Source organism: Ruditapes philippinarum, unplaced genomic scaffold, assembly GCF_026571515.1.
Source record: "Ruditapes philippinarum isolate M1 unplaced genomic scaffold, ASM2657151v2 ctg63_1_1_1_1, whole genome shotgun sequence".
Taxonomy (NCBI): domain Eukaryota; kingdom Metazoa; phylum Mollusca; class Bivalvia; order Venerida; family Veneridae; genus Ruditapes; species Ruditapes philippinarum.
Window position 1 is genome coordinate 576 of NW_026866221.1, and position 144,179 is coordinate 144,754.

General features: G+C 33.0%; 6 protein-coding genes and 1 long non-coding RNA gene across 17 annotated transcripts; 4 read left to right on the forward strand and 3 right to left on the reverse strand.

The window, feature by feature from the left end:
• The first annotated feature begins 23,881 nt into the window (after positions 1-23,881).
• Positions 23,882-28,689, forward strand: LOC132731814 (uncharacterized). The gene is made up of 4 exons (XM_060718086.1): positions 23,882-24,025; positions 26,903-27,046; positions 27,259-27,359; positions 27,874-28,689. The coding sequence occupies exons 1-4, from the start codon at positions 23,968-23,970 to the stop codon at positions 28,018-28,020; spliced, it is 450 nt and encodes a 149-aa protein (XP_060574069.1). The 5' UTR covers positions 23,882-23,967; the 3' UTR covers positions 28,021-28,689.
• Positions 28,690-30,862: 2,173 nt separating this feature from the next.
• Positions 30,863-41,204, reverse strand: LOC132731810 (uncharacterized protein C2orf81 homolog). Of its 2 annotated transcripts, none has more exons than XM_060718076.1 (12): positions 41,066-41,204; positions 39,041-39,169; positions 37,857-38,019; positions 36,562-36,631; positions 36,089-36,230; positions 35,577-35,694; positions 34,818-35,015; positions 33,984-34,087; positions 33,260-33,402; positions 32,759-32,805; positions 32,434-32,505; positions 30,863-32,053 (listed from the first exon to the last, which is right to left on the reverse strand). In XM_060718076.1, the coding sequence occupies exons 2-12, from the start codon at positions 39,154-39,156 to the stop codon at positions 31,853-31,855; spliced, it is 1,374 nt and encodes a 457-aa protein (XP_060574059.1). In that variant the 5' UTR covers positions 39,157-39,169; positions 41,066-41,204; the 3' UTR covers positions 30,863-31,852. The 2 variants fall into 2 exon arrangements, with proteins under 2 accessions (XP_060574059.1, XP_060574060.1); XM_060718077.1 differs by having other exon boundaries at positions 41,006-41,118.
• Positions 41,205-41,315: 111 nt separating this feature from the next.
• LOC132731813 (enkurin domain-containing protein 1-like) lies at positions 41,316-51,458 on the forward strand. Of its 3 annotated transcripts, none has more exons than XM_060718083.1 (7): positions 41,316-41,400; positions 45,216-45,284; positions 45,613-45,770; positions 46,362-46,502; positions 48,095-48,255; positions 48,631-48,767; positions 49,197-51,458. In XM_060718083.1, exons 2-7 carry the CDS (start codon positions 45,221-45,223, stop codon positions 49,346-49,348), a joined length of 813 nt encoding a protein of 270 aa, XP_060574066.1. In that variant the 5' UTR covers positions 41,316-41,400; positions 45,216-45,220; the 3' UTR covers positions 49,349-51,458. The 3 variants fall into 3 exon arrangements, with proteins under 3 accessions (XP_060574066.1, XP_060574068.1, XP_060574067.1); XM_060718084.1 differs by having other exon boundaries at positions 41,326-41,428; XM_060718085.1 differs by lacking the exon at positions 46,362-46,502.
• Positions 51,459-52,811: 1,353 nt separating this feature from the next.
• On the forward strand, positions 52,812-60,296 carry LOC132731812 (EEF1A lysine methyltransferase 4-like). 4 transcript variants are annotated; one of them, XM_060718079.1, is made up of 5 exons: positions 52,838-53,029; positions 55,505-55,536; positions 57,450-57,609; positions 58,444-58,727; positions 59,966-60,296. In XM_060718079.1, the coding sequence occupies exons 3-5, from the start codon at positions 57,453-57,455 to the stop codon at positions 60,257-60,259; spliced, it is 735 nt and encodes a 244-aa protein (XP_060574062.1). In that variant the 5' UTR covers positions 52,838-53,029; positions 55,505-55,536; positions 57,450-57,452; the 3' UTR covers positions 60,260-60,296. The 4 variants fall into 4 exon arrangements, with proteins under 4 accessions (XP_060574061.1, XP_060574062.1, XP_060574063.1 ...); XM_060718078.1 differs by lacking the exon at positions 55,505-55,536 and having other exon boundaries at positions 52,812-52,949; XM_060718080.1 differs by lacking the exon at positions 52,838-53,029 and having other exon boundaries at positions 55,528-55,665.
• A 5,285-nt stretch (positions 60,297-65,581) lies between these two features.
• Positions 65,582-93,408, reverse strand: LOC132731785 (prolyl 4-hydroxylase subunit alpha-1-like). 5 transcript variants are annotated; one of them, XM_060718041.1, is made up of 12 exons: positions 92,835-93,408; positions 89,446-89,600; positions 88,892-89,053; positions 84,270-84,436; positions 81,119-81,170; positions 79,986-80,167; positions 78,982-79,155; positions 78,131-78,201; positions 75,223-75,376; positions 74,025-74,087; positions 72,647-72,715; positions 65,582-72,156 (listed from the first exon to the last, which is right to left on the reverse strand). In XM_060718041.1, the coding sequence occupies exons 1-12, from the start codon at positions 92,996-92,998 to the stop codon at positions 71,989-71,991; spliced, it is 1,581 nt and encodes a 526-aa protein (XP_060574024.1). In that variant the 5' UTR covers positions 92,999-93,408; the 3' UTR covers positions 65,582-71,988. The 5 variants fall into 5 exon arrangements, with proteins under 5 accessions (XP_060574024.1, XP_060574026.1, XP_060574023.1 ...); XM_060718043.1 differs by lacking the exons at positions 74,025-74,087; positions 78,131-78,201; positions 84,270-84,436 and adding exons at positions 74,778-74,840; positions 77,530-77,600; positions 82,668-82,828 and having other exon boundaries at positions 92,835-93,400; XM_060718040.1 differs by lacking the exons at positions 74,025-74,087; positions 78,131-78,201 and adding exons at positions 74,778-74,840; positions 77,530-77,600 and having other exon boundaries at positions 92,835-93,399.
• A 9,500-nt stretch (positions 93,409-102,908) lies between these two features.
• On the reverse strand, positions 102,909-113,032 carry LOC132731787 (uncharacterized). The gene is made up of 6 exons (XM_060718044.1): positions 112,938-113,032; positions 111,739-111,871; positions 109,377-109,442; positions 106,781-106,891; positions 106,349-106,474; positions 102,909-103,625 (listed from the first exon to the last, which is right to left on the reverse strand). The coding sequence occupies exons 4-6, from the start codon at positions 106,856-106,858 to the stop codon at positions 103,254-103,256; spliced, it is 576 nt and encodes a 191-aa protein (XP_060574027.1). The 5' UTR covers positions 106,859-106,891; positions 109,377-109,442; positions 111,739-111,871; positions 112,938-113,032; the 3' UTR covers positions 102,909-103,253.
• An 18,940-nt stretch (positions 113,033-131,972) lies between these two features.
• On the forward strand, positions 131,973-136,610 carry LOC132731797 (uncharacterized). The gene is made up of 3 exons (XR_009625933.1): positions 131,973-132,586; positions 135,647-135,729; positions 136,421-136,610. It is a non-coding gene; the product is annotated as an uncharacterized LOC132731797 (long non-coding RNA).
• Positions 136,611-144,179: the final 7,569 nt, after the last annotated feature.

The following is a 144,179-nucleotide window of genomic DNA, read 5'->3' on the forward strand; positions in this document are numbered from 1 at the left end:
GACGACCGATGGACGGACGGACGCCGGATGAAAAGCGACCACAAAAGCTCACCCTGTCACTTTGTGACAGGTGAGCTAAAAATATCAGAGAGCAATTTTTCTTGACCAGGCCAACATAAATTATGCTTACAAATAAAACATCAATCACAGGCCTTTCACCAGGAATTTTGCCAGTCACAGGGGCAAGTTTTTGTGGAAATGGAGGTGGGTGTGGGAGAATTATTATCATCACCTTCAATCTTAAAATAATCTCACTCAAAAAAAATTCAACACACAATAGTTTAATAACAGTTAAAGATCATATCTGCTCAAGCTCAATTATAGTTATTTTTTTTCTATTTCATTTGTGTAAGGTATGTGGAGGATATCATAGCTAATATACATGAGTGATTTTTATTAGAGAATATTTCTGTACTTCTATTAATAGACTGACTTTCTAAGAATAAAGGAAGTAAGAGGTAATAATATACATTTTGAACTTGAAACACCTTGAAAACTACGGGGAAAAATCTAAAAATCAACATAATATCAATAATTATTAAAATAGTCAATGTGAGGAAATAGAATTCTATTCTTCATACTATAGACTAAAATCTCAAATTCAACCTCCATCAAAATAAGACCCGCACAATAAGCATATTGCTGTTGTGTCACATGGATGCTACATGTATACAGTATGTTTGAAGTAAATCAGAATAGCACACCTAGTTGGAGAACACTGTTACTGATGCAGGAGTTTATATCAGTCTGTACTAATAGCTTTATGTAACCCTCAACCTATTTTTAGTATGAGAAGCTGAAAGTTAGGCACATAACAATATAATTTCAATGTAATTACAATCAGTCTCCTGTAAAATCTGTAGAAACAATTATCCATGTGCATGCACTTTGCCATTCTTGTCATTTCTCATATTTCCTGCTCCATAAAAACTGACAGTATACTCCCCAACACACTTGCAGGAATAGAACAATGTTACCTATTTGTATGTACTATATAGTGGTACACTCACACAGATATTTATTTTCCCTACATTAACACAAAGCAAAACTTCCTTATTACTGAACCATTCATTTTATTGAGTAATCTATTTTTACTGGTTTTTCATATAAAATTTGCCACTTTTGCTTCCAAATCAGCTCTACATGCAAACTCATATCACAGTGATTCAAAGCACAAATTCTAAAAGTTGCAAGTAACAGTTCCTCATCCTCAAATGATCAAAATGTTTGAAATTCTTAAACAGACTAAGTGTAAGATAAAAATACAGACAAATTCATTTTCTTAAAGTTTTTTATTACAACTCTGACTCTATATTCCATATCAGAGATATTTGAGTTTTCAGTGTAGAAAATAACATGATAATTCTCAGGCTTATTACAATGTATGCTAAAGGTGACATGATAAATGCAATATTTCTAAGAAATCGCTTCAAATAATCATGATAAGCTATTTTTGTGCAGATTATCTTTTGAATGTACCAAAGTATTGAACAAGTGTCACAACACCTATCTGTCATATTAGATAGTCAAACAAAATAATCACATTTTCCTTGCTGTCATGGAGATACGTAATAAGATATTGTCTAAAATGTCCAGGAATGTCAACTATAAATATTCCCACAGTGTTTTGTCAAACTTGGAGATGTAGTAAAAGTTTCCAATGCTGGGTTTGTCATAGATTATCAGGCAGATATATAAAGTGTTTCTATCCTCTGCACCAGTTTGTTTGCTATCCTCTGCACCAGTTTGTTTGGTTTTATGGGGCACCAACACAGTAAAGGTCATATGGTGCTGAAACAGCAACAGATGACTTTGGCTAACCTCCGGTGTTACAAACTTTAAAGTACAGTAGGGGTCAATAAATGAGCTACCAAACAATAAGCAGTGGTACAGGATTGAATATTTCAATTTCTTAAAATGCTAAATATTTTGGAAATTGAAAAACATTCTTGCCAACAAATGAGCGTTATCTCTCAGAAAAGAACTAAAATTTATCAACAGGTTGTTCTCTTTTTTTCTCCAATCTTAACTTTCTGTGCAGGAATGTGAACATTTTCAGTAAAATATATTTTACGATTCTACTGCAAATCACCACAGGGAAGATAAGATATGGCTCCTGAACAGTTCTCACAACATAATACAGTGTAGAGGTTCTAAATATCTTATAATTTAGATAATAATAAGTGTAACTATTTATGCTTGAAATCTATCCCTTACTCATAAACAAACATTTTGAAACTATTTGTCTAATAAGAAGCGCTCACTAACATAATTTAAGTTTTATAAAGTAAACAGTTACTAGATAGTAATTTTGGTCACTGATTATTTAAGGAGGTTAACTGACATCATAGTTGACTAAATAATTGTTGCAATTTTATATGGAACAAAAGATGCAACAATAATGTAATTCTTTATTTCATTTACTATATATTTCTCATGTAATGTTACTTTTGAAATTGATCACTGACTCAGTAAATGATTATACTGACTTGTTTTGACAACCAAAGTTTGAACATGATACACATTAACATTCAACATAATTTCATTCAAAGACTAGCACAGACCCTACTAAAACCTGGATAAAAATTTTATAATGTATTACTGAGAGACACAGGCTTTTAAATTCAATAAATCCCACATGTTGAAACTATTATTTCATGAATTGCAATACCTTTAATTATCATGGTGACTCAATATTTCTATATGGTATTATAGGATTTGTAATCTCAAACATTGATGGTAGCCACAGCAAAATTCTCAGGTGTATACAATTAACCTTTCCTGTAGTTCCTGTATCAATTTACAAAGTGAAATCAATGTGACATTTACTAGGAATACAGTCTGTTTAATGAAGCACATAAATCTCATCTATCTGTAAATTAGTCTGAAGTATAAACTTTCAGCAACAAGTATCATAATGATTCATAATCAAAATATATAAGAACCTTCCATTCAATCCTGTAAATAAACAACAAACTAAGGAAATATGGTCTTTTTTTTGGGTGGTCTCTACAAGCAGTAGCAAGATTTTTATCTGTAACTGATCGGAAGGGAGATAAAAGTAACGCCTGACCTTTATTGGAAGAATATTTATTTAAGTTTTTAACTTGGTCTTTATTTGGAAGTGGTCTTTGGCGCAGGCTGTGTTTTTTTTCTCTTTTGAAAAGATATTAAACTTATGTTTGCTTCAGTATGGGGAAATTGTGATCAACTGTTTTGTTACCCAAATAACCCTAAAAGTATGTTTACTAACTTTTGGTACTTAAAATGCTTCTTATTATCATGTGTCTGTTATTTAATTGGTAATGGCTTGAAGAGAAAATCAATTATTTTAAAATTAATTTCTCCTACAGTTAGAAATTCCAGTTATCTACAAACTTCTCAGTCATTTTCAATGTTCATAACACAACTTAATGTACAGCCACTTCTTAAAACATCCAATAAACATGTTATTTCACATGTTACTATGACACTATAATACAGGTTAAAAATCATGAATTCACTGTTAAGTATATACATGTACTACCCAAACATGACAACTTTAATGAAGTTTTATGATACAACCAACTAACTAACTAGGACAGAACATGCTAGTTAAACTCTGACTTGACAGGATCACAAAAATACAATTAATGGGTTGAGACACAATTATAATAGCTTAACTTACAAAAAAAAAAGAAAATAAATAAATAGATTTACTGGTATATAGAATGTTATGCAAACACAAAAGTATTAAATTCTTCTTCTACGAACTCTTTAGTCCCTGCACATGAAAAATGTTGAGCATTTACATCGCCTTTTTTCCTAGACTTTGAGAAGAGGCCTTAACATTCAACATTGGGAATTTGTATCACAATATTTTGTCAAATAGGAAAAAATTGTAATGATATAAATACAGCAAAGGCTATCCTCCTGTACAGCAATGGACAAAAAGATAAAATTTGAAAAAACTGTGACACTTAAATTGTAAAATGCATTGAAAAAGAATTAGATAATATTAAAGAAATATTACTAAGGTTTAATATGAAAATTTAGTTCCCTTCTTAGTCTCATTTGAAACACTTATTTTAATCTGGACAAAGGGTGACCCCTCTCAGAAGCATTAATCACAATAAAATTACATAAGAATTGCATACTTAAGTCATTTAAACAAGTAAAATATTCTGTGGTTTACAAATACACAGATATTCAAACTACCCACCTGCCTAACTTTTTATTCACTGACTATAAGAAGATATCCAACTATCACAAACACATCACATCAATCATTAATGAAGTTCGTTTTCTAATAACAGTATCTGTGACATTGTTCTATCATATAACAAGGTCTAAGACCAGTAATTATCATTAGGCTTCCTCACTACCATACCAATTCAATCAATCTTGTCATACCATGATTATAATGAACCTAAAAACCAGTTATTATACATGTAGTCACTTTTATTTCCTTAAAGCATTCCCTATCAAGAAACATATATCATTATGTGGTATGACATTTTCATTTATAAACTGTGATTTTTGTTACGGAAGTGTATTGATTAGAATTTAAGTGCTCACCATGGTTTTTAATACTTATCTTTATAGAAAGTACAAACAAGATCAATAAATAATTCTATTATATAACATGTGGAGTTCAATGTTAACTAGAAATGTATCAACAGGACACAAATGCCCCCACATTCCACTGATTTATCACAACCAAAATCTGTACAATCAATTTCTGGTGCATATGAACTTTTGGAGCTACATGATGAAAGTCCAAATATGCTCATTTTTACTAAAACAGGGCCAGTAACTTTACTAATCAACAATTTAAAAGTCATTTTTACTAAATTACTAAATCAGGGCTGATAACTTTACTAATCCAACAATTTTAAAGTTTTTTTTTCTTTCTTAATTGGGAAGAGATCTTTAATAGACTCCTGATGTTGGGAAGAATTAATGCTAAAATTTGCTGATTTAGGTAAAGTAAAAAGGAGCTAGAGATTTGATTTTATTTTTGGAAAAACTGCATAATTTTACAGAAAATTTCTATCGAGAAGAGGCCTTTTAAGGTCTCTGGTAGTAATATAAAGTTAAAAATCTCAATTAAATTTGATAAAAAAAAATACCAAGGAGCATAAATTTCCATGATGGTAGGTATCTCAGTTCTAAGGCTCTATAAGATACACTTTTTGAGAGAAAAAAAAATTGTCATTGAACAGGTTTCAATACAATCTTCTTTCAAAGACACAATTCCTTAAACAGCATTTTTATTGTTTATTTTTCTTAGAGAAAGCATGCAACATAAATTACATAGGGCTCTATCTAAAACCAAATGGTTCATTAAATTTTACTTAACATTAAAACTAAAATGTTTCATAGGAAAAGCTCTGGAAAGCTAGTATTACTGGTACTAAATTTTTCAAACTATAAAAGTTTGCTACTAACTGTAAGAAATAAGAGTGAAATTTCACAATAAACATTTTGGACTACAAGCAGAACCAGATAAAACACTATATATGTACATGTATGTCTATTACACAAGAGAATACTTAAGGGCAGAGCCTGCTTTCTCATTAGTTTCTGCTAACATTCAGATCTTAGGAAAATGTCAACAAGTATTGATTTCAACTGAAAGATAATTGGGAACATCAAGTATTGGCTGCCTTATATTTTTTGTATTGTTAGCTTGAATTTAATCACCATTTATATTTCATTAATACAAATTATAACTTATACTGTAACCTTTAGGCTTTACAATTAAAATATTACAAGCTTAAAGCCATTCATATACCTTAATATTACACATTAAAACATCACTATTATAAATGATAATGTCAAACAATAGCAGGGAGACAGTAAAACCCATCAATATAAGTCTAGTCCAGTGCCCAGAGGAATATTCCTTTTATAAGAGGAGATTTTGCAAATATTAATTGGACATGAAAATTTCCCTGACATATTGACAAATCAGATTCTTTGTCCTATACAAGTACAAGTAATAGAAATTGGTTTATAGTGCTCATGTTGATGTACAGTGCATGTATTAACAAATATGATTATCATCAGACTACTCTCCTGTAAAAACTACTGATCAGATTTTTATAACAGCTAAAAGCTTTGTTAAGCTGCAATTTTCCTCAGTAAAACTTGTTTATAGAAATAAGCACTGAAGAAGTATATTATGGCTGGCAATATTCATTAATGTTAAAACACGAAAAAGCCTTTTAAAATATGTTAAAGAAAAATTGGTGCAATAAGTCCTTTATTGATTGTTCTTGAGGTGTTTGTATAACAAATGATTATATTCAAAGACAATCTGCCAGAGCAATGGAAAAGCAAAACTTCCAATTGCAAATTTTCGGCCCTTTCGGTCAGTCTTCGGATAAAGACCTCGTCCACAACAGTATGAATACACAGAACGGATACGGTATTTCAGTCTAACCTATGCTAAGAAACTAGACATGTAAACATATAGTAATTTAATGCTGGGAGTTGTTGACAAGTTATTTCCAAGCTACCAAGTAAATGCCCACCTATAATAACTCCTAGAAAAAAAAGTTTTTGGGTTATCACGGGATCCAGTTTATGGGTTAAATTAGCCATATTTTCAGTCTATTTGCTGCCATAGCAACCAAAGTTTTCAACATAGGAAGTAGGGCTGGAAACGAATAAGGAATTTGATGTTCGAATATTCGTTTTCCATATTCAAATATATTCGAATATTCGTTTTTACAACATTTGTTCTAATATTTCTCTTTGACGTATACGTATCCGAAATTGATTGCGTCGAATACTATACTACTTTAATATGCTTGGAATAATCGACGATTAAAAATACCTATATTATTACGTAAAAGTTATTTATTTTATATATTGTAAATCGACATAAATGTTAAACTTTTGAAATAAATTCATAATTTAATTGCCTTTTGTTCAGTTAATCCGACTGCTGATCATTTGTCTTATTAACGGGAGGTAATTCACGTGACTTGATTGACAGTAATATGAATCACCGTAGCCTCTTAGCCCCAAAAACACATAATTTATATTGAAACTTAATTTGAATTAAATATTTTTTTAATTATTTATAATTTTAGATAAGGTTTAAAATATTCTTCAGATAAATTTAGCTATAACGCAGTAAATCACGGTGCATATCCATATCGGTACCCCCTTTGCGAAATCTGCTCAAACGGTACCCTCTTTGAACATGCACAGGTCATTCTCTGCTCAAAACAAACCAGCAATGGATAACAGTGCAGTAAAGTTTCATTGTAATAAGGAAAGGAGGTATGACACGTAGAAAAGATGTATACCACGGAACACTAGAATGTTTTATTTATGTGCTGATTTGTCAAGTGCGCGATTTTCATGTACTGCAACTTCACAATAAGCTACAAAAAAATCGACATGTCTTGCCACGCCCCTCGACATATGTTTCGGGCTGAAATGAACCTGTGGCTTGATTATATATGCATTATACATTTTTAATATGTTCATGTACATATGATCTTCGGACGAATGGCAGTATATTGTCAAAAATAAATGTAAAATTTATAAAAACACCCTACTTTCGGTTTTGCAGCGGCACAGGCTACCTCTCTTCATTTAAATTTTTATATCACAGGTACCCTCTCATTCTTTAACACATAGGTACCCTCAAAGCACGACATATGCTTTTTTTTGTGTTAATCGTTAAGTATGTATGTAATATTGTTACTTTTATGTAAATATTACATACTTACTAACTTAGCGAGTAATGGGCTGTGACCTTGACCTTCAAGATAGCCACCCAAATGTTGGCGCGACATATAGTCTCAATATGGTGATCATTTCTGTGAAATATTTGTAAAATGAAACTTCTAATAACGAAGTTATGGGCTGGACACAATTTTGCTGCAAAGTCATGCTGTAACCTTGACCTTCAAGGAAGCAACCCAAATGTTGCTCACAAGACATCGTCTCAATATCATGATCATTTCTGTGAAATAGTAAAATCCAACTTCAAATAACTAAGTTATGGGCCGGACACAAATTCAGGACGTATGTACGGACCTGCCACTTGAATGGGCTAAGGGGCCATTTCTTTTGCTTAATACAGGGCCATGGCCCCTTATTCGATTGTTACGGAATGAACTCTATTGTTCTCTTTTGTTCTGTTTACAGTTAGATGGCCCCCTACTTCTCTTAAATAGCCCAGACTGACAGACAGATGGACAACCCGACGACTATATGCTCCCCCGAAATTTTTCGAAGAGCATATTAAATGAAATATGTTTCCATTATTAAATAATATACACAAAATTTACACATGAGATGACCTCTGACAAATGAACGGAATCTGTCAATCTTTGATGTTTACACACCTGCCAAATCATCAAAAAAGTACCCACATTCAAAGGACTTCCAAACTTCTTTATATATCAGAAAAAACTATCATCTTTTTTTTCCAAGAAACTATTACACATTTTCCATAATTGCTCAAAAGTAAATGGATAATTATTGTGTCAATTACTGACATATTATTACGCGGAATGTCTGAGCGGGGCCAAATGCCCTGCAAGGGCTGTAGCGCTCTTAGACAACATGTATGACGCGTATCAACTCAAATGAAATCAAATTCAAACTAAATAAATTTCAAAAAATATATATCCTATATACCCAATGAGCTGTTAAAAAATCCTCAGTTAACTGGGCGCCGCCATTTTGAAATCCTTTTGAGCTAAATATAGATATCAGAGCGCTTTTAATGAGCGTCTACATAAGTCAGACTATTGCTAGCAGACGCATGCCAAGTAACACTTCCGGTGAAAGAATGATGTATAAAATCAGAAAATAAACCTGCATTTCATTGATAAGAATTATAGTAACAATTATAAATATAAAGTTACTTTCACATATCCTTTTTGATAAATTAACACATTAAAAATAATGTTAAAACAACAATCATGCGCAGAGGTCTCCCTTTACGTTCGGAGATTTTTGGAATATCCCAAGCACTCCGATGATAGGTTAAACAGCACCAATTTATTTGTTTAGTTTATGGTACGCTCTGGTTTACATGTACACTAAATATGTTATGCTAAAATCATAATTCATAAGAGCTTTTCGCGCCATAGGTAGCCCCTAATTTCATATTAACAGTGATTTTTCTCACTTAATTGGGAAGAGGCCTGAGCCTCTTGATTTTGGGAAAAATTATCGCTAAAATTGCTGATTTGGGAAGTAAAAAAGCTGGTTTAAGTTTAGATTTTTGGGAAAACTGCATGATTTTAAAGAAAATTTCAATTGGGAAGAGGCCTTTTTTCGGAGTCTATATAAGTAGGAAAATCACTGATTAATCATAAGTGTATTTAGATTTTGATATTTTTTTTAGCAAATGGAACTTCAAAACTACTGATTTTTTTAAATATAAAGATGTGTTACGGTTGTCATTAAAGGATAGATAATTGTTATGATTTTTCTCAAACAAGACTACATTGTACATATACATGAACATTTACATGGGATATTTATCACAGCAAATCTCGGTGATTTTCCACCGGGGATTGCAGGAATTATATAACCAGTCCGCGGTGATTTTCCACAGTGACTGACAATAGTATGTCCCCAGCTTTTTTCCATTTGCTGTTAAGAATGTCCATGGTGACAAAGCGGAAAGTGCAAAAATCGCTTGAGCTGTACTGACTATGTCCACTGGAATACCTGTCCACTGGAGGGATTTGGCATTAACTTTAGGTAGATAAACAGGGCTCGAGCTACTGGGCGATTCGGGCGAAATAGTCGCCGAATTCCGTCTGACTTCGCCGACATCCTACATGAAAGCGAAGATGAAGTCGCCCGATGTTATTGATCCATTATTGAAAATAACCAACAATAACTGTGAATAACATGTTGTGTGTTTGCTTTGTTTACCCTCGCCGCCGGAAAAAGGGACTTTCGTGCATCTCAATCAACGCGAAATGTCATTAATCCGTTTGTTTACCAACATGTCATAAAAGTCTAATTAACAGACGCTCGAGGAACAATTAGACTCCGCCCACGGCGAGATTACCGATACGTGCGAGAAACCAATCGTAATTCACGTTTCAATCGAGGCGACATTATTAAACCAATCATTTAATCGCTAACATACCAGTAACAATTATTTATGATGGACGGATCAAACGTCAATTAAATTTTCACTATCGAATGATTGTCAGAATTAAGAGGACCGCTCGAGATATAACTGTAACGGTAATTTTAAATGAAAGTTATGATAACCTTTTTTTGTCGACGAGTTAAATTTGATAAAATTGACGGCGTATTACACTGTATTTATTACAAATGTAGTTAAAGTAAAGACCGTTTCTTTCGTTATCTACTTTCATTTTCTTTACAACATAAGTGAATATGAATATAATGTCCGCGCAAGCTTTTTAATAGTAAATCAGAAGGGAATAACTGTTAATCCACCCATGATATGATCCATGATAGGAATCAACTATGGCTTTTTTATCTTCATTTAATGCAATGGTTGCATTACATGATACTCATTCTTATTATTACTTGTTTCAAACTACTTTTAAATTAAAATTGAATATTCTGTTGTAACACAAATCCAATTCATTTAATAAGATAAGTACAGTGAGTCAATGTAATTGCAATAACATACAACAAACATCGATAAATGAATCTCCTCACTTCTCCCTAAAGTCTCCCCACTTCTCCCTAAAGCAGCTGGAGGGAGAAGTGACTTCTCCCTAAATTTTGAACCTAGCTTGAGCCCTGATAAACTGAATTACAAAAGTGCACCAAATATATTATCTGCACCAAATATATTATCTAACTACCTGTATAAGAATAGCCTTTGTCCAGACCATGCAAATTTATTGAATTACAGCATGACATAAATTTGTCACAGTTCTGGATGACTTTCAATAGGGCCTACACTACAGGATTAAGGCTTAAGCGAACAGGTTTAGCAGTACTATAAAACCTCTTTAGCTAGACAATATACTGAGAGTATGTTGGTAATAGAGTTGCGCCAAAAAATACAGAGTTAAGTATACTAATGCAGCATCTTTCAAATAGAATTCTATTTGAAAGACCCCGACTAATGCCGTAATGGAAGCGTCTTATGCTTTAGGATTACCGATTGGTATTCATGGCACAAATGACATAATCTGTTCAGAATATTTTTTTTTTATATCAGTGTTACCATGTATTGGTTATCAATGATATTTTCGTAGTGAAATACAATGAACGCACCTAATGATAATTTTAATGTATTAAGAGGAGCTTACAAGCCATTTCTTTAAATTTAATTTTGATGAAATTTATCTTAAAATTAGAAGATGCAATAAAGAAATGAGTTGTGTTTCTTTACTTAATTGATATTTATAAAATATTTAGTCATATTTAAATTAATTATTATAATTTATTACTTAAAGATAATATTCGTTACTATGCGTTAATATTTTTACATATTATTTGACATACAAACTGTCAAAATTCCAAAAATCACCATAAATTTGTCTTAATTTGTTTAAGTGCTTATGATGTTATCACAAGATGACGTATCAAAGATATTAACATGTGATAATCATTTGCTCTAATTAGGTGTTAAGTGACTCTAATCTAGATAGATGGATAGATATGGTAATTATCTTAAATCTTTAAAGTTCTGATAAATTTCTAATTATATTTTACAAGTGAAATTGAAAAGCTAAATTATGTAGAATCAGGTACGTATACATATTTATATACGTAACTGGTAGAATTACAATACATTGATAGAATTGATAATTAAAGTAACCCATTCAATATTCAAACAACTTATCAATTTTGGGGGGTGAACTGTCTTGAGGGGTGAGTTGTCTTGGTTTTTTTGAGGGGTGAATCATCTGGGGGTGAGTTGTCTTGTTTCCCTCAGAAGAAGGAGAAGGTAAAGGTAAACTACGCCCCAGCCCCCCACCCGCTTCAACAAATATGAATAGAATCTAGATCTAATTTTCTAACGCTAGTAACTCTAATTTTACAGATATTAGTAAACAAACAACAGAAATCAATAACGTCTTAATTCGTTATTTTTTAGTCAGGAATAAAATTACCGTTTGAATCCAGTGTTTTCACAAATGAAAATTCTATATTTCAACTTTCGTCACACTTTTTGTTAATAGCCTTGAAACCCAATACAAAATAATACTGAAATGAAAAAAATATCTAAATTTTTTTATAGATTTGTCATTAAAAATATTCATGATAGATACAAAAAAAATATTACATCTTATAAAATTGATATTACTTTAAAGTGAAAACTTGCGATTTTATACTATTTAGAGACTATATTCCATGTCTTTTCTAAAATCTGTTACATCGCACCATTTACCGCATTTGGGTTGCCGACTTCCTTTATAAAATCAAAGCACAGAAGGCGCTGGATTTGTCAGAAAGGTGAATGTTGTGATTTGTTTGTTTGTTTGATTTTACGCCTTTTCCCAACAGTATTTCAGGCATATAGGCGGGTAGTTTCCTAACCATCGTTCCTGGAGAGTTACACCAGTACTAGACTACCTTCCTCCGCGCTAAACTACCAAAGCATCTCCCGGGGATCGAACCTACGCCAAAGAGGTAACTGGATTAGAAGTCATCGACTCTAACCCCTCGACCACGGAGGCGGTTATGAAGATTATAAACCGATTTGTTTTTGTATAGTGTCAGCAATGCTGTTTCGAGTGTTATAACTGTAGTAAATTGGCAATAAGGCAAATTGCAACACTGATATTCAATTAAATATTTATTTTGCTTGAACAGTTAAAAAAAAGGGTTCCCTTATATGGGATTCTAATCCCAGACCTCTCGCTTCTTAAGCGAACGTGTAACCCCTGGACCACGGGGAAGTTATAATTAGTCAGCCTGAAGCAGGTTTTGTTGTTTAACACTGATGTAAATAACCATGTCCCTGTCCTAGAGTCAAAATCCTTACTTTTTTTTAAAGAAAGTCTAAATAACAAATGGTCATTAAGGCAATCACAACAATCCGAAGCTTTACAGAAATAGCTGAGCAATTTTCATTGATTAAAATGCTATTCATCCGCGTAACAAAATTATTTGAATCTATTACCTATATTAAATTTGCGAAAATGTAAAAGAATTTGACAAAACAATCTCCACGCAGTGATCTCGGCGTTAGTGTACTTATAAAGGGAAGTAACCGTAAATTTATTGTTTGAATATTTTTGCTTGACCTAATTAATGCTGTCTGTTAAATAATTTTAGTCTTTTGTGGAATCGTATAAAAACGTGTTTGCAACATCAGAAACATGTTTTTGCAAAACAAAATTCAATTTACTAGATCTCAAATTTATTTCTCTACATAACATAAGCAAGTCATTCAAGTGAGAAGGGCTTTTTTATAGTATACTTTATTAATGTGATAAGTCTTTACTGCCTAACTCTTTGCTGACATTCGATATTTTAAGATCAGACACATTATTAAAAATTTGTTGGAAATTCCTCCGGGTATAGTCTTGTATAAAACGCACCACCTAATTTTGAGCTATTCGAAGTCTGTGCTCCAAATGTATAACAGCCGTGAGAAGTTGCCCCATACTTCACTTCAGTTTTGTTATTTCCTTTGGGATCATCGAGTCCAGCAATTTTAAGTGCAAATATTCAAGCTGGTCGAAGGGGCGTGAGGATGTTGCACTGTATCATTATCCTTCATGTACAGACTCAATCAAACCGAGTCTGCATTTTTTTATGTAATTTTGCTGGTTCTAATAGTTCCGAGGTATCACTTTTTATTCACCTTTGAAAGAATGCTCTTAATGTTCAGTGTTTTATCATGGTAGGGAAAAATTGATATACAAACTAAGATATTTAATTTCAGACAAAGATTTCATTGTTTGATAATTATACATGAAATAGAAAAAATAACTTTTGATTTAATTTATTGTCAACTAACCATTCAGAGCTTTTTGGGCTATAATTATTTGGATCCTTATGCAAAACGGTATTGTACTATCATTCTGCATTCAAAATTAGCTTGCATTAATAATCAATACTAGTAACCATATGGTATATTAAAGTAGCAGAGAAATAGAAGAGGACCCAAGATACTGCCCTGTGGGACCCCACATGTAATAGGAATTAAGTCTGAAACAGCTTTGCCGATACTCACCTTTTTATTGATACCTTCCTGAAAAGGATGATTTAAATTAAGAAATATACTTGTCACCTGATAAATCTAATTTAGCACACAAAATATTATCATTGACAAAATCAAATGTTTTGGTGTTTTTTTTTTAAAGTCCAACATTATTATACCATTGAATAACCCTTTGGAATTATTTATAGGGATCTAATCAAGTTGAAGATTATGTTTGACCTTCTATCAATAATATTACATGTACATAGCGATGTGGTAGATTCGTAGTAGATTTTTGTATTATAATAAGGTGTCCAGGGCGCTTAGGAAAAAAAAAACAACTTTTTTACGCTCATGTTGTAAAATAGGATAGAAATCAGATATCAATTGACATTTTATCGTTTAAGAAAACTATTTTGTAAAATTTTGATGTGATCCGTTTAAAATATGATAAACAAGATCAACAAGGAAGGCATGCCTACAGTAGTTTCATTGTTCACATGGTTGACAAAAGAAATTGATATTTCCTCAAGCATATAGATGGATTAGCCTAATTAATTTGGCGTGGACGGTTTGACCCATTTTACAGACTTTTTTTTCTGATTACTGGAGGTTACGTACCACGGAGGATACGTACCAGGAGGTTACGTACCATTTTTGGAGGTTACGTACCACTTATATATTTTGGAGAATACGTACCATATATATAATTTATATAAAATACAAATAATATAGAGCATAACAATTATAGAAAAGACCGAATTTTATAACTTTAATATTACTTTTTAAAAATCACATATGAGCAATTAATATAAATGCAAACGTTTTATGTATGATTATCACACATTCAGAAATGAGTAATCTAACAAATCACAAACAAATCACAAACAAATTGCGAACTATATCAGTAACGCCTAAATTCACGTGCAGGCGGGGCGCAGCTTGCATTCTACGTTCTGGTGCCTCTTCTTTATGGTGAGGCTCGATCAGTTCGTCGACTTGCAAACTCGTCTCGTCTCACAGAACATGCTGACAAGGGTACGCAGGAAACAATACAAGGCCACCCATGTGACAAGCTGTTCGACCTGTGGGACAAATATGAAGACCAATTCAACTTTTGAAAAATTCAAGTCACATCATGGGCCTAGGACCAATTCCAGCAACAATGGATGACCATTGCGACGACGAAGATCTTGAGTAGATTCTGACAAGAAGACAGTAGCATCCAGGAGCGGTTTAGTGGAGCTGAAAAATATATAAATTGACGTGTTTGTATATATGAGTCTGTAAATAAAACGTAACCTGCCTATGTACTGTTATCAATTATTTTGTCTTGTTTATTTCAGTATATTATTCAGTGCGGATAAATAAAACTCAAGAATATTTTTTAAAAATACTTGTTAATTGTGTATTGTTGTTTCATTGCAGAGCGTGTAACATAATTATTGTTATTTTCATTTTATGCACCGTTCGGTTAACGTGTAAATAAAACTTAATGTAATGTATAAATGATAAAATATGTAACGCTTGTTTTTTTCCCAAGGTAAGTAATTTTGTCCGGTATATTAACATGCATATGAAATATTATTATATACATCTTTATTGCCTCCGAATGTTCGAAGATATACATATTACATAACACAGTCAATGAAAAGAAACAACATTAAGCGAAGAAAAGCATCATAATTATACAAAAAAAAAAGAACAATTTCAAAGATGTAAAATTATATATATTACATAAGGCAATATTTGAAGAGAAGTGACGTTAATCATATCAGCACATCATATTAGTGCAAGAAGATACAAAACTACATGTAACATCTTACGCAAAAATAGCACATTCAGCTGCAAACATACATGTATTTAAAATAATACTATAAATGAAGTGTTTTTTTTTATATTTGCTGTGGTTTGTTTCATTGTACTGTTCATTTCAGTTTAGTGCGTGTAATTATATTAGTGTTATTAATTATTTTCATCGTTTGTTCGTTTCAGTTTTGTGTTGTAAATAAAACTTGTTAACTATCGTTAATTGGTTTGTTGTTTATTCTTTTATATTCATACATATATACAAAATCTCATTACAAAATACAATTAATGCGCGAATTTGAACAATAAACCTGATGGTTTCACACCTTATCCCTTATTATCACTTTATTATATATTTCTATAGTGGTATGTAACCTCCAAAAATGGTACATTTATGCAGTGGTACGTAACCTCCATGGTACGTAACCTCCAAATTCCTTTTTTTCTTACTGTCAAACCGTTGGAAAAAGACAGCGCCCGTCCAAAATTATCTCGGTGTCTCTTTGACAAGTCTAATTAGTTGGACTAATAGATGGATAACATAATAGAAATCTGGTCTTATTTTACTTGGATAATGTTGATGTTGAAGACAGTTTGTTGTCAAGGACCAACACCCTTCTTTTAATGAAAAAAAAAATCTACAAAACAACAATTTCTCTTCAAATTTATATGTTAGGCCATGTTTTAACATGAGAAAACGCGATTTAGGGTATTTTCTTCATTTTTTGTTAACCCTTTACCTCATATATACGCGAAACAACGCACTTTCGACACCCCCCCCCCCCCCCCCCCCCCCCCCCTTTAACTTATGTTTAAGTCCTCAAATAGTGAAAAAAATGTCGTATTTAAATTGGCCCCAAACACATGTTTTCGTTTGAGAAATGTTATGAAAAAAGTGACCAATTTTTCGGCGCGGTCTTCCAACCAAAAGATACATCAGGGGGTTGCCAGAAGGAGGATGTGCCCCCTTCTGTAGGGGAAGGGGGTTGAAGGGGGCGGCAGTCTCCCTCATCGCCAGAAAAAAATGGACGTGTGAAAGGCTAAAAATGACCCAGATCGATCATAAGGTAACGTGTGATCAATGCTGAAAAGTATTTGACCCTATCTCAATCCATTGAGAAGTTGCAGCAGTTTGAAATCAATTTTGATGGAAAAAATCAACGCAAAATAGTGGTTTTTGGCAATTTTGAGTGTCCCCTCGTTGCCATGGTAACAGGAAATTGTTGTTACAAAGGCAATGGTCCAGTGAACATTTATGCCAAGTTTGATTAGTATTGAAGCAGTTTTTATAGTGAACTTGTAACGGGAGACTTTTCAATAAAAACAGCCATTTTTCACAAAATGCTCATGGAGTAATGGATTAAGGAACGTGCGTCACGGCTTTTATAGTAAGACAAGAGCGATGTCTTCCTCACTAGTCAAACAAAGTTTATCCTTGTTTGAAGATGATTTGATAAGAGGTTGTGTATCACTATTAAATACATTTTGAAATTAATTGCTTTGACATGTACGTAAGCCTTTGCAGCTACTTTATGAGGTCTAAATCTAGTCTAGCAGGAGTGTCTGTAATTTAGATAGGAAGAGTACCCGGATACATGAAATGCATAAGTTTTACTATTTGTTCCTGGTGACAGTCGCTGTGTGATGATTTTGATCTACATATTAGGCCATATCATTAGGTGTGACAGTGAAGCATTATCATAGGAAATTTTGTGTTGAATGATTTAATAAAAGTTAACAATAACATGAATAAAATTAAAGTAGAAATTTTGATATTTTGCCAGATTTAGTTAGTTTATACATAATAGTTAGTTTATACATAATGCCTTTTGACTGACATAATAGTTAGTTTATACATAATGCCTTTTGACTGCATATACATTCTTTTCAAATTTGTAAGATATATTCAAAAGAGAATTGACACTAATGGTTTGCGCCAATATCCATAATCGGGTTGGGGAAGATAACATTTTTGGCTATTTAAGCCATATTTGCCTACTTTAGCCGTAAACTGTAGAACATGTGTGCTGAAGAAACATTGCAAAATGGTATATTGATTGTTTCAAAAGAAATAAGCATGTTGTTTTACAAAAGTAATAAAATCTGTCGATGCATTTGCACTTAACATGTTAAAATAACACATATTGTTTCTTCACATTTACTTACTGTTATACATTACAAAGTCTACATGTATAATCTGATATTACACTATGCTGTGCTGATTTATCAAGGTTTGATATCCAAACAAACAAAAACAGTCAATCATGTTGTAGCAAAAACAGGATGCTGAGCACTGTAAATTTACTTTGTTTATATACAGATTTGATTCTGTTATGTCTAGGGTATAGATATTATAAGAAACACATTGCTAGTAACAACGTTTATTTAGAAAGCCATGTTATATCTTGACCGAAAGTTCAGTACCATATTACCCATCATGCAATATATAGTTATAAATAGCAGACTACAGTAATGAAGGATATTACAGATTCATACTTGGACATAAAAACAAAATGTGATTTTTACAAAACATAGACATAAAGTTACCTAAGAATGACAGTGTTATTTAGGTCATTCTATTGAATTAAGCTTAAATTGTTGTATCTTTGTTGTCATTTACAAGTTTGATTTCAACACTTTTGCCCAAAATTACATTTGAAATAATTAAAATATGATATTGACATTATATAAATAATATGACTAGGGATGGGGGTAGCAGGGCAGGGGTCACTTAATTAGTTATTATAGACTTTTATAGGAAAATCTTCATTGTATATATGTTTTTATGTAGTTAGCGCCTTGTCCGTCCGTCTGTCTGTCCGTTATTTTGCTTATGGACGTTGGTCCAGGTGGTGTTTATGAGCTGATTTGCCTCATAAACATCAAATTTTGGTCCGTCCGTTGTCTTGTCCGGAGCATAACTTGAAAACCCTTGGAGATAATTTGTTTAAACTTCATACAGTGGTAGAGGGCATTGAGGGGGAGTGCAGTGTCAAAGAACAATAACTCTATTTTGCCCGGTTTTTGAATTATCTCCCCTTATAGAAAAAATCTTGTCCGGGACATTACTCTAAAACTATAAGTGATATCAACATGAAACTTTGTAGGTGAATAGATCTCAATGGGTTTATGTGCAGTGCATAAGAACAATAACTCTTTTTCTCCTTATTTTGGAGTTATTGCCCTTTGTTAATTTTAACACTTTGAACTTTGTCCGGAACATAACTCTTAAACTATAAGAGATATCAAGATGAAATATTGTAGGTAGATAGATCTCATTGAGTAGAAGTGCAGTGCAAAAGAACCATAACTCTGTTTAGCCTCATTTTTTAATTATCTCCCCTTTTAGAAACATCTTGTCCAGGACATAGCTGTAAAACTATAAGAGATATCAACATGAAACTTTGTAGGTAGATATATCTCAATGGGTAGATGTGCAGTGCACAAGAATCATAACTCTGCCTTGCCTAATTCTGGAGTTATTGCCCTTTGTAATTTTTACTTTTTGAACTTTGGGAAATTTCTCTAAAATTATAAGATATATCAACATGAAACTTTGTTGGTAGATTGATCTCATTGAGTAAAAGTGCAGTACAAAAAAAACATAACTCTGTTTTGCCCAATTTTTTAATTATCTCCCCTTTTAAAAAATCTTGTCCGGGAAATAACTCTAAAACTACAAGAGATATCAACATGAAACTTTGTAGGTAGATGGATCTCAATGGGTAGATGTGCAGTGCACAAGAACTTGAACTCCGCCTTGCCAAATTTTGTAGTAATTGCCCTTTGTTCATTTTTACATTTTGAAGTTGTCCGGGACATAACTCGGAAACCATAAGAGATATCAACAAGAAACTTTGTAGGTTGATAGATCACATTGATTAGAAGTGCAGTGCAAAGAACAGTTACTCTGCCTTGCCTAATTTTGGAATTATTGCACTTTGAACTTTTTCCAGGGACATAACTCTGAAACTACAAGAGGTGTACTTGAGAGGTGAACAAAATTCAATTTACTAGATCTCAAATTTATTTCTCTACATAACATAAGCAAGTCATTCAAGTGAGAAGGGCTTTTTTATAGTATACTTTATTAATGTGATAAGTCTTTACTGCCTAACTCTTTGCTGACATTCGATATTTTAAGATCAGACACATTATTAAAAATTTGTTGGAAATTCCTCCGGGTATAGTCTTGTATAAAACGCACCACCTAATTTTGAGCTATTCGAAGTCTGTGCTCCAAATGTATAACAGCCGTGAGAAGTTGCCCCATACTTCACTTCAGTTTTGTTATTTCCTTTGGGATCATCGAGTCCAGCAATTTTAAGTGCAAATATTCAAGCTGGTCGAAGGGGCGTGAGGATGTTGCACTGTATCATTATCCTTCATGTACAGACTCAATCAAACCGAGTCTGCATTTTTTTATGTAATTTTGCTGGTTCTAATAGTTCCGAGGTATCACTTTTTATTCACCTTTGAAAGAATGCTCTTAATGTTCAGTGTTTTATCATGGTAGGGAAAAATTGATATACAAACTAAGATATTTAATTTCAGACAAAGATTTCATTGTTTGATAATTATACATGAAATAGAAAAAAAAACTTTTGATTTAATTTATTGTCAACTAACCATTCAGAGCTTTTTGGGCTATAATTATTTGGATCCTTATGCAAAACGGTATTGTACTATCATTCTGCATTCAAAATTAGCTTGCATTAATAATCAATACTAGTAACCATATGGTATATTAAAGTAGCAGAGAAATAGAAGAGGACCCAAGATACTGCCCTGTGGGACCCCACATGTAATAGGAATTAAGTCTGAAACAGCTTTGCCGATACTCACCTTTTTATTGATACCTTCCTGAAAAGGATGATTTAAATTAAGAAATATACTTGTCACCTGATAAATCTAATTTAGCACACAAAATATTATCATTGACAAAATCAAATGTTTTGGTGTTTTTTTTTTAAAGTCCAACATTATTATACCATTGAATAACCCTTTGGAATTATTTATAGGGATCTAATCAAGTTGAAGATTATGTTTGACCTTCTATCAATAATATTACATGTACATAGCGATGTGGTAGATTCGTAGTAGATTTTACGTGTATTATTATAATAAGGTGTCCAGGGCGCTTAGGAAAAAAAAAAACAACTTTTTTACGCTCATGTTTGTAAAATAGGATAGAAATCAGATATCAATTGACATTTTATCGTTTAAGAAAACTATTTTGTAAAATTTTGATGTGATCCGTTTAAAATATTGATAAACAAGATCAACAAGGAAGGCATGCCTACAGTAGTTCATTGTTCACATGGTTGACAAAAGAAATTGATATTTCCTCAAGCATATAGATGGATTAGCCTAATTAATTTGGCGTGGACGGTTTGACCCATTTTACAGACTTTTTTTCTGATTACTGGAGGTTACGTACCACGGAGGATACGTACCAGGAGGTTACGTACCATTTTTGGAGGTTACGTACCACTTATATATTTTGGAGAATACGTACCATATATATAATTTATATAAAATACAAATAATATAGAGCATAACAATTATAGAAAAGACCGAATTTTATAACTTTAATATTACTTTTTAAAAATCACATATGAGCAATTAATATAAATGCAAACGTTTTATGTATGATTATCACACATTCAGAAATGAGTAATCTAACAAATCACAAACAAATCACAAACAAATTGCGAACTATATCAGTAACGCCTAAATTCACGTGCAGGCGGGGCGCAGCTTGCATTCTACGTTCTGGTGCCTCTTCTTTATGGTGAGGCTCGATCAGTTCGTCGACTTGCAAACTCGTCTCGTCTCACAGAACATGCTGACAAGGGTACGCAGGAAAACAATACAAGGCCACCCATGTGACAAGCTGTTCGACCTGTGGGACAAATATGAAGACCAATTCAACTTTTGAAAAATTCAAGTCACATCATGGGCCTAGGACCAATTCCAGCAACAATGGATGACCATTGCGACGACGAAGATCTTGAGTAGATTCTGACAAGAAGACAGTAGCATCCAGGAGCGGTTTAGTGGAGCTGAAAAATATATAAATTGACGTGTTTGTATATATGAGTCTGTAAATAAAACGTAACCTGCCTATGTACTGTTATCAATTATTTTGTCTTGTTTATTTCAGTATATTATTCAGTGCGGATAAATAAAACTCAAGAATATTTTTAAAAATACTTGTTAATTGTGTATTGTTGTTTCATTGCAGAGCGTGTAACATAATTATTGTTATTTTCATTTTATGCACCGTTCGGTTAACGTGTAAATAAAACTTAATGTAATGTATAAATGATAAAATATGTAACGCTTGTTTTTTTCCCAAGGTAAGTAATTTTGTCCGGTATATTAACATGCATATGAAATATTATTATATACATCTTTATTGCCTCCGAATGTTCGAAGATATACATATTACATAACACAGTCAATGAAAAGAAACAACATTAAGCGAAGAAAAGCATCATAATTATACAAAAAAAAAAGAACAATTTCAAAGATGTAAAATTATATATATTACATAAGGCAATATTTGAAGAGAAGTGACGTTAATCATATCAGCACATCATATTAGTGCAAGAAGATACAAAACTACATGTAACATCTTACGCAAAAATAGCACATTCAGCTGCAAACATACCATGTATTTAAAATAATACTATAAATGAAGTGTTTTTTTTTATATTTGCTGTGGTTTGTTTCATTGTACTGTTCATTTCAATTTAGTGCGTGTAATTATATTAGTGTTATTAATTATTTTCATCGTTTGTTCGTTTCAGTTTTGTGTTGTAAATAAAACTTGTTAACTATCGTTAATTGGTTTGTTGTTTATTCTTTATATTCATACATATATACAAAATCTCATTACAAAATACAATTAATGCGCGAATTTGAACAATAAACCTGATGGTTTCACACCTTATCCCTTATTATCACTTTATTATATATTTCTATAGTGGTATGTAACCTCCAAAAATGGTACATTTATGCAGTGGTACGTAACCTCCATGGTACGTAACCTCCAAATTCCTTTTTTTCTTACTGTCAAACCGTTTGGAAAAAAGACAGCGCCCGTCCAAAATTATCTCGGTGTCTCTTTGACAAGTCTAATTAGTTGGACTAATAGATGGATAACATAATAGAAATCTGGTCTTATTTTACTTGGATAATGTTGATGTTTGAAGACAGTTTTTGTCAAGGACCAAACACCCTTCTTTTAATGAAAAAAAAAAATCTACAAAACAACAATTTCTCTTCAAATTTATATGTTAGGCCATGTTTTAACATGAGAAAACGCGATTTAGGGTATTTTCTTCATTTTTTGTTAACCCTTTACCTCATAATATACGCGAAAACAACGCACTTTCGACACACCCCCCCCCCTACCCCCCCCCCCCCCCCTCTTTAACTTATGTTTAAGTCCTCAAATAGTGAAAAAAAATGTTGTATTTAAATTGGCCCCAAACACATGTTTTCGTTTGAGAAATGTTATGAAAAAAGTGACCAATTTTTCGGCGCGGTCTTCCAACCAAAAGATACATCAGGGGGTTGCCAGAAGGAGGATGTGCCCCCTTCTGTAGGGGAAGGGGGTTGAAGGGGCGGCAGTCTCCCTCATCGCCAGAAAAAAATGGACGTGTGAAAGGCTAAAAATGACCCAGATCGATCATAAGGTAACGTGTGATCAATGCTGAAAAGTATTTGACCCTATCTCAATCCATTGAGAAGTTGCAGCAGTTTGAAATCAATTTTGATGGAAAAAAATCAACGCAAAATAGTGGTTTTTGGCAATTTTGAGTGTCCCCTCGTTGCCATGGTAACAGGAAAATTGTTGTTACAAAGGCAATGGTCCAGTGAACATTTATGCCAAGTTTGATTAGTATTGAAGCAGTTTTTATAGTGAACTTGTAACGGGGACTTTTCAATAAAAACAGCCATTTTTCACAAAATGCTCATGGAGTAATGGATTAAGGAACGTGCGTCACGGCTTTTATAGTAAGACAAGAGCGATGTCTTCCTCACTAGTCAAACAAAGTTTATCCTTGTTTGAAGATGATTTGATAAGAGGTTGTGTATCACTATTAAATACATTTTGAAATTAATTGCTTTGACATGTACGTAAGCCTTTGCAGCTACTTTATGAGGTCTAAATCTAGTCTAGCAGGAGTGTCTGTAATTTAGATAGGAAGAGTACCCGGATACATGAAATGCATAAGTTTTACTATTTGTTCCTGGTGACAGTCGCTGTGTGATGATTTTGATCTACATATTAGGCCATATCATTAGGTGTTAAGCATTATCATAGGAAATTTTGTGTTGAATGATTTAATAAAATTTAACAATAATATGAATAAAATTAAAATAGAAATTTTGATATTTTGCCGGTACAAGTCCAAGTTAAATCTAGTTTATACATAATAGTTAGTTTATACATAATGCCTTTTGACTGCATATACATACTTTTCAAATTTGTAAGATATATTCAAAAGAGAATTGACACTAATGGTTTGCGCCAATATCCATAATCGGGTTGGGGAAGATAACATTTTTGGCTATTTAAGCCATATTTGCCTACTTTAGCCATAAACTGTAGAACATGTGTGCTGAAGAAACATTGCAAAATGATATATTGATTGTTTCATAAGAAATAAACATGTTGTTTTACAAAAGTAATAAAATCTGTCGATGCATTTGCACTTAACATGTTAAAATAACACATATTGTTTCTTCACATTTACTTACTGTTATACATTACAAAGTCTACATGTATAATCTGATATTACACTATGCTGTGCTGATTTATCAAGGTTTGATATCCAAACAAACAAAAACAGTCAATCATGTTGTAGCAAAAACAGGATGCTGAGCACTGTAAATTTACTTTGTTTATATACAGATTTGATTCTGTTATGTCTAGGGTATAGATATTATAAGAAACACATTGCTTGTAACAACGTTTATTTAGAAAGCCATGTTATATCTTGACCGGAAGTTCAGTACCGTATTACCCATCATGCAATATATAGTTATAAATAGCAGACTACAGTAATGAAGGATATTACAGATTCATACTTGGACATAAAAACAAAATGTGATTTTTACAAAACAAAGACATAAAGTTACCTAAGAATGACAGTGTTATTTAGGTCATTCTATTGAATTAAGCTTAAATTGTTGTATCTTTGTTGTCATTTACAGGTTTGATTTCAACACTTTTTTGAAATAATTAAAATATGATATTGACATTATATAAATAATATGACTAGGGATGGGGGTAGCAGGGCAGGGGTCACTTAATTAGTTATTATAGACTTTTATAGGAAAATCTACATTGTATATATGTTTTTATGTAGTTAGCGCCTTGTCCGTCCGTCTGTCCGTCCGTTATTTTGCTTATGGACGTTGGTCCAGGTGGTGTTTATGAGCTGATTTGCCTCATAAACATCAAATTTTGGTCCGTCCGTTGTCTTGTCCGGAGCATAACTTGAAAACCCTTGGAGATAATTTGTTTAAACTTCATACAGTGGTAGAGGGCATTGAGGGGGAGTGCAGTGTCAAAGAACCATAACTCTATTTTGCCCGGTTTTTGAATTATCTCCCCTTATAGAAAAATCTTGTCCGGGACATTACTCTAAAACTATAAGTGATATCAACATGAAACTTTGTAGGTGAATAGATCTCAATGGGTTTATGTGCAGTGCATAAGAACAATAACTCTTTTTTTCCTTATTTTGGAGTTATTGCCCTTTGTTAATTTTAACACTTTGAACTTTGTCCGGAACATAACTCTAAAACTATAAGAGATATCAAGATGAAACATTGTAGGTAGATAGATCTCATTGAGTAGAAGTGCAGTGCAAAAGAACCATAACTCTGTTTAGCCTCATTTTTGAATTATCTCCCCTTTTAGAAAAATCTTGTCCAGAACATAGCTGTAAAACTATAAGAGATATCAACATGAAACTTTGTAGGTAGATATATCTCAATGGGTAGATGTGCAGTGCACAAGAATCATAACTCTGCCTTGCCTAATTCTGGAGTTATTGCCCTTTGTTTATTTTTACTTTTTGAACTTTGGGAAATTACTCTAAAATTATAAGATATATCAACATGAAACTTTGTTGGTAGATTGATCTCATTGAGTAAAAGTGCAGTACAAAAAACCATAACTCTGTTTTGCCCAAATTTTTAATTATCTCCCATTTTAAAAAATCTTGTCCGGAAAAAAACTCTAAAACTACAAGAGATATCATCATGAAATATTGTAGGTAGATGGATCTCAACGGGTAGATGTGCAGTGCACAAGAACTTGAACTCCGCCTTGCAAAATTTTGTAGTAATTGCCCTTTGTTCATTTTTACATTTTGAAGTTGTCCGGGACATAACTAGGAAACCATAAGAGATATCAACAAGAAACTTTGTAGGTTGATAGATCACATTGATTAGAAGTGCAGTGCAAAGAACAGTTACTCTGCCTAGCCTAAGTTTGAAATTATTGCACTTTGAACTTTTTCCAGGGACATTACTCTGAAACTACAAGAGGTGTACTTTCCTGTGTCCAAAACCTATTCAGGGAGTATCACCCGGCTCAAACCGGGCTCTTGTTTTCTAAATTATCATTTAAAAACATTTTATTGCATGTAATTGCATACAAAAATGACACATCTAATATGATCTTATTACTTGTTTAAAAGAGAAAATGCATACCATGTGAAATTAAAGCAGCATTAACATACAAAAATGTGATGTTTATTGACAGCGTGGGAGGATATTGATAATGGCTTATAGATATGGATGTAATAATACACTGAACTTGATATGATACATTTATGTACGAACCATGATACAAAACTCACTAGCTACATGTGCAGAAAAATACACTGTCTGTTCGTATCTTTAATAGTAGTAGCTAATGCTTTATATGTAAAGTGATTTATATTGCAGAGCCAACACAGAAGAAAAAAACAAAAGATCCAATGTCATTAATAAGTACAAAGAAGAAGGGGGTGAGAAAGGAACTAAGAAAACTTCAAACACAAAAGCAAAGAATATCTGCAGCTAAAAGATCAAGTCATCTGCCAATAAATGGTAATCATTCATGTTCATGTTTTTTGAAGACAAAAAATCTCTTTGAAAAAATGCTTATAGGAAGTTTTTATTCCCTTACAATAAAATTGGAAGGGGAATGTAGCAATGTAGCACCATATTTTATGGGTAAAAGAAAAAGATAACCTGTAGTTAGATAAAAAGATGTTTGATAAGTTTCATTATTTCATTGTATTACTTCTCTGTTATTTTAGTGTCTCAAGTGCCAGAAATCCATGATTATACAGACAGTAGTATAAAGATTCTGACCCGACTTTCTCAGCTAGATTCTTCAAGCAAGAACACAGCTAAATCGGTAAATTTCTGTGACAAATTTTAATATTATTGATCATCTGATTATTTACACAGTCATGAAAGTTTTTAGAGAATGTTTGGATACCAAACAATATCACACTCACCTGATACCATAATACATTATAGTTTTGGTCCAATAAAGTGCATTGAAGTTTATTTACCTTTGTGCGTCATCAAAGCCTCAATACTTGGACATAGCATGACATGTCTACATCCCTGGACTTGTCTAAGTCCCCGCAAGGGGTTTGACAGTAACGGAAGATATATAGATAGATATATAGATAGGGGAGTTTTATTTTGATATGTTGTCATATGACATTCATCCCTAAATAGCATGTTTTTAATATGGAATTGTAAGAAACGTACCATGATTTGGTTTTTTATCAATAAATTAAGTTGAAATAAAACAGTTTAAGTAAAATTAAAAATTTCAGTCAGAGTTAAAAATTAATTTGAATTAATGAATAGTCATTTAAATCCTCTGTACTTGATCATTTGTACTGTTAACTTTCTAGATATCAGAGCATCATCGAAAGAAAAAGAGAAGAAAAACAACAGCTTCAAAAGAGACAAAAGCTGTGGAAGAAAAATCTGCATTCAGTGACAAAGACTTTGAAGCGTTTGCTAAGGATTTTGATTTTGGAAAATTGAAAAAGAAATAACACAAACTTTAATTCTATGATTTCTTCATTCTGTGTGTATGTCATTCATTTTTAGCTCGACTATTCGATAAGAATAAGTAGAGCTATTGCAGTCACCCGAGCGTCGGCGTCGGTGTCGGCGTCGGCGTAACCACTTATGTTAAAGTTTTTGTAATAGTTCAAATATTTTCAAAGTCCATAGACATATGGCTTTGAAACTTTGCACACTTGTTCACCATCATGACCCCAACCTGTAGACAGGAGGAGGTAACTCTATCAAGCATTTTGACAGAATTATGCCCCTTTTTCGACTTAGAATTTATTTTAAGTTTTTGTAATAGTTCAAATATTTTCAAAGTCCATTGACATATGGCTTTGAAACTTTGCACACTTGTTCACCATCATGACCCCAACCTGTAGACAGGAGGAGATAACTCTATCAAGCATTTTGACAGAATTATGCCCCTTTTTCAACTTAGAATTTATGTTAAAGTTTTTGTAATACCTCAAATATTTTCAAAGTTCATTGACATATGAATACATACACTTGTTCACCATCATTACCCCAACCTGTAAACAGGAGAAGGTAACTGTATCAAGCATTTTTTTTTACTATCAAGCACTTAGAATAGTCGAGCGTTGCTGTCCTACCGACAGCTCTTGTTTAATCTATTAAAAGAGACTAAAACACATTTGGTTAGTTATGATATTATTGCTTAAAAAAAACAAACATGTAAATATCTGTTTGATGTCAAAGTATTGAAACAGTTAAGCTTTCAACTTCTTTAATTATTCCAGAACTTTGACCATGCTCAAAATTACATTCAGCATATTTATGAAGGTCACACTGACATTGAAGAAAGTCTTCCATATAAGTGCAATGTTGTTTGTGTCTGTTCACTGTTCAGCCATTCTGTAGTGTTTGGATAGTTTGTGGTCAACTTTTTCTTGCACCTGGGGTCATGGGTTTTCCCTGTATGTAGTATGTAATATTAAACATATCTTTAATCTTAAAGGCTGAAGTCTAATGGTGCACTACCAAGTTTGTATCATAGCCCCTGAGTTAAAATTTGCACTGGCCCAGGGGGTCATGGATTTTCCTTATATGTAAAATATTATATAGAGAATATTTGTTTGTTTTGCATGTAAGATTGAAATATATTTCACTGAGTGAACACCATACGCAATATTTTCACAAGTGGCATAGCCACAAGTGAAAATAGAATAGCTGGTGTTCACGAATGAAATAAATTTCAATCTTTTTTTTGAAACAAATAAATTTTCTATTTATTTCATGCTTTTTTTTAAAGTGATTTTTCAATATTTTTTTTACTGATTTTGCTGCGTAACGTCTCACATTCTCCTTTATGATGTCATCACTTTATGACATCACATCATCAACTTTGAAATATAGTTATGTTAAATTTCTCTAATTTTGTTACATTCATAACATGATGTATAATGACATCGACTTTCTTTTCCTAAAGAAGCAAAATTTACGTACAACGGCATTTATTTTTGCCTGTTATTCCATTTAGTTATGATATTCTTTCAACAGCATTCAGATATATGGTCCAGCTACAGTGAAAATTATATTTTATAAATTTCACAAGTGGTTTATATCTGATATATAACAGTTAAACACCCGAAAGCATGTAAAAACTTAAATATTTGGCATATATAATGGTGTAGTGGTCAATTAATTGTCATCAACTAGTTAATTCTGTAGAAACCATTGACTTTTATTAGCAACCAGTGTCTTCCATAGTATCTATTGACTGTCTATATAGCACTAGGTCACTATAACATCCATTGATTTTCCTTAACAGCCAATGACATCAATTGCAACCATTGAAGAAACTTCTTAAGTAACAATTGACTTCCTTAGCAACCACTGACTTTCCATAGCAACAGTTGACTTTACACAGCAACCATTGACCTTCCTTCCAAAACAGCCCTTGTCTCTCCATAGCAACCAGTGACATCCATAGCAACAACTGACTTCCATAGCAACCATTGATATAGTGAAGAAGGTCATCGATTAACACAATAATTTAAAATTTCAAAACATAGTTTGCTTAAGTTAGCTTCTTCAGTTGTCATATAACACAAAGGCTAAAAGAGGAATCAACATAAAAGTTTGCTTTGTTTGATACATCTTATTTAAGAAAAGTGATGTACCAAAAGCTGTAATTTCCTTTTTGAACTTGCCCTTATTATCTTTCAACATGAAACTTGATAAGTGGATGGATCTTGTGGAGAATGCAGGGTCCAAGAACTGTAAATTTCTTTTGGACAATTATGATTCTTCGTAGCTTTTAATGTTTTATTTTTGTCTGGAGTATTATTTAAAGACTGCTAGAGTTAAAATAAATTGACACATGTGAATAAATAATTCTCATTTTAGATAAGTGCAGTGATTAAAAGCCATAAATATTTTTTGCATAATTTTGAAGTTATTGTCATTAACAATTTGTCATAGCTAATGTTTGCTCTGAGAAAAAACAAACAACTTTAAGACTATTGGAGAAGCCAATATGAAACAATAAATTTTATTGAGAAGGGCAGTGCCAAAGACATGTAACTTTCTATTGCATAATTTTAAGTTAATGCCCTTTGTAATGTATACTTGTTTGTCCTGACAACAGTTTGTATACCCTTACTGCTATCAGCATGAAACTTTATTTGTGGATGGATCTCATTTAGGAGAACATTGCACAAAAACTGGAACTCTGTGCTTCATAATCTGTCAGATACATTGTAAGTTATTTTCCATATTTCCATACTTTTTATAACCTGTATATCCTTTTATGAACAAAGTCATTATAACAAACAATGGGAAACTAAAAAATAAGGAAATCAGTTTTTCAGTTTACAAAAGAACAATGTATTTAAAATATAATACATATTACAATACACTATCACAGATGACACTTCACAAACCAACAATATGTTTTGTGAATAACCATTATAAATAAAGTTTGTACATAACATGCTTTGGAAATGGTTTTTTTTTAAATGTTAAAGATTCAACAAACTATACAAAAACTGACATCCATATTCAAATCTTCTATACAAATGGTGAATACAATTTACATCTGTATTTGATTCATCTTGAGTATGTATTACACAAAATGAAGAAAATGCATTTCTATTAATAAAAGCCATATGACAGTCTTGGAAAATCCAGGTCATATATTCAGCATGATAAGCTGTGAACCTATACATAAATTTATCAATTTTCAGTGGCTCATCCTCTAAGAATTTTTCTTTGAAGAAAGAAAATGAAGATTTCTTTATTACTTCATGATGCAAGTTACAAGAATAGCTCGGAATGTAGCGGGATATTGACAGCAGATCCAGTGACAAGAAAATATGTCTATAATTATAGCATCATATAAACATGAACAACTGATCTGAACATCATACCCTATTAGAGGGCAATGAAATCATAACATGCAACTATTTGTTGCTTATCAATGTAACTACATTTATGTTCAATGAAAAAAGGGTTTGGTGCAAATTTTTCACAGGAAATTTAATCAGAAATTGGAAAGTTAATATACATCTTGAACGTTTTTATGAACTAAAAGTTCTAAATTGCATAGTAAATTTCTATATAATCAATAATATACCAAAAATATTAAACATATTTCGAAGTAATTGCTTTTCTTTTGCTTTCCAATTTGTGTTACATCACAAAATATATCACACAATGTAAAGGGATTTCACATATAATAGTTCCACAAGTTTTATCATTTTATGAAAATTTTTACTAATATTTTAACTTGATTCACTTGCTTCACAATCCAATTTCTTAAATGTCTTAATATAATAATTATTATATTTATCCTCATGTGGAAATTTTGGGTTTTTCTGGAGGATGTGGTATTGCCATTATAGGTGGTAAAGGTGAGTTATCATGTATAGGTCGTAGAATAGGTGTATGTCTGTCTAAAATATCGGATACATCTAACCGAGGAGTGTGCTGTGAAACTGACACTGGCTTTAAACCTTTCTGTGATGCACTCATCATATCCACTCTTCTAATATACTGGAAAACAGCAACAACAAATATATAGAATATAAGCAAAATCATTTCTAAAGCTATACAGTCCTACTTTTTAAGCATTAATCCTTGTCATAAGATTTTCCTCTTACATATAACCTATGTAGGTTGATTTACAAGTTGTTTTATTTTTAAAGTTACTGAGATTTCCATGTTTTTTAGAATTACTGTATAAGTAAAGATGGAAAGTACTACTAATTAATATGTTGGTACTATGAACACATATTTAATTCTTTACTCCAAACGATCTTTTTTAAAATTTGCTTTTACAGAATTAACAGACAAAGTGGTATCATGAACTACATACGTATTTCAATTATTCCCCAGATTGTGCTATAATATAATAAATTGTGAGGTATACATACTCTTGATGGTCCTTGTTTAATTCTACCACCTTCTTTTATAGATACACCTGGTGCTATTTCCATGGTCTCGATCTAAAAGATATGAAGTAATACTAATTATCTTAGTAAGTTCCCCATTTAAGAAACCATCATGATTAATATGAGCAATGATTTTTAAAAGTATCTAAATATTTTGTGGATCTACTCAAGTATACATATGTGTCACTATATAGTTTCATATTTTAAAAACACACATTAAGATATGAAAGATTTATTTTCGTAAAATCCAATTTATTATGCTTCGTAATAACATTTTTAACTTTGATATGCATAAATAATGACTTACCATTGGAGGAGGCAGTGGTGTTTTGGCTGGGACTTGACTTGTAGTTTCTGAAAATACAAGACAAATACAGTTACCTATCAACATCATCCATAGTTCAATAACTTTGAGTAAAATATTCTGTCACAAAATGATACCACTTTCACAAAATATATCAGAAAATGATTGACTTTAAATGTTCATGTGTGTGTGTTTCATACCATGTTAAAAGAGACAGACATAAAAGACAATTTTAATCACCTTAAAGATTTTGAGAGAAAAATGATAATAGTCTAAATAGAGTGATATTAAGAGACGTTTCAAAATTACTAAAATTCAAATGAAACAAAATAAACTTTTGAAGCTTCTTTCTGTATTACTGTAATTAGTTAATCAAGAAAAAGTGAATATAATGGCTGAGTTTATTGATCAAACCTTCGTAACAAGCACTTTCTGTAAAAAGACAGCAGTTTAATAAAAGTTAAAATTAAAACAATACGTCTGATGTAAAATAATTATACATACCACTGATGCTTTCATTCGTTTCATCTTTCTTCTGTATTTTTCGTTTAGGTCTAGGTGCTACATATCTACCAGTTTTCATAGCATCCAGCCGTGCCTGAGCTGCTTCTACAGCAGGGTCAACCACCTGATAGTTCACCTTTATTCTGTAAAGTCATTTATGTTAGATAATTTATGTTAGATAAGGGTGTAAATGTTAACACTACACTACTTTAGTACTTCCTTCTGAAATCTGTATAGACACAACTAGCAGTGATTTTTCTTGCTTAATTGGGAAGAGGCCTTAGCCTCTTGATTTTGGGAAAAAGTATCGCTAAAATTGCTAATTTTGGAAGAAAAAAAGCAGGTTTAGGTTCAGATTTGTGGGAAAACTGCATGATTTTAAAGAAAAATTCAATTGGGAAGAGGCCCTTTTTCGGAGTCTGTTATATAAGTAGGAAAATCACTGACTAGCTATAAAAAAGAATAAGAAATATTTTATCTAACTGACTTCATGATTACAGAACAAACTTTGCTTATACATGTATGTGTTTGAATTTTCAAAGCACAACTGTAGTTTAAAATAGGACAAAAATATATAATTTATTGTACAAGTCTTGACTCAGTATGTTAAAGAGGCTTAATCTTTCTATTTTGTAAATTTGCAACAATTCCTCAAAAAAGCGATCAAACAGTACCAAAAACGTTTTATTTGGAGGATGAGTTATAGAATATGTGTGAAAATAACCTATGATTTGGCAGTCTTTCTGGATTAAGTTTGATAACAGCAACAACATTTCCATAGTCATCGTATTCCACATCTTTGTTTCCTGGTGGACGTCCTGCTTGAACCTTAAACAGACAAACTTCTTGCTTATTGTTGTTATACATAACTTCTACAAGTGTATAAATATTACATCTCAAAAACATATTATATTAATTTTCCTCTTAAATAAGTCAAATCATTTTGAAATACATGTATTACTATAAACTTCTTTAAAATAGTGATATTTTCATCTGAGAAAAGACACTCCCCATTAATAATATATAGAGGATATTTGTTTAGTTCAGTGTAAGATCAGAATATATTGCACAGATTGACCACCAAAAGGGATATTTCCCCGAGTGGTTCAACCACTTGTGAAATATGAACTTTTGGTGTTCACAAGGTGAAATATATTTCAATCTTACACTAAACTAATCAAATTTTCTTATATATATGCAAAGCAACCTTTAAAAAACATTTTAACCTAGTATTAGATGAAAAGCGCGCCAAATAATAATACAATGTGACGTAATTTACGATGTTACATCATTAAGTTGGTTTCCCTTGTGAAAGCTGGTATTTCACTGAAATGACATAACGGGCTTAAATTCAAAACAGTGCAAAATATCAGTTTATATTTCACTGATATATTTCTATAAACCACCGGAAAGCATGTAATAAATCAATTTATATGCTTTTTCACTCCCAATCAATTGAAACTAATGCTGCACTTGAAGTGAAAATTTTTTTTTTCCAAATAATTCAATAAATTTAAGCCATTTGTAAAGTGATTTGCATGACTGATTTTTTGTTTACCTTGAGTATAGAGTGACATGATGCTGGCATTGTGATGAGACCAGTTAACTTTTCTTGTGGTGGAGGAGGCATGCTGGCCATTATCTCCTGAGTTAGTAATGACATCTCTGTCTGCTCTAGAGATTCTGTAACCTTATAACCCGGAGACTTCATCCTCCCTGTGTACGGCTTGAACTTCTTCTTCTTCTTTTTCTCTGCCTGAAATGAATAGCTTAAATATAATATATTCAGGATTTTTTTTCAAAATATTTCAATGCTGAAATTTGCTTTGTGCTGAATTTCATTTCTTCATTAATTTTTATCTTTAAACAAAAATATTTTTTAGTTATTTTTAGGAGGATTTTACCCAATAAGCAATGATTCTGCGCATAGGTCATTCGCTCTTGAGGAACAATACAAACATACTTCTTTCATACAGGTATTTTGGAAGAATTCTTTTACAATAATTTTGGAAACTACAGACAGCAGATAAATACTTTTACATACTATAACAATATTACCATTTAGAAAAAAATCAATATATCTAAAGGAAGTAATTTGAGCCGCACCATGACAAAACCAACATAGTGTGTTAGCGACCAGCATGGATCCATGCTGTTTGCTATCAGTTTCTCTACTTATAATAGGGTTTGTAAGCAAACAGCATGAATCCTGATCAGACTGCGCTTATGGGAAGGCTGGTCTGGATCCATGCTGGTGGCAAACACACTATGTTGGTTTTGTCGTGGCCTGACTCATTTTATTCCGGTCAGCACTAACCTCTGCTGCTTTTCTTTGCTCCTCCTCTTTAGCGAGTCTTTCTGCCTCCTCTTTTCCGGCAGATTCATCTTCAGATACTTGGTCTTCTAATTCTGGTTCCTCATCAAGAACAACATCCCTGGTGAGGAGATAAACAATGTTCAAATAACTTAATACACTTGATAAATGAATACTTATCTTAACTGTACTGAATGTTGATTATTAGTACCTATTATTTATTGGTTTATTTTAAACAGCCTTCTTTCACTATAAGTTTGTATTTGTTGAACAATGATGCATGTAATGGTACATACTTATTTTGCATTCAAAACAGATTATGATATTTTCTAGACTTTATACAACAAATACTCATCTGTCCACTACAACCTGATTTCCTGAATACATGAAACAATTGCACAGCACATGGAGGATACACAAATTGTTCTTCTTAATAATATGATCTCAATATCTATCTTTTGTTTTCTGACATATCAGACATTATGACAGAATTATAAACATGTAGTATATCTTACTTTTCTTCAGCTTGTTGTTCCAATCCAACTTCTTCTTGGTTTCCATCTTCTTCCTCAATGATTGGTTCTGGTACTGGGCTTGGAAGATAGGTCCTTGGTACAGAACCTTGAGCCCAGCAATCTGTCTCGGCTGGATCAGGTTCTACAGAAAACATAATGTAATCAATGGTCTCAATCCTATAGATTTCATATTATAACCATTTATAACAGATTTGGATTCCTTTTCATTTATAATGCCAGAAATCATGTGGCATGGGAAGTATCATTTAATTTGAATCATATTTAAAGTACTTATTAGAGTCTTTAAAACCTACAAACCTACTTTAGCTTGTAAAATAAAAATAAACCTCAGTCATATGAACTTCACTAACAAAACACTTATTGTGTTAAAATCATCACACCTTGTCTGCCATTTTCTGGGCATATTTTTTATGTTATATGCTATACATTAAGAGAATACATTTTTGACATACCTTCATCCTGTATCCAGCCTGGATCTGAGGAAGGATCCTTCTCACTTTCATCTCTTGTCAAAAATCTCCACTGGAATTGAAAAATGTTAAAAATTGTAATACCATGACTTCTTAATTTAGTGATATTTTTCAAACTAGCTTTTGAATTTCATACAAAAAGAAACCAAAAATCACAGCAAATTTAATTGTTCCATATTTTCACTTAAGATGAAAGTGATAATTTAAAAACAACATAAAACTCACATATTGTCATTGAAATAAACCATGTTTGTATATTATTATTAAATGAAAAGTGGTACAATGTTGATTAAGTTTTGGTGGTGTCTGTGACCAAGACTTAGTTCAAACAAGTATACACATTTACAATTTACAAATTAAGAACTTTACAACACATGAAATGAATGAAAAAAGATCAAAACCGAAAGCTGGTGCTTATATAGGTCTTATCCTAGTTTTTATTTGCTAAATATTGGCAGTGTGTATATGTATTAAGGGTGTAACGATTTACCGGTATACCGATATATTGCAATATGAATAAATAAATTTCGTACCACGGTACGATGTTTGGAAAACCGGTATTTTATAAAAATCATAATTTTCAATTAATTGCCTTCTAATTTTGTACAAATTTCACATAAAATCTTTAACTGGCGAATTTTGTTGGCGCCAACGTAAGATAAAAGTATCCGACAACTAGTACACTTAAAAATAATAAGCGGCCTCTTAATTTACATTAGCGGCCCAGATGTGAAAGGTCACACGCGACTAGTTTTGTTTATCAAATTGTGTGACACTTTACTTTCTATTTATTCCTTACATTTTTATTAAGTTTCTACTAAAAATATATACATATAATAAAAGTATATGAATGTTACTCCATCTTTACATCAAAACATATACACGACAATACGTATTGCAATATATTGCAATACGCTTCAGCAAAATGGCAATATATTGCAATACGGTTTTTGCTGTATTGTTACACCCCTAATATGTATGCACATGGATATGCTTGAAAGTACAATGAGTAATTGTTTAATAAGAATGACCAAGACTTGCACCTCACCAATATGGGTGCAAATCCAAACAAGGACTTAAATTCTATTATATATATTATGAGGAAACTTTCCAGCTAGCTTAAGTCTGTGGTTCAATTCAGGTGCCCACTTGTTCTTGAAATAACACACTTGTTCCTTGAAACATGTGAAAAGAAAAGCTGGAAAGTCACCATCTGACCACGGAAGTGTGACCCAACAAAGTAAATTTTTATAATATGAATTATAACTTGATATTACCTCAATAATACTCAATAGTGCATCAGTGGCTTCTGACACAGTAAATGGTACCAGTTGTCGCTGAATAAATAAATCTAGACAGTTATCTAAAGTTGTGCCTAATAAATCACCAACAATATCTTCTACAAAATCATCTGAACCATCTCGATCTAACATCAAATTCCTGTAAAATAAATAAGTACACTAGTTAGTATATGAAATTTAAATTTAAGATTATCTTTCTATCAACAGTGCATAACCAATGTCTTCACTTTCTGAATTTTAGGTTACTGTTTGTAATTTAGCAATGAGTTGACAAGATTTGTGTTCTGAAATGCGCCAATTTTATATAAGTAAATGATGAATGATTATATATAGTACCTGATGATGGTAATACATATGTTACCCTAACTGAAATAAACTTTGGATTTATTCTTGGAAAGTTTATACAAACAACAAATGATATTTCGTCACAAATATGTGACCAAGAAATTGAAGGACTGCACCAAAATTATTTCCTGTTGATAAAGACAGTTTACATAAACAAAGAATTTCCCATATAATGCTTCACAATACAAAAAAAAGAACACCAAAAAACATTGATATCTCAAGTGAATAACTAGTACACAAACAAAATGTATAACATATGTGATACTGATACATTTAATACATAATTATACATGTATATGTATTTTGATCCATATCATACAATATTTCAGTCTTACCAAATGAAGGTACTGATACTGATAAAACAAATGCAACTAGCAATTAATAACTCTATAAATATTATTGATAAAACAGTGTTTTTTTTCTTTCTTTAATGAGAAGAGGCCTTAGCCTCTTGATTTTGGAAAATGAATCTTTAAAATTTGCTACTTTGGTCAAGTAAAAACCTGGTGTTAGGATTTTTGGGAAATCAGCACAATTTTAAAGAATATTTCAATTGTAGGCCTCTGTTATACATGTATTGTTACAGAGCTCTGTAGGATTATAGAATTTCATTAGAATTATAGCTAAATTTAATTTGCCATCTGTTTCTTGCATTTCATAATTATAATCCCAGAACAGTTTCAAGATAAATATATATAAATATGTGAATTTGAAAGCAACAAATAGCAGAGTGCATGTAAGAATTTATAAAAATGCAATATGTCGTTAAATTATACTCCTTTTTTCAATTTACTTTTAATAATACTGTTTCTTACCAGTCATGATCATTAAATTTTCCAGGTACAATTTCATGCGAGACAACAGGTGTTTGTGCAGTTGGAAGTTTCCCTGCTTTGTCAGCCCTTGACTTGGAAACTGCTGCTTTTGACATTTTTCACTCACGGCTAAAACACAAAAATAAAACTTATGAACCTGTTTGAAATAAAATCATGATTTATCTTAATTGAAATGCACAAATATTAAAATTTATATATATACCGACAATAAATAAATTTTTATTTGATTCTGATTTGATTTATAACAACATATTCTGCTTCTCATATAATTAAATGAAGAATAGTGAATCAAAATCTCTTTTTTAACTTTCTGGCGTTTTTTTGACGCGCAGACAAGTCTACGTCCCCGCGAGGGGTTTGACATTAACGGAAGTTAAATAGTGAAAAAAATCCCAAGAATTCTGTCATAGAAGAGACATTCAGGCAATAATTTTCAAATACATGTAATTCAATGTTGCAAATTTCATGTAACCTGGACGTCAGAGTTAAGAGTATTTGGTAATAAATTAGTACATATATTTAAAACAAAACAATAAAGAGATTAAATTACATGTATGTTACCAATCCTAAAGGGATAGAAATACAATATTTTGGTAATTTTTCAAGACTTACAAATATATTTGTTTTACAGACAAGTACAGCCTTATGGAAAAAGTACTATAGCAAAAAGTCTTGAATCAGACACCTGTTGCATGGTTGGGTAACATTTTTCAAAAATTTAAGGTTTATGTACCAGAGAAATCGTTATTTATGAACTAGATGACACATTGATCCATAATGTGAGCGGATCTACTTGTTTACTTACAAACTCTTAGTTTAGTTTATACAAATTTATTTTAGTTTGATTGTGTTGGAAGCTATTAGCTTATTGAAATACTCTCAAATCTGTTCCTGGAGTCAACCAGTACTAAGCGATGAATGTAAAGTGTCTGGCTAAAGGAAACAACGGCTTGCCCCCGACAGGGTTTGAACCCACGCAGTCAGCAATCCTTAGATTACTAGTCTGTTGCTTTAACCATTCAGCCACGCCGCCAGTTATAATAGACCTTTTCAAATGCCTAAGTCAGAATTTTAAAAAAATGTTGCCCATTCAATGAGAGATACTTGTTTTGGGTTTAATAATATCTGTCATATGTTGCAGTTCAGACTGGAATATCCGTCCTGAGGGGACCCGCCCATTGTGGGTAACAAGGCTTGCCAAGTTACCGCCCATGGGCGGGGTCCCGAGGGAGGGATATTCTGATTCGAACCGCAAACATATGTCAGATATTTTTTCTTGCATATTCTGCCATATTTTATTTCATATTTAAAATGGTTTACCTCAATATCATATATGTTCATGGAAATTAAAGTCATTTCATCCATAACTATTTTCTTACAATAGAGTATGAACTTAAAGCTTAAAAAACAACAGCGAAATGACGTCATCCTAAGCACATATTTCCCTTCTAAAAATGTCACTTTAACGCGGTTCATTCATAAAGTGCGCTAAAATGACGTCGTTGTTTGGCACACATCTCATCTGTCACCCCCCATGCCAGATGAAATTTCCATGGGTAAAACTCACGGAAAGTCGGAAAACCCAGTCTGCTGTGCAAAAAAAACCACATTTTCTTGAGTTTTGATTTTGAAACTGTAGCTAAAAATATTTTGCAGGACTTTGAATTTGGGCCTATCCATCTTGCTGCAGATATTATTAAATAGGGATTAAAAACTTATTGAAATCTTCAATTTCTTCTCTAACAGAAGTTTGTTTTGCAAATGACCCAATACCAGGAAACTGACATGACTGAAAATTATTTGTTTCATCGACAGATTAGTCATGTATAAGTATTAAGTGATGCACTATTATGACTATCATTGACTATGTCGATCATATTTTCACTGTATTTTTAAAATAGAATATGTTTATCAGCTTCTGTTGGACTTGACCTTATTTCATACCTCAGGTAAAATATATAAACATTTATTAGATGTAATTATAATGGAAATGATATGACATACATCCAGCAAACTAACTATAAATCCAAAAATTCACATTTTTTTCTATTTATCTTTAACCGGAAGTCAATGTTGCTAAGGGATTGTTTATTTCACGCAAATAGCCGAAAATACGAGAGTTAAAAAATACTTAATTACGATACAAAAAATCTGTAAAGTTACTATTGTCCGTTAAATAGATAAAAAGTAAGTATTTTTTTACATAAAAAGTATATAATATTGAATTTTAATATTTCTAATTATTTGCGTTTCCGTCACGTGACTTTTAAAAACAATATGGCTTCCAAGTAGTTCAAAAAGGTTCGAGTTTGAAATAAATAGGAAACAGAGTACAACTGGTAACAAATAGTCATTTATTTTCCTTTAGTAAGTTGTATTAACTTCAACATTTAATAAATTATGACATGATTAAAAGTTACAAATGGAGTATTCATGAATTTACGAAAATTAAGTCAATTCTACACTTACAGAAAAAAACAAACGTGATGAATCTTGTAACTGTATCACAGAGCTATATTTCTACGACTATATATAGTTCATATTTACTTAATTATTGTTTAAAAAAATCAGACCTTTCAATCTCATGTAACCTGTGGTTTTGTTGAAATAATAACAGATCTTGTAATAGCAATCTGAAGAATAATAATCGACAGACGGGAAAATATTGTAAACAATGTCATGCATTTCATTATTTCCAGAATGATTTCCTCACACTTAAAAATGTATCTAAAATAAGCAAAGCAGCATTTAATCAAATATGTATGATACAGTAAAGTATGCGCTATGCTTTATCAATGTGGTAGCGTAAAGTATTCAGCGTACCTGTTTTTATACTGTGACAATGCCACATCTGACAAAGGAAAAATGTTAAAAAAGCAGCTTATAAAGTTTTGGAAGCCAGAACCATCACTGGGGAAGCTTCACAGCAGGGACATTCACTGTTGAATCACCGTGACGTATCTCCAAAAAGTCACTGCGTTTTATATCACAGAAAATGAGAATGAAATGTACCTTTCTATTTTCTAATGAATTAAAACATTACTAAGTAATTGTCTGAAAGTGAGACTGGTATGTTAAAATAATACACACAATCGCGACACTTCAAAAATAATTGAAAGTATGCAAACATTAATTTTAACGAACTTTAAAATAATTTAATATTTTTCGTACAATTATTTCCTTACAAATGTATAAAACAAATTTGCAACTCATGACCTAAAATCAGAATTTGTTGACAAGATTTAATTTCACACCACCCTTCTAAATGAACTGATTCTATAGACAAGTGATTGACAGGTGCTTGAGATCATTTGGTTGCCTAGAAGTGTCAATCATCATTACAGGGCTATCTTATGAAGACTTCAAAAGCCTTTGCCGACATGCTAACGTTACAAACTGCTAGGTAAATGTAGGCAGGGCTCGACACTAACGATGGTCCGTTAGCCCGAGGCTACCAATTTTCCCCAAGGACTACCCGAGTTTCCAAGCTGGGTATCCCGTCGGGCTACTCAAAATTTCAGTGACCTGATGTCTCTAAATTCACTAAAAATAATTAATAAAATAACATTTTTTTAGGCTATGATTCAAAACGAAAGATAAATTCATCTTACTAGTAAATAATTAGCCGTTGGGTCACTAATAATTGTAAACGTTAAGCGCTCTACATGCCTTCAGGCACTGAGGTATAATTGCGTCATCCGTTAATCTCTCGACATCCCTTAATAAATCAATATCATTATTAAATAAACAAACCAATTTTATCCATCCAAGCATGTCGCATACTTTCTCAATATACCTGTCAATCAGTGTCAGTCACAGCAGACGCATAATAGATTCTATTTAATCTCTATAAACTTGCTAAAAGTGAAACCGGAAGTCCAACTTAATTGCCGATTTTTCCAGCCTACTTCAATAGAATTCTTTGTCTATTAAACATTTCAATGAAAATATTTGCTCATATTGGAACCTATTCAAGGGTTTAAACTTAAAAGAATATGATTTGTTGATTGATGTAATTCACACTGACAATGATAACCAAAATAAACGTGTTGTCTGAAATAGATCTAATTTCGGATGTAATTTATTTGGACATGAAATTATTGATTGGGAAAAAATCTCTTTATAAAAAAAGAGAAGAAAAATGTTTTAATCTCTTTAAAAAAGAGAAAAGAAATATTCTAAAGTATTTGTAATTGTCTTTGCCATAACTTCACAATGTTGTAAGCACTTCTTAATCATGTACAAGCAAATATAAACAATAATGCCAATACATGTATATGAAGAAAAAAATTGTTAACAAATACTAATACCCTAGGCATAAAAAACTAAGGCAATATAGTTTGATTAAAAATGGCTTTACATTTCTAATTTCGTGTTTAAATCAGGGACAACAGATATTAATCTAATGTCCCTATTTAAATCTCCTGCCAGTTAAATAACTGAATTACTAGCTCTAGTAAAAGTTTGTTATTCTGATATTTTGTTGGTTTATGTCTGACAAAATAAGTTTGTAGAATAAATCAATTAGAGTAAAGACAAACATCTTTTGTTCTTGTCCAAGCTTTTTACTTCTGTTTTGAATTTAAAAACACATATAAAAGGTCATACATTATCTATACCTGAAAGTAGATTTGTAAGCTCTATTGAAATATTTTTTAATACAAAAGCCAGGTATTACATAAATTTAAAACTGATAGATACTTATTTAGCTCATATTGCCAATATATTCTCCCCTTCCCTATAAGCTGTCAATAATATAAGCTGAGCTGATTGCCTAGCAATTTTATTTGCAACACTAGTAATTCCTGGCTAGAACCCTGTACCTGTAGGTAATGCCTGGCCTTTCAAAACCTAATGACTTTGGTGTGTCACACTGCCATATTTTATAGCAAAAATATGTAAAAAAATTGTTGATGATGACTTTGAAGAGCTCAGAGGGTAGCCGGAACCTACATCTTACACAGAATAAAGCTAACAAACTTTTACTAGATCTTATATGATTTATCTATTGGTGATTTTTTCCAATAAATTTGAAGAGATCTCGTGCTATTGTCTTCTTATCTTCAGATACATACACTCAAAATGCATTTAAATAGAATAAGAAACATTTTTTTTTTATGTTTTACAATGAGGACTACCTAGATTTGCCAAGGACTACCTGATCCTCAAAGTAGGTAGTCCTTCTGACTACCCCTAAAAAAAGTTAGTGTCAAGCCCTGGTAGGTGGAGTCATATATAAAGACAGTCGTTGACACATTCGCCCAGTTAGCAGCAGGGTTTGATGGAGAGGGTCACACATCTTTATCAATCAGTTGATTTTAAGTGTCAACAGTTCTTGTGTATTACTACAATGTCTGGGAAAATCTATCTGATATCAACATCTTAGGAAAATTAACATGCAAATATAATTGCATACATTTTTTATAATATTGGAACTGTTTTTTCTTGCTGCAAATAAGTTCCAAATTTTATTTTTACCCCAAAAAAATCTTTCCGGGGAGGTCAGCTGTTTTTGTGTGACAATCCAGGACGTCCGGGACATTATGACATGTATGACAATGTCAGTGATTCAACTTTGAACTTGACTCAAAACTAAGATTTGCCTCACCTGATTACAGTGGATATGGCACATAGACCTACACATGTATGTAGGAAATGACCATACCAAGGCGAAGGAAATATGAATGATTAAATTAAATTATGCCATATTCTCACAGATTCGTGACATCCCATCAATTTGTGACTTTAAATTGTCTGGTTTATATACTCCTGCAAGGACGCAAGTGATCTGAAAAACACAACAGTTTTAGCCGACTCTGGATTGAAATATTTTATCTAATAAAAATGTGTGATTAGTGTAAATTTGCTAACCCTACAGTCAATTTTTTTATGACATAATACTATATTACCATAATATTGAATGCTGATGTAATAAATTTATCAAACACACTTGCAATCAAGCAAACATTATTTTTATTAGAAAGTAAAAAATTATTCAAGATATTGAAACAAATATTGATCTGATAGGACAGGAAATAACCAAGCTAACATGTAGCTGTGCATGCGGGGTATCTTAGCCAAAATTGTGGCATACATATGTCTTTAGTTGTGTCAGGATCATCTTTTAAAATTATCATGTATTATTTCATTTCAGACAAAATGCATGGATTAGCAATACAAGTAAATGGGCAGGGTTATGGCATGCCACGGCAGTATGGAACAGGTTTAATTATTAGTTATTTATTCAAATCAGTACAAATTATATGTTTTGCATATTTTGATAGACAATATCAAGTAAATAAATTAGTAAGTAACAAACGACAACAGTTTTTTTTATACTGACAATATTAAGCCATGTGGTCACTGTATCTTGAATATTGTACTTCCAGTGTTTTGTTAACTATGCATCATTCAGTAATATTTGACTCTTTTTTACTTATTTCAAGTTTTTCAGTGTGTTATCTTGAATGTCAGTATAATGTGTACATGATTTCATTTCGACATCCTGTTATTATTATATAGTATTATTTAAATATAAACTTTTATTGCAGGGCTAGGGAAAGATCATTTTAGAGAAAATGTGCGAAGGATGAGGCAGATTCAGAGGATGTCTAAAGAAAAAGAAGCAGAAAGTGTTCAACCTGTTAAGGCTTTGTGGAAATCTGAGAAATACAAAGATATTTCTTCAAAGATAAAAGATGATATACAGGTATGACTTAGTTGTAAAACTAGTGTGATTTATTTCCTTAACCATGTTTAAACACAATATAGCTGTGCACATGCTTTTTGCTTCTTTACAATTATATTGATTTTTTTTCATGTTAGACACCCCATCATGTTATTATATACATGTAGTTTTAAGAGTTGATTGATTGATTGATTGATTGATTGATTGATCAGATGAAAACACAAAATCATACAATTTATGAATTACATGAACAAATAAAATAAGGTATTTCAACCACAATTTTCACATTTCCTGTGATACCTCTTTGGCTGTAGTGAAGTTTTGCTTAAAAAACACATAGGATATTATAAAGTATATTTCTGGTGTTTATTTTTTGAATGTTTACATGTTTCAACAAATTTGTGGTTTCTATATCAATAAGTATTTTAGAATAACTTCTATGCACTGGATAAAGTTGTTTAAGCTAGAATAATATAATGAGATAAATAGAATGAAAATGTACACAGTTTTTCTAAGAGTTTTTCTTCAATAATATTACAATATTTTTCCACGGATAACCATATCACTGCATTTATTTACTAACAATTGCACATTATAATCTGTTGCTTTCAGAAAGTACCCGATACACCACGGCCACATTCTGCTGTATTTCTCCGAGCACACACAAGATCTGGTCCCTCAGTAAAACTACAATCAAGGCCTTGTACACCTGATCCTAAACTTTCAGTACCTCCCGCTAGTATAGCAAATGATGTAAGTCCTTAGTTAGATTAGTGCCGCCTCATGACAAAACCAACAGAGTGCGTTTGCGACCAGCATGGATCCAGACCAGCCTGCACATCCGCGCAGTCTGATCAGGATCCATGCTGTTTGCTTACAAACCCTATAACAAGTAGAGAAACTGATAGCAAACAGCATGGATCCTGATCAGACTGCGCGGATTCGCAGGCTGGTCTGGATCCATGCTGGTCACAAACGCACTATGTTGGTTGTGTCATGACGCGGCTCATTAGTGCTTTCTGCTGCGTGAATTAGATGTTAGTCTGTCTCTCGCTGAACAATTTTTCTGAGCTCTGAATTACATGATAATTTACATACACATCTGGACTTAAGCAACTGATCAGAAATACTCAAAATTTTGCATGAACTTTCCTTCTTAATGACTAGGTCAGTGAAGTCTCTGTTACTGGCTAAAATGCTAAACATGGGATATGTTTATTATTCAAATATTTAAAAATAAAAAGAAAAAAGTAGCAAAAATAGCAGTGACCTAATGTTACAGTAAGCTAATGTCAAGTGATCACGCTGTATATCATAATAATTTGTATATGTTAGTGTTCATCCGTGCTGTTCTACAGAGACGGGAGCGATAGCCACCGGAGAATGTTTCTAATTTCTGTAGAACAGCTACGGATGAATACTAACATATTTAGTGTCGAACTTTATTTGGCCTCATTAATATTCATTTTATTACGTCACTACCAGTCTGCTTTATTAATTAATTAGCTGAATGGTGGGTTTAAATTTGACCTTATAAATATGCATGATTTATGTCACTTTGCGTGCGAAGACACATGTACCCCTTGTAAAATGAAGGGCGGCATATGGATAATGCCCGATATTGAAACATTTATTTTCGGAAAACATTTTTGATGAGTTGGATAATTGTTACCTGATATCATTTATACACTTTGATTAGTTGGACAACTGATATTCAGTAGCTAATATCTTATATGATTTATACATGTATACACTGAATATCACGTGTTAACACGAGGTCACGTAAAATATTTTCAAAAAACATAATGTCTACTTTCACTTTGTGTCTCCCGAAAAAAGTGAATAGACACACGTGACTTTCCTCTAAGTTACAAATTAATTAAGACCTTTCACTACATTCGTAATAAAAATATTAATTGACATTTTGTATTGGTTTTTACTAGTATCTTTTTCGCCAAGACGTCGTTTTAAATCTGAACTGCACGTATATCCTTTATCAATAAATGCAAAGTTAATGAAGGTTGACTTTTTGACGTCATTTTGACTTAATTAATATTCAAAAACGGCCCCTGAAAGCGCAGCGCATGTGTAAATTTATGCAAATGACTATTTTTACAAACGCGGTTCTATGAAGCACTATGAAAAATAGAAGGCGACTATGAACAGAATTTGATATAGTATTGACTTTTGTTCTTCTATGAAAATTAACACTCATTATTTTGAAGAAATACAGCGTTTCCATTGGATGACAAATAAAGTTGGTCACTAAGTTTGTAATGAGGATAAAATGAAATGGAAAAGTTTTATTTCTATACATTTCTAACTTGTTTTATTCTTTTATGCAGGTACAACTTGTGAGACATGACTTTGATTTTATAAAATTGAATGGCCGTGCTGTAAAACATCCTCATGTTCCTCGAGCACCCAGTCTTACTGCTCTTGATGACTTGAAGAAAAAGCAAGAAGATGAATTTAAGAAACATAAAAAAGGAGAAGTACCCACATAGTGAGTATTTGATGATAGGTTTGATAACATCAAAATTTTCATCCTACTTCAAATTTTGATTATTTAAATGCTTAAATTGTACATTAAAAATACAATAAGTGGACTTGTTTTTAGCTCAACTATTTGTAGAAAGTTCCTTCCTGTCACTTGGTTAAGGTTACATTTCTCATTAACCACTTTAAGGTGTTTAGAAAACTTACAGTTAAGGTTTTATATCACTATATATTCACAACTAGCAAGAAATATTACTGCATTTTACCCTTCTTTGAACTTACAATTTCCTGCATAGTTCTTGTTTTACCATCAAGCTTTTAGAATAGTCAAGCATGCTGTCTTGTAGGTTTCATAGATTCAGGTTTTTTTTTACTTGTATAGTTTGAGAGCCCGAAAAGATCAGTGGAAGAAGGAGGAGGAAGACAGAATAGCCAATACACCAGATCCTTCATGTCCTGAAGGCCATAGAGTATTACCAGAGGCTGAGAGAAGGGAAACACTAGATCTACTCAAAAACAGTAAGTTTTAATTATAGTATGTTCTTTCCTTCATTTTTCTTATGATGAAAAGAAGACATTTTTCATAAAGAAAGCACTTACTGGTTTACATAAACAGTTGCTTATAACCATTGAGGTAACAGCTTACAATGTCATAAGGTAATCAGTCAGGACAAGATAGAAATGATTGCTTTACAGTGTACATAATTTGTCATGCACCATCATTTATTCTAAGATGCTTCACACTATTTTCTTATTTAACAGACTGATTGCTGGGGTACATTATAATATATTAAAGCAGAGAATTAGGAAAGGAATGTTTACATCCTATAACAGATATGATGTCAAAAGCAAAATGATGTCATGTAAGTTACTTCTCGAACATATTTTTACGCTAGAAATTAATAGTCTATTTTCTAAATGAAAATTATCATATGATTTATTTTTCAGAACAACAAGAATTAATCAGCAAACTTCAGTCATTACCCCTGAGAACAGATACATTCAGAATGAGGTCGTGTAAACAAGAACTTGAAAATAAACTTGCAGAAATGGAGGAGGCAATTAAAATATTCTCTCGACCAAAAGTGTTTGTGAAATAGAAATACTGTACAAGAAATAAACTACTGATGAATTACTAAAGCCGTCACCTGGAATAAGTAGCAATTTAACCTGAAGTATGCAGCCAGATACTTATAAGGATTCAACCTATTTGTATACAAACATATTCAACCATCAGCCACTCCTATCTTGATGGATTGATTCAACTAGACAACTTTCAGTCATTGGCTACTCATTGTGAATATATTGATAGTGATTACATATATAGCATTGTAAAGTACAAAATATCTTATTGATAATGTTCTTACACTTAATTCCTGAGACATCTTAGATAAGAAAAGGATTTATAGAGATTGGTATCATAGTTATTAGATTATTTATTTCTCGTTGAAAGAGATACTTATATGTATATAACTATATTGCATAATTGTACATAGGAGAGTAAATGTGCTACTTGTATGAGAGTGAAGGTATAACACATTCCAAATGTCTATGTATGATTTATTGCCATTATCAGGTGAATAACAGCAATAAGCTCAATTTACCTCAGTTTCACCAAGATTGAACACATGTTGTGATATTATTACATGTAGTTGTAAAGGTTTTTGACAGGTTATATGGCCCATATAAATGGTGTTTGCATATATAACCCAAGCCACTAGACAAGGTCTATATTGCAAAAAATCATTTATATACAGCCAAATAACCTGACAAGAACCTTTGCAACACATTTAAAATACAGCAAACTGCTTTATTACTTTATAAAGTGACAGACACTAGATAAATCTCACGGTTATCCAATGAAAGGCAACATTTCAAAATTTAAAAGTACCTGTCAATTGAAGGAGTGAAAATAACATGATTTTTTTCTCAGATTTTTTTTTTTAAATTTGTAGAAAAGGTACTCATTTGTTCTTAGTAATTTTTAGAAGGTTTTTTAACGAAAAATGTGTTTATAAAACTATATACATAGGTGAATGTACAATTATGATCTGTTAATAAGGTCTTGAAATGTATACATGTACTTATAGACATCTGTTCACCATGGGCCCGAGGATATACTTTAATTGATAGTTGTATAGGTATATGATCTGGGTTTTTTTAGACTTATTTTTGTTTTAACCACAAGAGTTTAATTTTAGCACGTAACATTTATGCCTTAAACTACGCTTCTATTTTGTAAATTTATCATTTTGTTTATTCATTATTATGTTTGATATCATGTTTTACAAATTGTTACCAGCACACACAAACACTTCAAGTATTTTGGTCAGCACCTTTGATGTGAGTAACTGAAACGTATCTAAGTTACTTTGGAATTGATTGTCAATAGCTATTCTTCAGTGAATCTTTTATGTTATGTTATTTAGTTAAAACACAGTACAATATCTAGCATCCTCAGTCCAGTTAATATTTCATCAGATATCTACAGAATGAGGTAGAATTTTTCTGTATAAACTGATAAACAAACCAGCCAAAAAAGTCCTCAAAAATACACATAAAAGTTGCTTTAAAGCCAGGAAACCTGAAAATTAAATCATAAGAGCTAAATCTGATTTATTTATGCAAACCGTTATAACATTTTCATACCAAAGGATCAGTTTCAGTATTTAAAGATACATATTTTTTATTTTCAATTCTTTGTAGATATAGAAGATTTAAACAGAGCTCATTTGCTTTAAGGCAGATATATAATTTTACAATCCTTTGTCTTTGATTTTCATTCTGAGATTGTTAACATTACTGCCTTGACAATGATAGACTAAGCTATGGATTATTTTATTCAATACATTCAAGGCTGACATTTTAAGTATAGAATTTTAATACATATGCCATCGGAAATGTCATCACTGTTCAACAGTTTGCATATTACAATGTTAATACAGTAGATACATTATCTTATTGCTTCGGCATAAAATATGGCATGGTAATAACTAAGCCAATAGCTTTTGTGATAATATAACTGAGTATCATACTTGAAACTTTTAATAAGTTTAGCAGCTTGTTGAAGTAAAATTAGATATTAGATTTGTTACAGTGCCTGATATTCTTTTTTATATATAAAAATCATGTTTTATTCTCTTTTTGTTTCAGTTAGATATCAGATAAAATATAGGAACATAATTATATTTAAGTAAAATATAAAATTATCTTTTGTGTTGTTCAATTTATGTTTTAAAACGACACTTCCAAAACACATGCTAGCCAGTGGTTTGATATAATCTTCAGCCTTAGGTTTATAAAGCAGTATTTTCACATAGTATTTCAGCCGTTTTGAAAAACTGGATATATTGGAACACCCCTGGCGAGTGGTTGCACTGCATCGAGAGATTTTTGTATAACTTGGCACAAATTTTCATCATTGAGAGGCTGATTTTTATCTATGAGAGGCTGAGTGTTGTGCATAGAAATCAGGTCCCTGCAACTGATGCAAAAATTATGAAAATATGTATAGGGACCAACTTCCTTGCCACACATCTTCGCTGGCACATCTCCACTTAAGCTTTTGTGACAGGCATATTTTGTGACAGTGTTGCGCTTGTTTCAGGTATGGTATCCTCACAAAGATGTTTGTACATGTATGTGCAAAATATTTGTCTGGACAGTCAATATATATATAATTTTTTTTACAGTTATTGAAAACTTAAGAAGCATTTAACATGTGTTTTAAAAAAGCAGAAAATTGCCAAAGCAGCCAAAAGGAATTTTGGGAATGTTTTTTAGGACCTTGTCTGAATTCAAGATATTCAGACTCCCAAATCTTGTTCTGTTCAAAACTTGCAAGGCTGAATTCAACTTTAAGGCTGATTTTAAGCTCGGCTATTCAAAAAATAGGAGAAATATTACCCTGGAGCCGAAGTTGGAACAGCACTTTGTTATGCATTTGCATGAAACTGCATTTCTCAAAAACCTGAAACTTCACATAATGGTAAGTCACCTATAGTTTCATCATAACTCTAGTTATGGAAACATATCCCTCTGGGCACATAAAAGGTTTTGCATTAAAGTTCTATCTCCACAACAACTAGCTGCAGTAGTACTTGTATTTGCTTCAAACTTTATACAGGTCTTCAATGTCTTAATTATATGCCATTCACTGATACACTTTAAGCCAAAACTTTTATAAATCTAGCATGAAATTCTACTTAATTTTTCCTTCTTTTGAACTAAACGGAAGAGAGCTTTTATTCCCTTTATTTCTCTTTGTTTACTTTCCACTGTGAAAATTAAGTCAAGCTGTGACAGCCCGTTAAAGCTCTCGTTTTTATTTCCAACTTTTACCTGACTGAATTGATAAAATGAAAAATTTAACCTCTTAGCAACCGCAGGTGATATATACTTAATATATACTGAAAATGACTGGTTCTTATTGTCATGATTAAAATCTGTATGTGTATCAACAAATGAAAGCTATATAATGGGTAGCAAATTATATCAAAATCCTGCTTACAATAATTACTATATTTTAGAATGCTTATACCTAAAATTTAGTGTCTTCTGGCCAAAGTATTTCTCATGATAACAAAAATTGACAATCAAAATATCATATGTTTTCGCGACAATGAAAAAGCAACAAACAAAGCAATTTTTATAATAAGAACGAAGCATACAAAAACATCAATACAAATTATAGTCATTTGTGTAAATCCTTCAATCCTTTTTATTTTTAATATTTTTAATTCATTTTTATACGTGACAGGCTGAGACATTTGCTCTAGACCTATACTCAACATCAGTAATTCCGCGTCATCATTTATCTCACGGTAATGGCATATTTTCATGTGACCATTGTTATAATTGGTCAGAATTTACATATTTTATTCAAACACCTTAACAACAAAGCTTTTGTGCAAAATAATTTAAATCTATAGATTTTTACATAAAACTGAACAACATTTTACAAACTTCTGCAAAAAACAACAATAGTCCATTAAATTTGTGCATACGTCTGAAACAATCATCATTTTCTAAATGTTCCTGTTTGTTGAAAAAATAAATTTTGAGTTACAATGTAAAAATACTTTTAATTTTTATAATTATGCAAAATAACTTAAAGAAATTTTAACTGTAACATGAAAAAACTAAAATAAAACACCATTACCGCGAGGTAAATGATGACATACTGTTTTCAAAATGGCCGACACACGGTTTACATCTGACAAATTAAAACTAATTTTGATTGAATATATTGTTGTTTCCTTGTGCCATATAGCAGAAAAATGACTAAATGATACAGTTTATTATGGAATGCCGGTAGGGACATGCCACTTTGCTTATTTGCCAACTTCTGAATTGCTTATTTGCTAATTGCTGATTTGCCAATTTGCTTATTTGCTAATTGCTGATTTGCCAATTTGCTTATTTGCTAATTGCTTATTTGCTTATATACATAAATTTGTATGCTATTGTCAGGCGATACGTCCGACTCGCGGAGTACGTTCTTGTTTGATATGAAATAACAAGTCTTTGTTGACTTTATTTCAAGCTCATGAACCTATATCATGTTATTATGTTTATAAAGTTTTGTGCATTATACTTGGGACAATTATGAGCAATCCATCATTACCTAGAATATAGGTAGAAAGGCAGATGGATACTTTTTATTCAATTTCGAAAAAAGAAATAAATTCAGTATCAAAAAGTAGTTGTTCTTTTTAATTATCTTGAGTTTCAGTTTTAGCACTAGGGATGCTATTCTATCCACCAAGGCATTGGTTTTCTTTGTAACTTGTTTTTTCTGTCATATCTCTGTTACATTTGCTGATTCATGCATCTTACTGCAACTTTGCATACACTTTGCGTTACAAGCATGCATACAAAGTACATGAAGAAGCTGTGCCCCTTATATACTGAATGCCAAGGTCACCAAAGTATTGTACTACAAAGCCTTTGTTTTTTTGCCATATCTCTGTTACTATTGCTTACATCTAACTGTAACTTCACATAAGCATTAAATAGGCATCACGCATACACAATATTCAAAGAGGCTTTGTCCATTATACCCTAGGTCATGATCATGGTCATGGTCACCTGATGGCATGTAAAATGTTTAACATGAAGAAACGGAAAAGTGTGACCAAATTTTACAGAGCTAAAAACGAAGCCTATTGCTTAAATGCAAAAGATAAACACCCATATTTGGCATGCACCAATTGGATCATTCGTCATACTATGTGTTCGTACCACTAAAATGAGGCCCTACATGACAAATCTGCTGAGAATAACGACATTTTATATGCCATAAAATAAGAAATAGTTTTGTTTTCAAGTTCTTTTATTTTCAATCTTTACCCAATAATTTTCACTTATATATGACTATATCAAGTGTTTATTATGCCATCAATCTCTGACTTAGGCTGCACAAACAGATCTATAGCTGCAACACATTATAAGGCATTCTCAAGCACAGACGCTGGGGGTCAGATCCTGTCCCCAACGTGATACGCCTCTGTAAAGACTATATCAAAACTATTCTATTATTTATTTTAATACGAATTTGACATCCGTTACAACGATAAAACCATTAAGTACTTTATTGAGACTTGGTGGTATATGGTATTTTTTCATACTGGTATATTGAAAATTGTTTTAAAACCAGTTTTATCGATGTCCAATTCTTGTTTAAATATTAAAATATTTTTAATAGAGTTTTTACAGGGTCACGTATCACGTTGGGGTTCGGGATCTGACCCCAAGCGTCTATAGTTCTCAAGGACATGTCAGCCATCAGTTGTAGACATATATCTGCGTAGGTATCACAGCAATTAAATTCATTGACCAACAGTATTCTTGGAAAAACACTGAATTTACAAGAATACTGTTGGTAAAAATGAACAGATATGACTCAACTGGTTGTTTTTCATATACTTCCGGCACAGTGTAAACTATTTCTATTGCAAAAAAGCAAATTAGCAATTGGCAAATAAGCAAATACGTAAACCAGCGGTTAACAAATAAGCAAATTAGCAATTCAGCAATTGGCAAATAAGCAAATTTGTCATTAAGCCTATCAGCCATTGGCAAATAAGCAAATCGGCAATTAGCAAATAAGCAATTCAGCAAGTGGCAAATAAGCAAATTGGCATGTCCCTACCGGCATTCCATAGTTTATGACAGTTTTTGTAGTGTAAATTTATTGTTTGTGTTCTTTACTGTTTTTAAAGTGTTAAGTACCGTGAACTAAGAGGAGCACAGTATACTTGTTTACGGATGCTGAGCTCTTTATTTGGTTTGACTGATTTATTTGTATTCAGTATATACTGTATACTGTACTGTTAATTTGTATATGTACAATACTGGCATTACAGTGGGCAATAGTGGAATAGACCCCTGGGTTTAAACCAGAAGTATATATAAGGTTCATTCCGTTTTCTTTAGTGTATTATTATACAAGTTTTATTCAGAATGTTATCTATCTTCCATTAATGTCAAACCCCTTGCGGGGATGTAGACATAACTCTAGACTAGTCGATCACTTGAGAGAAAGCTATGAGATACAAGGGAATCCAGGAACTAGTCCCTACTCCCTAGCTCTTATGGAATAGACCCCTTCATTCTTTTAAATGCCCAGTGTATAGCACTGATTCATGCGAGGATAACCTGGATTTCTTACAAGTACACCTCTAGTTTGGTGAGAAACACTGAATGTGTCTCTGAAAAATCCCAAGGCTGTTGCCCAGGATCGAGCCCGGGACCTCAGGAGTGACTGCCAGTGGTCTACTTACTAACTGAGCTATCTCGCCTATGTGTCTTTACAAAAATTTTGATCGAGAATTACTTTTGTTCGTCCGTCTGTTAGCAGATTTCGTTCTGGTCAGTATCTTTTGAACCAAAGGAAATTGAAACTATTGGTAGAAATGTGAACCATTATGAGACGATGTGCAGAGCACAGGTTTGACCTCCTTTAGGTCAAGGCCACATTTAGTCATTTTGTACCAATTTCAAAATTTTGTGTCCCCACCAGTTGAAGGAAATTGAGACTATTTGCCAAGTTATACTGAGATAAAATTACATAAATTTCAAATTACTGTGATAGATGGAATGAAAAAAGCATAAACTTTTAGTATGTGTAAATGAGTTTAATAAAATTTAGGACAGGGAACCGGATCAACCTCTAAATGAAGAGCAGGCATTCTTATTACCAATAATTTTACTTTTCTTTTGTCAAAACTTTTCGAAATAGTCACTCTAAAGATACTCACATAACAGTAATGCTGGCTTTGTCTGCTCTTCAGGCTTGCTAGTAGTATCACCATCAGAGTGCCTTGGTGCATGAATGGATTGACAATGACAAAACAGATATAACTATAAATTCAGATTTGACCTTGACCTTAACTGTCAGATATTATATTTGAATTATATTTGTTCAAGATAGATACTTTCTAGGAGCGAAAAAAAAATTCTTTATGACAATGTTTTCCCTTCAATGTGTTTGACTTTGTTGAGCTTGGCCACTGCTGGCATTTACTGCCACGAACTTTGTGGCTCTTGTTGATATAAATGTTATTAAGTATGGGTCCCTATATGAGATCATGATAGATAATTATCATAATCCCCATGTGATATTTGATAGAACATTAAAATGCAGAATTTATATGTATTGATAAAATAGAAGGGTTCTTTAACTTTTCCTACTCATTGACGGGTGTTGGCATCATATTCAAAGTAAATAATTTTAATTCCATGTTATATGGTCACATGATTTAGGAATAGACCTCTCTAAGTAATAGAAAGAGCATATCGAAACATGAGGCTATCTGATTTGTACGAGGGGGCGTAGCCCCCCGAGTATTGCCGATTATTTTGATGTTCTTTCTTTTTTGTATCATAGTCAAACATAAAAACACGTTCCCTGTTGTCACAATAAAGAAAAAAGAAACCAATGAACGAGCATCTGAATATGATATTTCTGTCGCTTTCACTCTCTCTGCCGCCACATTATGTAAACCCCAGCAAAAATGAACCAATCAATGAGCATGCTCTGGAGTGCGGGTAACTAATACCTGCACTCCAGTTAACGCACTGTGCATGTAAATGTATACGATTTAACTCTGACACATTTTCAACAGAAAGGTCCCCAAACTATGATACAATGGTTTTTGAACTGTTATAGAATATCAATATAAGTTCTGTATTTAACAGGATATGGAGCCCCCAGCTAACAATGCTGATTACCGTGAACAAGACTATTGGGATACAAGGTACCAGACTGAAGAGAAATATGACTGGTTCTCAGCTTATTCATCATTCAGACACCACCTAGTAAATGATGTCAAACCCGATCACAAAATCCTTATGCTTGGTAAAGACTTTCTGTACATGAAAAATTTTAAGGATGATTTTGAACATTTGAACTTCCATTAACACTAAATAAACTAAGAAATGCGAAACTTTTTTTTACATGTACTAAATTTCTGTTTCTTTTAAATTTTACCAAACAAGAATAATACCTGGTATGTGGTGTGAAATCAGCAGATACACTTTTTCAGCTAATTTTGTTATGTAACAATATATTTGAAGTCCTGATAAAACATTTTCCATTAAAACACACTGCTTCATATATACAGTCTATAGGCCTACTGTAGACAGCTCCGCTTTACCATTTTAATATTGAAATCTTATATATAAAGAATATTGAATGAGTGTAAGTTTATTACCAAATTTATGGGACAAATTGAATTCAACTATATTATGCAAGTTCAATAAATTCAGTAATGAACCTACACAACTGTAATATTCTATTTAATTATCACATACCGAAAATAAAGACTCTGTACAATGAAAATAGATCATTTTTCATTGATGCGCTTGTAGTGCAACACTAACATTTAGTGTGTCTTTACACTACATGTATATGATTACTAAATCTATATAAGGCAAATGATTTCATGTCAAAATATATGCACGCCTGTGTAATACATACCATTTTTACGCAGTGCAAGAAGTAGCACTGGTATGTGATAAATTTGAATAGACAAATGCAATTTAAAAGAGCAGGGGAAATCTCATGTACCAAGTCATCAGGATAGAATAAAGGTGTTGATAAAACACAAAAAAAAACTTACAAAAAGCTTTAATTGTATAATTTTCATGATATTAAATTTTGTTGTGGATACAGATATTTCGCTTTTTTCAGGTTGTGGAAACAGTTCTTTAAGTGAGGAGATGTACAATGATGGTTACAAACATATCACTAATATTGACTTCTCTCCTATAGTGATAGAGAAAATGAGAAGCAAGCATTCTGATTTACATGAGATGACATGGGAAGTAATGGACATATGTGATTTAAGATATGAACCTAGCACATATGATATTGTTCTTGAAAAAGGAACACTTGATGCTCTAATGGTGCATGAAAAAGATCCCTGGAATACCTCTACAGAAACATTACAGAAAATAGATGGCATTTTACAACAGGTCAGTAATGTACCAGTCACTTATAATCATGGACCACTTGCCCCCCTAGGAAAAGGGTGAGGGTTATGAGGGGAAGCAAGCCATTTTTTTTTTGTCAGTCTCTGCACTGCCGGGTCATTGGGATAGTCTAATTTATGTACCTATATGGCTGGAGATATGTTCAATTATCAGGGCTGGGCTTTTAATAGGGGTTTTATGACTATTTCGGCATGATGGGTCACTTACAATGGGTTTGATAAATCCAAAGGTCAAAGTCCTCGTTATTTCTCATGAGTGGAGGGGGCAGTGGTGGTTATAACTGACTAGTGCATAAGTTCAGTAGGAAGTCAAGTTGTTCACATCTAATTCAATTCATTTGGCTTTCGACAGTGGAAACTAGCTTGTAATTTTATACTGCTGTTGGAAATCTAGATAATAATATATTGAAATAATGTATTTAGTATGCCTTTTCACATCTCTTGTTATATATAATCAGCCCCTATAATGTTTAATGTCATTTCAAAATCAAAGTTACAATTGTTATCATATGTTAATACAAGGAAGCCCCACAAAGCTCTGACATTAAGATCTTCGTCAAAGAATTTCAGTAGTCATCATGAAAAAAAAATCCTAATGAATTGGTTTGTAAGATTTAATTTATCAATGAATCAACATACATGTACTTTGTATTCTTTAAAACTTGTAAAAATGTATGGCTCACTTAAAAGAAATGAAATTTACTGTTGTACAATGGCTTTTGTTGAAAATTATAATATTGCACAGTTACTATATACTATGTTTCTATGATCCAAGGGAAATACCAGGGCAATATTTACAGCACACTTAAAGATTCAAAATCACCATTGAATTAATTCCTTTAGATTTATGATTTCATTTTGGGGTCCTCTATCTGTTTTTGATGAGAATTTGACATTAAAATGTTGATCATAGATAATGTTATTAATTGCAGGAACAAATTTTTAACGGTATTTCAGTGGCCAGTTTGTAATGAGTGTTCATGAATTACTCATTGATTTCAAATCCTAATAATATTATTTAGAACTCTCTTAAGCCATTATACTGTTGAATTTGTATCCATTTAATGTATTGAAATGTTTTAACTGGAAATAAAGTGTAAATTGGTGATGTTTAATTAAAGTAAAATTTATTCAGTCCCTATTTTAAGAAATTGAAAATACTGTATATAATGTATTTGAACATTAAAATTAATGCTACAAGTGTTTTGTATGTCATTTCAGATTAGCAGGATTTTAAAGACAGGAGGGAAGTTTATCTCTATAACATTTGCTCAGCCACATTTTAGGAAACCTTTATATGCCTGTGATAAATTTAATTGGAATATGAACATATCAACATTTGGAAATTCTTTCCATTTCTTTTACTTTATGATGGAAAAGGGGAAGCAACTCAGTGAGAAAGACAGAATGAATGAAATAGAAAGACAAAAAAGAAAACAGGATATAAGAACAGAAAAAGTAGAGTTTATGAAGTATGAAGATAAAGAGGATTTTATATTTGGAATAGATTTGTGATAGTAAATTATTTTCAAAATAAATAATTACAGTCAGACCTAGCTGTACATATTTAAACCACACTGATCTTGTATTTTAAACTTACCTTGCACTACCTTTTGTTTACAATATGAAATTGTTGAAATATAGAAGCAGTACTCTCTCTAATGGTCTAAAGTTTCAATAAGATGTCAATGAAAGTTCAGGAATGGTACTTGGCCACCTGGGAAAAGCATTATTAAAACAATTCTTGAAGTGTCATTAACTTAAGGGGATGATTACAAAATTAAGCAAGGTAGAATTATTATCAATTGGTCACTATTACTGTGTTTAGTTAAATTCAAATTCTTTCAATACTTTTCAACTTAATCTCTGGACAAGCATTATTAAGTATTATGATTGAAGATAATTCAAAAGCTAAATAATTTATGAATAAGGTTTCTTTGTCTCACTTATATCTAAAATGTACAGACACAAGACCTCAAATTTTGGTATTTAATTGGCTACTTTTTAGCTCACCTGTCACAAAGTGACAGGGTGAGCTTTTGTGATCGCTTTTCGTCCGTCGTCCGTCCGTAGTCCGTCCGTCGTCCGTAAACTTTTACTTTAAATGACATCTCCTCATAAACCACCAAGCCAATTTCATGCAAACTTCACAGGAATGATTTTCCCTATATGCATATAGTAAAGACTTAAAAAACTTCTTTTAAAGAACCCAAAGAGCTAGAGCTAAGATATTTAGCATGAAACATGTTCTAATGGATGTCTACTAAGTTTGTTCAAATAAAAGCCCTGGGGTCAAAATTGGCCCCGCCCCAGGGGGTCATTGATTTTCCCTATATGCATATAGTAAAAACTTAAAAAACTTCTTTTAAAGAACCCAAAGAGCTAGAGCTAAGATATTTAGCATGAAACATGTTCTAATGGATGTCTACTAAGTTTGTTCAAATAAAAGCCCTGGGGTCAAAATTGGCCCCGCCCCGGGGGTCATTGATTTTCCTTTTATACGTATAGCAAAAACTTAAAAAATCTTTTTTGAAAAAAAAAAACAAATAGCTAAGGTTTAGATACTAAGCATGAAACATCTTCTAGTGAGTGTCTACCAAGTTTGTTCAAATAAAAGCCCTGGGGTCAAAATTGGCCTGTCCCGGGGGTCATTCATTTTCCTTATATGTGTATAACAAAAAATAAAAAAATCTTCTTTGAAAAAACTCAAATAGCTAGACTTTAGATATGAAGCATCTTCTAGTGAGTGTCTACAAAGTTTCTTCAAATAAAAGCCTTGGGGTCAAAATTGGCCCCGCCGCGGGGGACATTGATTTTCCTTATATCATACAGTGTTTAGCAAAAACTTAAAAATCTTCTTTGAAAAAACCCAAATAGCTAGAGTTTAGATATAAAGCATGAAACATTTGCTAGTAAGTGTCTACAAAGATTGTTCAAATAAAAGCCCTGGGGTCAAAACTGGCCCTGCCCCAGATGTGTCATTGTTTTTAACTATATGTGTAAAGAAAAAACTTGAAAAAACTTCTTTTAAAAAACCCAACGAGCTAGACCTTAGGTGTTTAGCATGAAACATCTTCTAATGGGTGTCTACCAAGTTTGTTCAAATAAAAGCCCTGGGGTTTAAACTGGCCCGCTCCGGGGGCCTATATACAGGTGAGCGACTTCAGGGCCATCATGGCCCTCTTGTTTATTTCTCCCTATTTTTGTGCCCCCACTTTAGTGGCGGGCATTTAGATTTACCCTTGTCTGTCCATCCGTCCGTCCGTTCTCTTTTGTGTCGCACATAACTCAAAAAGTATTTGACCTAGAGTCATGAAACTTTACAGGAATGTTGATCAGCATGTGAAGTTGTGCACCTGGGTATTTTCGTCTGGATTTATTTAGTATTTTTTAAGTTATTGCCCTTGACTTAGTAAAATTTTGCAATTTTCAACTTGTGTCGCATGTAACTCAAAAAGGATTTGACATAGTCCTGAAACTTTACAGGAATATTGATCAGCATGTGTAGTTGTGCACCTGGGTATTTTTGTCTGGATTTATTTAGTTTTTTTTAGAGTTATTGCCCTTGACTTAGAAAATTTTTGCAATTTTCAACTTGTGTCGCATGAAACTCAAAAAGGATTTGACATAGTCATTAAACCTTACGGGAAGGTTGCTCAGCATATTTAGTTTTGCACCTGGGGTTTCGCTTGTGGATTTATCCAGTATTTGTAGAGTTATTTCCCTTGACTTATTAAAAACCGTTTCATTATGTTGTTATTTGTTCCTTGAGTGCTTGAGTTAGAATCAACCAATTTTACAGGAATAATAATCAACATCACTAAATTACAGGAATAATGATCAACATCACTGTGAAGCTGTGCACCTGGGGTTTTGCATGTGGATTTTTGCAGTTTTGTTAGAGTTATTGCCTTTGACTCAGTATAAATTTGCAATTTTAAACTTGTTCATGCATAGCTCAAAAAGCATCTAGGCCTGAAAGTTTACAAGAATGTTTGTCAGCATGTGTACTTATGCACATTGGCTTTGCTTGTGGATTTACTCAGTATTTGTAAAGTTATTGCCCTTTACTTAGTAAAAGATTCAAGAGAAACAATAAAAGTGGAACAAACAATCAACACAGGATAAGTTTTAAGGTTTATTTAATGATGCTAACCAACGTTTCGACTCTCACGAGTCTTCATCAGGGTTATAAAATATCAGATTACTAGAAAAATCATTGTCTAACGCATAAAAATCGGGTATACTTTACGTCACGTGATTTGTTCTAAAAATAGTTTAAATTTTGTCATTTTGGGTTTACCCCATAATCTATATTTAGCTGTATGCTTTTAAGAAAAAATACCGTAAATGGAATAAATGTTTATGTTAACGTCATTCAGTGTTTCTTTTTCATCCTGGCAATTGGTTGATGTGCTTGTGTGACTGCTGCACGGCGAAGGATTGTTACTTCTAAAGGGTGACAGTTGAAGTGGGGATAATTCCGGATCTATTTTCATTTCTTTTAAAATTTCGTCCGTTGTTGATTTTGATGTATTCTGTAGCCATGATTTTACGCCGGGTATTATACGGAATTTTGGTATGGTGGTTGCTTCAAAAGGTTTTTTCCAAGGTTTGATAGGTTTTATTTCAATGTTGTCGTGTTTTTTCTCTAATTTGGTGAGGTATCGTTTTAGTGGTTGTTTGTGTATCGTATTACTGTGTTTCTGGAGGTGTTCACGTCGGCTAAAAGAGTTGTTGCAGATGTAGCATATAAATCATAATTTCGTGTCTTGGTGAATTTTAAAGTGTCGGTTGAAGTTACTTTTTGATCCTTTCAGAGATTTGTTGCAGGTTTTACATTGTCGTAGTTTTTTGGATATTTCGATGAAGTGTTCATTATTAGTTGTTGACTGTTGTTTCTGTAAAAGATTTTTAGTTTTCAAAAAATATTTGACCTAGAGTCATAAGATTGACAGAACAGTGGCGCGGTGGGGGCACCCGTGTCCTATGGACACATTTATAGTTCATTAAGCTATGCAATAGAAAAAAGTAATCTGTTGTTTCTATAGCCATCTTTGTGTGTATATATTTATATGAACTGACAAGGCAACAACGACATGCACCTACATATAATCATAAAAAATTGTAAAATCATAACCACTTGTTGGGAAATGACATTATTCATTCATGTACAAACACACAGAAAATATTTGATTGTAATGGCTCAACCTAACCAATATTCATGTAGTTTTGGTAACTTTTGGTGAGTGGTTGTTGCAAAATAGTTCAAACACAAGGACTTAAATAATCATGAATAAGGTATAACTTTGTGAAGTTATTGAAACAGAAAATCAACAATGTACTAATATGCACATATCTACATAGTGAAGATTCCTAATTAAGTTACCAGTAGTTGCTTAGAAATAGTGTGGACAACAATTTAAGCTGAGAAGTCATTTGAGGGAAATATCTGCCAGAGCAGCCATTGAATTGTAATACTACTCTGCTTTTATGCACACCTCTTTTAATGGAATAATTTTGACCATTTCATGACAGAAATGGGACAAATGGCCATAAATGATTTTTTTATTGAGAATGGGACCTTACATCAGCCTCTGGTTATGGGGCAAAATGTCTTTGTTGCCTCGATGGACAGACAGAAGCTGTGGCCCTATGTGTTCCTATTGGGGGAGCTTACTAATTAAAACAAGCAATTATCATAGTATTGCAAGCAATCCATAAGTCCCCTACCGGTTAGAACCCCATCAGCATTCTGAAGGGCCATTGGCCATTCACTAATGTTTAAATTTTTCTCTATTTTAAGTAAATTTGTTGGAAATGTTCTTTAAAAGTGATCACAGGAAAAAGTTTTTATGAACAGACAGACAGACGGACTGAAGGACACTCTAAAGTTAATATTTGAAACATGCCTGTTACCAAAATATAACATTTTAAAAAGCAAAATTCTTAAAGAGGAGATAACTCTGGAATTAAAGATGCAATTTCATAAAAATTTTCAGCTCTTTGACTAATCACAAAAATTGTTATATTTGCCATGTTTTAAGCCTATTTGTTGCCAAGGCAACCAATATTTTTTCAAAATAGGAAGAACAGATAAGACATGCATAATCTCAAGACTGCCATCTACCCACATGTCAAGTTTCATAAAAATATTTCCAGTACTTTTTGAGTTATCACTGGATTCAGTTTATGTGTAAAATTTGCCATATTTTCAGTCTATGTGTTGCCATAGCAACCAGAATTTTCAACATAGGAAGAAAAGAAAAAGATGTGCATAATCTCCAGACTGCCATCTACACATATTACAAGTTTAGTAAAAATATTTCTATTACTTTTTGCGTTAACACTGGATCCAGTTTATGTGTAAAAATTGCCATATTTTCAGTCTATTTGTTGCCATAGCAACCAGAATTTTCAACATAGGAAGAAAAAGAAAAGACGTGCATAATCTCCATACTGCCATCTATCCAAATATCAAGTTTCATCAAAATATTTCCAGTACTTTTTGAGTTATCACTGGATCCAGTTTATGTGTAAAATTTGCCATATTTTCAGCCTATTTGTTGCCATAGCAACCAGAATTTTCAACATAGGAAGAAAAGAAAAAGACGTGCATAATCTCCATACTGCCATCTATCCATATATCAAGTTTCATAAAAATATTTTCAGTACTTTTCAAGTTATCGCGGGATCCAGTTTTGTGGACTGACGGACTGACAGACGGACGGAGGGTAAACCTAAAGTCCCCTTCGGTAAACCGGTAGGGGACTAAAAAAAAAACAATCATTATAACTTGTTTTGGCCATGGAAAATAAAGTATAATAAAGGAAGTCATTTTGTAATTAATGCAAATTCATTTATTCTGTAATGATATTAATTTCACAAAACATTTCAGAGATTCATCATGCACATAGAACAAAACATCTCTGTATAACTCTATCATAAAATGTTTGATAAAAATTTAGATGAACATTAAACAAGAGGGCCATGATGGCCCTGAGGTCGCTCACCTGTATAAAGGCACCCGGAGCGGGGCCAGTTAAACCCCAGGCCTTTTATTTGAACAAACTTGGAAGACACCCATTAGAAGATGTTTCACAATGTTAAGTTTTTACTACACACATATAATGAAAAACAACGATCTACCCCCCTCCCCCCCCCTTCGGCAGGGCCAATTTTAACCCAAGGGCTTTTATTTGAACAAACTTGGTAGACACCCATAAGAAGATGTTTCATGCTAAACATCAAAGCTCTAGCTCATTGGGTTTTTTATTAAAGAAGATTTTTTAAGTTTTTACTATACACATGTAGTTAAAACCAATGACACCCCTGGGGCGGGGCCAATTTTGACCCCAGGGCTTTTATTTGAACAAATTTTGTAGACAATTACTAGAAGATGTTTCATGCTTAATATCTTAACTCTAGCTGTTTGGGTTTTTTCAAAAAGATTTTTAAGTTTTTGCTATACAAATATAAGGAAAATCAATAACACCCTGGGCGGGGCCAATTTTAACTCCAGGGCTTTTATTTGAACAAACTTTGTAGACACTCACTAGAAGATGTTTCATGCTTTAAAAATCTAAACTCCAGATATTTGGGTTTTTTCAAAGAAGATTTTTTAAGTTTTTGCTATATCATATAAGGAAAATCAATGACCCCCGGGGCTGGGCCAAATTTGACCCCAGGGCTTTTATTTGAACAAATTTGGTAGACACCAATTAGAACATGTTTCATGCTAAATATCTTAGCTCTAGCTTTTTGAGTTCTTTAAAAGAAGATTTTTTAAGTTTTTACTATATGCATATAGGGAAAATCAATGACCCCCTGGGACGGGCCAATTTTGACCCCAGGGCTTTTATTTGAACAAACTTGGTAGACACTCACTAGAAGATGTTTCATGCTTAATATCTAAACTCTAGCTATTTGGGTTTTTTCAAAGAAGTTTTTTTAAGTTTTTGCTATACACATATAAGGAAAATCAATGACCCCCGGGGCGGGGCCAATTTTGACCCCAGGGCTTTTATTTGAACAAACTTGGTAGACACCCATTAGAACATGTTTCATGCTAAAGATCTTAGCTCAAGCTCTTTCAGTTCTTTAAAAGAAGATTTTTTAAGATTTTACTATATGCATATAGGGAAAATCAAAGTCCCCTGGGACAGGGCCAATTTTGACCCCAGGGCTTTTATTTGAACAAACTTGGTAGACACTCATTAGACGATGTTTCATGCCAAATATCTAAGCTCTATCTCTTAGGGTTTTTTTAAAGAAGATATTTAAAGTTTTTTCTTTCGGTTGCCATGGCAAACAGAGTTCTGCATGGAATTAAATTCTTTGAACAATTTTTAAAGGTGACCACCAAAGGAACATTCCTGTGAAGTTTGGATGAAATTGGCTCAGCGGTTTATGAGGAGATGTCATTTAAAGTAAAAGTTTACGGACGGACGAAAAGCGATCACAAAAGCTCACTCTGTCACTTTGTGACAGGTGAGCTAAAAATATCAAATCATCACATTTCATTAGACTTGTGTCAAGATAAACACAGGAAAGACTTTTTTATTAAACAGACAACATTCTTGAAGTTCAATTGCATAAATTATCAATTTGTTTTTCAAAGATAAACAATAATTAAGTAGTCTTATGTAAGAATTGTTACTTTTATGCAGTTTAATACATGAAAAATAGTGAAGAAAATAATTGAAGCAAATGTTCAGTTGTGAATATTTTATTTCAAGTAAAAGTTTGCCAATTGACTCATTTTTTAAAAAATATTTGGTATTTAAAAAACATATTTTTATATATTACAATCTATATTTACTTGTATATTTTCAAGCATTGAGTATATTATAAAATGAAAATTAAACATGTATTTATGTTACACAGAGACGAGGACAACTTAACATACAAGTGCAAGTACAAACCAGGACAACTTAAAATACAATACAAGTACACTTGACCATACATACAAAAGGATACTAAATTTCAGTTTATTTATTCTTAATACACTGTAATACAAAATTAATGTTAGGAGACAAATTAATATGGGCCTTTAAGTTTCAGTGTAGAGATTAACATAAATTTGATGATTACTATCATATTTACAATTTAGCCATTATTGACATGCAACAATTTCTTTAATTAAGACTCCTGAATTTTAAACACTTCAAAATTTGCATAGACTATTTTATTTTAAAATATATTGTCTCGTTTTAAGTATTGCAAATTGTATATCAGTATTCATGTACAACAATAAATTCCCCTCAATAACTACCATACAGCATGTTTGATATATTTAAAATGATAAAAGTAAAAAAAAAATGATAAAAAGCATGTACAGTATTTTGTCAAATTGAACAATCTCATTAAAATAAGATCATCGTTTTGCTCTGTTTCTCCTTGCTACCTGGCTAAGGGTAGTGGAGTGACAGTTTTGATATCATTTTAATGAGATTTAATGAGATTGTATTTCTAAACGGCCATGGCAAATCAAATTTGCTGTCATTTACACTAGTGTATAGGATGTAAAATTAAATATCTACATTAACATGTTTAATTAACATTTCTTATATAAGTACTACTATATTAAAATCTCTTTGAGATGTTTTATTGCACAACAGATGGCACAAAGGTGTAATGATCAAATACCGTCCTACAGTTTATAAAACACTGTTTCAAATGAAATGTAGCATGCACTAACAACAAATCAGTCAAACAGAACAAGGTCATATTTAAATACAATATCACTAGAAACAGAACTTATTCTGAAAATTATCCGTGTCAAATTCAAATAAAAAAATAAAGTTTGGCTATTGCAATAAAAAACACTTGACCAATGATATAAAAAATGTTCTAACATAAAAAAATCATCCTTACATAAAGATATAATTAACAGTGGTTATACAAATCTAATAATGTACATTGAGATGTTTGGAGATTATTTTACTTCTCAGATTACCTAGCACTATGCAGATTATTAATTTAAAAACACAAATACCATATTTGACAAAATCACTCTCAAAATGACAAAAAGCAAAAACAAAACTCCAAACTACCGGTATGTTACATTGAATTTGAATGTCTAATAAAGTTTAAAGTTTCTAAATGGTCTGGGCATGTGTCATTTTGTCATATTTAACTCTGGAAGTTATATTTAGTAAACATAACAACAAAATTTGCAACAAATTTATTTAAAACAACCTTTTTATGGATTTAAAGGCACCCTAGTCAAATATGAGATCTTTAATACTTTTGTATTCAGCATGGATAACATTAACAAAGGAATATGTAAATTTACACCAAGTCACCTTGTTTATTTTGTAGAACACTTGTAAAACAAGCAAACAATATATTATGACATTCAGGATTTCAGAAGCATGATTTCAACAATCCATTATCCTTAACAATACTAAATCCTCAATAAAACAACTCTACTTGCTCAATAAAACAATACATTCTTAAAACAATAAATAAAAGTTGTGATTTACATCATACAACTGATGTTACAAATAATATAATTTTAAGCAATGCCACATACATGAAAATTTTGGTATACTAGTATTTAAAAGATTACATACAGTTAGTTTATTCACCCATTTATAGAATGGGAATGCTGTCACACTGACAATATAAATACGTAATCTGAGGTCTTTCTAGCCTCTCTGTGCAATATTGTAGACACAAGTAAGCATATTAATAATATAATTTACCTTTAACAAGTTTGCTAAATATCTTCTGCAGATGACAACATGCAAAGCTGTTGGTATGACTTGAACCCATATAAGCATGGTGCAAGGTTTTCCAAGTCAGCTACCTTAACCATTTGGACTTAAAGGCCCATAGATGAGAATAAATCTGGATTAAAAAAATACTGTCATTCCCCTAGAAAACCATGTAAGTATGGTATAAATCTACATGTACTTTTAAAAATCTTAACATCACAAATGCTATTAATGGGTGAAATATTTTAAAACACAAATACAAGAAGCAAACAAATACTGGCCATTTAACATCAGTTCTAAATAAAGCAAAATGGGAAGAAGCATTTTTGGACGGCAAGAAAACAAAAATATATTTACACCTATAACCTTGTGTAATGGATAAGCTACTCTTAAAAATTTTTTAATCAAGCTGCAAAGAAAACCCCAATGTTGCAATTTGATAGTGAAGAAAAGATTATCTTGATACAAGCACATTTAGCTGTAAAAATATTGAGCAGAGTTTATATATAACAACCACACCCTTCCATATGGCTGAACAAAACTTTCTAAATACAAGTTCACAATAAAATACAGATCAAGATAAGCTCAGCTGTTAGCAGAAATAATGTAGACATATAAAAGCAATTCACAAAACTAATTCAAATGAGAAATGAAAAAAAAATCAACAAAAAAATTCCACCAAAACATGCAAGGTTTTAAATAACAGTAAAATTTTGATTTTCTTCTCCAATTCAATATCTTTTGAGTCTGTTAGAATTCAAATATTAAATCAACCTTTTCTTATTCATGACCGTATGCATCACATATTAAGCTATTACCTTCACAATGTAATGTTCCTGGCCATGATATAAGCTACTCATGTTCTATAAGAAAATCTTGATTATTTTGTAAGTCAAAATGTTTACATAAACCAAAAAAGATATCAAACAAAAACATGTTTGGTAAACACAAATGCCCCCAGCCCAGATTCTTGTCACTAATAAATTTTCCAAAAAATATTAACCCAATAACAGAAAAAAGACACAAAGTTGTCAAAAAAATTGTAAAATTAAGAGAGACACTTTTGGGCTTTTGTTATTGTAAAAAATGTATGCTGGAATGTCATTACTATGATGAAGTTTAATTATATTCAATTTGCCATATTAAAGTAATCATATATAAATGTAAGACCTTGACCATCACAAAAGGTATAATCCTTCCAAATATGAAGAAATAAGGACTGTAAAAGAAAGTGTTAAAATCTATTGTTAGCACAGGTGACCTTCACATTATGACTTCCAACTATGAACCATGTAAAGAATATTCTTTTCAAATATGAAAACATCAGTCAATAAATAAAAGCTGCATATGCAAAAGCTTAAAAACCTATCTTTTTACTCAAAGATAGAAGTTACACAAGTTATGTTCCTACCAAATATCAAAGACATCTAATAAAGCTTGTTAAGTGTAAAAATCTATTTTTGGCACTGATGACCCCTAACTCCACCCTATTAAACATGAAATACATCAGTTTATAAAAGGCTGAATGAGCAAAAGTGTAGAAAAAAATTTACAACTGTGACCTTGACCCCAGTGAGGAAAATTAAAGGTATCCATCTACCAAATATGGAAGATAACTTTACGAAAATGAAGTTATTAGGAGAAATTTAAGATAAATCCAACTTGCCAGAAAAGGTTAACCATTTTAACCAGGTCCTTTTTGCAAAGTCATAAAGGGAAATAACTTGGCACAGTTATATACTTTGTATTGATAAGCAAGTGTTAAAATTATGAAGCTATTAGTACCCTGGAACTAAGGATATATCTAACTTGCTGGTTTAGGTTTCAAAGTACTACAAAGGGAAATAACTTGGAAATAGTGGCACTATAGTTATGTACCTTGCCAAGATTATGTGTCTTGTAATGATTAGACAAATATGTTCATTTTTAAGTCACTGTTACAGGTGGAACTTAGAAATATCCAACTTTCTGATTTAGGAACTGACAGACAAGTATTGAAATTGGGATAAGGGGCCATTTCTTTTGATATTATTGATCTTCATGGAAGTGCTGACGGACAGTTCAATTACTTTATGCCCAGGGACATAATAAAGATTTATAAAGTAAAATTCTGACATCTTTTTTGGCTTTTTATATTATTTCAATCATATGTTTACTACGCATACTTTAAGACAAATTTGTTATCAACTTTCACTTAGAACATAAATCACTTTATAAATTACATAATACACCTAAATCATTTGACAAAGCCTTTAAATAACCTTAAATGAAAAATTATATCAACTATTTGGTCCCATTAACACAGCTCAAAAGTTATAACATATGCATGGAGACCAGTCTCGCAATACTGCCCAGCCATTGGATAATTAAATATTTGTTATCAGCCAATCAGGTATCAGAAGACTTGTCTACAAGAGTTTTTATAACCTTGGACTTGGAGTACATACTTTAGCAAGAAACATTTGTAACAATGTCATTTAAACATTTTGAAATTATCCTTTATATATATAAATATAAATGTTATCATTCAGATTCTCTCAGACCACATGGCCGTTTAAATTCTTGACCTCTCTCATGTATCCATTTATTGGACACCCATTTAGAGCCAACCAGCACAGGGCACGCTGCATGACGAGTATCAAAGATTCCTTCTCCATTCTTATATAAATTATACCAAAATACAGACTTGCCCTGAAACAACAAAAAGAATAATGATGATGATACATGAAGTTTTAAGTAAATATAGTGGAATAATAAGAACATCATCTCAATCAAAGTCAATTTTATTGTGTGTAATAGTCCACTAAAACTATACCAAATTTATAACAGAAATTACTTTAAGTTTCTAGTTCAAACACAGGTTAAAACCAACGCATGGTTCAGGAATATTCTTTTAGTAGTTACCTCCTAATATATGACTGAAGTACTGTTTTGTGTTTTAGTGTTTAACTGGCAAAAACCAGTCAAGAGAAAAAATAATGGTACTTAAAGCTGATAAAATGATTTAGAGGCAGGCAACTCAATCATACGTTAGTGTCCAAGCTTCAAAATATTCACTATTTTAATTAGTTTCTCTACAGAGATTATATACCAAAAAAATCAAATGATTTAGGCCATGTATATTATCTAATATCTTACGAGCTCAATATTCCCTAAGAAAATTTAATTCATAAGTACATACCTTTTCTGGGAATATTTTCAAACCAAGATATGGAAAAACTGTTGCACCACCTGCCTGCACATCTGACATCTGAAATTTGATAACAAATATAACAATAAATTAAAATCTTGAGATAAATCTTATATTGTTATTTAGAAGTAGCAATATCAATAGAGTAATTTGTGAATGTCAATTCTTTATAAACATACACATAAAATGAGATGTCCTAGATTTGTGTTTTCAAAAAAAAATCCCATTTTCTTATCCAAGTCCATTTTTTAATGAGTTTTTATATTCATGAAAAACTGCATAAACAACAACATTGAAAATACAACATAAATTTCATTTAAAATCAGACAGCATTAAAATGTACAGTATTAAGATTGCCATACCTTTAAACAACAGTACTATGGCTAAAACTCAAAATTTTATAAAGTACACAAGTGCACTGCATGCATAGTTAACTCTTGTCTGTAAAGGGAATTGATTATCAATGACCACTTTGAACGTCAAAGAGGGGAACAACTCCAGGCTACAGCTTTCAGAATGATGCCCCTTAGTTTACAACTGATAAGCAAGTATGCCATGTATTGTGTTAATGACTTTTAATTTTCTTGTACGACAATGATGCAGTGATCATAAAAGCTCAATTTTTTCTTCATAAAAGATGAGCTAAAAATTGAACAACATTTTTTAAAAAGAAATTAAATGAATTCCTTATTATAAAAGAGTACATTGTATAAAGATATATATTCGGGTAGCATATTCCAAACCATCTAACCAATACATTATTAATTCAAAATATCAAGTAGTGTTAAAGCCACTGGCCACTTTATAATTCTAGTACTACAACAACAGCAACAATAACTGTCCTGAGTTATAAATGACAAAGTGAAATGTTGAGCATTTACAGCATTTTTACCATGTTCATGTTAAGAAATAAGATGACTTTTAAGAAAACTGCTTTGAAATAGTAAGGCCTATCATGCAAAATGCACATTCCAGTAATATGGATGTTGCCAATTTGCTAGGTATGTCCATGCTAGGCTTGCTAGTAAAGTTCAACCATCAAAGTATCGTCTAATTTTAAGACTGGTACTAATCTATTAATCACTTGTTATTTTTCCCATTATATTTTGACATTTTAATCATGGACAATGTACAAGTCTGTTTCTTTTAAAAATTTTGGAAAATTTGAAGTTAAACATTGATTGAGTACTATGAGCAGGTACCCACACGTGATTAGATTAGACACAGGTACCCAAGTCCAAATCTTGTACCCATCCAATGGTCAGTATCACACAGACTTGACAATTTGTTTACACCAGAATTTGTACAGTTTGAACTTGCCCAATACATCCAATTATCTCACAGGTTCTTTCAATTAATTACAACTTACATAGAACATGAGTGTAGCTATTCTGTTACCAGTTCCTAGACCTTCAAATGCTTTTTCTTCTTTCTGAATTATGGTAAGATGAGAATAGATCAAAGCAAAAAAGCCAGATATATACAGGCGTATCTTTCCATAGACTAGGTACATCATATGGTTCATATTTTGACAACACAAATATAACTCATTTTACTGTTGTAAAATGGCTGAATTATAAATTTAAATTAAGATTGCCAAAATATGTTCCCAATCTATGTAAGATTATAGGCGAAATTATGCAAAATGTACATGCAATAAAACTGTAAACAACACATGCTTTTAGATCATCAATCTATTAAAATCGTGTTAGAATATATCCAAAAAATAACTCTGACACCAGGCTTTTACTGCACTGCACATTTTGCATATTTTCTATACTCTTGAGATTGAAACATCCATACATTATACATGTACATGTACACATTTATGTAAATGTACCGAAAAAATTCAAATTGAAATCAAAATAATGTTGCTTAAAGTTATACTTTATCCATAAAAAAATAAAATATTGAGCTTGTTTCACCTTTTATCAATAAGCCAAAATGATAAATGATAGTTTATCACAATTCAACACTGCACAACATATGTCTATTTTTGTTCATTTACTAATATTTATTTTAACATATACAGTATCTTGTAAATCTTACATAAATGTGTTACCATACCAGTAGGATATTCCAACCTCACAACAATACACAATACAACAAAACAAACACTTACATAATACATATAAGTTGCTATCCTATTCCCTATTCGCCTTTCAAAAGCTGTTGGTTCTCGTTTCTATAGGAAGCATGGCATTAAAATCAAAATATCACATCATTAATGGTAGAAATATTCATCATTCACCTAATGCTTTTCTGATCATTTATACTAACTGAGAAAAAATCCCAGTAACAATAAAAGCAGACCTTAAGTGATTCTTGGTCACAACTATTAGTACAAAATAGTCTTTCTTAAAATCTAGTAGACGTAGATTTTAATCTAGTTAGACATTACACAAAGACAAATACCTATATCACTATACTTCAAATGTCACTGCATGTAAACTAAATGTTTATAGCATTTCACAACAGTGTAACAATTTATCATATTGATATTTTCTGTAGCTACAGTTATTTTATAAATTGTAAAAAAAAAACAAGAAAAAGAAAAATTTGTTTACCCTAGCAAAGTCAAAATGAGGCTCATATTGACCACCGATGCCATAGTTGGCAATTTGTAATTCTTCCGCTGTTTCCATGTTAAGTCCTGTGGTAGCTGCTATACGTGCATTTACACGAGCTATTTCTGGCGAGTCATAATCCGATAACCAACAACTGCAAATATAAATATCATATACTCATTTATATATACATATCTCAACATTAAAGATAATTACGAATTTTTGAACAAATATTGTCATTCAATCAATTCTAATTAAGTTTAAGTTCTTCAAAGTTTCTTTAAAAATTCTAATTTCAATTCAGTCATAAAATTTATTACAGTTCAATGAAAAGGCATTGTGTCTTAACAAAGCTTTTGAAAACGGTTATTCTAATTATACACAATCATTACAAAACTACACTGGAACAAGTAACATTTAATTATTATTTTAAGTCTGATCTTAATTACATATTACACAGGTCACTGTCACAAATGGCACTGATTTTATATTTAAATTAAATTAAAATTATATTGTAAGTTGGAGCTGCAGACAACACGTAAGTATCCAACCAATACCACTGCAACAACAAAAATATTCCATATTTTCAGAAACTAACTTTCAACAAGTTTAATCATGCAGCCCATATACTGTTGAATTATCACATGGAGGCGAATTGGGGCCTGACATTTTCAAATTTCAAAAGGTAGAACTGTGGTGAAGCCTCTTCAAAGACAATATTTATTTATTATTTTTTTTGGTACAGAATTCAATTAAAATTTCAAATTTGACCTTGATGGTCAAGGTCATTTATATATTAAGGTCATAATAATTTAACATATTTTGTTGGTGAATAAAATCCATCCAAATTTAAGGCTAATTCTATCAAAATTCAAGTATTTGACCGTGAATGTCAGGCAAAGTTAAGTTTGAAAGTCTTGTCCTAAAACTTGAAGTGTCCAAGGATGAAGACAATCCAATCACGAAAATTATCACGAAAATTATAGCTATTGCAGTTATAGCAAGTTTAGCTAACATCAAGCAAAATTCAATAATTTTGCCTTCAAAATGAAGGTTACTTCGTGAGTCAAAGTCAAGTTCAGCATGTTTTCTTGAAAGTTTTGTACAAAGGAATATTGTGTATAAAGATAATCCAATAAAAAATTGTAGTAATCAGACCACAACACCACCATGACCCTAGTAATAGCTCTGAAAAAGGTGAGTTAAAACAACTCTTGCATAATCTTTAAATTGCCTATCACAATCTATTCACATATATGGTTTCATCAACAATATATGTATACATGTACTTCTTGAGATATCCTAGGATTAACCTGTCAAGGCCCCATGCTAATACATGTATATAGAAACCATAATTCTGAGTAAAGAATCAAAATGATGAGCATAATCTCCATTTAGATACAGATAGGGATCTTTAAATGCATAACAAAGATAAATCATTCACTTACACAATGTTGAAGATAGTTACAAGCTTGTTACCATCACCTGCATGCAACATTTAGATGTTCAGAAAACAAACACACACAAATAACAGTTGTAATTGAAGTTGTCAACATATGAGCCGCACCATGACAAAACCAACATAATGGGTTTGCGACCAGCATGGATCCAGACCGGCCTGCGCATCCGCGCAGTCTGATCAGGATCCATGCTGTTTGCTTACTAACTCTATTACAAGTTGAGAAACTGACAGGGAACAGCATGGATCCTGATCAGACTGCGTGGATGCGCAAGCTGGTCTGGATCCATGCTGGTCACAAATCCATTATGTTGGTTTTGTCATGATGCGGCTCATATAACTTGCTATGGTTTATATGAGTCAGAGATAACATAAAAGTAAAGACCACAATACAGAACACTTTTTATCCTGCTACTGTCTATATTATCAGCTGGATAAAGCCTTGCCGGATAAACTTATCTATCTCCAGTCATTACGTCAAATGATTAGCCTATGCTGATGTCACATAGTTAGCGGCAAAGAAAATTACATGTAGACGCTGTTTTATCGGATAAAGAGTAAGAATGAAACTGTTTAAATATATCAGAAAAACATGATTACACTAGACAAAAGGAGGATAAATCAAATACATCATACATATTTGGTGTCGGGATGGAGAAGGTTTATTTGATTCGCTGTGAAAGTGCATCTTGGCTCCTTATAGCTTGCAAAAGATACACTTTCTCGCTCACCTGATACACCTTCTTTATCCCACCACCAACCATGTTTTCACTATTGAACATCCCATATATATATGTCTGCATCTTGCAAGATGAAGCTGGGAAACAGCATTATATGATAATGATTACCTTTTGCTAACACGGTAACCAGCAGTCTCCAGCTTTCCTGTCTTAGGATTGTGTACAGTTGCCCTACCAAGCTAAATTACAAATAAAAACCTTTTTTTCCAGAAAACACATGCATGCATATATTATATATAAACAAATTAAAACTGAAGGAACTTAAGCCACTTTTTACAATTTTAATCACATGTTTTATAGCAGTTTTCTATTTACTATCTCCTAATGTTTTATTGTGCCTGATCATCATTTCAGTAAGGATGTCAATAGTTAAGATAAAAGTATAACTTCATCAGGATGAAATAATATTAAAAGCTTTTGGGTTTTTTTGTTTTGTTTCAAATGTTAGCAAACACCTGCATTGGAAATAATTATGTACATAAATAAATCAAATTCCGTGTACTTGTAAATATGTATGTGCAATTGATGAACAGAAAGATTTCAATGGTTATAAAATGCTAGTGAGAAAAAGTGTGGCACTTTAAACAATTATCTTATTTGGTTTTTACAATGATAATGTATTGAAGAGAAAACTGCTATGAAACATGATGATCAAATATAGAAGAATCACTCTTATGCAAAGATGTACACCACAACAAAGCACTATTACCATTTACTAACTCTGTACTGAGCTGTCTCTATTTTACCTGTTATAGGGTTATGAACAGTGGCTCTGCCCAGCTACATAATATATTTATAATTTAATAAAAGTTAAAAATAAAACCATTAACTTAATGTACCATGAATCTATTACATGTACAATACTATTTATCAATATTTGAGCCACGTCATGACAAAACCAACATAATGCGTTTGCGACCAGCATGGATCCAGACCAGCCTGCGCATCCATGCTGTTCGCTATCAGTTTCTCTACTTGTAATAGACTTGGTAAGCGAAACAGTCTGGATCCATGCTGGTCACAAACCCACTATGTTGGTTTTGTCGTGACGCGGCTCATTTATCTACAAGTTGTGACAATATGACTATTTTTGTAGGTATGTTGTTTAACAGATACAACTAAATCAACATTTTCATTAAGATTGAAATAAAAATACCAGATTAAACTTGAGAAAAGAATGAATCGAAAATGATTAATTACTTTTTAACATACATTCCACAGGTTGAATTAACCTTAGATTAAAACCTACTCTTATTCTGCCCTTAATAAATACTTATGATTTGTCAAAGTCAATGCTAGTTATACAAGCCTAGGTGTCGTCCTATTATAATCTCAGAGACAGTTGTAAACCAGCAAGCAAATATCTTGAGTGGTTGATGAGCTATGTATTTATACAAGATATTGCAAGTAAAACTTTAAAGTAATGGTTATACCTACACCAAGATGAGTAGTAGTCAGTTTTAGTCATCTGGATACCTGTTCTAAACAAAGGTGTAGCAAGGAAATCATAAATGAGGGGACCTCTCTTCATATTACAAAGATTGAAAATTTAGTAATTACCTTTGGAGTGGCCAGAGTTTGTATCAGTTTAATCTCTCTATCACTAATACTGTTGTGGAATACTGATAAAAATGGATTCAAATACAACACTTCCTCCTTGGCAGGGGAAATAATCAGCAATGGATGGTTATTTGTTCTATATCGACAAAATAGTTTATGTTTGTATTTATTTTCCTGCAATAAAACACAAAAACAAAACTTATAGAAATTATTTTTTTTATGTCTGAATATCACAAATGATAACCATCAAGATAACTATTGCTTTCAAGTTCCATCTGTATACTAATTTGGTAAATGTAGTTTTTTTCCATGTATTTACGTAAAATACTATCAGCTTGTTTATGATGTTATTTAAGAAATAATATATCCCAAACTGTGATTTTATTGCTCAATAACATCACTGTTTGGAGTTCGGATGCGGGGAATTAAATCACGAGGGCGTAGCCCGAGTGATATAATGATGCGCATCAAAACGACAAACAGTGATGTTATCATGCAATAAAATCACCGATTTGGATATATTGTTTCGATTCTAACACGACATCAACAAATAAATGCTGCCCGTACATGATAATTTGCTAAATTGCGCCTGATTTGTGTCCGTACTTATTGTCAGCGCGTCACATTTTAGAGGTTACGTCACATGTATAATGATTACATCACATGTCTAAATATAGAACGTCAAACAGTGATTTTATAGCATAATAACACACACTTTCTCTTCTATGTTCAACAGGGAAAAATGCGGGTCGTGTTAGAATGGATGATATTGTTATTTATTCCAGTTACATTCATGCATTGTCTATGTCATAAGTTTTTTTTGTATTTGTAAATGGCTTAATATTTTGCTGATTGCCAATAAACTGAAACTGTATAAAAATTTAATTTTAAGAAAGAATTGCCAATTGCTGATTGCTAATAAACTGAACTGTATTCAAGAATGAATTGCCATTTAAAACAATGCTAGACTGCAGGCAAATGTTTGGAATGTGAAGCAAACTTACTTTAACAGTTTCATTTCTACATAAAGCCTCATATGCCATATATTCTTCACCACTCCTGTACTCATCTAACTGTCTTTTATTTGTAACTTCACCATCATCCCCACGTTTAGCTGTCTCGTCTTCTTCTCGTAACATTCTCTCATAATAATCTTTATTACCTTGTGCCCTTGTGTGATCAGGAGCTTCAGAAAATACAATGTTATTATATATAGAGGATATTGAATGAGTGTAAGTTCAATACTGAATTTATTGAAAGAGTTGAATAAATTTATATTATGTGAGTGGCGAGCATAATATTATTTTATTCAATGAGTTCAATAAATTCAGTAATGAACGTACATGAATATAAAATTCTATTTATCAAATACCCAAAATAAAATTGTTAAAAGCGAAAAAAGAATAATTTTTTCATTGACGCGCCTATAGTGTAATGCTAACATTTACTGGTCTTTACACTATATTTGTATAACTCAAATGATTTCACATCAAAATATATGCACAGCGGTGCAATTCCATAATTACAGAGTCACAATAGCAGCACAGGTATGTGATAAACTTATAATTCTACATGTTTGTAACGTTTTCATTGGATAATCAAGACATTTATTTGATCTAGATATACATGGCAGCAGTCCATATATATGAAATAATTTCAATTTATCTGTAATAAAGAAACCTTGCAGTAATATAACTTTGTTATAAAAATTCTTAAAAGGTTTCATGGCAGTATATAAATGATTATTTGCAATATAACCTTCACCTAATGGCTTGGATTATATCTTCAAACAACCATTCATATTGGGCCATATAACCTGTCAAAAAATCTTTATAACTTATATGATAGGGCAAGTTATCCATTTTGATAATTTTGTTTATATTAACTTCATTCTTAATCTGTATTTCTTAAATGAACTTGTCCAACTTTCATATATTGACATTTTAAAATAGATGAGTCAACAGTGTAGAACCTGGTCAGACTACATGCTAGCCACGCTCTTTATTGTTGGCAAAGGCTAAACACTACCATTTCTAGCAGATTAAGGGATTAACATTAACCTGTGGTACTAATGTCTTGTTGTTGTGGCAACACTGGTCTTCATTGTAGTATACTAACAATTACACAAAATACTTACACAGTGCAAGCATTTCATTGGTGAGTGTCAAAGCTCTTCTTACATTTCCTTGCTGAAATATATGATCATATTGTATTATTGTACAGATAGCAAATTAATGTTTACCAACACTGATAAATTTTCTATTAAATTATCATTTACTGCAACCACAAACAAGAAAAAATGAAACAAGATTTTGTTAAAAATGCTATACATCTCAAACTGTGCACACCGTTGTACATCAAAGGACAAGAAAGTAGGTCACTGGGCAGGGCAAAATTATGACCCAAGAGTAGAATTCAAACAATCTTGATACAGGTCCACCAGACAATGTTTCATGTCAAATATCTAAGCCCTAGCTTTCTCCTATTCGGGCGGGCAATTTTGACCCCAGGACTATATTTTGAAGAATGTTGGTAGAGGTCCACTACACAATGTTTCATGTAATGCCTTACGCAAAATATCTATGCTCTAGGCCTTGTGGATGTTTACAAGGAGATTTTTTAAAATAATTTTTAGAATTCCTTTTGGTTGCCCTGGCAACCAGATTTCAGCATGGAATCAAATTCTTTTTAATCTAACAACTTTGGAAGCCCTTCACCTTAGGATCAATCCTGCCAAGTTTGGTTGAAATTGAACTAGTGGTTTTTCACAAGTTCATTAACACACTAATATACATACACAAACACAGGTGAATAGCCTTATGCCACCGCATTGCAGATGCTGCAGTGGCATAAAAATAATTAAAAAAGAAATTTGCCTCACAATAATACTTTTCTTTATGTTTCTCTTACACACTGTCCAAGCTTAATAATAACAAAGTGCTAACTTAATATATGTTATACTTACATTTCTATGGGAGACTTTTCAGGAAACATATTGGTACATAATTAGACTGTTCTGTTTCTTATCTTTTAGATGCTCACATAAAAACCCTCACAGATAGACAGTACAAGGCTAAATCCCTCACAGATATCACAGAATGACTCAAATACCCTCACAAATATTGGAAGATGAGGCTAACCATTTGAATTTCATTCTGTGTCAACCATAAATGTTAACAAGCTTTGGACATGAACAGATACAATGTCATAACTGAGCCGTGCCATGACAAAACCAACATAGTGCGTTTGCGACCAGCATGGATCCAGACCAGCGCAGTCTGACCAGGATCCATGCTGTTCGCTATCAGTTTCTCTACTTGTAATTGATTGACTTTCTTGATTGATTTTCTTTAGACCGTGCAGTCAAGGATAACCTACGAAAGTGCAAGCACTTATTTCCAGTAGGGTCCTTACCTCAGCAGACTGTAGAGATAGCTATGCGATACAAGGAAATCCGGGAACCAGTCCCTAGCTCTTATTGAATAGATTCCTTGGTTCTTTTACATGCCCAGTGTATAGCACTGATACATGCGAGGATTAATAGGGTTTATAAGCGAACAGCATGGATCCTGATCAGACTGTGTGGATGTGCAGGCTGGTATAGATCCATGCTGGTCGCAAATGCACTATGTTGGTTTTGTCATGGAGCGGCTCATGTATACTACTGTACAGTTTGAACTGCTCACCTTGTACAATGAGAATTGAAGGTAATCAAGGACAACAGTCTTTGGGGCAGTCTCATTCCTCTCAATGAGTATTTTTTCATAAGCTTCCTGCATCCACATAATGGTATGGTAATAATCTTGACCTACGTATGCTTGCCTGCCAATCTCAAAACACTCTGTTGCTAAAAGGTAACAAAACACTGGAATCTTCATGACGGACATTGATATCCTCATTCCACAGGTTTTGTTAGCATCAGGATCAGGAACATGCAGGAAAATGCTTGTTTTAGGATTCATCATGCACCAAGCACACTTCACTTACCTGGTACCTTCATTGTGCACCAAACATACATCACTTACCTGGTACCTTCATCTTGCACCAAACTTTCTACACTTACCTGGTACCTTCATTGTGCACCAAACATACTTCACTTACCTGGTACCTTCATTGTGCACCAAACATACTTCACTTACCTTGTACCTTCATTGTGCACCAAACATACATCACTTACCTGATACCTTCATCATGCACCAAACATACTTCACTTACCTGATACCTTCATCATGCACCAAACATACTTCACTTACCTGATACCTTCATCATGCACCAAACATACTTCACTTACCTGATACCTTCATCATGCACCAAGCATACATCACTTACCTGGTACCTTCATCTTGCACCAAACTTTCTACACTTACCTGGTACCTTCATCATGCACCAAACATACTTCACTTACCTGATACCTTCATCATGCACCAAACATACTTCACTTACCTGATACCTTCATCATGCACCAAGCATACATCACTTACCTGGTACCTTCATCTTGCACCAAACATTCTACACTTACCTGATACCTTCATTGTGCACCAAACATACTTCACTTACCTGATACCTTCATCATGCACCAAACATACTTCACTTACCTGGTACCTTCATTGTGCACCAAACATACTTCACTTACCTGATACCTTCATTGTGCACCAAACATACATCACTTACCTGGTACCTTCATCTTGCACCAAACTTTCTACACTTACCTGGTACCTTCATCATGCACCAAGCACACTTCACTTATTTGATACCTTCATTGTGCACCAAGCATACATCACTTACCTGGTACCTTCATCTTGCACCAAACTTTCTACACTTACCTGGTACCTTCATTGTGCACCAAACATACATCACTTACCTGGTACCTTCATCTTGCACCAAACTTTCTACACTTACCTGGTACCTTCATTGTGCACCAACCATACAACACTTACCTGGTATATTCATTACGCACAACCATACTGCAACTTCACTTACCACCTTGTATAGCACAGAAGGCTGTTTAATGATCACAACAATTACCTTTAGGTAGGCAGATTCATTAGAAAAAGGGTCCCCCTCACACTTTTTTTACTCTATGTGGAAACAAAGTCAGTTCTGTTCATAATCACATAAATAATCATTCAGCATTCCCTCAGAGTTCCTATCATGCTACCAAAAAAGTACTACATATGTAAAACCTTTTTCATGTGTTGCAAGAACACCTGACATACCCACTTTTAAAGTATTCAATATTTTTAAAATCTATTCTTAAAAAGCTTAAGCAAGCGTGCTCCAATGTTTACCTTGTATTGTGCAAAAGCCAAATAATCCAAAATAGCGACAATATTTTCGTCAACTCCCTCATCGTGAAACTGACGGATTTTAGCAAGAGCTTCTTCCATCCACATGATTGTATGATAATAGTCTTCTGTGTTGTATGCCAAGCGACCTAACTCATAGCAGTCCCATGCTAAAATCATGCAACATTTATATAAAATCCAAACTTATACATGCTTTCAAATGACTTATTCTACAAAAATTCTTCATCTGAGTGATGTAACAGGTTAATTCCTTCTTAATTTAATAGGTTAACCAGTAATTGTACTAAGATGATGAAATACTCTCAAAGTTTAATAACACATTATGAGACTAGCGTTTAACTAAAAATTGGCCAAATTTGTCTACCGGTAGTTCCTATTGTTGAATTTAACTTATTTATATTCCATCATTTGTTGAAAAATTAACAAATGCTCTTCACTTTTTAAGAAAAGTCTCATATATATATACATGAACCTCTTATTAAATTAAACTCTTTATATTTTAAAAAAATCAGTGATCTTTGGTACTGCATTTCGTTAATGTTATAACAAATTTTCTAAAATCATTCATATGGTTTCCTTTACTTGCTCTTAGTTTCTAAAGATGATGTTTCTCAAAAAATCAATAAATTTATCTTAATATCATTATTTGACACATGAAGAGATTAAAATATTTAAGCTAAAAAATTACACAGCTCTATAAGAATCCAAGAAATCTTACTTTGCAGTCATAATCCAAGACAGAAATAATTAACCATTAACTTGAATCAATTTTACTCTTATTTGATAGTTCTTATGTTTGTTTGTTTTGGGTTTTACGTCACATCAACACAGTATAGGTTCCAGCTTTACTGGTGGAGAAAGACCTCAGGTGCCCTTCCGTGCATTATTTCAGGCACGAATGGGCACCTGAGTAGAACCACCGACGTTCCGTAAGCTAACTGGATAGCTTCCTCACATGAAAGAATCCAAAGTCCCTGTCGGGATTGGAACCCACAGTGGTGAGGGGCAAGTGGTTTGAAGTCAACGACCTTAACCACTCGGCCACGGACGCCCCATGTAAAATATCTTTTGACAGTGTATTGTGACCCTGGGGTGTAAGGGTTTATAACACATAATGGACTTTATAACAGGCTTGAAACATACATGTACTTTTTTATCATACATGTTATGTCTCCTTGATGGATATCAGTAATAGAACTGTAAGTCTTCAGGAAACAATCTTAACAGTGAATATACTTGTGAACATTTGCAGTGAAACTGTCTTTTTGTATACAACAAGAATACAACCAGGCTGTGCAGTCTGATCATGGTCTATAAAGTTGCTCAATTTTGATGTTATAATATGGAAATTTGTTTAGGTCTGGACAATTAATGACAAATCAGCATTTTTCTCAACCGAACCATTAAAAGTATGTTTAAACTGGTTGTATTGTAAATTGTCTGTATACTGAAAAAGTTAAACTATCGTTTAATATCATGATTTTCTTGAAACTTTACCAACAAAATTTTTTTAGAAAGATTTAAATACATGAATAAATTGTTGTTAACATTACAACAGAAGTTAAGAAGGCAAAGTTAATACTTATATGTTAATGTCCATGCAATTTGCATTTAACACATTCATTTACACAGTAATTAAACTTAGTTTTATTAAGATGAAAGGTCTAAAATGCTGTTAATGTGATAGTTAGTCAGGATTACATTAAATTCATACGTGTCATATAAAACAAAACAAAAAATATTAGAACAATTTGATTATTGCTACTTCTTGATGGCTCAATGGTCCAGTTGTATAAATAGCCCCTCCATCCTTACCCCCCCCCACCCCCCACCAAAAAAAACAAGATATGTTTGTAAAACATGTATGCCCCCTATCAGCAGCCAATTAGTCATGTGATAAGGTTATTATGCATGACTTCTGACCCAGTGATCAAACAATTAATAAGGGTTATAAAGTATCTACTGGTCATGACCTTGACCTTTGACCCCTTGACCCAAAACTCAATAGGGGTCATCTGCTGGTCACGACCAATCATCATACAAAGTTTGAAGTTCCTAGGCCTAGGCGTTTTTAGTAAATTGATCAGAAACCGTTTTTACCTACAAGGTCAATGTGACCTTGACCTTTGACCCCTTGACCCCAAAATCAATAGGGGTCATCTGCTGGTCATGACCAATCACCATGCCAAGTTTGAAGTTCCTTGGCCTAAGGGTTCTCTTAATATTGATCGGAAACCGTTTTGACATACAAGGTCAATGTGACCTTGACCTTTGACCCCAAAATCAATAGGGGTCATCTGCTGGTCATGACCAATCACCATGCCAAGTTTGAAGTTCCTAGGCCGAAGCGTTCTTTAGTTATTGATCAGAAACCGTTTTTACTTACAAGGTCATTGTGACCTTGACCTTTGACCCCTTGATCCCAAAATCAATAGGAGTAATCTGCTGGTCATGACAAATCACCATACCAAGTTTGAAGTTCCTAGGCCTAAGCGTTCTTGAGTTATTGATCAGAAACCGTTTTTACTTACAAGGTCAATGTGACCTTGACCTTTGACCCCTTCACCTAAAACTCAATAGGGGTCATCTGCTGGTCATGACCAATCATCACACAAAGTTTGAAGTTCCTAGGCCTAAGCGTTTTTAGTTAATTGATAGGAAACCGTTTTTACCTACAAGGTCAATGTGACCTTGACCTTTGACCCCTTGACCCCAAAATCAATAGGTCATCTGCTGGTTATGACCAATCACCATACCAAGTTTGAAGTTCCTAGGCCTAAGGGTTCTTTAGTTATTGATCGGAAACCGTTTTTACCTAAGAGGTCAATGTGACCTTGACCTTTGACCCCTTGACCCCAAAATCAATAGGGGTCATCTACTGATCATGACCAATCACCATCTCAAGTTTGAAGTCCCTAGGCCTAAGGATTCTTTCATTATTGATCGAAAACCGTTTTCTACCTACAAGGTCAATGTGACTGTGACCTTTGACCCCTTAACGCCAAAATCAATAGGGTCATCTGATTGGTCATAACCAATCACCATACCAAGTTTGAAGTTCCTAGGCCTAAGGGTTCTTTTGTTATTGATCAGAAACCGTTTTTACTTACAAGGTCAATGTGACCTTGACCTTTGACCTCTTGACCCCAAAATCAATAGGGGTCATCTACTGATCATGACCAATCACCATACCAAGTTTGAAGTTCCTAGGCCTTAAGGTTCTTTAGTTATTGATCGGAAACCGTTTTTGCTTTCAAGGTCAATGTGACCTTGACCTTTGACCCTTGACCCCAAAATCAATAGTGGTCATCTACTGATCATGACCAATCACCATACCAAGTTTGAAGTTCCTAGGCCTTAAGGTTCTTTAGTTATTGATCGGAAACCGTTTTTGCTTACAAGGTCAATGTGACCTTGACCTTTGACTCCTTGACCCCAAAATCAATAGGGGTCATCTACTGATCATGACCAATCACCATACCAAGTTTGAAGTTCCTAGGCCTTAAGGTTCTTTAGTTATTGATCGGAAACCGTTTTTGCTTACAAGGTCAATGTGACCTTGACCTTTGATCCCTTGACCCCAAAATCAATAGGGGTCATCTACTGATCATGACCAATCACCATACCAAGTTTGAAGTTCCTAGGCCTTAAGGTTCTTTAGTTATTGATCGGAAACCGTTTTTGCTTTCAAGGTCAATGTGACCTTGACCTTTGACCCCTTGACCCCAAAATCGATAGGGGTCATCTACTGGTCATGACCAATCACCATACCAAGTTTGAAGTTCCTAAGCCTTAAGGTTCTTTAGTTATCACTCGGAAACCATTTGGTCTACGGACCGACGGACCGACAGACCGACGGACCGACGGACCGACAAGTGCAAAGCAATATACCCCCTTTTCTTCGAAATGGGGGCATAAAAAAGAAGAAAAAATTTTGATCAAAATTATTTCAAAATCTTGAAAGTGTAACTTGGTTTCTTGTTTATTTACTTTGTGACCCATACTCACTTTAATTATCAATTTGAACATTGTTTTACTCTAAAATGAGTTAAAGTATAAGACATTGATAAAAGAATAAATTTATTGTATTTTTCATTTTTAGCTTTTATATCACCAATTTTTCACTTCAAGCAACTTTGGATTGTGTTGTTGCAATCTTTCATTACCAAACACCCCTTGTGTAGTTAATGACTTTGACTTGTGCAATGAAGGCGTTTTTAAATCAATTATCTGTAACATTTGATAAAATTGTCTTTTAAGGAAAAAAATGTTATTTATCAGTACTTGGGAACCATATCTATAATGTAACAGTAAATAGCCACAGGTCCATATGATTTATACTGAAAGAAGTGTTTCTTCTGCCATTTTTATGCAAGGACTATTGGCTTATCACCTACAACAACTGGGTCATCACATTAGGTTTGTCCCACTGATCACAATTTATTTAGATTTGAAAGAAACATAAAGTATATAACATTACTGAAAAAAAATTTTTGAGAGAAAATTAATTAAAACTCTAGTACATGTATTTTAACAAGTAATTATTGATAAACTGTCACAAAGTTTGTCCTTTATGATTGCATGTTTGATCAGTCCAATTTTACCTGTAAGTTCAGGAGAAGCAACTCCACCAACATTTCCCCTTGCAAGTTCATTTGTCTCCAACTTGTATGTGTCCTGCAGACGTAATAAAGCACTCACTGACCCTGTCAGATCTTCATAGTTTGGCAAGTTCTCCCTCATCTCTTCAATCTTATTGTACAGCTCTAAAAAAACATGTAGTCACATAATGTGGACATCGATTTATCATTATTTGATTTATATCAAGATTAACATCTTTATAACTTTATAAAAATCATTTACATCATCAGCATGCAACAGATCTCTCAGAACATTAACAAAAAGTCAACTTTACATGAAATCAAACAGCACTGAAAAAATTGCCCTTTAATTTTAATTGCTTGGAAACAATCATTGAACTTCTAATGAATTTCTAATGTTTCAAGCTGGGGGTTGCTTTTTTTTTTTATTATTTTTTTTTTATTTTGATGAATTAACCAAAACACAAAATGTCAGTTAATTTTTCACCACTATAAAGTAATCAATTTCACAATATCAAATCAATATTTGAGAAGTGAAACAATGGAGGTTAACTTACCAGTTCTGCTATTATTCTTAATGACAATATCAATTTCATTGTCCCAGTCAATGGTAAAATGTTTTACAAACAAATAGGCATTGACAGGATTACCCAGGTACAGGTCTGGATCTTCAAGAGCTTTCTCACTGTGCTTCTCAAACTCATCTGCCAATCTAAAATTAACAGTATCAAAATATAAATGTGAATTTTTTTTTTTTATTAAAAAAATAACATTTTATACATACATTGTACTCGTACATATAACAAAATGAGCATGCATTTAAAAGTACAGCATGCATTAACTTACGTTTAACCTGACATATCAAATGGTTTTTAATTAATTATCATGTTGAACCATGTTGTAAATATTGTTCATATGAAGCACCTGCATGAAGTAATTTTTTACATTGTTGCAAAATTGCACTGATCAAGTGCAACTGATACATGTATCTAACTCAACAATCAGACGGTCGTAAATTATTAAACTTTAAAAGAAAGGAAAAATTTTAATCTTTATTTTTTTCTCCTTGCTATATGAAAGGTTCACAGTTTAGAATACTTTTCATTTCATTTAAACAAGACTTTTCAATGCAGTTGTGTACATGTACATGACTTGCAGAACTGCAAATGTTGTTTTTTAAAAGCAAAAATCTTATTTCTAGAGAAAGTCTATTACATTACAGGAGGCTTTTCAATGAAAACAGCCGTTTTTCACAATATGCACATGCAGTTAAAGGTTAAAGAAGTATATCATAAACATTCTTATAGAGTTTTCTGTCCTAAAGTCACACATTGTGAAACATTTTCTAATGAGAACTTTGGGAAAATGTCACCTTTTTAATTGGGTAATTTTATAGTCTACCCAACTGAGTCTATCAGACATAAAAAAACCTCCGTTTCCAAAGTTGAAACTCTACAAATTTTGAGGCCACAAGCAAGTTAACACCTTCCACACCGGGTTATTAAATACATCTAACACAATTTCTACTCAACCACCATCAGAAATGTGAAGTCAAAATCAGTTAAGGTTTAAACTTCAACAGTATCATGTTTAACAAGATCTCAACTCTGATTAAAATAGCCCTTTGATTACAGATGTCAATGTGGATAATAAAGAAACATTGTATTTTATACATTAAACAAGTACAGCTAAAGACAGATTAAGTTATTGTTGTTTCAAGTGACATATGAATTGGATGTATTCATTTTTGCTTCATATATATAATGTTTATTTAAGGCAACTAAAAAACTCCGGAATCATTCATGATATACAATTTAATTATTTTTGTGTACAAAATGTTAAATCTGATGGTACATGGACAAGGGCAGGGTAAAGCATATAGACTATAATAGAGGCTTGCATCAATCATGAAAATATAGGCCTATCATGCAAATAATATCTGGACCCTTGATAGTCATCATTTTTTAAATAAAATGTAGGCCCGGACCTAAAGAGATCAATGCAAATTGTCAATTTTTTTACTGCATGATTATCCAGTGAACAACCAATTTGAGTCTTTTCCTCAGTCACTTCAATATTCAACCCCTTTGGTCAGAAAGTTGATTATTCAGCTAAATTGTTTCAGTGGTCAGTAATGACTCCTACTTTGACACAAGGTTACAGGTTTGTTCACACCTTTAGGGGATAGGAAGTGAATAAAATTACACCATTTTGACAAGAACATACAAAATTAATATATTATAAAAATATCAATGCCATAGGCATTTCTAACAATCACCTCAAGAGCTTGCATTGTGTCCATTTAATTTCATCATTAGCAATATGCTGATACATGTACATGACACATGTACAAAAAGTATAATTTGAAGTATTTCTACCTTCTTATGTCATACAATACTTCTTTTAATATTTATTAAGCACAAATTAATTTTTTTTAAACTTTTATCAGAGATGTAGATAACATTTTATAAAATATTGATGAATTATACTAATATAGAACCATATTCAAATTCTAAGCTTTAAAGGGATTTTTTTAAATTACATTGCATAATGTCACAATGGCTTGTGCTGGTTGTTTTTTTCCCCAGAATTTTGGGAACATGACCCATACCCATGAGATTGGGAATTTCAGCAATATTTTGTTAAAAATTGGGGAAAAATGAACAACTTAAATTGTGCAGTAATTAAATGAATTATGACAATCACTGACTGTTTAGAATGGCATCTTCAAAAATTTAACAAAGATTTTCAAAGATTTTAGACTTTGTTATTCAATACATGTATGTTTAATTTGTAACTTTCAATTGGGAATTTTTTCCTATGGATTGGGGAAATAATAGACTATTTTCAATTGGGAATATGATCGAATATTGGCCAAAAAAAAACAACCCTGTATTAATGTGTCTCCTAATAACTAATACTTGAATTAACCTGACCATAATATCCAGTCCTGCCATCTTATAGGTTTAAATCCATTTATTAAAAAGAAATCCAACAGGAATCAATATAAAAATACTATTTCCTGACCAAGGAGAACTTTTGTTACAATGTCGTAAATTTTACCATCTATTTCTCTACAAATAATTAAGAAAACATGATTATTTGCTACAGTAAGGAAGAGGGATGAGGGCTAAACAAGACATATAACTGTAATAAATACTGGCGATTTATCACTCTCTTATTTCCAGGGAAAGTGTCATCAATTCAGATTGCAGTTTTATGGCATCTGTTATATCAAGGAGAGAGAGATGTTGTTATTCATTACCTTGTAATGGTAAATATTGCTGAATTGAATATGTTTACATTTCTTATTTCATCAAATAAAGTTGGCAAAAATCCTACACTCTGAAATATTGCTATTTAAATTGTCAATTTTAATTGCAATAATGCCCAATGCATATGTAAAATCTAACTAGATTACAAAGATACTTTATAAAAATGTCCAATTGGTTCATTGACTTCCTCAGTTCATTGCCTCTCAGTCTCATCAGTCAAAGATCAAAGAAGATTAAACTATCTCCAAACCACATGGCCCTTGATTTATACAATAAAAGGAGTATTCTACTACAACAGGTGTTATGCACATGAAATAAAAGTTGCATGGGTTAGCAATTTCTTTCAGTGTTTAAACTAAATATAATGTTAAAATCTTAGTACTTGTAACCATTAATTTCAACAGAAACTTCCAATTGAGACCATTCACAAAATTTATCAATAATAGTGCTAAAATATGTGTTTAAACAGATGTTTTACATGTATACAGTATACTGTATGCACTTATTTACCATTAATAGGTTAATAATAAATATTATACATGTAGATCTACATTGTATCAAGCTCTGGTAGTAATTTCTTACAAGACAGTTAAAAACAGATTTGGTTTAAAGAAGAAATTTGACACCTTGCAAAACAATACATGAAGAATAAAGGAATTGATATCACTTACTGTGTAAGTTTCTCCAATCTTTCCTGTTCCTCATAAATGTAATGTCTTATTTCCTTGGATATGTCTCTTTCTGTGTACAATGCTGTCTGTAGGTGTGCCAAACTAGAGAATAGCTCCCCCGACCCCAAGGCTGCCACGCTGGCAATAATTAACATCCAAATCATAACTTGTCTTTCGTGCCTCCTGCTGATTCTTTACTAAAATATTAGAGCTCTATCTCCAGATTTTGCAAATGTTGTATAAAAGACAAAACTTATCCGAACCCTTCAACTGCAGCTAAAATCCGTTTACAAAAGAATTTATGAGTTGTGACATTAGCATGAATGTAACGAATAAAATACAAATTGTCCACGTATGTTTAAGCTTACGTGCAAATAAACACTGCGGAAATGCCTAGAAGTTTTGGCAGTATGTATCATGTTACAGCACCTACGGATTTTGGGAGAATCGGAATAGTCCAAGATCAATTATGTAGGGGAGTTTATTTTTCTGTTATCATAGAAAAATTAAGAAAAAAATATGTATTAACCATGTTAAAAATAAAGATCTTAAAATAATGTTGTAACTCGTGCATTGTTAAAAAAATCTAATGTGTTTATATTTACTTTTCACCGTAAAAATCTAGATTAGTGCATAAATTACCCTACACTTAATTATCCACGTGACAGTCACGTGTCTTTACAAAATGGTAGACAGTCTGCGTAAACATTCAAAGTGAAAGTAGAATAAATAGGTCGAGAATACATGTAAATAATAAGGGATTTATACAAGTAAAATCTGATTTAATAATTGCATTTATGTCCAAATATCACAACTAATGCTTGTCAACATGTCTGCATGCAAGTTTTTTTTCCAAATAAGTTTTTTTTTGAATTATGGTGGTTTCGTCGAACTACCGGTTATGAAGAGGTGCGAAAGTGGTTTCGTCGATCTTATTTTATATAGTTATTAAAGGCAAAGTAGGCATGGTTCATGTATATAAAGTGTTTTTATCATCAATATGTTTGTTGTTATCAAATTATCACATAAAATTTCATTAATGAATATAATACATTGTAGAGGTATGTCTATATATAATATCTATTTTGATAATGATTTGTTCGTTATTTGATTAATTAGTTTTGAGAAAAAAATATTTAAAAAAAATTAAATTGGAGCCTTATTCGACCCTGGGACAAGAACGAAGATGACGACATGACTACATGTGTACTTCCCAACTACTGAAATTATGTAGCCACATTTCAGGAATAGGATCCAACAACTTCAACGACAAGATTTATGAGAACGATTCTTATAAGTTTTATATCGAGTGATGAATAAAGAATAAAAACAGATTGTTGTTGTTTATTACGTAAAAAAAAACATAGTAGATTCTCTTTAATACAATGCATCTTGTCTTAAATTACACGAAAATGCGTGATAAACAACAGATTAAGAACCACGATAATTGACGTGCCAATTAAACAATTAATAGATATTTTTTGCAATAAAATTAAGTTCGCCGAAACCACAACCTGTTTTATTATATAAGATTAGTTCGCCGAACGGGTAGTTCGACGAAACAACTCTCACCCTTTTTTTTTTTAATGCGTTTATTTAAGGTCACCGCCGGAAAGCCCAAATGGGCGACCATTCATTCAAGTCGGGCCATCCTAGAGCGTCCCGCCAAGATTTTTTTGTCGATTTTTTTCCAGCTTTTATTGGTAAATTTCTTATCGCCCAGTCATTTGTACTTTTGGTAGGATTGCAATAGTTCAATATTTCATCTTGAGTTACTTGTATGTGTTTTACGTACTGTTTCATTTGCAAGTTATTGACAGTTACTGAGTTCACTGGAATTACATTTACTTACCACTTACAAGCTGGTGGAGGAAAACTCCATGAATTATTTCATGCACCAACGGCACCTGAGAAGAGAACCACCTAGCTGGATACCTTTCTCGCATAAAAAACATAGTCCTTGCAGGATTCCAACCCCTAATCTTGAGGGGCAACTGGTTTGAAGTCAAAGACCTTAACAAGCACTTGACAATTGTCCACCCCCTCCCCCTCTTTGCAGGATATGTTTTATTTAGTTTAATACGTATTTCTAAAACAAGTTTTTGCAATATATTAATCACTTTCAAATCTGCTTCCTGGAACCAATCAGTACTGCTGTCATATGAAGAAACATGGTCGTGGCCCAAGTAGGACTCAAACCTATGATCCCTGGGTTGAGAGGCAGACACCTTCCCCTTACGTTTTATTACTAAGTTAATTGGCTGACAAAAGATACTCCTGTCCAACAGACAAGAAGTATTAATCAAATCTGGATGAAAACACAGAATAATATTCAACCGCCTCCGTGGTTGAGGGGTTAGAGTCGATGACTTCTAATCCAGTTACCTCTCTGGCGTGGGTTCGATCTCCGGAAGATGCTTTGGTAGTTTAGCGTGGAGGAAGTACTGGTGTAACTCTCCAGGAACGATGGTTAGGAAACTACCCGCCTATATGACTGAAATACTGTTGGTAGAAGGCGTAAAATGAAACAAACAAACATTCCTTTTATTAAACCATTCAAAGATTTATTTAAAATGCTAAACACTGAGGTTTGGTCTTAGTTTTAGGCATGAATTTAAAAACTGGACATAATGAAGTTGAAGAATACATTTGTATCTTAATATACAAGAGGTTAAACAATAACATTAATATTGGCCTTGGCTCAGGGGCCTATATACAGGTGAGCGAGCCAAGGCCAATTTTAATCGAGGGGCTTTTATTTGAACAAACTTGGCAGACACCCATAAGAAGATGTTACATGATAAATATCTTAGCTCTAGCTCTTTGGGGTTTTTATAAGAAGATTTTTTAAGTTTTTACTACATGTATATACATATAGGGAAAAACAATGACCCCCTCTCCCTGGAAGGGGCCAATTTTGACCCAGGGCTTTTATTTGAACAAACTTGGTAGACACTCACTAGAAGATATTTCATGCTGAGTATCTAAACTCTAGCTCTTTAGGTTTTTTATAAGAAGATTTTTTAAGGTTTTTACTATACACATATCAGGAAAATTAATGACACTTGGGGCGGGGCCGTTGACCCCATGGCTTTTATTTGACCAAACTTGGTAGTTACCCACTAGAAGAGGTTTTGTGCTTAATATCTAAGCTCTAGCTATTTGGGTTTTTTAAAAGAAGATTTGTTTAAGTTTTAACTATATATAAATAAGGAAAATCAAAGACCCCCCCCCCCCCCTCCCGGGGGGCGGGCCAATTTTGACCCCAGGTCATTTATTTGAACAAACTTAGTAGACACTGACTAGATGATGTTTCATGCCATATATTTAAGCTCTAGCTCTTTCGGTTTTCTAAAAGAAGATATTTTAAGTTTTTTGTTTCAGTTGGCATGACAAGTTCTGCTTGGAATAAAATTCTTTGAACAATATTTAAAGTTGACTACCAAAGGAAAATTCCTTTGGATGAAATTGGCTTAGCAGTTTATGAGGAGATGTTGTTTAAAGTAAAAGTTTACAGCCAGACACCAGACGAAAAGCGATCACAAAAGCTCACCATGACACTTTGTGACAGGTGAGCTAAAAAACAAGAGCTATAAGAGAAGACAGCAATGCTCAACTAATTTAATACTGGACACAGTAAAGGAAGACAAATATTAAAATTATGATTTAAATATATTTCTGTATCAGTATCAAGAAAGCATTCAATGTTCAACATTTTTGCACCACGTAATATGCAAGTGACAACATCAATTAAAGTTAAACAGACATTTCTATGCTCTAATGGAAAAGACAACAATTAGAAATCTGAAGTCAATCTTTTTAGTAACAAAAATAAGACCAAAAAGTATACATATAAAGTTTTTAAAGCAAAATTATAAGTTCAAAGAGGAAATAACTTTTGAAATAAAGATGCTAGAGTTATGAACCTTGTCATTCATGATGTGAGTAATAAAAAGAACAATTATCTTAGGTCTAGAGTAGATACCATTTATAATAACAAAGATAATTTATATACAAGACGGCCAAGATGGCCCTGAAATCGCTCACCTGAGTATAAAAACTCTCCATGACAAGGGACAAGTAATATTGTGAACTATAAACAAAAGCAGATATAAAATCTAAATATAAACTGATATCACAAAGTTCAAATTTGTATCTGAAATAGTGCATGTGTAAAAACATAACTGGTTGCTATTGCCAAAGGAAAACAACAGTTCCAAAAGATGTGTACTTATAAGTAAAATCAATGACCACCTGGGACGGGCCAATTTTGATCCCATAGCTTTTATTTGAACAAACTTGGTAAACATTCACCAGATGTTTCATGCAAAATATCTAAGCGTAAGCCTATTTAGGTTTTTTTGAAAGAAGGTTTTTTAAGCTTTTACTTTAAACATATAAGGAAAATCAATGAGCACACATGGCGGGGCCAATTTTGACCCCAGGGTTTTTATTTGAACAAACTTGGTAGACTCTAACTAAAAATTGTTTCATGCCATATATCTGAGCTCTAGCTCCTTTGGTTTTTTATAAAAGATATTTTAAGTTTTTCTTTCAGTTGCCATGGCAACCAGAGTTCTGCATTGAATTAAATTCTTTGAATTAAAGGTGACCACCAAAGGAACATTCCTGTGAAGTATGGATGAAATTGGCTTAGCAATTTATGAGATGTCGTTTAAAGTAAAAGTTGATGGACCCATGCCGGACGAAAAGGGATCACTAAAGCTCACCATGTCCCTTTGTGACAGGTGAGCTAACAAAATAAAATCCATATTTAAAAACAATTTTTATCCAAAACTTTCATCTGAAATCTGGATGTGGGTGCCAACGCTGTGGTGATGGCAGCTCTCCATATACTTTGCACAGTCAAGCTAACAATTGGCATTTCGGAACCAAAATATAGATTTCCGACTTCAAAGTATATTGATGAATATGAGCAACAATGTAATATATTTTGCTGTTGTATCATTGATTGAATAGTGTCTGTATATCTGACTTTTCACTTCTTATTTATACTAGAAAATGTGTCCATAGGACACGGATGCCCCCACACGCCACAGTTCTGTCAATCTTATGACTCTCGGTCAAATATTTTTTGGACTACATGTGCCACAAGTTGAAAACTAAAAATCAACAAAGGGCCAATAATTCTGTTAAATTTGGTCGCAGCAAAAATTCCTTCCTTTACTACCATCTACACATTAAGGTTGTTAATCCCTGGAAGTTAAAGCAAAATCTGCCATCCGGTTTAAGAGGAGTTGCGTTCACAAAATTTCTACATAGTATATAGTGAAAAAATCAACAAAGGGCCATAATTCTGTTAAATTTGGTCGCAGCAAAAATTCCTTCCTTAATTACTACCATCTACACATAAAGGTTGTTTATCCCTGGAAGTTTAAGCAAAATCTGCCATCCGGTTTAAGAGGAGTTGCGTTCACAAAATTTCTACATAGTATATAGTGAAAAAATCAACAAAGGGCCATAATTCTGTTAAATTTGGTCGCAGCAAAAATTCCTTTCTTTACGACCATCTACACATTAAGGTTGTTCATCCCTGTAAGTTTAAGCAAAATCTGCCATCCGATTTAAGAGGAGTTGCATTCACAAGATTTCGGGACGTACAGACGGATGGACAGGCGGACGAACTGACAGACAAGTGCAACGCTATATGCTCCCACATTGTGGGGGCATAATGAGAAATAAACAATAACAATATTAGATATTAAACATTTTATATAGTTAACATATCTTTAACTGCATTTATAAGTCATGTAAACAGCATAACAAATTATGAAAATTTCAAATTTATACAAATGAAAACATGTTCATGTATTTCATATAACTTTGACAATAATCAGACAAGCCACACACAAACACGAACATTTAGTAATTTAATTTAATTGCAAACGTTTCGGCTATATGCCTTCATCAGTGCAAAACATAATCAATAATCATAATCATAATCATTTTTTTTTTTTTTTTTTTTTTTTTTTTTTTTTTTTTTATATAACTTTGACCATACATTGATGTACAATAATAGAGGCAAACATAACAAGGAATATCAATATATTAGCCGCGCCATGAAAAAACCAACGTAATGCGTTTGCGACCAGCATGGATGCAGACCAGTCTGATCAGACTCCATGCTGTTCACTATCAGTTTCTCTACTTGTAATAGAGTTGGCAAGCGAACAGCATGGATCCTGACCAGACTGCGCAGACGTGCAGGTTGGTCTGGATCCTTGCTGGTCGCAAACCCACTTGTCGTCACGCGGCTCATGTATGCCCTCTCCAATGTACCTGTAATGGGTAGTAAGAATAAGTAATCTGTATGAAAGTCTCAGAGAAATTGATGATTTAATGATAGGTGTTAAACAGTCACAATCATTTCTGGCACAATATAATAAAATGAGCATATTGTCATATTCACCTCGTTTTTTTTCCCTTTTGTCAATACATAACTGTATCTCTGTTGTTTGCTTTTACCATGCTAAACTAAAAACTGATGAAGATAATAAAACACAAGAGGGCCATGATGGCCCTAATATTGCTCACCTGAATAAAAACACCCTTAATGACAAGGAAAAAGTAAACTATAAGCAAAAGCAGTTAATCTTTTACCATAAAGTTCATATTTCTATTTAAAGTAGTGCATATGTAAAACATTACATGCTTTATCTATGGGAAAACAATACTAAAGTAGTCACTTGTTGCTATACAAAATCAGTGGTTTGCTTGGAAGTCACTGAATGCTATGCAATTCAATGGTATATTCACACATTGCTAAGAAAGGTAAATGTTTGCTATGGAAGTCAGTGGTTGCTATGTAAGTCACTGGTTTCTATGGAAACTTACAGTTTGCTATGAAAAGTCAATGGCTGCTATGAAATCACTGGTTGCTATAAAAGTCAATGGTTCTTATGGAAAGCAAACTGTTGCTATGGAAAGTCAATGGTTCTTATGGAAAGTCAATGGTTGCTATTGAAATTCAGTAGTTGCTATTAGAGTCACTAATTACTGTTTGAAGTCACTGTTTGCTATGGAAGTCACTGGTTGCTATGGGAAATCACTGGATGTTATGGAAAGTCATTGGCTGCTAAAGAAGTCTTTGGTTGCAATTGAAAGTCAAAAGTTGCTATGTGAGTCACTGGTTGCTATGGAAAGTCACTGGTTACTATGGAAGCCAATGGTTGCTCTGATAGCCAGTGGTTGTTTTGGGAAATAACTGGTCACATGGAAGTCAATGGTTACAATGGAAAGTCACAGGTTGCTAAGGAAAGTCATTGGTTGCCTTGGAAGTTAGTGGTTGCTATGGAAGTCAGTGGTTGCTATGAAATGTCAATGGTTGCTATTGAAGTAATGTTTGCTTCGGTAAGTCAATGGTTATTATGTGAGTCACTTGTTGTTATGGAAGTCTATGGTTGCTTTAGAAAGTCACTGGTTGCTATGGAAATCAATGGTTGCTATGGAAAGTCACTGATTGCTATGTAAAGTCACTGGTTGCCATGGGAAGGCACTGGTTGCTATGGAAGTTATTTGTTGCTATGGAAAGTCACTGGTTGCTATTGAAATGCATGGTTGATATGAAAAGTAAATGTGCACTTAGGGAGTCAATGGCTTCTATGGAAAGTCACTGCTTGCTATGAGAAGTCACATATAAGGAAAATCTATATTCCCCTGGAGTGGGGCCAATTTTGACTCCAGGGCTATAATTTGAATAATTTTGTTGAGGTTCACCTGACTATTTTTCTGACAATGCTAAATATCTGAGCTCTAGCTCTTTGCGTTTTTTAAAAGAAGATTTTTCTTAGGTGCTGTATAGAATTAAATTTCTTGAATTAAATTTTCAAAAGGTGACCACCCAAGGAACATTCCTGTGAAGTTTGGCTAAAATTGGCCTAGTGATTTATGGGGAGCTGTTGTTAAAGTAAAAGTTTACAGACAGTCAGACGATGGATGGACTGACACCGGACAAATTGCAATCACAAAAGCTAACTTGTCACTTTGTGGCAGGTCAGCTAAAAAAGTGAATATAGGTGATAAAAGTTTTCACAGGATCACTTTAACCTTGACAAGAACCTAATCAATGATAGTGATCATCCTATGTAGTAAGAAGTATATTGGTCAGTTGGTTCTCTTGTTATTAAGTGAAAACGATTCACTGAGACCTTGACCTTCACACATTGGTGCATGAAAACATTAAGTGTCTGTTACTCAACAATGGTTAAAATCCTATGAAGTTTGAAAAAAGTTCTTATGTCCTTAAGTGGAAATGGTTTACACATTCAAGGTCACTGTAACCTTGACTTTTATCCATCTGCACCCAAACAAAGAGGCATTCTACTAAATGATGGTGATTATTCTATGAAGGTTTATGACTTTTGGACAAATGGTCCCCTAGTTTTTGAGCAGAAACAATTTTCACATTCAAGGCCACTGACCTTGACCTTCATGCATTAGTGCCCACAAACAACAGAGTTGTTCTTCTCAATGAGAATGACCATCCTGTAAAGTTTGAGTAATCATCTAATGAAGTTTAAGAGTTATTGAGCAGAAACAATTTTCACAGGCCGCTGTGACCTTGACCTTAAGGCATCAATTCAATTCAGTTATTAAGTGAAAATGGTTTTCACAGTCACTGTGACATTGACCTTCAAGCATGGGCATCGAAAATTAATAGGAGTCTTCTATTCAATAAGGGTAATCATCTGATGAAGCTGTAGTGTAGGTCAAATAGTTCTGTAGTTATTGAGCAGAAAAGTATTTTCACTTTCAAGGTCTCAATAACATTGATCTTCACACATCAGCATCTGACTGACCATTATTTGCAAAACAATATGGCACGCCTCGATAATTTGATAAATAAAAATAGTAATATTGTAAGATAATCTTGATTTTCTCAAAATTTACTTTATACAGAGATACATATTTATTATAAGCAGTTTCTGAAATTTCATACATCAGTATTTATCTTATATCTAGATATACAGGTTTAACACTTAATCCAAGCTTAAATTTAGCAATTGCAAAATGCAAATGAAAAAAGAAAAATGTGAGTAGCTCTTCTTTTAATTCGCAAACTTTTGCAAATGAAGCAGACAGTTAATGAACATAACTTGGTAAGATTTTGTAAAAAGACATGAATTATTAACAAAAATATCATCACCAAAGGCAAAAATTGTGCCTTGTTTATTCCACTTATTCTTCTTTCAAAATAATTAATTTCGCTGAAAACATTATTTCCTAAGCTATCCAGTGACTAGGTATCTTTCCATATAGGTTTCATTTACTATTGTTAGCCAATCAGAGTGTTGCTTTTACAGGTAGGAGAAGCTATTAACCCTTTCGCTGCCAGAGGGTTATTGTTTTACTGATCACCTATTTGCCAGAGGGTTTTCTAAGAAATTACTATATTATTAATAAATATAATTATTATTATTTGTTATTAGTATTATAATAATTATATGTTTCCAAATCTGTAAGTATAAAAATAATTATTGTCGATGGTATAATTTTCTTTATATTTATTTTTATTATTATTAATTTATTCTTATTATTATCATTATTATTATAGAAACGGCATATGGACATATGGCAAATACGCCGAAAATAACAGGGCCGTCCCTATGGCAGTGAAAGGATTAAGGATCTTTACATAACATCAGAATGGTCTTAGACAAGTTATAAATGACAATTTTGAGGCACTTTTTCAACTTTACTCTTTAGTTAGAAATAAAGTGATGGTCTTTTTTGTGCTAATTGATGTCCGAAACTACACAGTCCTGCCAGTTTGTACTGCTATTATTGTCTACTATTGGTGATTTTTTGTTATAATTTCAAATGGATAGGTGTACTTTATTAGATAGCATACATGTACATGGCTTATATTTAACTATTTGCATATACGTTTTTTACATTAAGCAATTACAAAATAAACAGATATATGGATAAGCATCATGTAGTATATGGATATAAATACAATGTTGAAAAAATGCAAGTTCTGATTGGTTTCAATGGGTTAAACTTTATTGTACTCGCAAAAATTTGCAAGTGAATAAAATGTTTAAGTCTAGACTTGTTAATCTGCTGTATTTTTGTAATGGATCTGTCTAGTCTTAAATGTGGAACAGTCCATTGAATGAATTTCAGCATGCACAAAAACTGAGCTACTAACAGTATATAGCCTCATCAAACTTCATACATGCTGACCTGGCAAAGGCTTATCACTTTCAGTTTCAGTTGGCTAAATGTTAATTGTCATATCTTTGATAATTGGAGAAAGTTAATTCCCTCAAAAATGCTTTTTTCTGTTTGCTATTAATTAGAAAACAAAAGATTTCTCAAGACAAATTATATCCAATACTGTATGTCAGGTAAAACATGATTATGTAAATGTTTTATTATAACAGGAAAAAATTCTCAATCAATGCATGATTGTAAATGCATTAGGTAAACATTTTCCATTTGGAAAGTTTGCCAACAACGAGGACATTCCCAGCCTGGAATATTTGACAGCTTTTGTTCATCTTGATCTCCTAGTGACAAATTATTTTGAAATTTTTTATGTGGTCTGTTTTCTGGGTGTATGTTTAAACCACAGTTTCTTGAGTTATACGGAGAGGTGTTTGAGTGACTGGAGCCGTATCGTGCATTCTCTCTCGACCGATTACTGCCACCTGATCTGTTCCTTTCAGAAGACACTGTTCTTTGTGATGTAAATCTTAAACTTGGGAAATCTTCCAGCGAGCGGGTTTTCTCTAGAGCATTCTTTTCTTGGCGAAGTTCTTCATACTAATAAAAAAAAAGCAAGTAAATCAAGAGAAGAAAACACAAAAAAAATATTTAAAAGCATATTTATTCACGATCATTTCTTTATTCCAACAAAACTGCCTTAAAGATATGCAGAGTTGTGTAAACTAACAAATAATCAAAGTCAATAAATAATGAATTTATTACACTTCTTTTTGCTTTACTTTAATTTTGTTTGTTTGTTTGTTTGTGTCATTTTACGCCCTTTTCCAACAGTATTTCAGTCATATAGGCGGGTAGTTTCCTAACAATCGTTCCTGGAGAGTTACACCAGTACTTGACTACCTTCCTCCGCGCTAAACCACCAAAGCATCTCCCGGGGATCGAACCCACGCCAGAGAGGTAACTGGATTAGAAGTCATCGACTCTAACCACTCGACCACGGAGGCCGTCTCTTTACTTTAATTTTAACTGACATGATTATTATGTATATGCCTCTTAAAACATTTCTAGGATTTACAATAGTTAAATAAAATTTCTAGTAAATCAAAATAAGTACAGATCACAGAGATAACAACAATGATTTTATAAAGTAAAAAATTGAATAAAGTGGACAAACTAGAACTGCCACTGTCATGGCGTGAATACCCCCGCATTCCACTTTGTCAGAATCACATTTTTGAAATCAAGGCCCTGTGACCTTGACCCAGTGACCTCAAAATCAATAGGGGTCATCTACTCACCATGACTAACCTCCATGCCAAATATGAAGACTGTGGGTCAAAGGAATCTTAAGTTATTGGGCGGAAAAGGAAAAACTTAAGGACAGCCGGACGGACAAGCTGATTCCAGTATACCCTCTTATAACTTCGTTGTGCGGGGGTATTAATATGAAAATTGCACATCCATGCTTCTTCAATATTGTCAGTGAACCAAAAAACAGCATACATTTAAAGGAATATTTAGGTAAAATAATGACAACTAGAAATGTGTCATCATGCCACGGATGCCCCCGCATGCAGCCAAAATTTCAGCTGTTATAATATTTAGTTTCAAATTTGTTTGCACAAATTATTTTTTTCATTTTAAGTTCAAAGCCCTTAAAACTTTTCAATGTTAACACAAACCATTTTCATACAATGTTCAAGGCACTGAAATTATTTAGTTTAAACCTTTTGAAAATAGCATATTTCATATTTGTAGCTAAAATAATGGCTACATACATTTCAGTGCTGAAACTGAAAGTTCAAAATTTTTCCAACATTCAAGAAAGATAAGTTTGTCCAAAATCATTGAACCACGACCAAATTCAAACTTAAACTGCTTATTCCTAAGATGTATCTATATTATTTTCAAAGTGAAAGGGACATAACTCTGCCAAAAAATCATCGAACCATGACCAAATTCAAACTTGACCTGCCCATTCCTTTGACATATCCATATGTCAAATTTGAGTTGTTGGGTAGATAATGAACAGAAACTGTAAATTTCATATTATTTTCAAAGTGAAAGGGGCATTACTCTGCCAAAAATCATTGAACCATGACCAAATTCCAACTTGGCCTGGGCATTCCAAAAACATATCCATATGTCAAATTTGAGTTGAATGTGTTGTACCGTTGGGGAGATAATAAACAGAAACTGAAAATTTCATATTATTTTCAAAGTGAAAGGGGCATAACTCTGCCAAAAATCATTGAACCATAACCAACTTTGAACTTGACCTGTATTTTCTCATGACATATCCATATGTCAAATTTGAGTTGAATGTGTGCAACCGTTACTAAGATAATGAACGGAAACTGATGATGACGGAATGACAGAATGACGGAATGACAGAAGGACGGAATGACGGAAGGAAGGAATGACGGAAGGAAGGAACAGGGTAACACTATATGCCCCGGCCATTACATGGCGGGGGCATAATAAAAATACTAAAATGATCTCATGTACTCAAATCACGCTAAAATGATGTTTCTTAAAGTTCCAGCTTGAATTTCTGTTTAAATTCTATTTTTTGGGGTTTGAAACGTAAATATATCTATATATGTTGAACATGTGTACACAGTATCTTGAATTTTTTTGAGAGTGTACGCAGTATCATAAGGTCTATTTCCTGTAAATAGTACGTTTTAAGACATTTTTTGTTCAAAGGAAAAATAACAAAGATTTAAAATATATTAATGAAACAGGTTCTACAATAAAATAACTTCCAGCTGTGTGAAACTTTCAGTTTAATCGACAATTTCTCAATTTTCGTAACATTACAACACCGGGTGTATGCAATATGCAGAATCAAAATTGCATTTAACGCGAAATATTGACAAAAAAAGGAAGACTTGTGTCAAGGCATTTGGAATATCAAAACTAGAAGTAAGGACATCTTCTTTGCAAAAGAAATTAAATTCAAATCGTTTAAAATACCAGTTGAAAAAGTGTTTGCGGTATCAGAATTTTGAGGATGCGCGCACATGGTATGACCCCCTTGCAAACACCATTGATATCATGCTACCAAAATAACTTTTCTCTGAGTACTTTGTGCTTAGGTTAGCCAAAAAATGAATGGTTTATCAAACAAACAAAATATTCATTGAAATAATATATGAGCTGCGTCACGACAAAACCAACATAATGCGTTTGCGACCAGCATGGATCCAGACCAGCCTGCACGTCCGCGCAGTCTGATCAGGATCCATGCTGTTCGCTATCAGTTTCTCTATTTGTAATAGAGTTAGTAAGCGGCTCAATTACATAACACAATTCACCTGTTGTCTAAGTGAGCCAAGCTGAGCTGACATCTTCCTTGTATCATCTGCTTTTATTCTAAGTCTTTCATCAGCATTCCTAAACCTAGCTTTTTCTTCTTGCAGACAGGTACTTAAAATCTTAACCTTAAAAGATCATGGACAAAGTGAATAATTTTAATCAACAAAATTAGTTTAAGCACATTTACTTTAGTTTGTTGGTGATAAAATATTGAAGCTTACTTCAACCATCTATTTATGAGTCTGTTCCTATATTTAACCAGTTCAGGTGCCATATAAGGATTTACACCCACTCTCCCTGAGCTAAGAGATAGACACCTTAACTACTAAATCATCTCTCCCCTGGTAGTAAGGTCTATGTACATACTAGAAATTATCTATCCAATTATTAACAACTGTTTCATTGAGAGAATTTTTTTCTAAAAATCTTACATTTTCTACTAATGCTTCATAGGCTTCATTTTTCTGAATAAGCTCTCTATTCATGTCAGCTTTGTCTTTTTTCAACATGTTTTCCAACTCCTCCTTTTCATCTCTGATCAGCTGGAAAATAATTTTGGTATATCCATTAACAATGGACATTATACTGCTGACATTTTATTATGGATTGCTTTAAATTCTGACCTGTTCATCTTTTAGTGGAACAGTTTATGTAACAATTGGTCTACCAACAGTATATATGTAGTTTGATCTAACTAAATAAAGAGCAGACTGCCTGTCTCTGTATACAGTGTAACTTCCGAAATCTGGAACTTCTGAAATCCGGAAACTTCTGAAATCCGAACATTTTTCAGGGTCCTGAAATTTCACCTTCTGTTTTCTATATAATTAAAACCTAGGAATTATGGAACTTCTAAATTCCGAACGATTTTCAGGTAAAATTTGGGTTATATCAACTGAAATCTACTTCCAAAATCCGGAAATGATAAGGTGTGAAGGAATATCTTAAACAATTGATGTTAAGTGTTTCTTTTTGTTCGATTAATTCCGAACCTCTGAATTCCGGTAACTTCAAAATTCAGAACTTTTTGGCTAGTCCCATAGGTGTTCACTTTTCAGAAGTTACACTGTATATGCACTGTATTAGCTCTATATAGGTGGCATAGAAAAGTCACAGTTGATAAAATTAAATGGTTAAGTTTTTTTATTGCTCTGAGATTTACTTTAACTAAAATTTGTCATTAGGTTTTCCCCAAAAGTATGTACATGTATTTGTCTCGTGTTGATTTTCTATGCATTTACCTAGTGTTTTTGTACTTTGGAGAGAAGCTGGAAGGATAAAATTTGGCATGTTTGGTAAGAGATATCAAAAATTGGTATATTAATCTATTTACAAATTAATTTATGATTATTATAATATTATTATTTATCAATATGGAACATGGCAATGGACGTTGTAAAATGTGTTTGCCAATAAAATTTTGAATCTTGAAAATCTTGTTATTTACATGATAATTAACAAGAAATGTTTGTAAAACATGTATACCATCCACCCCCAAACACTAGCCAATTAGTCAAGTGGCGAGATCATTCTGACCAAGTTCAAGTTATTGGTTACATGGTCAATGTGACCTTGACATTTGACCCTGTGACCTCAAAATCAATGACCTAAACACCAATGAAGTTTGAGGGCAAATGGCCCATGGATTGTTAAATTATTGGTGGGAAACCATTTTGACAAACAAAGTGAATGTTACCTTGACCTTGGCCCCTGCTCCCATAATCAATAGGGTGCTTGACTGGCAAAGACCAATGCACCTATATATTTTGTGGTTGTTAAGTTATTGGTCGGAAACGAGTGTAGGACAAAAGCCCCCCGGACGAAAGCCTCCTCCCCCACCCCCGCCCCCCCCCCCCCCCCCCCCCCCCCCCCCCCCCCCCCCCCCCCCCCCGTCTAAAAATGACAAGGTGGACAAAAGCCCCCCCATGAATTTTCCACATAGGACAAAAGCCCCCCCCCCCATAAAAAAGTAAAGGTAAGACAAAAGCCCCCCCATGGTCCATCACATTTACATTTAGTGTAAATGAATTGATATCTGCCTTTTTTCAATTAATTTGGTTATTTTGTGTGCCATGTCACAATGTATCAGACTCAACTTAATGTGAACATTTTCTGAAACTGAACTGTAGCAGAGACTGTGAGAATAATTTATCAATAAAGTGTGCTTTATTTCATCCATGTGCTCTTCATCTTCATGTTTGTAATATTTTTAAGCATGTATGTATTAAAGTTGTGTTTTTTATGTGTTTAATAATATGTATGGACATCAAATGTAGGTGACAAATTGCTAAGGATTAAAGTGATTAAACATTACTACTCTTCTGACGCTTCTTGTGTATATGAAAAGCTATTCAGTATCGCGTGCATGCATTATTTCCTCTGTTATCATACTTTGTTATCACTTCAATATATACATTATTAATACACATTTAAACAAATTCTTTTCATTTTTATTAATTCATTTACACTATAATATTATGTAAATGTGATGTGTGATGGACCATGGGGGGGGGGGGGGGGGGGGGCTTTTGTCCTACCTTTACTTTTTTATGGGGGGGGGGGGGGCTTTTGTCCTATGTGGAAAATTTATGAGGGGGCTTTTGTCCACCTTGTCATTTTTAGATGGGGGGGATTTCGTCCGGGGGGGCTTTTGTTTTACAGACAAGGTGAATGTGACCTTGACCTTTAATCACTTGACCTTTAAATCATAAGGGGTCCCCTACTGGCCAACACCAATGCACCTGCAAAGTTTGAAGAGCCCATGGGTTGTCAAGATATTTTGTTATAAAAGGTCAATGTGACCTTGAACTAGTGACCCCAAAAAGTTACAGGTCGTGACAAATCTCAATACAAAGTAAGATGTTCTTAGGTTGAGCATAGGTTGAACAGATAACCCTACTTCTTTGAAGGGGGCATAATAACTGAGTTATAAACAGACTGGAATAAACAATCCCAATACTGACGACTGTATAATATGTAATATGATTAGAAAAAACACTTTTATTTCCAAGAACTCAAAAAACTTACTTGATTTATCTTGGTAAGTTCTTCAACTTCTTCTCTTAATCTTTGAATTTCTGCTTCAGTGGACCCCTGGTAACATAGATGCCAGCTATTATCACAATCATTTATCAATTAATTCATATAATGTAAAGTGATTATGGAATGACAACAGCCTAAGACATTAACTAAAACAAGATATGTTTGTAAAACATGTATGCCCCCTATCGGCAGCCAATTAGTCATGTGATCAGGTTATTATGCATGACTTCTGACCCAGTGAACAAACAATTAATAAGGGTTATCTAGTATCTACTGGTCATGACTAGTCACAAGGTAATAATTATTGTGACCCCATAGGTTGTGTGCAGCAATTTAAGTTATTACAAATCTTACCAAATAATATATGCATAAATTTTATGAATCATGTAGGCCTCATTAATGACAGCCAAGTTGTTATATTACATAAGACCTTCAAATGTGTATACCAAAAGCATTTTTAGTTTAATATAAAAATATCAACCAAGGCAACTTGAGTTGTTGAGTTATTGGTCAGAAACGGTCATTAAGTACAAGGTCCATATGACATTGACCCCTTGACCCCAAAATCAATAGGGGTCATCTACTGGTTATGACCAATCATCATACAAAGTTTGAAGTTCCTAGGCCTAAGGGTTTTTTAGTTATTGATCAGAAACCGTTTCTACTTACAAGGTCAATGTGACCTTGACCTTTGACCCCTTGATCCCAAAATCAATAGGGGTCATCTGCTGGTCATGACCAATCACCATACCAAGTTTGAAGTTCCTAGGCCTAAGCGTTCTTTAGTTATTGATCAGAAACCGTTTTTACTTACAAGGTCAATGTGACCTTGACCTTTGGCACCTTGACCCAAAACTCAATAGGGGTCATCTGCTGGTCACGACCAATCATCATACAAAGTTTGAAGTTCCTAAGCCTAAGCGTTTTTAGTTAATTGATCGGAAACCGTTTTTACCCAAGAGGTCAATGTGACCTTGACCTTTGACCCCTTGACCCCAAAATCAATAGGGGTCATCTGCTGGTCATGACCAATCACCATACCAAGTTTAAAGTTCCTAGGCCTAAGGGTTCTTAAGTTATTGATCGGAAACCGTTTTTACCTAAAAGGTCAATGTGACCTTGACCTTTGACCCCAAAATCAATAGGGGTCAACTACTGATCATGACCAATCACCATACCAAGTTTGAAGTTCCTAGGCCTAAGGGTTCTTTAGTTATTGATCGGAAACCGTTTTTACCTTAAAGGTCAATGTGACCTTGACCTTTGACCCCTTGACCCCAAAATCAATAGGGGTCATCTACTGATCATGACCAATCACCATACCAAGTTTGAAGTTCCTAGGCCTAAGGGTTCTTTAGTTATTGATCGGAAACGTTTTTACCCAAGAAGTCAATGTGACCTTGACCTTTGACCCCTTGACCCCAAAATCAATAGGGGTCATCTACTGATCATGACCAATCACCATACCAAGTTTGAAGTTCCTAGGCCTAAGGGTTCTTTAGTTATTGATCGGAAACAGTTTTTGCTTACAAGGTCAATATGACCTTTGACCCCTTGACCCCAAAATCAATAGGGGTCATCTACTGGTCATGACCAATCACCATACCAAGTTTGAAGTTCCTAGGCCTAAGGGTTCTTTAGTTATCACTCGGAAACCATTTGGTCTACGGACCGACGGACGGGACGGACCGACAAGTGCAAAGCAATATACCCCCTCTTCTTCGAAGTGGGGGCATAATAAGAAGATCATCTAAAGTATCTCTGTCCATGAGTGCAATTATTACAAGAGAAACTGTGGAAAACTGCATCAGAATTGCAGAACCACAGACAAAAGTGGAACAAATAGCCCAAACAAGTAGTTGTAAATGGTTAAAGAGATAAAATAATGCCATGAAAAATCAATAAATTGAACAACCAAAATATTTCATACAACATTACATAATAAATATGTGTCTTAGGAAATTTCATCAAATTACAAGTAGATTGTACATTTAATGCAGAGATATATTTCATTTGGGAACTCTTCTACTTCACCACTTTAACAATAATTGTTTCTAATTACAGCTTTTCTAGCTTAAAAAAAATTGGTTGTACTCAAAACTACTCACTTAACAGTTGTATTTTATTCAGAAGTGCTTTTTCTTTGGGCTTTGGTTGTAAGTTCACTAACACAATCTAGTTCATATGGCCACTTTCTAGTTACAGGCATTATAGGCACCTGAGTAGAATCAAAGTCACTCTGTAAGCTAGCTGGATAGCATTCCTCATTTGAAAAAAAATGCAAAAGACCCTTTCAGGCTGTGAGGAAAAAGTGGTTCAGAAGTGCTTTAAAGCTAATGTTACTTACTTGGGAACTTGGATCACTATCAGTCTTAGATTGCTCTGCTGAGTCACTCTCTGAGCTCAAAACTCAAACTTTCATCTTTCACATGCAGCTTCTTTAGTTGATCTATTTCTCCCTCTTTTCTTTGAAGATGTCGCTTAAAAGTAATGCCACAACATAATTTCTATTGTCAAAATATCATTCTTGTACAGGGTAAGAAAAGAATATCATAGGAAAAGAAATATAAAAGCCAATTCTTAAAGGGACTCAACTGAGGTTTAAAAGCCTAAAAAAATAACATTAGAATTTCTTACATAAATGAACTGGGGGGGCTTAAAACAGAAATATGTGCAAAGATAGTTAAGAAATATACTTTAAAATAAATCGTAGTTTTATGCTTTTCTTAGCCTAATTTGAGTGAAAAGCGTTAAAAAATTTTTTTTTACAATTTGAATAATTATTATGGAAAAACGAAGTGCGCGAATGATCTGAAAGTTTGCACAAAGATTTGTGGTCTACACCTACATCAAATGGTACATAATTTATCTGGAAAAAAATATTTTCTGTCCCATCATGTCAAAAAACCTTAAAATATTTTACTCAAGGATTAGCAAAGTATATCTTTAAATCAGCAGATCCATGTCCACCTTTAAGTTTCTGCAACTTTTCATCTTCTCTTAAAGGACATAATTTCTCATAATTGGTCACTCTAAGTGAAAATCTTAAAATATAAGTAATGCTTAAACAAATTGCTTGATTTTTCTCTGTACAGTTTTAAAGTCACACACACACAAAATGGTCATATGGCCATTATCCAGCTTTATTTTAACAGACAGCTGACCACAGATGTCCCTCTGTGCATTATTTCACAAAACAGGAAATATTTAGTAAAGTCTGAATACCTTAAATCAAGTGGATAGCAGCAAAGAATCTAAAGCCTCTAGCAGTATTTGAACCCATAAAGAATCAAGGGGCAAATGAGTTTAAGTGACTGTAACCATTCTGCCATAGACGCATCAAAAAGCATGAGGAAAGAATTGAGCCCCGTCATGACAAAACCAACATAGTGCGTTTGCAACCAGCATGGATCCAAACCAGCCTGCGTATCCGCGCAGTCTGATCAGCATGGATCCTGATCAGACTGCCCGGAAGAGCAAGCTGGTCTGGATCCATGCAGGTCGCAAACCCATTATGTTGGTTTTGTCGTGACACGGCTCAATTACCTGTAATTTCTGATTGGAAAAACGGAGCTGTTGTATTTCATTTCTCATTTTATCCATTTCTTTTTCATTTGTTGCAGTATCACTCTGTGTTTTCTAACATTTGAAAAAAGTATAATGTATTAAAATATACAAAAATATAAAAGATCTCATTAACTAAATGATGTATTTTTTTATTATCAAATTGGTCTTTATGTATTAATCAAATGAATTTTATTTATGTTAATAAAATGATTCTTTAAAGTTATTTGAAGAGAATGAAAAGTCTGAAAACTAATGGTTGTTCAGTATATAATAAACTAAGTTATCATTATTTAATATATCTCTTCTTAAACTTTTTTACCAAAATATCATCCAGGGTAAATATTAAAATTGTATTATGAAATGCAATCTTACATTTTATTTAAAACTTTCCATTTAAAAGGCTAATTTAAAATTTATTGTTTACCTGTTTCATTTGTAGAATTATGCAGTATACTCTTGTTTTCATCAACTCATTAATAACATTGTTGAAATACTGTGCTGAAAACCCAGGAGGCTCCTGAAAAACTGTCTCTTAAACTGAGGAATTCACTTTGAATCTCTATCCGAGGAGGACAATTTTCCCGAGGAAAGAGAGCGGGAATCCTCGATACTTCCCCGCTAGCTCCATCTGCACTTACATGCACTGAACTACCTTGACTTCTATTGTCTGAAGACCATTTGTCAGTTCTCTTGTTTCGTATCAGGAAATAAAAATATTTCTGGTGACGATACCTTTCTCGTATCTTGTAGTTTGTCATTAACTTTCTGGAGCAGATTTTGATCTTAATACCGGCTCCTTGCTGGGCTTGTAGGTGTAACTCTCATCTCATCTAGTCTTATCTTTTGTTCTAAATGAGCACAGTGGTCTTTAAGATCTTTATTTTCTTTTTGTGTTAAGCGCATATTTTGTAAAAGCAGCTCAAGGACTTTATCCACATTGCCATTTTGCTGCAGATTTTCAGTATTCTGCCATGGTGTTAAATGTCTGATAACAGTTCCTTGGGGTAAGAATGAAGGATCTGACTGCCCAGGAGTCTGCTGGTTATTTATTTGCTGGGTCCTGAACTCTGTCTGTGACATTTGTGTAAATTCTGACAACGCTTTATGATGTAAATCAGAAGGTTTAAACATTGTGCTTAATTTTGTTCTTCATAAACCATTTAAATCCTCCTCCAATGGCTTTATCTGTGAGAAACAAGATAAAACAAAGTGTATTGATAGTTAAGATTATAATCATTTTAAAGTAAGAAAGTAAATAATGTACTACTTTGGGGCAAAAAGTTATGTTAATGATATACCATGATAAGCAAAGACCAACACATGAACATCTGAAATGTTTTAATTTAGATCTTCAGTTTAAAAATAGCTAAGCTATGTTCAATGGTTTCTTTTATTAAAACGTTTAACAACTTTTATTTTTTTGCCATTAAAACAAAGACATTTTTTACCCTTTCTTCAGAAAATAAAACAATCAAAAGTACATTCAAATATCAACAATTTATTCATTACAAAATAAACTTCATGAAGGAATATCCTTATTCAAATGAGGCTATTTGAGTATTAAAGCAGGTTGTCAGCAACAGTGTTAAAACCATTAAAAATGTTGACTTCCTGCTCATTTAAAAAGATATTTTAACAATTAAGACAATTTGTCCCATCTTTCCTGACCATGACTTTCACACATTCACAATTATGGTAATTTAAATATTCAACAAGTATGAACCAAACCCTTGTCCAAAATGTTCTTTTGTCAAAGTATGAAGATAATCCATTTATTAAATACAAAGTTACACTCAATTATAGCAAAAATCAGTGAAAATTTATTAATTAAACCTTCAAGGTCAAGATCATTAAAGAGCAAGGTCAATTTGAGATTGATATAAACTTGAAGGTGTTATCATAAACAGATGTGAATATGAAGTCAATCCAATAACAAAGTTATACCAGGTTACAGCAAAAAGATGAAAATTTCAGTAATTTGACCTACAAGGTCAAGGTCGTTTCTAGTGAAGGTCAAGGTCTGTCTGGTCAACTTGAAGGGCTACCCTGAAAGATTATTATGTTTCAGTTTGAAGACAATCCATTCAAAAAAACAAAGTTATCGCCACTTGAAGCAACAAGAACAATCGGAGAACACATGTGTCGCCTCATGATAGCAATTACTCAGCAAAAATCATTCAACCAATATGCACGAGAATTTGAGCTATCGATCAATCCTGTAAAGTTTCATTGAAATTGCATAAGTAGTATAACAGGGGTACTACAGACAAATTTCAAAATTAAAATCATGAAAGTGTCAAAACTCTGACAAAAATCAATGAACCATAAAATGTTGATGAGCTGTACAACTACAAATGATGGTATTGATCATTCCTGAAAAGTTTTCATGAAATTGCACCAGTAGTTTCTGAGGAGTAGTCCTGTAGCTGGCAACACAAAAAAAAACACCTTTTTATATTCAAGTGCCATAACTCAGCCAAAAATCATTCAACCGGAAAACCCATGAAATATGAGCAAGGACTTAGGCTACAGATCAATCCTGTAAAGTTTCTTTGAAATTGCATAAGTGGCATTACAGGAGTTAGTCCGGACAAACTTTAAAAATAAAAATTATTAAAGAGCCATAAATCTGACAAAAATCATTGAACCAGAAAATGCTGATGATATGCACAACTAAACTTGGTACTGTTTAGTTTGGATGAAATTGCACCATAACTTTATGAGGAGAAGTCCGGACTAGTTTTGTGACAGACAGACAGACAATGGAGAAGTGTTCCCTTTATACTTAGTAGAGGCAACATAAAAATCAGAGGCGACATAAAAATCAGCAAAAACCAAACAAAATTGAGACATTTTTAACCTTAAAGGTCAAGGTCATTTATGAATGAAGGTCAAGGTTAGTCCGGTCTACTTGAAGGTCTTGCTTGCTAAATACAAAGTTTGATTACAATATCTTATTCCTAACTCTAGTTATTTACCTGAAACACAATTTTTCTTTCTTACGGTAAAAATTCCTTGACCATTGGGGGTCTAAAAGCAATCCCTAGCCCCACATAAGCTTGCTATATACCGGTAAACATAGTATACCAAGTTTGATTAAAGTATTTCATTCTGAACACTAGGTCACACATTTGACACCCACTTCACCATGTCATTTACCTATTTTAAGCACACTCCTGATATCTAGTTCAGTTGAGCTCATTTTGTTGGCAAAAGGTCTGTGCTAAATCAATTTGCCTTTGGTTAATTTGCGTCAACTTTTATAAAAGCTATCAAGATATAGATTCAGTTTATGTGGCTTGTTTGTTAAATTATAAATTTATGACATTAATGAAGACTTTTGACATAAATGAATATAGATTCTAATGCAAAATGTTCATTTTTTTAATTCTTATTTTTCAGTTGGTACCAATTTTTTATTATGTAAGAACTGTATTTTCAAAACTTATGTCAAAATTTACAAGTTTATAAAAAAATTCAATAAATTTACATTCAATGAAAAATAAAAACATTTTGGCAATTCCTTTATATTATATACTTAGCATAGGCAGGTATGCATTTTTCCCAATTTTTAACAAAATAATTTGCTGAAATTCCCAATTCCATTGGGTCATGTTCCCAAAATCCTGAGAAAAAACCCTGGTATATAAACAGAAAATTCAAAGTTTTTCTATAAAAAACAGTATTTATTTTCATCTTGTGGTATTACAATCATCATTTTCCACTCATGGCTTTGTAACCGCCAATTTTCATATGACTATGAAATTAAAATTTTAAATGATTAAATCCTGTGTTTATACAAAAAAACTTGACTGTCCTCTTAAGATGAATGTATATTGACTATGAAACTATGAATTTACTATTGAAATGAACATGAAAAATATATGTTCTAAGTCTACATCTTTTCAGTTCTAAATATTTTAGTCAAAGATATAAAATACATATAAATGATGTGTCTAGTCATGCATTCTTAATGCAGTACTGTACTTACTCAATGAACTAGAAAACTGTGTTTTATATCTATGTTTTCTAGTTCAATGATTAAAGTACAGTACTGCATTAAGTATGCATGAATGACTAGACACATTGTCTCATAGAGCAGTAACGGTTTAACTCCTTAATTTAATGATGTTACCACTTGATTGCACGCTGTTTTGACACCTCTGTCCTAGAGAGATAGTTGAGAACATAATACAAAATAATCCAATCAGTTATTATTCGGGCACATGTCACACATACAAAGTAAGTTTTGGTCTCAATATTTCGACTGCAAGACTGACTGATTTTACAATCTGATATTACATAATATGTATGTCTGAAGGCCGACCATCATACAGTGTTCCGTTTGGACAATCGTAATTTTTATTCAGTCTGTACCCGCGATGCACGATGGTATGATGGTGAAAATGCAATGATATGATGGTGAAAACACAATGGTACGATGATGACAATGTGATGGTATAATGGTTAAATCGTCATAGTACGATTGTGAAAGCGCGATGTAACATCGCTTTTTCACCATTGTACCATGGCGATTTCACCAATGTACCGTTGCATTTTCACCAATTTACCATCGCACTTTCACCAATGTACCATCGCACCATCGTGTTTTCACCATCCTACCATCCTATATTCACCATCGTGCCATCGAGTTTTCACCATCATACCATTGCGTTTTCACAATTGTACCATTGTGTTTTCACCATCGTATCATCGCATTTTCACCATGGTACCATCACATTTTCACCATCGTGTCTTCGTGTTTTAACCAATGTACCATGGCGTTTTCACCATCGTGCCATTGTCTCCCGCTGGTAATGCGCAGTGGTACATCAACAATATATGCCTTCTAATTATTTAACCCTGCACCCTTTCTTTTTGCATATCTCTGACATCTTAGTAATTAAAACATGAAAAATAACAAAAGGCAATCCCTTAAAAATTCAAGAAAATGAAGTTGTCATCCTTGTGCACTGTACATATGAAGATTCAAGTTGATATGTTAAGTACAGCAAAATATAAGCATATATTAAAGAGTTTTTCATCTATATTCAGGATAATGACATAAATGGAAAATTTAATGTAAAGATAACCGGTTTTATTATTTATAACTCAAATTAATTAGTAAGTATGATGGCACAATGGTGAAAACGCGATGGTACCATGGTAAAACACGATGGCACAATGGTGGAAACACGATGGTGAAAATGCGATGGTATGATGGTGAAAATGCAATAGTCAATGATTGAAATGCAATGGTACAATGGTGAAATTGCGATGGTATGATGGTGAAACCGCGATGGTACAATAGTGAAAGTGCAATGGCACGATGGTAAAAACGCAATGGTACGATGTTGAAAACATGATGGTACAATGGTGAAAACACGATGGCGTGATGGTGAAAACACGATGGCACAATGGTGAAAACGTGATGGTACGATGGTGAAAGTGCGATGGCACGATGGTAAAAACGCGATGGTACGATGTTGAAAACATGATGGTACAATGTTGAAAACACGATGGCGCGATGGTGAAAGCACAAGGCACAATTGGCACAATGGTGAAAACGTGATGGTACGGTGATAAAAGTGCAATGGCACTACGGTGAAAATGCGCTAAATAATGGTGAAAATGCGATGGTACGATGGTGAAAGGGATATAACATCGTGTTTTCACCATGGTACCATTGTGATCCATCGTACCATCGTGTTTTCACCATCATACCATTGTATTTCAACATCGTGTCATCGCGTTTTCACCATCTTACCATTGTGCATCGCGGGTAAGGACCACATAAAAAATCACTATTGTCCAAAAGGAACACCGTAAAATAGCCCTAAAACGCACCATTTGTTGGGCAAAGCACCAAGTTAGGGCCTGACAGCAATATATTTTTCTATCTTGCCAAACTGCCCACTGAATAATTTATTTCCCTTATTTACTTTTATAGAAAATTGGTTCAAGAAAAACAATCAGTGAAACAACTATTTTGCTATATATCGATAGAGAACGAGTATATTTATTTAATTATACATACCGTGATACACAGAACATTTGTTGACTAATTTGTTTTTCTTCCGCGATTGGAAATTCCTGTAAGCGTTTGAGGATCCAGACAAAGGTCACAGACCCTTATCATTCTTTTGCATTTTATGAATTTGTTTTTCTAAATATTTATAAGCATAAAAAAGGTAACTTCAATACATTTATTGGACATAAAAACACTTTTTTAACTTAAGCAAGCCTTTAGCTGCTGGATTCTCACACATTCCCTAGATGAGTGAAAATAATCTCTTGAAACATTCCACAAAAACAACAACAACAAGTAAAATTTGTGTTGTGCAACCTATTCAATTTTTTTGACGTTCAAGGAAAATCCGAAAATCAGGTATAGTTTCCAGGGAATTTAACAGGTTTGTTTGTGTTCCCACTTACAATTTCAATTGCAATGCGTTCAATGGTTTACTGTAAATAGAATTGTTATTTCTGATAGGTATATAACATTCTTTTGATGCCTTTGTTCACATATTTTCGTGACCAACATAGTTACCTGTCAGTGTTCGTGATTTAGTTGATTTTTAATTTATGTCTTAGAATTTGGGAAAATTTTTTAAAACCCTTTGGTTTGAAATAAATCAAAAAAAACAGAACAAAAAGAAATTTTAAGGCAAAAATTTAAAGGTAATTTACAGCTTTGTTATAGAATTTTTTGCAGATTTTTTCTGAAAATTTCATTTTCCCCAACTTTATTTTATTTTTTGCATGGAAAAATTTCTAACAGTTTTCAATATTTTGCAATAACAACAACATGATCTCATGCTTTTTGTCATTTACAAATTTGAATAAAGTCTTTCCCATGTAACATAAATTCAAAACTTTAATAGGGTCAAATTTCAGTACAGTTATTATGTCTTTGTTCAGATACTGGTTTTGTTAGATATGTCCTAAAAACACAATTCTTTTTCACCCCTGTTAAGAATGGGATACATGGATACAAGGGTTACATTGGTTACTTATGGTTACAAAATGTTTAAATAGAAAACGTATTCTTTTTTCCAAAATATATTTGATGCATAAATTTTGTTGGTCATACAGTCATACAGGGGACACACAATACCACAAGGGTCATACAGAGGGATACAGGAATATTTTGCTTATTTTAGTCCATCTCAGAGAGTCATAACAGTCATACAGGGGACACATAATACCACAAGGGTCATACAGAGGGATACAGGAATATTTTGTACATTTTTAGTCCATCTCAGAGAGTCATACAGTCATACAGGGGACACATAATACCACAAGGGTCATACAGAGGGATACAGGAATATTTTGTCCATTTTAGTCCATCTCAGAGAGTCATACAGTCATACAGGGGACACATAATACCACAAGGGTCATACAGAGGGATACAGGAATATTTTGACCATTTTAGTCCATCTCAGAGAGTCATACAGTCATACAGGGGACACACAATACCACAAGGGTCATACAGAGGGATACAGGAATATTTTGACCATTTTAGTCTATCTCAGAGAGTCATACAGTCATACAGGGGACACATAATACCACAAGGGTCATACAGAGGGATACAGGAATATTTTGTCCATTTTAGTCTATCTCAGAGAGTCATACAGTCATACAGGGGACACACATAATACCACAAGGGTCATACAGAGGGATACAGGATTATTTTGTCATTTTAGTCCATCTCAGAGAGTCATACAGTCATACAGGGGACACATAATACCACAAGGGTCATACAGAGGGATACAGGAATATTTTGTACCATTTTAGTCCATCTCAGAGAGTCATACAGTCATACAGGGGACACACAATACCACAAGGGTCATACAGAGGGATACAGGAATATTTTTTACATTTTTAGTCCATCTCAGAGAGTCATACAGTCATACAGGGGACACATAATACCACAAGGGTCATACAGAGGGATACAGGGATATTTTGTCCATTTTAGTCCATCTCAGAGAGTCATACAGTCATACAGGGGACACATAATACCACAAGGGTCATACAGAGGGATACAGGAATATTTTTGTCCATTTTAGTCATCTCAGAGAGTCATACAGTCATACAGGGGACACATAATACACAAGAGTCATACAGAGGGATACAGGAATATTTTGTACATTTTAGTCCATCTCAGAGAGTCATACAGTCATACAGGGGACACATAATACCACAAGGGTCATACAGAGGGATACAGGAATATTTTGTACATTTTAGTCCATCTCAGAGAGTCATACAGTCATACAGGGGACACATAATACCACAAGGGTCATACAGAGGGATACAGGAATATTTTGTTCATTTTAGTCCATCTCAGAGAGTCATACAGTCATACAGGGGACACATAATACCACAAGGGGTCATACAGAGGGATACAGGAATATTTTGTACATTTTAGTCATCTCAGAGAGTCATACAGTCATACAGGGGACACATAATACCACAAGGGTCATACAGAGGGATACAGGAATATTTTGTTTATTTTAGTCATCTCAGAGAGTCATACAGTCATACAGGGGACACATAATACCACAAGGGTCATACAGAGGGATACAGGAATATTTTGTCCATTTTAGTCTATCTCAGAGAGTCATACAGTCATACAGGGGACACATAATACCACAAGGGTCATACAGAGGGATACAGGAATATTTTGTCCATTTTAGTCCATCTCAGAGAGTCATACAGTCATACAGGGGACACACAATACCACAAGGGTCATACAGAGGGATACAGGAATATTTTGTCCATTTTAGTCATCTCAGAGAGTCATACAGTCATACAGGGGACACACAATACCACAAGGGTCATACAGAGGGATACAGGAATATTTTTGTCCATTTTAGTCAATCTCAGAGAGTCATACAGTCATACAGGGGACACATAATACCACAAGGGTCATACAGAGGGATACAGGAATATTTTGTCCATTTTAGTCTATCTCAGAGAGTCATACAGTCATACAGGGGACACATAATACCACAAGGGTCATACAGAGGGATACAGGATTATTTTGTCAATTTTAGTCCATCTCAGAGAGTCATACAGTCATACAGGGGACACATAATACCACAAGGGTCATACAGAGGGATACAGGAATATTTTGTACATTTTAGTCCATCTCAGAGAGTCATACAGTCATACAGGGGACACATAATACCACAAGGGTCATACAGAGGGATACAGGAATATTTTGTACATTTTAGTCCATCTCAGAGAGTCATACAGTCATACAGGGGACACATAATACCACAAGGGTCATACAGAGGGATACAGGATATTTTGTTCCATTTTAGTCCATCTCAGAGAGTCATACAGTCATACAGGGGACACATAATACCACAAGGGTCATACAGAGGGATACAGGAATATTTTGTCCATTTTAGTCTATCTCAGAGAGTCATACAGTCATACAGGGGACACACAATACCACAAGGTCATACAGAGGGATACAGGAATATTTTGTACATTTTAGTCCATCTCAGAGAGTCATACAGTCATACAGGGGACACAGAATACCACAAGGGTCATACAGAGGGATACAGGAATATTTTTTACATTTTAGTCCATCTCAGAGAGTCATACAGTCATACAGGGGACACATAATACCACAAGGGTCATACAGAGGGATACAGGATTATTTTGTCAATTTTAGTCCATCTCAGAGAGTCATACAGTCATACAGGGGACACACAATACCACAAGGGTCATACAGAGGGATACAGGAATATTTTGTCCATTTTAGTCTATCTCAGAGAGTCATACAGTCATACAGGGGACACACAATACCACAAGGGTCATACAGAGGGATACAGGAATATTTTGTACATTTTAGTCCATCTCAGAGAGTCATACAGTCATACAGGGGACACACAATACCACAAGGGTCATACAGAGGGATACAGGAATATTTTGTCCATTCTAGTCTATCTCAGAGAGTCATACAGTCATACAGGGGACACATAATACCACAAGGGTCATACAGAGGGATACAGGAATATTTTGTCCATTTTAGTCATCTCAGAGAGTCATACAGTCATACAGGGGACACACAATACCACAAGGGTCATACAGAGGGATACAGGAATATTTTGTCCATTTTAGTCTATCTCAGAGAGTCATACAGTCATACAGGGGACACACGTACAATACCACATGAGACATACAGAGGGTAACAGGAATATTTTGTTCATTTTAGTTCATCTCAGAGAGTCATACAGGGGATACACAATACCATAAGTGTCATACAGAGGGATGCAGGAATATTTTGTTCATTTTAGTTCATTTCAGAGTGTCATACAGTCAAACAGGGGATACACAATACCATAAGTGTCATACAGAAGGGATGCAGGAATATTTTGTTCATTTTAGTTCATTTCAGAGAGTCATACAGTCATACAGGGGACACATAATACCACAAGGGTCATACAGAGGGATACAGGATATTTTGTACATTTTAGTCTATCTCAGAGAGTCATACAGTCATACAGGGGACACATAATACCACAAGGGTCATACAGAGGGATACAGGATTATTTTGTACATTTTAGTCTATCTCAGAGAGTCATACAGTCATACAGGGGACACATAATACCACAAGGGTCATACAGAGGGATACAGGATTATTTTGTCCATTTTAGTCTATCTCAGAGAGTCATACAGTCATACAGGGGACACACAATACCACAAGGGTCATACAGAGGGATACAGGAATATTTTGTCCATTTTAGTCTATCTCAGAGAGTCATACAGTCATACAGGGGACACATAATACCACAAGGGTCATACAGAGGGATACAGGAATTTTTTGACCATTTTAGTCCATCTCAGAGAGTCATACAGTCATACAGGGGACACATAATACCACAAGAGTCATACAGAGGGATACAGGAATATTTTGTCCATTTTAGTCTATCTCAGAGAGTCATACAGTCATACAGGGGACACACAATACCACAAGGGTCATACAGAGGGATACAGGATTATTTTGTCAATTTTAGTCCATCTCAGAGAGTCATACAGTCATACAGGGGACACATAATACCACAAGGGTCATACAGAGGGATACAGGAATATTTTGTCCATTTTAGTCTATCTCAGAGAGTCATACAGTCATACAGGGGACACACAATACCACAAGGGTCATACAGAGGGATACAGGAATATTTTGTACATTTTAGTCCATCTCAGAGAGTCATACAGTCATACAGGGTAAACATAATACCACAAGGGTCATACAGAGGGATACAGGAATATTTTGTCCATTTTAGTCTATCTCAGAGAGTCATACAGTCATACAGGGGACACATAATACCACAAGGGTCATACAGAGGGATACAGGAATATTTTGTCCATTTTAGTCCATCTCAGAGAGTCATACAGTCATACAGGGGACACACAATACCACAAGGGTCATACAGAGGGATACAGGAATATTTTGTCCATTTTAGTCTATCTCAGAGAGTCATACAGTCATACAGGGGACACATAATACCACAAGGGTCATACAGAGGGATACAGGATTATTTTGTCCATTTTTAGTCCATCTCAGAGAGTCATACAGTCATACAGGGGACACATAATACCACAAGGGTCATACAGAGGGATACAGGAATATTTTGTACATTTTAGTCCATCTCAGAGAGTCATACAGTCATACAGGGGACACATAATACCACAAGGGTCATACAGAGGGATACAGGAATATTTTGTTTATTTTAGTCCATCTCAGAGAGTCATACAGTCATACAGGGGACACATAATACCACAAGGGTCATACAGAGGGATACAGGATTATTTTGTACATTTTAGTCTATCTCAGAGAGTCATACAGTCATACAGGGGACACATAATACCACAAGGGTCATACAGAGGGATACAGGAATATTTTGACCATTTTAGTCCATCTCAGAGAGTCATACAGTCATACAGGGGACACATAATACCACAAGGGTCATACAGAGGGATACAGGATTATTTTGTACATTTTAGTCTATCTCAGAGAGTCATACAGTCATACAGGGGACACATAATACCACAAGGGTCATACAGAGGGATACAGGAATATTTTGACCATTTTAGTCTATCTCAGAGAGTCATACAGTCATACAGGGGACACACAATACCACAAGGGTCATACAGAGGGATACAGGATTATTTTGTACATTTTAGTCTATCTCAGAGAGTCATACAGTCATACAGGGGACACATAATACCACAAGGGTCATACAGAGGGATACAGGAATATTTTGTACATTTTAGTCAATCTTAGAGAGTCATACAGTCATACAGGGGACACATAATACCACAAGGGTCATACAGAGGGATACAGGAATATTTTGACCATTTAAGAATATACTTGGTTTTTGTTTGGGGTGGGGGTTCTTTAAATTTCGGTCCATTTCAAATGGTATTACAGGTAATTCAAAATAATTCCATGAATAAGACCGAAGAATAGAGTAAAAACAATATCATTACCATTAATGTTCAATGTTCAGTTCAACATCCTGGAGACAATTTTATCATAAAAAACAACAAATTCTGTAGATATTTCATATTTGATATGTGTTATTATTAACAGTTATATATACACTTGATTAAATCAAACAACATATAACAACTTGAACTTAGAATGAAAAAATGTTTTGTGCAAACAAATTTTTAACTACCATAAATATTTTTATAACATTTGAAATTTTGGCTGCATGCAGGGGCATTCATCATCTTACAAAATGTTTCTAGTTAAAAATGTTTTTTAATCCGATATTTCTTAATAAAAGAGTACCTAGAGAGTACTAGAATAATTTCCCAAACTTAGATTAATTTTGCTTTACATACTCAAAGTACATAATGAATACTGCTTGACATTGGAAATGATTATGTAATTTGAATTAGATGATGTTGACAAAAATATATAGACTTAACACTCTGTTGATTAATGCAAATTAACTTGGGGGTAAACAGGATGGCATACTGTTTATTCTGTATAGCACAGCTGTCAAAACAAACCAATCAAGGATGATTGGTGGCACTGATTTGTGACCATATATAATTATTTTATGGTGTGTGTAATCGCCCCTTAGTTTTGAGTCTTGACTAATCCAAAGCTCCTTGTCATTTTAAATTTAATTTTACAACATAACATGTTTACCATATATGATAAAATTAACAAAATTTGCATTCTAACATTATATTAATTAATTTGTTACAAATCATAATATGAAATTTAATAAGATATAGAAGATTTTACATTAAATCATCTGAAAAGTAGCTAAGTTGATGTAAATTAGTAAAGTTTTGTAGCATTATAAATGTTCATCACAGCTCTAAAATACACCATTAGGAAGAAAATTTAGTTACAAAAATATACATTGGTCATAAAATTTTTAAAGCAAGATTAAATATAACAATAGTGATTTTTATAACATTGGTATAGATTTTATGTATTTTCCCCAAAAGACATGTATGGAGTATATATTAATAAGAGTGTATTGGTTGTTAAACGGGAGCCACTTAATGTGTTAAGTTTCCCTGCCTAGTAAGGAAATTATGTATATACAACCTTGTCATATTATTACGATGTGGGATTTTAAAGTAAATCCTATAAGGAATGAAGAAGTTGGAGTAAAAAATACCAATGTCTCGAAAATAACCAAGTTCAAGGGGGACATAATTCTGGAAATAGTCTTGCTAGAGTATTTAACCTTCTCAAAAATGTTGAGTGATAATAAGAAACATATATATGAAGTTTGAAGTAGATACATTAGGAAATAAAGAAGTTATTTAAAAAAGACAACATTTTTTTCCCATAAAAATTCTAAGTTCAAGGGAGGTAGTACTGATAATTTTTGTGCTAGAGTTGTAAACCTTGTCACATATGATGTGGTTGATGACCAGAAATTTATATTTAAAGTTTGAAGTAAACACCTTAAGAAATAAAGCACTTATAGTGAAAAGGCTGAAAAAATTAAATCAGAAATCTTGAAATTCAGGCTATTTGTTGCCATAGCAACCAGAATTTTCAACATAGGAAAATAAAAGACTGCCATCTACCCATATTTCAAGTTTCATAAAAATATTTTCAGTACTTTTTGAGTTATCACTGGATCCAGTTTATGTGTTAAATTTGCCATATTTTCAGACTATTTGTTGCCATAGCAACCAGAATTTTCTACATAGGAACAAAAGAAAAAGATGTGCATAATCTCCATACTGCCATCTATCCATATATCAAGTTTCATAAAAATATTTTTAGTACTTTTTGCATTATCGCGGGATCCAGTTTTGTGGACTGACAGACAGACAGACGGACGGAGGGTAAACCTAAAGTCCCCTCCGGTTAAACCGGTAGGGGACTAAAAAGAGTTTTCTTCTTTTAATTTCAATAGGTCTGTCACATTTCTCGTTTTGTCTAAGTATGAATCCTTTCCATAAATAAATGACAAAGTTAAGAAAATATAATAAAAATTCAATCATTTGATTGTCCAGATCATTTCAAGGTCAAGATCATATCTAAATTATTCCATATGTCTGTTTGTTTTGTCCACTTTAGAATCAAATCCATACATAAATATCATTATAATGACAATTTAACCAAAATTCGATAATTGAACCTTGACAGTCAACATCATTGAAAGGTCAAGGTCAGTCAAACCTTTTAAAACGTCTTGTCCAAAATGTTGTTTTGTCAAAGTATGAAGATAACCTATTTATTAATTATCAAGTTACAGTCAATTATAGCAAATATCAGTAAAATTCAATAATTTAACCTTCAAGGTCATGGTCATCAAAGACACCCGGTCAATTTGAGTTTTTATTATTATGATGATCTTATACTAAAGAATGTTCTTTTAAAAAATAAAGTAAATCCAAAAGCCCAGGTCAATTTGAGTTTTATTTTCATGAAGAATGTTCCTTTAAAAATGAAGTAAATCCGTGACCTGTGAAAGATGGACAAGATTTTTCTATTAATAGCTCTGACGGCCATTTTGTACATTGAAGCGGAACATGCCAGTAACACAACTAGGGATGGTACTGATCACTTCTGTAAAGTTTGGTTGAAATCCCACCAGTAGTTTGACCTGTGAAGGGCGGACAAGCTTAATGCTGAGGGACGGACGGACAACCGGACAAATGTATGGACAGACAGAATTAAGGTTAAGGTCATTCAAATTTTATGAGTGAAGGTCAATTGTATCTAGTTACCTTAAAGGTCTATCCTTAAAGATTGTTGTTTTCAAGTTTTAAGACAATCCATTTCAAAATTACATCGTTACTGCAACTGATGTATATGTGGATATTTTCACATGTCCGAAAAGTTAGTGAAATAAAAATTCTAGACATTTCGCGTGAACGAAGTTGTTGACGGCAAGGGGAATGCCACCATTACTATAAAATATGATAAACAAGATCAACAAGGAAAGGCAGCGTTCAATGAATGCAACCCCCATACGACCCAGAAACAAGAACCTGAGTGGCAAGGAGCCCAGGCGGATTCATAATTTTGATATGAAACATTGTCTTGTCTGTTATAATAAAAGCACTCGATCGGGTCAAATTGCCTTGCCCCGGGGGAACATAGATATGTCTATAGTAAACACTTAAAAAACAACTCCTTTTTTACCTACAAAAACTAAACCTTAGTTTCCATAGCAACCAGTGACTTCATAGCAGCCATTGACTGGCCACCATTTTCATTTCTCAAGGTATCAACTTCAAACTTCAAATATATGTTCCTTATCATTAACCACACCTTATGTGACAAGGTTCATAACTCTAGCACCAATATTTTCAGATTTATCTCCCCTTGAACTTAGAATTTTCCTTAAAAAATACTATATTTTACTGTTACTTCTTTATTTCTTAAGATATCAATTTCATACTTCAAATATATGTCCCTTATCATCAACCACATCTTATGTGACAAGGTTCATAACTCTAGCACCAATATTTTTAGATTTATCTCCCCTTGAACTAAGAATTTTCCTTAAAACTGTTACTTATTTATTTCTTAAGGAATCAACTTCAAATACTTCATACTTAAAATACATGTATGTGTTCCTTATCATAAACCATATCTAATGTGACAATGTTCATAACTCTAGCATCAATATTGCTAGAATTATCTCCCCATAAACTTAAATTTTTTTACTTGAAAAATGTTATTTTTTACTATAACTTCATTAGTTTCAAAGGTAACGATCTACCTCAAACTTCAAATACTTATTCCAAGGTTCATAACTCTGGAAGAAATATTTTCAGATTTAGCTCTCTTTGAACTTACAATTTTCTTTAAATAACTTCTTTACTTTTTAAGGTATCTACTTCAAACTTCAAATATATATTACTTATCATTATACACATGTTGTGAGACAAAGTTCTATCTCTAGCATGACAATTTCCATAATTATTCCCCCTTGAACTTGGAATTTATGTTAACAAATGTTATTTTTTTACTGTATCTTAATACATAATTATACATAGTTGATTTTTCTTTCCTAATTTTGTCTTCCTTACTGAGTCTAGTATTTTATAAGTTGAGCTTCGCTGTCTTCTGTGTCAGCTCTTGTTATATACACTTACAGATATCTATCTGCTTTTGCTTATAGTTCCTAAAGTCATGGAGAAAAATTACATTCAGGTGGGTGATATTAGAGTCATCATGGCCCGCTTCCACTTGCAGTTTGTAATTAATTTATTTGTTTACTTCACAACATTTCACTTTTAAAGTAGAATGTGACTCTTTGCGAACTTTCGAGTAGTGCCTTGAAAATTGGCATGTAAAAAAGTTGACCATGTTTAAGATTAAAAAAAATAAACTCTCAACTCTTAACACAATGTAGAGTAATTTTTCTTCCATTTTCATATTCTTTGGAGGAGTCTGTGTCAACTACTGTGGACAATATATTTGAAGTGACTCAGCCATGTGAATACTAGTCTTGCTCTGCTGCCAAAGAGTTAATTGACAGTCTTTTCATTGTCTTGAAGTACTCTGTTTGGACAGTTCACATTTTGACAAAATTGTCTTTTTGATTAATTTGTGTAGCCTATTTTTCTTTCTAGTCGTTGTTTACTTGAAACTTTTTTTTTTTTTACATATTGGCCAGGCGATTGCAGATCTTCACATACAGTTGTCAATCTGACTAAATTGCTCATATCATCATAATAATGCAAGAATGTAATTCCTGAGTTTTTCTTCCTCTTTTCCTTTGCACTTCTGAAAAAGACAATTTGGAAAAAAGGTTACATGTTTTCTTAAGGTGGCAATTTTTCCTCTTCAGGGCACAATTTCAACAAAATTTATCATATGGTTTTGGACATATGCATGCCTTCATTTCAAAGGCAATAACATAGTATGGGCCAGACTGACCTCCCCCCACCACAATTTTTTCATCAATTTATTTTTCAATTAATTGGTGGTTAATCATGCAAAGTTTAACAAATTCTCTGTCATAGTAAAAAATTTCCTCCGTTTTCTTTATTATCATAATGTATACTCAACTACTAAAAGTATTTATTTGAATGTTAATAGATATCTTTGGGATCCTAATTAGAGGTCATTATTCATTCCATAACTCTAGTATTGATTTTGACTGAATAATGGCCCTTTTAAAACTTTGAAACTTTTTAACTATTGTAGGTTATCACTTGAAACTTAATAGATGTCTTTGTGATCATAACTGGGGGTCACTTTATAATCCAAGGCCAATCCCTCTGAAATGGATTTTGACTAAGTTATGGCCCTTTGTGAATTTAGACAATTTTTGGTTGAAGTATTGCTAAAAGTGCAACATTGATCTTTCAAATTGCCCTGGATTGCTCACCTGAGATTCATTGCTAGAAAAGGTCACAATTTCAATTTTTCAATTTAAAGTTCATGCTAGAGTTATTGGCTTTGGCAAGTGACATATTATGCTCTCAAGTAAATGCATGACGTTTCAACCAATTCCTTTCTTTGGTTTTGAAGATATTAATTTAACCAAAGTGTGACACCTGGTTGAGTAAAATAGCTCCCCTATTCTTCAATTTGAATCAAATAGTCAATAATTCACAATATGAATATAAAGTGTCATTAAAAAACTGGAAGTTTTTGTAAGAAAGAACCAACATTACTTGTCCCATAATAGGGAACACAGCTTTTCATACACAGTTTATCCATTATTTTATTCATATAAAGAATTCTGTAGATTTCAATGAATCCTATGATTACAATATTTTACTCAAGAATGAGTACAGTATATCTTTAACCTAAATTACATGTGTCACACTTGTAGACATAATTATGATAGTTATCATTTGTCATACAATCCATCAATAAAACTGACTAAATAGTCCCTGTACTCATCTTCTGTTTCTATCTTAATTCTGACAACTCTATGTGGGTGTACAGACATAATCCCCTTCGGACAAAATCCCCTTCATGTATTTTTGTATATCTGGATACAATCCCCTCCAAGGGTGGACATAATCCCCTTCATGTGTGAAATTTTGAAGTGGACAAAATCCCCTTCATAAAATTGCTACCTAGGATAAAATCCCCCTCAGATGAATTTTCGGTTTATAAAGTGGGTATGAGAGCAACATACTGCATAATATGATGTGTGGTAAATATCTTAATGTATAAATAAAAAGAAAATATTTCAGCAGAAAAGCACATTCAATTAGCACATTTAATGACATTAAAATTGCTTTCTTAACAATCAATCAAGTATTGCAGTGATCTTGGTTTGATTAAGTTATCATTCTTTCATCAATAGAAATTTTAACAATGGATAATATGTATCAGTTAGAAGTATCAACTTATACAATCAATGAAACAATTATTGGCTAATAAAAATGTTTTTCATACTAATCAATTTAAGACAATTAAAGAAATTGCCTAATCAAATATGTGTTATGCAGTTGATAATTTAAACTTCTAAACTAAATAAAGGTTAAGTTCCAGGGTTCCCACGGTCAGGGAAAAGTCAGGGAAAATTGATTTTTTGGGGGCGCAAGCCCCCAATGTAATTACGATAAATTCAGCTTACTACCCTTTGAACGCGTTTAGGCTATCTAGCTGCGCTGAGCAAAAATAGTTCCAATATTTTGCCATAATATTCAGATCATCATTATACCGTATCTATTTTGAAATTGACTGGTCATTTTATTACTAAATTTTAAATCCTTTTATCACAAAATTACATATACCATTGCTTTACGCGATTTGAATATTACTACGCTAGCAGTCGATAAAAATTTAATGAGAACCAGTTAATTTGTTCTACCTTCTGGTTCCCGATGCACGAGAGCCAAAGTACTTGCATACATTTGGTGCCAATTTTATCAAGTCATGAATTAACTAACTATCATAGAACACAATAATTCAGGAAAAATGAAATACGATTTTCATATTAGATAACTTTCAAGCTTAAAATGGTTAAAAAGTGTGAATGACAGAGTAAAAATTTGTATGCGTATGAATACGAACTATATTCCCTCTGACGTCATTTTCCCGAAATCGCCATCTTGGTCAGTTATTCCGAGAAAAGGCTGAGAAGATTTGCTATCAATTACGAAGTCCCAGCTATTACGTTGATATTTTGGTTGCAATCTATTCCGTATGTATAATCAAGTTTTCTTCACAATCTGGTAAAGCTATTGATATATTTCGCTTGATAGACTGCAAATTTAAGTGCATTACAAACTCGGCCCTAAAACGTACTCGGCCCCGAGTCAGCTCGGCCTTTTTTCAACTCGGTCCACTTTTCAATTTATTAACATATTGGTTTGTTTTATCACTCTTTATTGTTGAAACCACATAATTAATATCTGGACTTATTCAGAAACATGGAAAGATATTTTCTTAAATTATTATTACATTTTTGACTACTTTTTGAACACATCTCTATAACTCAATTTACTGTATTAGCTATCTAAGCTAAACAAAATAGGCCCAAAACTTGTCATGGTATACAGGTAAAATATTATAATTGGTGAAAAATGATAGTTTTCATTTTTGTGATCATGATTTTTGCAAGCGACTGGAGGTACTGCCCCAGCCCTGTAATGAATAAAATCCTATCCTAGAGGTCCCAAAATTTTAAAGGACTGGTAATAATAATAATTGTTAAATACAATATGACTTAAGTTCAGATATAGGGGCCTACTTATTTCATACATGTAGATCTGATTTCCACAGTTTTGCCTTCATCAGATGTAGGATTTCATATTTATGGTCAGTCCATAATTTTATAGATTTTTTATTTGTAAATTTATAGACATTTATATGAAAAAAGTAGTTGTATTAAAATTCAAAACCACAGGTCAATAATAATAAGATTACTGATTATATTATTAAATATAACAGATTCCAGATAATGTGAGTATCGGCGTATTTTACGCTTTAAAATCAACTAAAAACGTACAACGTTACCAATTTGTTGCGTTCATTTACGCACTCTGTAAATTTATTACGCAAAGAATGTAAATTTGAAGCGTTTTTGGTGTGTACTTTCATTTTCGAAACAGCTGATTGACCGCTTCCATTAACAGTTGACTGTGTATCTATTTCCAATTAATACCCGTCAAGATACTTTCAACTATTTTTCTCTGTAAACCAGTCAAATAACGTCTTTATTGCTTAGGTGCTTGATAAAACAATTGTTCTATTTTTCTTGATAATTGCAAGGATTTATTAATACACATGTAGTGCATGGTTGCTTCAAGGGCTAATCAAATTGACATTTTTTTCACACAAAATTTTACTCGATAGATTTTTGATCTATTTAAATTTACCCCCACATTCTGGAAAGTGGGGGTAAGTAATTACCCCCAGTGTCAAAAAATTATCTGGAACTCTGTATAACAGTATGGTAATATTTAGAACTGATGACTATCAATTTTTACTTTAAACAAAAATTTAAAAGTCATCATACACTGATGAAACTGACCTCATTACCTTTGTTGATATAAACTATCAATAAAAACAACTTGTCTTTAGCAGTGGAATTTATATACATCATATTAAGTCATCATTACTTTTATTTTTTAACATCTATATGATTATTATACTAATAGTATTCAAAAATTTTGTTGATGGAAGTTTATGAATTGGTAGAGGAAGGAATAATTAATCATGGAAGTGGCTAGCAGTATGAACCAGTATTGTTTGACAAAAGTGCTGGCTGTATGCGAGTCGCATACGACTAGCATATACTCACTGTTGAGGCTAGCTGTACAGCCACAGGAGCCTGAAATTATATCAAAAACAAAAAAAAATAACGATTTAAAAAAATTTCCCATATATATACTATAAAAAAGTTTTTTATAGTATATATATGGGAAATTTTTTTAAATCGTTATTTTTTTTGTTTTTGATATAATTTCTGGCTCCTGTGGTACAGCATTTTAAAAATGAGTTGCCTAAAACAATAATATGCAAACTTGTTTTTCTAAAAGAAGATTTTATTGAATATCATATACAATTTCAGTCAATGCGAAAGTCAAAAAAAAATTCCTGCCGCAAGGACTTGAATCCTTAGATTTATTTCCGGCTCTGATGATTTTTTACCGGCCCGGACTCTGAAAGGTTTTTTTTGTAGTGATGGGGGAGGGATATTGCCATAATTATAAAGAAAAATATTTAGCATATATGAATTGTCAGACTCAACTATAAGATACTATGAAAAAAAAATACAGAAACATATTTAATAAAACATTAGCATAATTCACAAGAAAACAATACATCTTTCAAAGGTTTAATTTGAAGATTGGAGAAAAAATATGTTTTGGTAAGGAAATTATCAAAGACAAGATGGTGGCTGACATTACTTAGCAAAAACTGGTCGTATCCTGCGGTGATTTTGGTTATCTTGGTCTGTGAATACAAGCAAAAATTAAAAAAATAGATTGATCTTGGAAGCTTTGCATATTTTAGAAGGCCAAAAATTGTTTTAAACTGGCTGAAATTTTATTTGGACATGACAACTGACTGTATCGAAATTTATCTCGGCCCTACTGATTTTTAGTTGGCGAGGTCCGAGGACCGACAGTCTTTCGCACAGACTGCAATTTACAGTTGGTATAGTAATTTTTAGTGTTTGATGATCAGAAGATTTGTTTTCCTTCTGAAAATCATGGAGTTGAATAATTTAAATCTGTGTGAAAGCGCAAAGAGAAAGAGACTGAAAATTAATTTATTATTTCTATGGACAATATAGATGTAATACATTTGTAATCAAACATGTGGGTCAATTTCCAACAGTAGTTGAATTTATATGACAAAGTATTTTTAATAATTTTATTTCACTTTTAGCTACTTGAAATTTCATGCTGGATTTTGCTTACCATTACATTTTGCATAAGAGCTCTATGATTGACATTAAAGTCCACGGGCCAATTCATTTCTGATATATCTTTCCGATATCTTGTTATAATATAAAAGGCTGAACGTCATCATAGAATTATTAGGAAAAAATATATATGTTCATTCTTTGTAAAAATGTTAGAAGACTTGCAAGTTACTGATTTTATCATTGCATTGATTTTCTTTATTATTGAAAAATGCTGAACGGCTATCCTCAACAGTGTGTATAGGCTAGAACTTTCAGTTTGCATTTTAGGGTCATGACGGCTTTCCCGTTGCTGTCAACAAACTAACCTTTTTCATAACTTTTCAGATCTTGGTGTATTGTCTTCATACTTGGCCACAACAACCCTTCAAATAGACCAGACTAACTTGACCTCCATATAAACATTCAAGGTAAAATATTTAAATTTTCTTGATTTTTGCTATTAGTGGCTATGACTTTGTTATTTTTGAATGGATTGTCTTCAAACTTGTACGCAACAATCTTTTAGGATAGGACCTGATTCACTCATTAATGTCCTTGAAGCTTTTGTGATGAGAAGTTGTGCAGAAATAATACAAACCCAGAAACAATTTCATTTACTTGGTTTTGCAACTTTTGAGACAATGGATTTTAAAGATAGTTGTTTTTCTTAAAATTTCAGGACAGTATAGTAGATTGTAAAGACATTTAGTACATACTGTATATACACTATAACTACTATAGTATACTATAAAAATCTTTGTGCTTGGACAATTTTTGAACAAATTGTTTCTTAAACAGTGTAAGAAATTAGGATTTGAATCGACTAGTCTGGTCGGACTACCAGATTGGAATATTCACTAGCCCAAAAGACATTTCACTGGCACGATTCATTTGTTCAAAACAGTTGTTTATATTGCCTCTGAAAATACAGTAGCCTGGTCGGCTTGTTACTGTGAAAAGTTGGTAGCCCGAGGAAAATTTAGTAGTCAGGCCCTCGGACTACTGCTAATTTCGAACACTGCTTAAATTATTGATTTGATATCAACTAACATAATTATTGGGATACTATATGTATATCTAATAATAATTATATTTTATCTTTCCAACTTTCTGTTTCAGATGTTCGGCCTACATGTCAGATTTGTGAATGTGAACGGCAGGATATCGAGTTTAAGGATGCTTTAGGGTCAATGAGAATGAAATCAAGAGAGATAAAGGCTAAAATGTGAGACTGTCAATCTGACAAACCTTGCAGTGAATAAATGGTAAAATGTTTCTTTCAGTAGCATGGCATTTAAGGAAGCGGTACATGATTATTTAGAAGTGGTTGTATATATGATATTTTCTTAATTATTATTATATTCTAATGGCTTTTTTTCTTGACTTGTTTAAAGGCTGACACAGGACAGTTTATTTTAAGTCAGTGAGCTTCTGTCACTGGATAAAATCCAAATTTATAAAAAGGAATTACAGTGTATTTAAATATCATCTTATACTAGAAATTAGGAACAAAAATAATAGCAAGAACAATTGTGACATGTAACATGTATTTAGGAATTCAGCTTTTCTTTCCTTTTCACCTCAGGAGAATTCACATTAAAATATTGAATATTCACAGTAAGCACTCCGACATATCTGACATATATGATTATCTTATCTACACTTAGCTATCTATAGGTTATCAGAATCACTCACATTTATAAATTTAAATAATTTTGAAAAATTGCTGTTTAGCAAATAGATGAAATACTTGGGGTGTCTGTGGTGGATTGGTTGACTTTGAACCTATTAAGCCTTTCACTGCTGTAGGTTCGAGCTCTGCAAGGGTTTATGGATTATTTCATGTGAGAAAGCTATCCAGCTTATTTATGGAACATTGATGGTACCCAGGTGCCTGAAATCATACACATAGGTGCACCAAGGTCTTCCTCAACCAGTAAAGCTGGAAATTGTGCTTTAAATTGCTCTCCCCCCCCCCCTCCCCAAACAAAACAACAAAAATAATGGCATTTTTATTTTGCAATTAACTTTTTCTAAACAAATATTTCAGGAAACAGTGCGTTTGTATGATAGAACAGTAATAGCAGGAGTGATAAGGAACAGATGCATGTAGATGTGTCTTCATGTCGGAAACACTACTAGAGAAATTGAAATATTTGGGTTTTTTTCAAAACTTAAAGAAATTGGAATACCAGGAGACTGCTTGCCCTTTGCAATGTTGGATGATGTGATGTCGAAAGCCCCATGAATATAGTAACTTGACTTAATCTAATAAGAAAAAGAAATGACATTGAGGAAAAAACTAGTCACCAGTCTTTCACCAAGAACATGAGATAACTTTCCCAATATTTGAAATATCATAATATGTATAGAACTTTAATGAGCGAACAGTTTTTCACCAGGAAAATAAGATCACTTATCTATTTTTGAAATATGTATGAACAGAACTCTATCAACTTCAAGGTGAGAGTTTATCACAAAGAACATGAGATAACCTATGTATGAACAGAACCACATTTGTATATAAAAGGCGCCAGTCATCACCAAAGAAGATGAGCTAACTTATCAATGTTTGAAATCTGTTATAACCCCCGCACAACAAAAGTTGTAAGGGGGTATACTGGAATCAGCTTGTCCGGCCGTCGGGAGTTTGTCAGTTTTTTCTTGTCCGTCCAATAACTTAAGATTCCTTTGACCCACAGTCTTCATATTTGGCATGGAGGTAAGTCATGATTAGTAGATGACCTCTTTTAATTTTGAGAACACCAAGTCAAAGGTCAGGTCACAGGGTCTTGACTGAAGAAAGCTTTTCTGCCCAATAACTTAAGAATCCTTCGACCCACAGTCTTCATTTTTTGGCATGGAGGTTAGTCATGATTAGTAGATGACCCCTATTTATTTTCAGGTCACCAGGTCTAAGGTCATGGTCACAGGGCCTTGGCTAATTAAAGCTTGTCCTCCCAATTACCTAAGAATCCTTTGACCCGTAGTCTTCATATTTGGCAATGGAGGTTAGTCAAGATTAGTGGAATACCTCTATTGATTTTGAGGTCACTGGGGCAAAGGTCAAGGTCACAGGGGCTTTTTATTACAATTAGCTTGTCTGCTCAAATGGTCTTATATATTCATCATAAAACACCTCCAGGCAAGGCTGCATGAAATGGGGGGGGGGTGTTATTGAAGTCATTCAATGGCAGTTTCAGTTTTGAGGTCAGTAGGTCAAAGGTAAAGTTCACTTTGATCTTTTCCACTAAAACATGTAGAATACATAACTTAGCAATGCACTGGCTTACTTCCCTCAGATTTGGCTGGGAGGTTGTCTGAGCTGTAAATGACTACTGGTGTGATTTTCTGACAAATTGGTATGTGGGGGTATTCACGCCATGACAATGGCAGTTCTAGTTTGTAACAGAAAATATCAAGGTGCAAGTTTCTTTTATAAGAATAGACTTATTGATTAGATAACTTACAATATTTACAAACATTTAAAATACCATACCCATTTAAAGTATTTCAGCTGAGAGTGTATTATCCAAAATACATGTATTGTTATAATGTAACTTTATAGTATATTTATTGTAAAGTTTTGATTCTACTAGATTTTTAAAAACATTTAGATTTTACTAGATCTTGAAAAATATTTTGTTCCATGCTCTTTCATTTAATTTTGAATAATGAAATCAATAAATACCTATAATAAGTATAGGATTAAAATTGATAATGTTTTCTATCTTTAACTTATATAAAGTACAAAAGTAATGTTTCAAACTGCTGGTTTAGATTTCAAACAGGACTAAACAGGAGTGTACAGTGCCATCCTTAGTTGTGCACATTGTTGGCATGTTCTCATCGTCAGATACCCACGGCCGAACCATTAACATTCATCATTGATTGCATGTTATGTGAACATGTTTATCAATCGTGGGTATCCGACAATGGCATGTTCTGTTTCTCTGCACAAAATAGCCCCAGAGTTAAAAAAAGGAAAATCTATCACATGTAAAACTGCCAAAATTCAAAAGAGTGATCAGAACCATACACAGTTTTGGGGAGACATGTTTTTGTGACAAAAGCCCTTCAAGTTCATATATGACCTTGACCTTTATTAGTCCCCTACCGGTTTAACCGGAGGGGACTTTAGGTTTACCCTCCGTCTGTCTGTCTGTCCGTCTGTCAGTCCGTCCGTCCACAAAACTGGATCCCGCGATAACGCAAAATGTACTGAAAATATTTTAATGAAACTTGATATATGGATAGATGGCAGTATGGAGATTATGCACGTCTTTTTTTTTTCTTCCTATGTTGAAAATTCTGGTTGCTATGGCAACAAATAGCCTGAAAATATGGCACATTGAACACATAAACTGGATCCCGCGATAACGCAAAAAGTACTGAAAATATTTTTATGAAACTTGATATATGGATAGATGGCAGTATGGAGATTATGCACGTCTTTCTTTTTTCTTCCTATGTGGAAAATTCTGGTTGCTATGGCAACAAATAGCCTGAAAATATGGCAAATTGAACACATAAACTGGATCCCGCGATAACGCAAAAAGTACTGAAAATATTTTTATGAAACTTGATATATGGATAGATGGCAGTATGGAGATTATGCACGTCTTTTTTTTTTTCTTCCTATGTGGAAAATTCTGGTTGTTATGGCAACAAATAGCTGAAAATATGGCAAATTGAACACATAAACTGGATCCCGCAATAACGCAAAAAGTACTAAAAATATTTTTATGAAACTTGATATATGGATAGATGGCAGTATGGAGATTATGCACGTCTTTTTTTTTCTTCCTATGTTGAAAAATTCTGGTTGCTATGGCAACAAATAGCCTGAATTTCAAGATTTCTGATTTAAATTTTTCAGCTTTTTCCCCTATAAGTTCTTTATTTCTTAAGGTGATTACTTCAAACTTTAAATATAAGTTTCTGGTCATCAACCACATCATATGTGACAAGGTTTACAACTCTAGCACAAAAATTATCAGTATTACCTCCCTTGAACTTAGAATTTTTATGAAAAAAAATGTTGTCTTTTTTTAAATAACTTCTTTATTTCCTAATGTATCTACTTCAAACTTCATATATATGTTTCTTATTCTCACTCAACATTTTTGAGAAGGTTAAAATACTCTAGCAAGACTATTTCCAGAATTATGTCCCCCTTGAACTTAGATTTTTTTCGAGAAATTGGTATTTTTCACTCCAACTTCTTCATTCATTATAGGATTTACTTTCAAATCCCACATCGTAATAAATATGACAAGGTTGTATAAACATAATTTCCTTACTAGGCAGGGAAACTTAACACATTACTGTGATATAGACAAACTTAGAACTCAAAAGATTTAAGTTCATTCATGTCATTCATTCACTGGTAAAATTGACTGGCCAATGGCCCATCAGAAAGTTGCTGGGGTTCTAACAGGTAGGGGACTTATGGATTGCTTGCAATACTATGATAATTGCTTGTTTGATATAAAATATCTGGAGTTAGCTGGAATTGTCATTACTTTGTTATTATTTACAGATTTGATTCATGCTTGGACAAACAAACACAAAACCAACATGTTGAATTTTTCTGATATAACTTTGACATTTAAAATGACCATTACCTCCAAGGTTAAACAATTGAAATTCGATCACATTGTCATAACTTTGTTTTTGTCTATGATTTGATTCATTCTTGGACAAAAGAACAATTATCATTCAACTATGACCTTTACTATTCAAATTTGAAATTTACTTTATACATTTATATTATGTTTTCTAGGAGTACTCTAATAGATATTACAATATTCTCCTACTGATGTGTTTGACTTCCAATATAAGAAAAAGCCGAGCATGGCCCAGGCTAGATAGTGGCTCTTGTTTTCAATGCCAACTTGATTATATGTATCCATTCCAATTTACATTCTCACATGTATTATCTATTGTGCTTGAAAGGTTTCTACAAAAAACAAGTTTGTTCTTACAGTCCTGGTTTTATTTTAGAAATATTTTAAAGACAGTTAAATTTTCTGTTTATTTTCTATCTGCATAATCATTTCTTGGAATAAATATAGTAAGTACACTGATTTATGTGTTATACACTCACATAAGGAAGTACTTTACATGAAAATTGGTTAAACAACTGTAGTTTCCCAAACAAAATCCAATGTCATAATTTAAAATGTTTATTCATGATATATATATGATATCAATTATGCATTTTGCCTGGGTTTGTTAGTATGTTCTTGGTACATGATTTTCAATTTTGACAAGAGTTTGGAGGCGATACTATTATATTGTGTACAAAATGGGCACTTATTCAACTTTGAAAGAAGAATGATATCAGATTGGAACACCTAAAGTAGATTGCTATATACAAATCTTCGAATTTTTGTATGCAACATATTGCGCCCCCATCAGTGCTTTCAGCACTTTGATTTTCAAAGGTCAGGGAAGTCAGGGAATTTTGAAATTAGTCAGGGAAATATGAAAAATAAGCAAAAGTCAGGGAAAAGTCAGGGAATTTTGTAAGAGAAGAATGTTGGTCAAACTGTTACGTGAGGAAGCAAATTCATTCAAGGCTAAGGAAGTTTCTTTGATTATTTTATAGGTATCTTTATATTTATTTATCATTATGAGCATCTTTTTTATTCTTGTAAATATCTTACTCTAAAAAATATGCTTATTTCAAAAAAATTTTGAAATATTTTGTCATTTAAAGTAACTTTAACTTAATAGTGAAGTAAAAAATCTTCTAAATTGTTAGTCTAAATTTATCCAAACTTGGCAGGATTGTTCCTTTGGTAAAGGGCTTCCAAATTTGTTAAAATAATTTTATTCCTTGCAAGAAACTGGTTTTCATGGCAACAAAAAGAAATTATAAAAAAAAAAAGATTTAAAAAAAAAAACTTCTTCTAAAGACCAACCAGGCCAAGAGCTTAGATATTTTGCAAAGGCATCGTCTATTGGACCTCTAACAATTGACCCATGCTTGGGGTCCTTGATTTTCATTTTGCACATATAGTAAAAACTTAGAATATCTTACTGTCTGAAGGTACAAGGAATAGGGCTTTGATATTTTGTATATTATATCATCTATAGGTCCTCTACCAAAGTTGCTCAAATTTTGCCCATAGCATCAAAATTGGCCAGCCTAAGGGGTCATAATTTTTCCTTATATATTGATACATTTAAGTAAAAATTTAAAAAAAATCTTCTTTCAATTGTCAAAGGCTATAGGTTAGCATGAAAATTTGTGTAATAGACCTATACCAGGATTGTTAAAATTATAGCCCAGGGGTCAATATTTGCTGCTTCATTGATTTTCATTCATTACATTTAGTAAAAAAATTAAAAAATCTTCTTTTAAATCTTAATTTTCTAAGATATAGGTAATGCTTAATTGTAAAGAATGCAATCTTTTATATTTTGGCCCCTCCCCATACAAAGCATTGTAATCAATGGAGGATTGACTAAAATAGGCATGCATTTTATTTGAAAAAATGTTAGTTATCAATTGAAAACTTTTGTTTTAACAAGAAACAACATGACAAGTAATGAAGTGGCTTCATGAAAAGCAAAATGTAGGCAAAGCTAATAATACTAGTATATAGCAGGAATTACACTAAACTAGCTATGGTAGTTAGTATCTCAAAATTTGATGACACTGCTTTATATGTTCGAGAATGAAACATATTTGAGCATGACATATGTTATCAAATACTTTTCATTTTAGATAAATGTACTCATGCTAATTGAAATTAAAACTACACAAGTAGCTAAAGACAATTGTTGCATATATTCATATATATGTATTGTGTATCTGAAATAATTTAAAATAAAGAAAAGAGAGCAAAGAGGTTGGGTAATATAGGGAAGAGGAGGCCTGCATATAAAAAAAATATGTTTAATGCTCTAAAGATGGTGAAAACTTGACGCTATTATGGGTCAGGGAAAAATGGTCTTGGTCAGGGAAAAGTCATGGAAAAGTCAGGGAATTTTGATTTCTCTTCTTTGTGGGAACCCTGTTAACTATTGATACATAATTATAAATAAAAAATACAAAAGTTCATTATTCCTCAATTTTTAGGGAGTATAATAATACATTATTCATCAATTTTTATGGAGCATAATAATACATTAGAAACCTATGAAACAAGGGGATTTTGTCCGGGTAGTGAAGGGGATTTTGTCCAGCCTTGCTCAAACACGAAGGGGATTATGTCCACCCATGAAGGGGATTTTGTCCGGGTATGCAAAGGGGATTTTGTCCGAAGGTGATTATGTCTGACATTCCTCTATGTGACCTTTCCCTGGATTATGCGCTCACAACAGTGAACATTTGTGCCAAGTTTCATTAAAGCCTCCAGATTAATGTTAATTTTCATGAAAATCTTGGAAATGCATTTTAAAGTAAAATATTGTGAGATGAACAAATAAAACAATTTACATATTGTTATCAGCACTTACAATCCAAGAAAATTACCAAAAAGTGGTCAACATATGCAAAAAACGGAAGACGGACAAAACCCCACCAGTTAAAACCCCACACCTCAAAATTTTATAGAGTAGACAAAACCCAACACCAAAATTTTAAAGAGTGAACAAAACCCCAATTTTGAATATTTAAACAAAAAGAACTAGAAGAAACAAATACAAAATCCAAAACAGGATATATAGAAAGGGGTGCATATGGTAGAGATGTTGAAAGTATCTTTGTAATTAAAATTGGTCAATTGTTAAAACAAATTCTTTAGCCTTAAATAGTTAACAAATCATGTATCCCTCTCCCTCATAAAACAGTGGCATATGGATCCCAACTATATACACATGGAATGGGCAGGCACTTTATTGGAAGTTAACGAGCTGTATATTG

Coding starts and splice junctions, on each gene's coding strand:
- LOC132731787 (XM_060718044.1), bottom strand. CDS start 106,858: ATGTTGAAAAAAGACAAAGCTGACATGAATAGAGAGCTTATTCAGAAA. Junction 106,475..106,780: donor ATGAAGCATTAGTAGAAAAT/GTAAGATTTTTA, acceptor TGATCTTTTAAG/GTTAAGATTTTAAGTACCTG. Junction 103,626..106,348: donor TTGGCTCACTTAGACAACAG/GTGAATTGTGTT, acceptor TTTTTTTATTAG/TATGAAGAACTTCGCCAAGA.
- LOC132731814 (XM_060718086.1), top strand. CDS start 23,968: ATGTCTTCCTCACTAGTCAAACAAAGTTTATCCTTGTTTGAAGATGAT. Junction 27,047..27,258: donor AAGTCATCTGCCAATAAATG/GTAATCATTCAT, acceptor CTGTTATTTTAG/TGTCTCAAGTGCCAGAAATC. Junction 27,360..27,873: donor GCAAGAACACAGCTAAATCG/GTAAATTTCTGT, acceptor TTAACTTTCTAG/ATATCAGAGCATCATCGAAA.
- LOC132731813 (XM_060718083.1), top strand. CDS start 45,221: ATGCATGGATTAGCAATACAAGTAAATGGGCAGGGTTATGGCATGCCA. Junction 45,285..45,612: donor GCCACGGCAGTATGGAACAG/GTTTAATTATTA, acceptor CTTTTATTGCAG/GGCTAGGGAAAGATCATTTT. Junction 48,768..49,196: donor ACTAGATCTACTCAAAAACA/GTAAGTTTTAAT, acceptor TTTATTTTTCAG/AACAACAAGAATTAATCAGC.
- LOC132731810 (XM_060718076.1), bottom strand. CDS start 39,156: ATGTCAAAAGCAGCAGTTTCCAAGTCAAGGGCTGACAAAGCAGGGAAA. Junction 35,695..36,088: donor GAACAACAAGCTGAAGAAAA/GTAAGATATACT, acceptor TCTCCTCACCAG/GGATGTTGTTCTTGATGAGG. Junction 32,506..32,758: donor CACCACTGCCTCCTCCAATG/GTAAGTCATTAT, acceptor CATATCTTTTAG/ATCGAGACCATGGAAATAGC.
- LOC132731812 (XM_060718078.1), top strand. CDS start 52,824: ATGATAACAAAAATTGACAATCAAAATATCATATGTTTTCGCGACAAT. Junction 52,950..57,449: donor TACAAATTATAGTCATTTGT/GTAAATCCTTCA, acceptor TGTATTTAACAG/GATATGGAGCCCCCAGCTAA. Junction 57,610..58,443: donor TCACAAAATCCTTATGCTTG/GTAAAGACTTTC, acceptor CGCTTTTTTCAG/GTTGTGGAAACAGTTCTTTA.
- LOC132731785 (XM_060718041.1), bottom strand. CDS start 92,998: ATGATTTGGATGTTAATTATTGCCAGCGTGGCAGCCTTGGGGTCGGGG. Junction 81,171..84,269: donor TGGCTTTTGCACAATACAAG/GTAAACATTGGA, acceptor CATATATTTCAG/CAAGGAAATGTAAGAAGAGC. Junction 72,716..74,024: donor TAGCTACACTCATGTTCTAT/GTAAGTTGTAAT, acceptor ATCAAATTTCAG/ATGTCAGATGTGCAGGCAGG.